Here is a 125,628-nt window from a genome sequence, read left to right as displayed (position 1 = left end):
CTGAGGAGACAAACAGTTTGTGTTTAATATCTCAATTACTTAAACACTCTTTGATATCTTAAGTCTCTATGGTGAGAGACTTTCTCTTTTCATTAACCCCGGTCATTTCACGAAGGTCTCCCTTAGAATTTAAAATAAATTTCAACACTGTCTCACACTGTTATCAGTTTTACAGAGAATTTGGCCTGTATGAGTTTCTTTCTTCATCAAAACACATAGGAAGCTTTTTGAAGAATGTCGATAATCAAACAACATCGAACTGATTGAGCACATGCACAGTCTTACTCTGATTATGTTTAATAAGCTGAAACAAGGAGGGTCATGTTAACGTGTTAAATGGTTTTCTTTTATCAGGGAAAGCTCTTAAACCGCATAAGCAAACCGCTCGGCAGAGGTAGTTCTTTTGCCCTTTACCAGTTTTCTCTCAGTTTTGTTTAGGTGCGCATATCTGACAGCGCAATAGTAAAAGTCCCAAACGGAAGTAACAGTAAAATAACGCATAAAAGTCCGCTCTGAAATCATGCATTGATGTGGAAACGGCAAAATGAAAAACCTTTGTTGCATTTGCAGATACTGCGAACATGAGAAGAGATATAAAAATACAGCATTTTAAATTGCTAAACAGACTATCGACGATGACTTCACTGCACGCGAGAAACCCAGCAAGTCTCAGTTCCATGTAAATATGGTTTTCTACTTATTCGGTTTATTGCATGTTAACAAGTTAAAACAGGTTCCTTTTTTAACTAATTTTCTATAGATATCTGTTTTTTTTTGTGACTTCCATTGTATGAACACAGAACATTTTTCTAAATATCTTCTTTTGTGTTCCACTGTAGAAAGAGTGACATGCGAGTTTACAATCACATGAGGAGGAATACATTTAGATTTTTCACTGATAATCCCTTGAATAACTGACAATTGGTTAATCATGACCTAACATTAGCCATGTTTTTGAGGTCACAGGTCTGAAAACACATCAACACATAAAGTCAAGGCAAGAGTTCTCTCGTGTTATGACAGACATGCTCATCTGAAGTCATCTCATGCTCACAGAGTAATGTGTCTCCATCAAAGCCATGCTACTGTACCTTTAACAATTTGTTATTAATGAAGACTTCATGACATCTGAACAAAGAAGTTGCATAATCGACATCAGGTAGTTAAATATCTCTGTGGATCTGGCAGATCGAATTTTAAGCAACACGAATAATTTGTTAGAGCTGCTTTATCTTGTATTCTTATTTATTTATTTAGCATTCATTGTGAAGTGCAACCTTTGTTTTTTCCCTTTAAATTAAATTCCATTAATGCTCAATGAAATTGTTCCAATAAAAGCTCCAGTTATTCGGTTTTTACATTTACATTCATGCATTTGACAGATGTTTTAATCTAAAGTATTTACAGTGTATTTAAGGTACACGTTTTATAATAACTTTCATTGTTGACTGACCGTCGAGTATTTGCGTAGTGCACTTTTACTACAGTGGGTTCCAATAAAACCATACATCATTTACTTTTACTCACGCGCGCGTCTTCATCATTTATTTACGCGAGAGATGGAGACCAGAGTCCACGCGAGGCTCGTGAAATCCACTCAGAGAGGTTTCTTCACAAGAATACACACATCGGATATTATTTTGGGAGGGGCTTTCTGTGTGTTTAAAAGTGAGTATGATTATTTTTTTGAGTGTTATGTGCTATAATAATAATAAAGCCAAGTTTCAGTATTGGAAATGTTTCGTCAGATTGATGAAAATCAAATATTATTCAACAAACATGTTTTTTTGCCTTGTAAAACCGTACTAACCCAAAATCCACAGTGATCTTACTTCATAACCATAGTTTAACCATAACATTTTTATTAAATCTATGGTAAAATACATGCAATTCAATAATTGTATAATCGACCACCCTCTTTTTTATTAGTGTTGTCTCCCCCTCTTTTTTTTATATACTTGTTTTTCCCCTTTCATTGTTGTTGTATGTGGTTTCAGATTCTAAAATAAAAACCATAATTAAATCAAAACTATGGTAAAATACAAATGATAATGCACCTTCCAGAATTTAATATATTTAAAAAAAAATGTTGTTGTTATTTTCTTTTAATAAAATGATGCTTATTAGAGGTTTTTCTATGTGGTACTGACAGTTAATTTTGGAAGAAAGAACTTAAATGTTGAATTCTGTATTTGGCAGAATAGATGAATTACATTTACACCCCATGATTTAACATTATTTTTGACAGCTCACAAAACTCAAGTTCACAGTGCAACTGCAAGCAGCCATTCTGCTGGGATCTTCAGTGTTTACTGTCATCATCAGCCTTACCTATGGAATCTCACACTTACCATCACCCTGGAAACAGTGAGCCTGAGGGATGCTGGGAGTCAAAAAAGAGAAATGTCTCAGAAGGAACCAGTACAAGAAAACAGCATCATGGGATTGAAGAAGATTCTGAAAAACAGGAGGAGAGATGCACCTCCAGGGAATCTGATGATGACCCAAAAACACTCGCAGCATTAGTTCCCACTGCCATTCCACCCAAAGCTTTATCCACAGCTATATCAAGAATTCCCAAAATGAATTCAGCTGCGACCAAATCTTGCAATGATGTCACTGCCAGTGCACCTGCGATGACGATATTAGCATCGAAAAAACCTGCTTTGAGTCATTCAACACTTACAACTGAACCAGCTGCTAGACTCAGCAGGTCAAAGTCAAGATCCCCAAACGCCAGCCAGAATTTAAAAACTCAAGTTGGCGCAAACATTTCATCCTCTGCTAAAAACATCCACAAGACAGCCGCATCATATGACCGTCTTAACATTATTCACAAAACGGCTTCTGCATCCCAAATTTCTTCCACAGACTCGTTCAAGAGCCGGACGTCCATCTCTCTCCTTCCAAGAGCAACCTCCAGCCCCAAACCTAAACCGACAGCTTCTTCATCTCTCAAAGTGGACAAAACTGAAGCTAACAGAAGAGAAAAAGGAAGAACGAATGAGTGCGAACCGCAGCTCGGGACGGACCCTTCAGGGGCGGGAGATGATGTTGCTCTTCAGGGCACACGGATGAAGAACGGTCTCGCAGGAAGTGACCTCATCTCCCTTAACTCAGGTTGTAAACGTGACCCTTCTCCCAGAAACGAGAAGCAGCCATCAAACCCATCAACACCAGAAGACAAAAGTCACGCAAATGTCACAACCCCAGAGAGACGACATGACACGGAGAGAACGACGGGAGAGAGAATGGAAGATGAAAGGGCAGAGCGAAGGAATGAAGTTGAGGTTAAGAAAAACATGGCCATGATGGAAAAGATGAAAACTCGAAGAGTCAAGAAACTGAAGGATGCAGAGATGAAGACGGTTGAAACTCATGATGCAGCGCTGCAGACGGATCTGCTCCCGATGTATGTTGACACGGAGGTCCAGGTGTTCGTGGAGGTCTCCAACAAATCCACAGGTACGAGTCCAGTCCACATCCAGTTGCCAAGCCTGAACCCCACACCAATGGGAGCCAAGCCCAGATTTCTTGGTCCACGGCCTTACAAATCCCCCAACGTTCGGAAACCAGTTCAACACGTCTGTCAAATAGAAATTGAGCTTTCCAGCCAGTCTGATGTGTCAGAGACGGCAGAACGGAATAACTCAGAAGAGACGAAAGGAGAAAAGGAAGAAACTGTTACACCTCATGACATCGTCTGGGACGAGCAGGGAATGACGTGGGAGGTTTATGGAGCATCATTGGATACGGAGTCGCTAGGATTTGTCATCCAGAACCACCTGCAGTGCAAGATCCGTGAACACGAGCAGCGTATCCAAAGGCTCCTGAGGTCCACATGTCTCTCTGAGCGTTCGCTTGGGGAGAGCGGGACGGGGAAGAAGAACGTTCTCAGGTCTCTATTCACTGGATCTAAGTGCTTAAAACACAACCGGAAGCGTGTGGGACATGATGACGTCTAATAAACGTTTCGAAAGAAAAGGCCCACAAGATGAAAAGATCTGTGGCCGTCACACGCTTGTGATGTCATCACCCTGACCTGTGTTTGTTCATTAGGTGGCCTGGTCATTTTATTATCCAGAATGATGCTCAAACATGTGATTTCGACGTAACAGTGTCACTGCTAATAATCGTTTAATGTGTAACCGGGTTATAGACAGGTGTATATATATATACATATATACACACATATACATATACCTACATACACCCATGCACATACGGTTTAGCTAATTATGACTACGCCACTCCAAGTTAAATGGGTAGGAGATCCCGGGTTCCCGCACAGTTATCCAACCAAATGAATGAAACTTAGGCAAGTATTACTATGAAACAATCACCACATTTATTAAGTTAATTCTCTTGATGTTCAACATCAGTAGGAACTGGTTCAAAACCAGCACATACACTAACATCCAATATAGGGGGTACAGACACTCTCAAAATAAAATAAAACGTACAACTCACTTCAAAGAAAAGAGAAATCACACTTAAGTGTAAAACAACTCAAATGTCACTTCCTTACACCCACACGTGGACTTAAGCGACTGATTCCCCCCTCTATTGGCGGTAATGGTATTTCATGGGCCCACAACGAAATTAATAAAGACAAAAACAAAACAATCCAAATCTCAAAAAGAATAAAAGGATGGGAAACAGTGATCAATCCAGACCAGAAGCACTCTATAAAACAAAAGAGAAAAGAGATACTCTACACCTCGGCCCATGCAACAAGAATTTAAAATAAACCAATAACATTTTAATTCATAAGCATTTAAAACATTTTACTTCATAAACATTTAACAATCACTAAAATCATTAAACAAACGAATACCTTCATTTCCATGTCAACTGCACCTGGAAACTCAAAAGGATCCCCCACACGTCTCATTCATTGAGTGCAGCGTATATCAGTGTTTACGGTAACAGATACAGGGTGTTGTATCCGTCATTCAGCCCTTACGACTCACAGTCAGATGAAAACTGGGTAACCGTACTATTCAAACCACACATAGATACATAAAATTAACCAAGGAAAGAATATGTATGGCACATAATCTCGTTAGACTTGCATACCTGTGATGTACCCGTCTATCAATATCCACCGACACAGGCAGAAACGATTCACGCAATGCGCACAGAATAAGCAGCACGTTCTTCCAGCGACCAGCAACCAAGAAACCACCAACGATATGAGTAATACACTCAGGACGTGACGTATTTAAAGGCAAATTACCGTTCTTATTCTACGGGTGTCACTAGGAACAAAATACAACAGCGCCCCCCACTGACTTGGCTACATACACCCCTGCCTTTAATGTCACCGTCCCGGTGAGCACACAAAAAAAAAGAATATATATTAAAAAAAAAAAAAAATCACTTCTGCCAAGGCCTAAAGTGGGTCAAGGAACTAACCTCCGCTATACCGGGGAGAATGTTCTGTACTATAGCTCGAGGAAGGTGAAAGGGGTTTGGGTGTTGACCTGCTCTATCGCGTATAGAACGCCTCAAATTGGGACCAGGCATTCCTACCTGCCCACTTGGTTGGTCTCTTAAAGACTCTGCTGCCCCCTCATGGTTGGCCAAGTCAACCTCCTGCTCTTGTACAGCTTCCGCTGGTTGTGAATCTAGGGGTACTCCTATATTTTCCACAGGGGGACAGTCCGCTGTCATGCTGGGAGAATTAACACCACACCCTACAAATCGGGTGCTAGAATCGACTTGAGTCCCAATTCTAGTATAAACTACAGCCATTTGTGGCTGTTCTACTATTACAGGGACCTTCACTTCCTGTTTCCCTCGGGAACTAGCGGAGGGGACGGGAGTACTTGAGGTAGATTGTTGAAACCTATCCATGCCATGTGGGACCAGCTTAAATTCAGAACGATGCACAACTTTAATAGGGCCTTCTGCTCCCCACGGTCTTATCTTATATAGCGTTCCTACTTCATCGTTACAACTCACAATCTCATGTACCGTAGAACTCCACACATCCTGAATCTTATGGCGACCCTGAAAATGATTTCGACAATATACTAATGTGCCGGGAGATAGTATAGGCACAGTTTCAGGACCGTTAGCTCTGCGACGTTCGGCCGAAACCTCCAAGTGTCTTCGAGCACTAACATAAATAGAGGTTAAATGTTCATGATGTTGAGTAACCCAATCTACTGGTGTACGTTCCTCTACCAGTCCATCGCTACTGCCTAACCACTGATCGACTGGTAATTTGGGCTTCTGCCCAAACATCAGTTCATAGGGGGAGTGTTGTGTCGACTGGTGTACTGTGGTGTTATAAGCAAAAAGAAGTTGGGGAAGCAGCTGTGGCCACTTTCGCTTCTGTTCCGATGGAAGGGTGCGAAGTAAATCATGCAACGTCCTGTTGAATCGTTCACACTGGCCATTACCCTCTGGGTGGTATGGAGTAGTCCTACTTTTAGAAATGCCGTATATGTCACACAGGCGCCTCAACAATTCTCCCTCAAAACTACGCCCCTGGTCAGAGTGAATTCTTGTTGGTACCCCATAAACATAGAACCATTTCTCCGTCAAAATCTTAGCCACTGTACTTGCTTTTTGGTCAGGGGTGGGGTACGCTTGAGTAAATTTAGAAAAAACGTCTGTTACCACCAATACATTTTCCTGTCCATTACTGGCTTTATCCAGGAGCGTGAAATCAATTGCAATAATCTCCAAGGGTCTGCTGGCTAGTAAACTCCCTGCAAATGTTCTCACCTTGAGCTGTGAGGCCTTAGCGACAGTACAACGTTCGCACGTGGTACACCATTTCTTCACATCTTGCCACATGTCAGGCCAATAACACCTTTGACGAATAAGATCGGTAGTACGCTCTACCCCCTGATGGCCGTGATTATCATGGAGACTCGTGAGCACTTCCACCTGGAGCCCTTTAGGCAGCAATAACTGCCAGACCAAGTCCCTAGAAGATGGAATTTGGACTATCCTATACAGAACCCCGTCCACCTCTCGAATCCGGGGCCACTGCTTTACCAACTGTTTAACATCTCTTGGGCTGCCCCTCAAATCTGAGACTGTTGGACGTTCCCCTTGTCCCCAAAACTGTAAAAAAACTTTAATACACGGATCTGCAATCTGCAATGCCCTTAGATCAGCCTTACTACGGACAGGCACAGCATCTACTGTTAATGAATCTACTACTTGTGGCCTTCTCTGTGATAATATTAACTTGGGGACAGTGACACCTGCTACCTCAATTGCTACGTGGCCCTCAGAGTATACCGGAAGCCTTGAAAGTGCGTCTGCATTACGATTTGAAGTGCCTGGGCGATACCTGATTTCGTAGTTGAACAGCGCAAGCTGGGAAACCCAACGCTGTTCGACTGCCCCCAATTTTGCAGTGTCAAGGTAGCGCAACGGATTATTATCAGTGTAGATGGTCACCTCATGGCCCAAGAGATAATCTCTAAATTTTTCCGTCAAGGCCCATTTAAGAGCCAAGAGCTCCAACTTCATTGCACTGTAATTAGTCATGTTCCTCTCACTTGGTCGTAGCCCCCGACTAGCAAACGCGATAGGTCGTCGTAATCCCCCTTGCTCTTGCGACAATACTGCACCCAACCCTAAATGGCTTGCATCCGTCTCTAGAATAAACGGCAGAGTAAAATCGGCATACCCTAAAACCGGAGCCTGAATAAGGCACTCTTTCAATTCCACAAAAGACTTTTCGCATACATCATCCCATTGCTGTCCAAAAGAGTCGTGCTGATTACGTACAGTACGCTTCCGACTGCCTTGTAAAGCACCAACTAGTTTGTGCAACGGAGCCGCTAACTTAGCAAACCCTTCGACGAACCGACGGTAGTATGATGCGAAACCTAAAAATGACCGCAGTTCCTTAACAGAGCTAGGCCTACTCCATTCGGAAACAACACGGATCTTCTCAGGATCTGTTGCCACACCAGCAGCTGATATCACATGGCCCAAATATCCAACTTCTGTTTGAAAGAACTGACATTTCTTTAACTTCACTTTCAAATTGTGCATCCGGAGCCGACTCAGCACCATCTCCAAACGCTCCAGATGTTGGTCAAAAGTTCTAGAAAAGATTACAATGTCATCTAGATATAACAAAAGGGCATGAAGGCTCTGATCTCCAAAAATACGTTCCATAAGTCGTTGGAAAGTACTTGGGGCGTTACACAACCCAAAGGGCATGCGATTAAACTCGAATAACCCAAAAGGGGTACAAAACGCTGTCTTTTCCCTATCCTGCGGGGCCACGGAAACCTGGTTGTATCCGCTAGCTAGATCTAATGTACTAAACCACCTAGCCCCGCCAAGCGCGTCCAACGTCTCCTCTATTCGAGGCAAGGGAAAGGCGTCCTTACGAGTTTTCGCATTTAGCTGCCGGTAGTCTACACACAGACGAATAGACCCATCTTTCTTCTGGACCACCACTATAGGCGAGGCATACGGACTACAACTGGGCTTTGCTATATCACGCTCGACCAATTCTCTAATATGACTCTTAACTAATTCATATTGTGAAGGGGGGAGCCGACGGTAGCGTTGGCGCACAGGTACATCATCCAATAGGGGAATAGTATGCTGGAGTAGCTCTGTACAGCCCAAATCTCCCTCACTTTGGCAAAATACATTTGAAAACTCCTCCAACAGTGCTCGAGCTTGTTGATGTTCCTGACCAGACAACTCAGGCCAGGTTGCCTGGGAAAAATCACACTTGCAATGGCTTTCTACCTCAACTGACTGAATAAATGCTACCGCCTCTACAGCTTCCTGTTGTATCTGAAACTCAATAGATGGTGTTGCAAGAGATAACTGGACAGTATGCAATTCCCCCAAAATAGTCTTTGGCCCCAGCCAACGATCCTGGTTACCTACATTAATCACTGGGACCTTTACCACCCCACCGGCCACAGATAAACAAGCAGAGGGGACAAGAAGGTCCCCTGGTAACCGGCCTTCTACAAACGACACCGGTTCCAAAAAACAGGTGTCATATGTAGCACCAGGGTTGCAAGTTGCTGGGACCAATTTCATAGCTCCTGCTGGAACACGGACGGATGGACCCTTCTGCACTCGAGCTAAACCCACGTACCCAGTGTCCAGGGGCGTCGCACCCGTGGGGGATGTGGGTGTTTTAACACCCACACTTTTCTCGGTGAGGGGGTTCAACACCCGCACTTTTCTGCAGCTTTTCCGCAATTTTGAACAAACGCAGCAGGCACTCCTCCGTGTCCGCTCTGTGTCTGTGCTCGCTGCCTCGCCTCCCCTCCCTCTCAAACATGACACCGGTTCTGAGTGTGACCGGCTGTTGATTGGCTGTTTTCCCTTAAGTCCCGCCTCTCTTGGTGTGTTTGAATTATCGGTCCGCTCGTGCTGAGGAGGCGGGATCTTATGGTTATTTACGTCTCCCTTTTCCAGGTACTTTGAATGAGTGTTTGTTTTCGATTTTTTTTTTAATAAGCTTGATATGTGTTGGGGATGATGTTCAGTATATGTTTTGTTGACCTGTCGAGTCTTTTCTGTATTATATTTTCGTTTTTTATACTAATTGCTAATTGGGATATTGTTCAGAAGCTAGCCAAATCCGGTTATGTATGTAGCTTGCAATGTATAAAGTAACTGTGATGAAGAAGGCAGGGAATTGACGAGGAGGAGGGACAAATTGTCACTGTTAAGCAGTGTATTTATGAGTTTATTGCCAGTGCAATTGATTTTTATTATTTTGAGCATTGTTTGTTGATTAGCTGAATACTTTTGTGGCTACTTACCTGTTGTATTTGACTGTTGAGGAAAAAAAAGTGAGAAATTATTTCATTGTTTGCATACCTGTTGAAGAACTATAAAAGAAAAGTGTAGATTATTTTATTGTTTAAAAACAGTAAATTGTTACATTATTTATACCACCAGAGAAAAAGTTTTGTGTGTATTTTTTTGTTTGTTATATCTCCCCTTTTCAAGGCGCAATTAAGCAAAATTTAGCAGTCTTAGTCACAGTCCTGTCAGACCCATTTCACTATCAAGTTTACCACTGTCTTTTTGTCACACAGTATAATTAAGATGCAGAAAAGAAAGAGGCAGGAGAAGATTGACAGCTTTTTCAAGAGAAATCCTGTAAGTGAAGTTGAAAGCTGAAAATTTAAGTTGTTGAGATTAAACACAAGTAGCCTATTACCATTAGATATTGTTTGCATTTATTTCATTATATTATTTTTCAATATTCACTGAGGATTGCTAGTGCCACTGCTGTAACTGTTTCACCCTTTTCCTCTAACACTGCACCCTTGTTAGGAGAGGAAGTTGCTGGAGGCATCAGTTTCAGAGAGAGCACAGGAAGGTTCAGAGGTGGGCAATGAAATGAATGTTACAGTTTGTGAAAGAGGTCAATGAAGGAAGAGAGGTCCTGTGTGCTTGCGTGTGTTTGTGTCATGGGTGGTGCTTATTTCTATCCCAGGTGCTCGCGTGTGGGTTTATATCAAATTCACAATTTCATTTCAAATGTTTTGATTAGGGTGTATGTGAGGTTGTGGCCAGGATTCAGGAAGACAGAGATGAAGAGGGACAAAAAGGCAGACACGAAGCAGACAGACAAGAAGCAGACAGACAAGAAGCAGACAGACACGAGGCGGGCAGACACGAAGCAGGAAGACACGAAGCGGGCAGACAAGAAGCAGGCAGACAAGAAGCAGACAGACAAGAAGCAGGCAGACAGGAAGAGCAGAGTGAGGGAGAGGTCAGAGAGGATAAGGATGAAGATGAAATGGTAGAGAGAAGAGCAGAGAACTCAGACGTGGATGTCACTCGCCATCAGTTCAGTAAGCCCAATCAACCAGATCCAAAATTAATTGCTAAACAGTCCTTGCCTAAATATACTCTTAGTTTTCAAACTCAGTGGTACCAGAAATGTCCATGGCTCCATGTGAGTCCTGGTGTTGAGGGTGTATTGTGCTTTTACTGCTCCAAAGCCTTTAACTCAGAGACATCACCTCTTGCCAAGAATGCTGATTCAGCATTCATTTCATCTGGGTTTAAAAATTGGAAAAAAGCCCTTGAGCGATTTACTGTGCATGAGAGATCTGAAAGTCATAAAACAGCCATGACTACTCACATCTATGAAGATCGATCAGTACAGGTTCAGCTATCTAGAGTGAGTGTGAAACAGCAAGAAGAAGCAAGAGGATGTCTTCTCAAAATCATTGGTGCTGTGCAGATGTTGGCTAGGCAGGGCTTACCTTTTAGGGGCCATGAATGTGGTGAGGGAAATTTTGAACAGGTTCTGAAGTACAAATCAGAGGATGACCCCTCTCTAACCAAGTGGTTGACATGTGGTAGAAAGGATGTATATACTTCAGCTATGGTTCAAAATGAGATCCTGACTTTGTTTAGCAGAGTTATCATAAGTGAAATAGTTGAAAACATCAGATCAGTTCCACACCTGCAGTACTCTGTGATGATGGATGGGACACGAGACGTGTCTGGAAAAGAGCAAGAGGCAGTCTGTTTGAGATATGTTGACGAGGATTTAGTCCCTCATGAAGATTTTATTGGTCTTTATGAGGTTTCTTTGACAACAGGAGAAAATTTAGCAAAAGTAGTCATGGATGTTTTGCAGCGCCTACAATTGCCCATCACTGGGATGCGTGGCCAAGCATACGATGGCGCTGCAAATATGGCTGGCAAATACAATGGAGCACAGGCCATTTTAAGAAAAATACAACCTCTGGCTCCCTATGTTCATTGTGCTGCCCACTGTGTTAACCTAATAACACAGAGGTCGTGTACTGCCTCAATATTTATCCGCAATTCTCTGGATTGGGTCAATGAGTTGGGAGTGTTGTTTGGGCAGTCAGGGAAACTGAAGGACATATTTAAGGGAATTGCAAGGTCTGAGGAGGTTGAGGGTCCATGTCACTCTATAAGACCTCTGTGTCCAACAAGGTGGACGGTCCGCACTAGTGCCATCCGCACTGTGCTAAACCAGTACGAGTGTATAATCAAGACTTTGGCTGAGATGGCAGTGAGTGAGTCTGATGCGGCTAGTAAGGCACAGGGGCTATATGAGACATTTCAGCAGGGAAATGTTGTCCTTGGACTTGTGTGTGCTTTGGAGATCACAGGGGAGTTGGAGGTTTTGAATATGTCCCTCCAGCGCAGAACACAGACCCTAGATGGAATGCTTTCAGCTGTTGCCTGTGTTAAGGAAAGCTTCAGCAAAAAGAGAAACACAGAGAGTTTTCAGGCACTTTACATGAAAGCAACAAGGATGTGTGAGACACTCCATCTCACTCCTATTGCCTCTCCTCGTGTTCGTATCCCACCTCAGCGCTTCACAGGTAGTGCTCCTGCACATGTACATGTGTCCCCTTCTGACTACTACAGGACTGAATTCTACAAAGTTCTGGATGTTGCTGACATGCAGTTTAGAGAAAGATTTGAGCAGGAGGGAATGCAAATGTTAAGGCACCTGGAACAAGTTCTCTTGACTGGAAAGATACATGGTGTTGTCCAACAGTACCCAGAAATCAACCCAGACATCCTCAAAGTTCAGCTTGCATTGTTCAGAATGAAGTACAGCTTCCAGTCTAGTACTGAAGTTGTTGCTGTTCTTCAAGGGATGAATCCAGAGGTCCGTGGTCTCTTTGACCAAGTCGAAACAGTAGCCCGACTCCTCCTAGTTGTGCCTGTGTCATCAGCAGAGTCAGAAAGGAGTTTCAGCAGCCTCCGGAGGCTGAAAACATGGCTACGCAGCACCATGACCCAAATCCGCCTCAACAGTGTTGCTATGTGCCATGTACATAAAGACAAGCTGGACAGGGTAAACAGAAAAAATATTGCTGCACAGTTTGTCTCCTGTAAGGAGAGCAGAAAGAGCACTTTTGGTTCTTTTAAATGAGAGGTAGTTGGTCAGATGTTCATTGGTCAGTTGCTTGTTGTTGTTGGTTGCATGTATATAGTTATATAGCCTAATATATATATATATTGTTCTTAATACATGTTGTTTGTATATCTGGAGTTTGTAACAAAAATAATTTCCCACTGGGATTATTAAAGAATTTCTGAGTCTTATTCTTTAGCAAGTCTACTGTTGTGTATTTTCAAAACAAAGTTTTGACTTATTTTTTGTGTGTTTCGAGTGTGTTTTTATACTTTTCTTGTATCACTGATTTAAATGGGAAGGTTTTTATATCTTTTATGTTATACCTTTTGCACCCTTCTTTCATTGTATTCATCGTTTTTATTGTTAACAAACAAACCACATCCATCCCCCGCACTTTTGAAAAGCTTGCTACGCCCCTGCCAGTGTCCAATGAACGTTCCCAAAATTGGCACTCTGAGAAAGCCTTCTGCCATACTGTCCCTACATGTTGTGTAGGAGGTGAATTAAACAACATGGTCCCATGTTCCAAAAACAATTCCTGATAACAACTACTAATAACATTCATCCCCAAAAGACCAGGGACCTTTTCTCTTCTTATCTGGGTAACTGGGTCAACAGAATCTTTTACAACTAAAATGCCCATCTTTGGCAGTATCTTTCCAAGCAGCTCTATGGTCACCTCTAAATACCCTAAATAAGGAATATCAAGACCATTGGCTGCTTTAAGCTTAAGCCATTGACAAGACTTCAGCTGAGACTGAAACCGTGGCTGTAAATGCTGTTCAAAAAATTTTTGGGTCACCGTAGTCACCATGGATCCAGTATCCAGCAAACATGCCAAGTTTACCCCACCAATTGTAATTTCCACTATTGGACACCTACCTAAAAGTCGAGGCTCATTTACAGGGGGAATGCCCAAAAGGTCCCCACCCGACGCATGGGCAATGCTGCCGGGGGGCACTAGTTTTCCGAAGACTGGGTAGACGGTCTAAACCCTACTCCTGATGTTGCTCCAAGTTTGACTTTGCAAAATCTCGCAATATGGCCAGGTTGGGAACAGCGCAAACAAATGGGTCTACCATCTTGATGATATCGATACTGAAAGTTACGAGTCTCTACCCCAGGAGTCGGGGCCACGGACAAGAATTGAGACCCAACTTGGGGGATAGCGGACTCTAAACGCTTCAGGATAGCATCCAACTGTGCTTGTTGTTTACGAAGGCTTTCTTTAACTTCAATCAATTCATCAGGGGGCTTGCTAAAGACGGCATCAGAATGAGCTGATAGTTCTGTAATGTTAGTTATACTACAAGACTGTGCACGGGGTCTCTGCACATATGGGCTTTCACCCTCCTCTGCCCAACGTAGTGCTTCCTGGCGGGCATCTAGGAAACTCAGAGTAGGATAGAGCCTAACTTGCCGACGTAATTCACGACGAAGCATGCCATCTCTCACAAATTCTATAAACTGGTCTCGCAAGACAGTATCGGGATTAGCAAAACATGCTTGATCTTTACGTTTAATGACATCCATGAAGGACATAAGAGCATGAGAATACTCTCTTAGAGACTCACCGTCAAGTTGTCGTCGCTGGAAGAACTGCTTCTGAAGGCTAATATAAGACTGAGAAGACCCATAAACACTGAGGAGTATATTAAATATTTTCTCAGGACCATCCCTTTCAGACACTGGCCGAAACCTCACCTCTGTCCTGGCCTCTCCCTCCAACAGATCAAAAATGGCCAAAGTCTGCTCAGAACGTGACATTGGGCGCATAGACAGATGACGTCGTGCCTCCTCAACCCAATCCTCTACAGTCAATAAATCCTGAGCCAATTTTCCAGAGAATCTGGGACATTTACGTTCGCGCGGCACATAAACGTAACGCTCTATAACTTCCACAGGATTTGATGTAACGCCACTCGCTGCAATATCATCAACAGCAGGGGACTGTGGTTCTCTAGTGGGACCACTCCTGGATCCAGACGGTAAGTTCTGACTTACATCCGCCTTAAGTTTAGCATTTTCTACCTGTAGCTGTTGCACAATCTCAGTGAGTGCCCTAAGCTGAGCTGACATGTCTTCATCTGCCATCCTACAAAAAAACTAAAGAAAAAAAACTAAAAAAAAACTTTTGGGTTCTTTTCAGCCCTGACCACGATGATCAACGAGGGAGTCCTTGACCACTGTTTTCCCACCTTATACAAATAATAAAAAATAACAAAACATAGGCCCAGAATGTTTTTATAGTAATACAGCCTCTAAAAGTCAGACCCTGCCGACTACGCCAAATGTAACCGGGTTATAGACAGGTGTATATATATATACATATATACACACATATACATATACCTACATACACCCATGCACATACGGTTTAGCTAATTATGACTACGCCACTCCAAGTTAAATGGGTAGGAGATCCCGGGTTCCCGCACAGTTATCCAACCAAATGAATGAAACTTAGGCAAGTATTACTATGAAACAATCACCACATTTATTAAGTTAATTCTCTTGATGTTCAACATCAGTAGGAACTGGTTCAAAACCAGCACATACACTAACATCCAATATAGGGGGTACAGACACTCTCAAAATAAAATAAAACGTACAACTCACTTCAAAGAAAAGAGAAATCACACTTAAGTGTAAAACAACTCAAATGTCACTTCCTTACACCCACACGTGGACTTAAGCGACTGATTCCCCCCTCTATTGGCGGTAATGGTATTTCATGGGCCCACAACGAAATTAATAAAGACAAAAACAAAACAATCCAAATCTCAAAAAGAATAAAAGGATGGGAAACAGTGATCAATCCAGACCAGAAGCACTCTATAAAACAAAAGAGAAAAGAGATACTCTACACCTCGGCCCATGCAACAAGAATTTAAAATAAACCAATAACATTTTAATTCATAAGCATTTAAAACATTTTACTTCATAAACATTTAACAATCACTAAAATCATTAAACAAACGAATACCTTCATTTCCATGTCAACTGCACCTGGAAACTCAAAAGGATCCCCCACACGTCTCATTCATTGAGTGCAGCGTATATCAGTGTTTACGGTAACAGATACAGGGTGTTGTATCCGTCATTCAGCCCTTACGACTCACAGTCAGATGAAAACTGGGTAACCGTACTATTCAAACCACACATAGATACATAAAATTAACCAAGGAAAGAATATGTATGGCACATAATCTCGTTAGACTTGCATACCTGTGATGTACCCGTCTATCAATATCCACCGACACAGGCAGAAACGATTCACGCAATGCGCACAGAATAAGCAGCACGTTCTTCCAGCGACCAGCAACCAAGAAACCACCAACGATATGAGTAATACACTCAGGACGTGACGTATTTAAAGGCAAATTACCGTTCTTATTCTACGGGTGTCACTAGGAACAAAATACAACAGCGCCCCCCACTGACTTGGCTACAAATGTTTGAAACATTGCACACTTTTCACAAACGGTTTAATGTGATGCATGGTTTTTAATATTTGTTTACAAAAAATATTTTACACAATATGCTGTCATATAAATATATATTGGAATGCTGTTATTCAGTCTTAACAAACTTCACAAACATAAATATATATATTGGATAATGTTTACACTTTACAGAACAAAACACACTGGTTTAGTGTCATTGTTGTCTTCTGATTATTTTAAGGATGTTTTACGGCTGTATAAAGGCTTGACTGAATGAGGTCATTGTATTTTCGTGCATGTTGGACTGTGAGCTCTAAGAGATGTCTGATGAATATTTGATCTGTTTTTTAAGTGTGCGAGAGAGACGTGGATATTGACTACAGAGGGAAATGGAGTTATGGAGTTAAATTTAGCATGCTTTAAATATTTCACATGAGCACATGTAAGCACATGCTCCAAAAATGTGAGAGCACAATGAAGATCTGGGACTTATTTAAAGCTATACTTGTGCTTGTAATTTTGAGTGTGTTTGTTTCCTCACATACAGTTTTATTTCAGTATTTGAAAAAGCTTGATTTGTTTTCCTTCTTAAAATGTATTTAAAGAACAAGTATATAACAATCCTGTTACTAACAGAATTTAATCATAATTTGGACCTAATGTTAAAGACCCTCGTGGGATCTGGTGCCAGGTACTTATGAGTTATTTTTCTTTCTGCATCTGAGTTTGTAACAGACGTTTTTTAGATTATTTAATCACAGATTGACAGTGTATATGCTTAAGAACCAATTCTGCATATTTTTATTTTACTTGTTTTTTTTTATATATTACTCCCTTTAATTTCTTTGGTCTTACGAACACGGGGAAAGATATTTGGAAGAATGTTATCAACGGAGATTTCTGAGGAAATAATAATTTCATGTTTTTTTGTTCTGTCTAAGACACACACACACACATACATATTTTTAATTTTTGGGTGACCTATCCCTTTAACAGTTGCCCATTTCCACAAAAGAACAAAAAACGCACACAAACAGCGTCACATGCTGGTCAAAATGATAAATACAATCTAAACAGATGTCAAGCATTGAAATGAAATGATCTGTAGTTGCAGTGTATTGTTTCTGATTAGTTTCTATACACTTAGTTTATGCATTTCTTAAGTTCACCTTTGTATGTGTTATATAGCCAGCCGTAGAGTTTTATTAATACGCCTCCTTTAAAAACCTTTCCAACTAGCCCCCCAGTAAATTTCCACCATTTCCAGCCAATAATACAATTGTGTTATTATTTATTATTGATTGCGTTAAAATATAAAACAATTTATATTTCGAAACAAATCTACTATACATGCATTTTTTATGTGGATAAATGGGAATAAGATTTATATATCACTGTTTTTAAACGCTGTATGTCAGACTATCGGGTGCACGAATTTAAGGGTAAAAATAAACATGCTAAACATTGACGTCATGTAGAACATTGGAAAGTTGTGAGCCAACAACCTACACGCCCCCCTTCTGATTGGACGAGCAGAAGGCAGAGGCGCCCTGTGATTGGCTGATCTGTATGTTGAAATCTGAATTCTGCTCCTGTTCGTGTCTTTAGAAATAGATTAAGCTTCTAGAATGGAAACAAAAATGAATCTACGTTTCTCAAAATGAACCTTGACGTTGTAATATAGGTCGCAATAATGCGTATTACTTGTTTTAAGAACGTAAGACCTGTTAAAAACTTTGCAGAACTTTCATAAGCGGATTTCTGTATGTTTCAGTCGTTAATTGTAGATTTGTATGTCTCAGCGACTCTAAACATACTGGCGTGGTTTCACAGAGAGGGTATTTAATCAGGACTAACTCTTATATGCCTAAGTAAAAAATACTGGTGTGCCTATTGAGACACAAGAATGGCAATGACATATTTTTAGATGTACTAGGAAAAGTTATTTTCAGTTAAAACAGCTCACACATTCATTTTAGTCTGAGACTAGCTTTAATCCTTGAGATTTCAGTTCGGTTTGGTGAATGACTCGGGCGTTTTGAGCCGCCGAGCGCCCCCTGGAGGAATACAAGTGTACTTGAGGAGAAAATCTCAGCTTGTAGCGTTTTTTTTAGTATGTGTGAGTGTGTATGTGTGTGTGTGTGTGTGTGTGAGAGAGTGTGTCCCACTCTCATCCAAGCAGGACAGGAGAGAGCTTGGTGCACTTTGTAGGGACGGACACTTTCACATCTAAATAAATAGGAAACTAAAGTTGTTGGTGCAGTATTCGTCACAGGTAAGCCTCTTGCCCTGCGTGTCTACATGTAACTTGTTTGCTGCAATTAAACGTGTTTTGTTTAGTCTTTAAATTCAAATACACACTTTATCTTAATAAATCTAATTGAAAAAGTATGACTTTGGCTTCCTTTAGGTATAATAATGTTTTCGCTGTCATCGACTGTCTCTGACAGCAATATCAAACGTCACACATTTCTACAGTTGTACAGTTGTGTGTGTTTGGCGTGTAGCCAAAGTTCTCAGGTGACACACATCCCGGGTGAACGTCACTTGAAGGGTTATGGTTGTGTGGGGTTTTATTATTTAAATCACCAACTTTAAATATAAGTGACATTTGGCTTATCAAACGCTGTGTATAATAAGTGTGTTGTTATTTACAGGAGTCCCATCCGAAGTGCGCAAAGAAACACCTCCACCGCGCGCGCGCTCTGTCTCTCTCGCGATGTCCGTCTCCGCTCTCTCGTTTTCCCGCCTGCTCCGGTGCAGTCTCTCCTCCTTGGGTCGGACACCGAGCGCGTGTCCGGGCAGGTGTCTGTGCGCGCGTCCCCCGACGGTGAGCGGGGTCCGATGGAGATCGTCTCGCTTGGACGTGGATGGAAGAGGCCCCCCTGCGACTTGGGATTCATTCGGGATTTGGGATAATCGGATAGAGGAGCCCATCCTGTTGCCCCCCAGCATTCGTTACGGTACCCTCATCCCTCACATCAGCCTGTCCAGAGTGGGCTCAGCATCCCACATCGGCCGTCGCCGTGACAACGAGGACCGTCTACGAGCGAGCGCGCTCACGCCTGACACAAAGTACTTTGCGCTGTTTGACGGGCACGGAGGACCGCATGCCGCCGACTTCTGTCACACACACATGGAGGAGCACATCCGGTAGGGTTGCGTGATGTGATGTACACTCATGTCAGATATTTAATGGAACAGTTCACCAAGAGACGAAAAGTATAAATGTGGTGTATTCCTGAAGTCATACGACAGATAATTGTGTGTTTATTAAACGCGTTTGTGTTTTGTAGGAAATGTTTGTCGGTGGAAACAGATCTGGAGGCAGTTTTGTCTGAAGCGTTTCTGCGTGTGGATGCTGCTTTAAATGCGGAGCTGCAGATATATGGAAATGGTATAAACACAGTAAAGGGATTATATTATATCACACTTTTTATTTTAACCTTAAAACTAAATCAGCTGTTTCAATTTTGTTATAGTACCCTTAGAGTCCCATTGAAATAAAAAATTACAATTCTTATTTTTTCTTGAAATATTGCAGCATGTATAGTAAACAGCTGGTCATTGTGTTTCATTTTTTTAATTTAATTTCCCCTCACAGTCTTCAGTTAAAATCTGAAAATGCACGTCTGTCCATTAGTGATGACCCATCTCAAATGTAAATTAAACTGCTTGGCTGGAGCATCCGTTAACTCCTCCCCTTCAAAATGCAACAGCTGTTTTAATACATTTAATCAATTCGCTTTAAAAAAAACCTCAACCCACACCCACCTATTTGAACCTTTGAAATTCCTTTAACTCAGAAATGTGTCAGAATACGGAAGTAAAAACGATGGCAACTTCCGCTTCACAGGGACTTTAAATGTTCACTCATAAGAGCAGAAATAATTTGGTTTTCTCTGGTGTCATCACTTTAAAAGCACGTCATTCTCTATTTTTCAGCATCTCTCATGACGGTGGGCACCACGGCGACGGTTGCATTGCTAAGAGATGGGATAGAGTTGGTTGTGGGCAGTGTTGGCGACAGTCGAGCTCTGTTGTGCCGAAAAGGAAAAGCCCGCAAACTCTCAGATGACCACACGCCGGAGAGGAAAGATGAGAAGCAGAGGTGAATGCACATAAACACACACACACACACGCCAGGAATAACGTGTTCTGATACGTGTGAGCTCTCTGCGTGTGTAACATGCTAGTGTGCTATAAATATCAGCAGAGACGGCTTGAAGGACAGCTCGGGTTTATTCAGTGAGCTGCAGAGTTTAAGTGTTTTATTCTTTGTGTGGTCGTAAACAGTACACTTTACAACAAGCATTGTGTATTACGTTAAAAAGAACACCATAGTATTGTTGTGTGTGTGTGTGTATGTAGAATTCGGCGAAGTGGTGGGTTTGTGACCTGGAATAGTGTTGGTCAAGCAAACGTAAACGGACGATTGGCAATGACCCGCAGCATCGGAGACTTTGATTTAAAGAAGAGTGGAGTGATCGCACAACCTGAGACCACTCACACTTTAGTAAGACCGTTTGTGTGGTCGAGTGTGTGTGTTTGTGTGTGAGCACCTCAGTAACAGTTTTCTGCGCTCTTCTAGTTGCAGCACGCTCACGACTCTTTCCTGGTCCTCACTACTGATGGCATCAACTTCATCATGACCAACCAGGAGATCTGTGATGTCATCAGTCAGTGTCACGACCCCACCGAGGCCGCCAACATCATCGCTGAGCTGGTACTGAATTTATGTCATCCCCTACACACCCCACGAGTAAACCCCAGGACTGTTCATAAACGTTTATTCTTAACGGAAGAGCTAACTCTTGTGCTTACGATTTCTCGCTGAACGTTGTGTTGATTTGTTGTGTGTGTTGTGCAGGCTCTACAGTATGGCTCTGAGGATAACAGCACGATCATCGTCGTCCCGTTCGGCGCTTGGGGAAAACATCAGAACTCTGAATTCACTTACTCCATGAGCCGAAACTTTGCCTCCAGTGGCCGCTGGGCTTAACCATCAAACAGTGTAAACGTTGCAACGTCCCTTTTACCACTACACTGCCACCACAGGTTCTTCACTTATATACTAAACGAAAAACCAAAGAAATGTCCACAATTCCAAAACTTCACAGTTCAAGTGAGCCAACATTGAAAAGAGAGACTATTCTTAAAAATATCTGCTGTCATTGAACAGAGGGGGCGCTCTAACAGCCAGATAAATGCTTTTATTGAGTTATAATATATTTGTATATTTTGATGAGAATGTGTATTTTGCTGTTTTTTAAAACACTATAACAAACGGGTCTTTTTATAAACATTATATTTATTTGGTGAAACCTCAAAAAAGGAGATTTGTAAAGAAAACATATTGAACAGTATTGAAAACATAATGCATCCCTTAATTGTGTGTTGAGATGGCAGCCGTAAAAACTTAAAACCATTTTTTTTTGTAAATGTCATAAAGTAAAATCACTCCCTGCATCCAAAACCCATCCAATGTCCTGATGGATCACGGGTAACTTGACCTAAAATCATATAAGCTGCCTCTAAATGTCAATAAAACATATTTTATTAGATAATGTTTTACTTGTTTTTTAATGTCGTTATAAGAAAATAATAATTGTCGTGAATAAACTCGTGGTAAATATTTTATGTTTGTTCCATAGTGAATGGCACCATTCTTTAGAATAGCCTATCACTTATGAAAATTAACCACGCTTTGACTACAATTGAAACGAAAAACATGGCTTCTGCACTTTTACTCATAAGGGACTTGATTCTATCTGATTTGTCAAACGTTACTGTAATAAGATTCATTAAAAGGAAGGAAGGAGGCGGGAACCGAAAGACATTTTAAACATTTAATAAAGTAATATAACAGCCAGCGGCCCCTCACGGACGACCGCCGGCGAACAAAACACAAACACAAGTTCGGGCCCGGTCCTCTCTCTTCGACCCCGCCTACTCTACTACAGTTACATTTGGCATTTCATTTCCTGGATAATCCCGTTGCCACAGCAACATAATGGTTAGATCATTTTCTTGATTGGTGTGCTTTTAGACTATGGTATCTGAAATGTTAGTTTCACAGAAACCCATATTAAAATAGATTTGAATAGCCCTTAAATGGTCACTTTAACTTAAGTTAAAGACGGAAGACTTCAGTATTTAGAAAAAAATCCTGGAAAAACTAAACTTTACTTAATAATAATATAAGAAGTCACCGGTTAGACAGAAATATTCTTTTGCACATCAACAATAATACGTTTGATTGCAATATTGTTTTACGGTGCTGGTCTCATAATTTAATACGCTGTAGGGTTTTTTTGTTCTTTGAAATTTGAAGAAATTATCAGAACATACTGTGATGGAACTATCTTTATGTTTATTTTATATAGACATCATTATGAAAATCACTATTTTAGGCACTTTGCTGTTCATCTTAAAGGGGTCATATGACACGGCTAAAACAAATATAATGGTTTGTTTTATATGTAATGCATTGTGTATACACAATTTAAGGTTAAAAAAGGCACACAAAAGACACTGAAAAACACGTATTTGCGCCACATGACCCCTTTAATGACCCCTTTACGGGTTAAAAATGTAAAATTCACCATGCTCTACTTAGTTCTATATCAGTTTCTAGTAAAGATTATGAATTATTACGATTTTCTTTTCAACTGTTATATTAACAATTACATAGTTGCAGATATGAAACAATTCTACAACATACAACGTTAAGAATGACGTGTTTCATGAAACATGATTCTTTCTTGTCAGTGTGTGCAGGTTTAGCTGTACATGTAATAATCTTTACTATAAATCTAATGTTGTCAGGTATGGGTTAGATTTCAGCTTTAGGAATGGGGTGTTAAAGCAGCCAGAGACTACAATCTCAAACAACTGAGTGGTGTGATTTAAATGATAAAACATCTTTGGGCTGAAATGAAAGCAAAGGAAATGTTCATTCCTCAGATGTGAGTTTCCGAGCAGAAGTCAGGCAGGTTCAGACAGATCAACACATCATGTGAATGTCACAGTATCCTAAAGCCTGCAGTGATCATGTGATGCCCTTTGACTTTAGAGAGAACGTTGAAGTGGTTTTTAAGTCTTGACCTATAGATGGTAAACAAATCTCACTCATGTCTTGTGTTGCTGTGGTGTAAATATACACACTGCATGATGTCAGGAGGCCAGGATGAGGGACATGCACAACTAAGTGTGTGTACATACATGTGTGTTTAGACTCGGGTCTTGGGCTATTTGTCTGTAGTCTTCGAAGGAACTGGAACAACATAGTGCTTGCAACCTAGAGTTATGGGTTCAATTCTCAAAGACTGCATGAACTGAAGGATCTGTAATGCACAAGGTCCTGTGGTCAGTGTGATCTCTTTTCTGCCCTCTGCTGGTGAACATACTTTATTACTGTAAACATGTCCCAAAATTTTTTGAAGCATCCCAGCGAAACAGTTAAAATACAAAACGTATCTTTCATCATTTATTCACCCTCATGTCATTCCAAATCTGTATGAGTTTTTTTCTTCTTCAGGACACAAACGAAGATATTTTGGAGAATGTTGATAAAGAAACAACACTGAACTCTGTTGACTTTCATTGATTGAACACAAAACCACATTTCTCAAATTATCTTCTTTTGTGTTTCACAGAAGAAAGAGATTGTATAACCACATTAGGGTGGATAAATGGAAGAGTTTAGATGTGTGGCTACAAAGTCCCTTTAATAATCATTTAATTAGATATTTATTTTGAGTTATTTGGACTATGGATCTTTCCCCGGCCCCATTGCATCAATTTTGCGGAAATGTTAGTGGAAATGTTGTAGGTTTGTATTATATTATAATTATTGTTGACGAAGAAAAAAATGCCACTCAATGATTAGAAGCGCCGTTTTTCAGACTGAAATACTGCATCTCTCCATTAGGTGGCAGCATTACATAGTGTCGTAATCACAAGTGATTAAAGCAACACAAAAATAACACATAAAACACACAAATTCAGTACTTGACTACACAAATCATGTACATTACTAATACTAATATTCTAATACTGCTTTATTGTAAGACTAAATTTTTAAGAATATACTACAGTTTATACTGTGAAAGATCTGACATCATATGTTGTATCATTCTAAGTAAAGTATCTTTGAAAAACCACCTCAAGCCTTATCAGTACTAAACATTGGCTGTATTCTGTGTTATTCTTTTTAAACAGACATCCCTTCACATTCACCATTGACTTCTGAGAATAAAAACAATCTTCTCTCCCCCCCACAGGTCAGAGTTGTGTCCAGCAGTGTTTGGATTTATCAGAGCAGTCTTTATACACACAGCCAATTTCCTGCCATGTGTTATCACAGTAAAAACTAAATTAAGAACAACAGACACAGTGAGCGTCTGACACATCAGAAGACATTGAACCCATGATTTTACCTCCAAACGTGTAAAGGGATTAACATATTTAATACATCTGCTTTATGTAATATAAAGTTCCAGAATATGAATGTAAATACTAAAAACAAATAATATCTTCTTCTGTGATGTAATGAGACCGTTATAGCAGGGCAAGTTGTCACAAATGGAACCTGCTGTGTATCAACACTGATTTGAGAATAATTGAAATGAAATTTAAAAACAGCAACATTTTACAGCATGTCTTTAATGTTTGACTCTGTGAACACACACTTTAATAATAAAGTCTACATCAAATTTTACACACTTTGTGATTCAACATTATGTTTACATCTGTGTGTGTGTTTGTGCCAGGTCATGCAGACGTCACAGCTTGTGGTTCTAAGCTCTCTGGGCCACAGTTAACTGGATGCCAGTAACAGGAAGGGGACATTCTGAGAGGAAGTCAAAGAGTCAGAGCTGCAGCGGGTTCCAAAAATCACATCCCCCTATGTGTCATCACTGGCATTCCCTGTGTTTCCATGCCTGCAGCACAGCATGCGTCTCTCTCTCTCTCTCTCTCTCTCTCTCCTGCATGATGTCTGCTTCCTATCTGGATGGGGGATGAAGGGAAGGCAGTGTGGTTTGGGGAGGGGGTGACCTAAATTCACACTCACTAACTGGTGAGCATCATTACCATCACAGGGAGAGATGTGACTTCCTGTTTCCTTTTAATTGCTCATTTTTCTCTCCCATCTGCTCATTCCCAACTCTCATTTTTGTAATGTTTGTCATTACCTCCCTGATCTCGTTTGATCCTCTTTCATCTTAGAGCTCTTCTGTCATTGTTTTACCTGTTTCACAGTCTCTCGCACCTCCAGTATGAATGCCACATATTTTTTTATGATATTATCCACAAAAAAAAGAAGAGAGAAATTACAGCCATCATCAATGGAGGCAGACAAGCCCATAGGACATCAATTTTATAATGACAGCCAACAACAGCCATGAGATCATCATCAGGCCATTATGACATCATCAATGGAAGCAGACAAGTGATCATCATTTTGTAAAAATAAGTGAGAGATGTTCAAACTTCACTTTTACATTTATTCATTTATTATAGTTGGTTGAATTGTTTTGTTGTGCATTCCAATCAATATCAATCAAAATGCAGTTGGTTTATTTTGATAAAAGGCAGAACAACTAAATAAATATAGCTAACTAACACAATAAAACATTATTTTAATTTTTTTAACAGAATTATCTCATTTTGGAAACAAACTCTTCATGTGTAAACTGAAAGTCTGAACTGATCATTTGCAGAAAATGTTGTATTTGTTGCTGTTTTTGGAAGACAATGTGTTTGCCCACACACAATGCTAGAGGTGTTGTGGATGGTTGCTAGGGCATTCTCTCATTATCATGTGGTTGCTAGGGTGTCCCGAGTGGGCCAGTTTTAAAGGTCTCTCCCCCTGGTGTCTATGATTGTTCAGTTTTTTTTAGAAATCCACTACAGGCGATATCAATATTAAGGCTTTGCTTCAGCAAACACCGCCGGTCATTGTTAGTAAACCGCTACTGTCTGTATAATGTAAACTCACAGTTTTAAGTGAAACAGACTTTCGGATATTCGTGTGAGGGACTCAATGGCCTCCTGGTCATAAAAACCCATTAAACATTCTCCCCCAGCAGATCCAGAGCTTCAGGCATGGCCCGCGGCTGCAGGCCGGAGATACGGACCCTCCTGGGAACGACAGCAACACCCCCTCCTCCCACCCGCATCTTCTGACGGAGGCCATCAATGAAAGCTAATCCTGGATAAACCTCGGGAACCGAAACCTCGCCCGTCACCATTAAAGAACCAGGGGGCGTAAACATCTTCATCGGTCTGACCTGCTGATTCAGGTTTACTTGAGTCACCGCAATCATTCTGACCTGTGCAAGTTATACTTGATAAAACAGGGTTTGGTGGACTTGAGATTTAACATCACAACAGAAAGATTATCAGGGTTCAACAGAAATGCCTTATTCATTTATCACAATATTACAGGAACCATGGAAACAGGATAAAAACTGTATAGCCGATGTTTGTAATGAATTCTACTCTTTTAATGAAAATGTAGAGCTAAACTTTAAAATGTGTACATATACACCACCCGTTGTTCTTAATCAAGATTTTAAGGTTTTTTTCTTTAAAGGGATACTTCACATTGATCTGTTTGGTTACTGACATTCTTCCAAATATCTTCCTTTGTGTTCAGCAGAACAAATACATGTGTACAGGTCTTGAACATCTCAAGGGCGAGTAAATGATGACAGAAATTACTTTTTTTGGTGAACTATATTTTTAAGTTGTAAAAGTTACCACAAAGTAACAACAATCTCACCACAACAACCATATAGTTTGACAATATATTTGTAGTAAAACCACCATGGTAATAAAAACAGTAATCTGTCAAACCCTAGGGAAATTAACTATGATTTTATTTGAATAGAAGTGTGCTAACATTTGTCTAACCACAGTTTTAACCCGATTAAACTGTGCTTACTTGTTAAATATTTAATTTTTATATATAAAAAATCACCTTTTTTGTGCATTCCAATATCAATCAAACTGCAGTTGGCTGGTTTTGATTCAATCCATTTAAACTTAAAAAATACCGCTAACTAACTCAATAAAACATAATAAAAAACATGATCTTTGTATATGTAAAAAACTCTTCATTTATCTTTAATAATGGCACAATTCAGTATAAAATAGTAGTATTATACATATTATACACATATTATACATATAGTATTATACATATACATATTTACTATTGGTTTAATATAATGCATTATGAAGCGCGAGACCTTACACTGGGATGATAGGCGGAGAGGGGGAGAGAGAGAGACGGAGAGAGAGAGAGAGAGAGAGAGAGAGAGACGGAGAGCGACTCTACGGCGATAGAGAAACGTCACACCGACTCATCCGTCGCGTTTTACGGTGGTGTGCGCGATTCAGGCCCGAATCCGCCACCGGAATCCGACAAATACAGAGAACCACACGCTGTCACGAGCTCAAACCCGTTAGCAGGAGAACCGTCAGTTCGAGGGTCGAGGAAAATCCCGAAGTAACGCGCGACCGCGGAGCGACGGTGTTTCACGGTAACGTCTCCTCGTCGCCGCTGTTGTCATCTCGTGCATGTTTAACATCATTTCATCTTTTTGTTTTTAACGCGCAGTTACGCGCGTGTTGTTCAGCGTTTGACACATTGATTTATTAACGTCGCGTCGATTTTTTAAGGTTCTGTGTTTTATGACGGTTTGAGTGTAGAATACATTGTAAATGCATAATAATAGGGTGTCGTCGGTATATGAGGCTCTACACCCGACAGTCACCCGTCGGGCTCGTGCACAGGTGTTAAGATGTCTCGTGGATTTAAAGGGATTCAGGGATTAACTGAAGAACATAGGCAACGTGTATTTATATACTTACATAATTATGGCACAAATGTTACATGTTATTAGGCTTCTCTTAGCTTGAATGATGTGTGTTGTTACACTGGATTTAAAGGGACAGGCTCACCAAAAATACATGTCTGTTATTTACGGCTTACTTTAGATTAGTCACTGGTTACTCATCAACTCTATATGACTTGCTTTTGTGTAAAACGTCATGGGCAAAATGTCACAATTGCTTATAACCGAATAAAAGTGAATGGAGGCGGGATATAAGGCTTCTGAATTTGAAGTGTTGTTCTCTGTTAGAGAGATGTATGGTTTGAAAGGACGTGAGGGTGAATAAATGATGAGGGTTGTCAAAGGGTGTTTAATTTGTTCGTCCAGGGAATTGTGGGGTCGAAAATGTTTCCAAATAGCTGACGGGTAACACAAGAGGTCCCTTGGATATTGGCATAATGAAATTGTGGTGATGGTCAAGGTCTGCTCGCTTTTCAAGATATTCTGATCTGTTATGTCTGTGCAAACAGAAAGAGATGAACATTGAAGGAGTTATAAGGATTGAAATCACCTAGGCAGGAATCAGAATAGATGTATTATATTGATATAGTTGAGAGTGTTGTCTCTCATTTCAGTAACACATTTGTAATGTTATAGACTCGTGCTAGTGGATGTGGAGATGAAAAATGACACGCCAGCGTTCTTAATGAAGTTGTGACATCATGATGATCCTATACGGTCTCCGTGGTAACTGTGTAACCCCAGACACCATCCAGTCGATTAGAATAATCAATGCCACCTCACGGACTCACACGTGCACTTTTAAAAGCATTAGGTCACGTTTGCACGCTTTAGTGCTCTGGGTGCGATGAAAGCAGGTCGGGTTTTCTTGACCTTTGCACGCACAAACACAAAAGGACAAGCAGCCCATGTGAGTTCATTAATTTGGGTAGGAACACATCACCACCACGTACAGAGATATTCACATATTAACACCTGTCAACACCCACTTCAGTCACATGGACCAATCACTGTAGAGAACCATTACATCATAAAGACAACATTCAGACACACTTTCATCATCGAGATTTGAACCAGACTGTTTGTTCGGCCTGAAAGAAATAATGCTTCATGTTAAGCAGAATAGTGAATAGTGTAATAATTTTAATGTATTTTTGGGTTGGCTTTGGTTTTCTGATGAGTGTGTATTTAAAATTGACACATTATAAGAAATATCTTGTTTTTTAGTTGGTTAAATATGTATTTCAATGCTCATTTTGTCTAATTTTTAATTATTATTCATCCTGAGGCCCCCCTGGAAGTCAGCTGGGGTCCCCTTGTGGGCCACGGCCCCCCTGTCGAGAACCACTGCATCAGACCAACGATATCTTTCCTCTGTATTGTTATAGTTGTGCCGTAGGTTTTGTGCTGAATTAAACATTTAGCGTACCATTTTGAAAACTTTATGGTTATCGTCATCATCGTTGGTGTGGATGGGGCTTCAGATCATCGAGACATATTCCATTCCATTCCATTTTCTACCGCTTATCCGAACTACCTCGGGTATCGAGACATATATTATTAACAATTATTGCGTTAATTTAGATTGTACAGTTCTGGAAATGGGAACATGTGAGGGTTCAAAGAGACAATCCGTGTAACTCCAGAGTGAGTAGTTGCTTAATCTTATTTATGTCTTAAACCAGAGTCGGATCCTCTCAGGAATGTGCTGTATCAACACAGACAGACTCACTGTCCCTCCATGTGTCATTTACACTGTGTTTTTAAACTGCCCTGAGAGTTCACACTGAAAGAGTGTTGTTGTTTTCAGAGGAAAACTATATGTGTTTATTTCCAGTTGTAAATGTAAAGAGATGCAAACATAAAACAGTTAAGTCTGTAAACAGTCAGGACCTTTTAATGTCCTTCCCCGGATGTCTCTGTGTCTATGTCGATATGTGTCAGTGAAAGTCCAGCATCAGCATCAGTCAATCAATTACTGTGTGTGTGTGAATTCAGCATCATGACACTGATCACAGATCATTTCTTGTGCTTTTCTTCGCACACACACATTCATACATACAAGAGATAATGTTTTATTAGGATGTTATATGTAGACCATTGAGAATAATCAGACAGGTGGATAGTTGCCAATTTTTGTCATTTGAGAAGTCAAATGAGCGTTTATGCTTATATATCAGAAATGTTGTGATGTTTTTGCTTAAAACAATAACAAGCTGTTTGCCTGTGAGGTATTATGTAATTCAATGAAAAAAAACAAAAAACAAGATACATTTACTTTCTCTATTCTCAAACAGTGTCTTTTTGTTTTAAGCTAAAACCGTTTGTATGATTCATTTGGAAATCTTGTATTATTTTGCTTCTTAAGCGAAACATATACTTGTTTTAAGGATGTTAAATCTAAGTATAAGAATATGATTTGTTTTGCAGGGAACATTTTGTGTATTTTGGCCCAATTTATCTGCCACTCAACAGATAAGGCAAATTGATGTGACGTTCCCCAAAACCTGTATGTAACTCTTTATTCAGGGGAGCATAAAAGGAGATATTTAGAGAAATGTTTTAGTGGTTTTGTGTGCATGCAAGTCAATGGGGTTCAGTGTTGTTTGGTATCAACATTCTTCAAAATATCTTCTTTTGTGTTCTACTGAAGAAACACTTCTCACATGAGAATGAATAAATGATCAAAGAATTGTCAGTTTTGGATGAATTGTCCATTAAAAAACGTGAACAAAACAACGATTTTTCTTATAGAGACACCCAGAACAATAACTGAACACATATCTCTCCTCGACGGGGGCATATATTTTAATATATCTAATAATATCATTAGTATCAGAATAACAGATGTCTTTATTTATTCCTCTGGTGAATACTGTAAGTCAGCACATGTTTTCTGTCATGGCCACTTTATGCTTTCTGAAGTGTAAATGCTTGTAGAGCCTCTTATTGTTTCCTGTATGGATTGTGCTTTTGACCTCTGACCCTGTTGTCATAACAGCGGGTTTTAAGTGGCCGTACGTTCATAAGAGAGAGAGTCATCTCACTGTTAATGATAAGAGATGTAGAGGGGCTAGCTATCTGCTGTATGCTTTACGTAGATCACATTACCTCATATTTAATTAAAATATCAGCCCTCCAATGCATCCTATTTATAGCATCTGCCACCACCACCACAGCCCGAGATCTGCTCGAGACCTTTATGTTTAAGTTTGGGCTAATTTATATTTAATATACTTTCAGAAGCATTAGTGGAATATATTTCCTGTTTTGTCAGATCAATTGTTGTTTTGGTTTGTAGGTTTGGTTTTGCGCTGTGTTGTGTTATATAACTGCTGATGCTAATGTGCTTAATGTATTTCTCAACTATAATCACAGATTACCTTGCAACCACACGGCAATGTTCAAGAAACCAACTGAACACCCCCAGCAACCGCCTTTGCACTCGTAACCACATAGCAACCTCCTGGCAACCACCCAGTATACCCTAGTGACTGCACAACAACTCAAATCACCATAGTAACCTTTTCTGAACCACCCACTATACCCTAGTAACTGCAAAGCAACCACTCAGTATACCCAGTCAATAAATAGAAGCTTAGAGCACCATAGCAACTGCATAACAACATCCTGGCAACCACCCACTATACCCTAGTGACTGCATTGCAACCACTCAATATACCCAGTCAACAAATAGAAGCTAAGAGCACCAAAGCAACTGCATAGCAACCCCCAGTATACTGTAGTGACTGCATAGCAACCTCCAGGCAATCGCTGTTACATCCCAGCGTTTAGCACATTGTGAAGTTTCATGTCGCCCAATAGGGAAGCAGCATAGGGTATTGATAGAAACCTTGAAACATCTTCGTGTGTGTGTGGTGGTTTGACAGTGTCAACAGAAATGACTTCAGATCTGTGGAACTCTCTCTCTGTACGTCTGTTTGCTCCAGTAGCTGTGGAAAGATGTGCTTTGTGGCCCTTCTGTTGACTGTGTCTTTGTACACACTCCACCCTTCAGTCTGAGCTCCACACAAACACACTATTCATGAACTGATAAGATCCACTCGTGCAGCTGTGTGACAGGCCCGGCAGTGACCCTGGAGAGGGCTGAACCAGCAGGTGCTGTGGACCCGGTTATCAGCCAGACAGAGATGATGTAATAAAAGAGCTACACATGAATTAATTCCTGATCTGATTTGAAACCGTCCAGAGGTTTTTAAACCAGTATTCAGCCATCCCCTCAGAGGTTGTTCTTATTTATGAGTATCAACTAGTCTCAGATGTTTCTCCTAAAATTGACAGAAGTGAGAGTGTAATTGATGAAACACATAAAGAGTCTGGAGCTGTAAATTAATGTAGATTGTAGAGGTAAAATAATCAGGATTTTGAGTAAATTTCATGAGAAATGTTTGAGTTGATATTGAGATCTTTAATAATTTTGACTTTTGATTGCAGGCTTGACAAATCTGAGTTCAGTTTGTCACTTAAAGTGGTCATATGACACGGCTAAAATGAATATTATCATTTGTTTTAGATGTAATGTAATGTGTATACATGATTTAAGGTACAAAAATATAAAAAATATACTTACAGGCTGCGAATCTGACGCGCCAGTGAAGTTGTTTTGGCAAACAAAGAGTCTTTCTTTTCGCAGCAAAACACACAGCGTCTCCGCGACATGGCTTTGGTGGTGATAATACAATGAGTTTACAAGTTTACGTCTCAGTCAAGTCATGTTACAAACTGATGTAGATGTGTGGGGGTGTGGTTACACAAGGTGTTTCAGGCAGGTCTGGGTGAGCATTTGCTTTTAGATAGAATGCATCTTTTGTTCGCACACTTTCATTTTAGCAATTTTACATGTTTAATACATGCATGGGCAACTTAAAACACACAAAAGACACTGAAAAACATGTATTCAAGACATACGAACCCTTTAAGAAAAGGTTTCCATTTGCTCTTCATTTAATCTCACTGATATCTAGGAGAAATGTTGGAGGTATGAATGAGACCTTCTGATACGAGTAGTCAGTAATATTATAAGTCAGAAAGAAGCTTGATTTATAAAAACAGTTTTGTGCTGCAGTTAAGTTGAGCTGCTTCTGTAATACACTCACTGTCACTGACCTGAGGTCAGATCCTTCTGTAAACACAATGTAACTATTAACCCGTGTGTGTGTGTAGTTTCCATGTGGTTTTGCTGATCGTCTCAATACTGTTTGTCACCAAATCAGAATCTGCCAGACCACCAGTTCTTCTCTTTCATGTTTATCGCTTTACGCTTACCGCAATGACTGTCATGGCATAAGAATCTCTCTCTCTCTCTCTCTCTCTCTCTCTCTCTCTCTCTCTCTCTCTCTCTCTCTCTCTCTCTCTCTCTCCTCTCTCTCTCTCTCTCTCTCTCTCTTTCTCTCTCTCTCTCTCTCTCTCTCTCTCTGTTTTGTTAGTCTGAGATGTCTGAGGTATCCAGACACAATTCTCTGTGAGTTGGATTACTTCTGCACAGCAACCCCATAAATCCATTCAGAGTGTCTGATTGGCCGCTTCACACATGGATGCTCGACTGGAGCTTCAACAAAGCCAGTTGGCCTTTTGATATAATCACAATGTCTTCGGTAAAGAAAGACTTTTAAGTTCACTTTCTGGAGCAGCGTCCCTCAGGTGATTGTTTTCATGTTTTGCTAACATTTCCTTTCGTAGAATAACAACAATTATTATCGACAATGACATAAAATGGTGAATCTTTTTTTACGCACACATAGTTTTTTCGATAACTTTGAGAGAACTTTTTGAGAACGTTAGGAAATGTTCTGTGAATGTTCTCTGTTAAGCTGGGCATATGAATTAAAACCGATGTGTTGTGTGTACATAAGGGTCTTCTGGTAGTGTAAAGCACTTTGGGTGGCTTTTATACATTATGTACTATGGAATTAAATGTTAATTGATCAATTCTTTAAAATATACACTGATGGTCATTGGCAAAGGTAAACAAACTATCCTCTTTGTTGTGACATAAAGAATAGGGTTTCTGGGTCCGAGAGAAGACACTTAAGCAATATTTATTCCTAATTAATCTAAGCTTTATAAGCTCACGATAAAAATAAATCTGTTTCTTGTTAGCTGGGATTTTGGTTAGGTTCGTTTTTTTTTTTTCTGTAGCATTTTTGATCGCTATGAGTGTATATTAGTATGTTTTGTTGTTTGTTTTGCCTTCTAAAAAAGTATTTGGATTCAGAAGTGCTGACATGTTTAGTAAATTATTACATTAAGTGTTGGGTAAGTTACTCTGAAAAAGTAATTTATTACTTGTTACGTATTACATATTCAACAGTGTAATCAGATTACTGTACAAATTATTCTCTCCAAAAAGTATTTCATTACTTTAAACTAATGACTTTCTACGTATATCCTACATCAACCTTGATGACTTAAGTGAATGAATGTTAGACATGAAATGTCTCTTTTACATCATTCAAATAAACAATATAAAAGTATTCTTATTAACTGTCCGAAGTATTACAAATGTGAGAAGGATACATTAAAGCATGCATTTTTAAGTTAGACTTTGAATTTTGATGTCAATTACACTATTCTAGATATTAAATAGTATTAAGTTCAATTGCATCAGAAGTAACTAATTAAATAACAGGAAAAATAACAGTAATCCCTTACTTTACTTTTTCAAGGGAAAAGTAATTAAATTGCAGTTACTAATTTCTTAGTAACTGCACAAATCCTACTTAGTAATTACTTAGTAACTAGTTACACTCAACACTGGGATTACTCACATTTACTGTAGTGTCAATCTGAGTATTAAACTTTGTTGTGATTGTGTAGGTGAAGTGTGGCAAAGTCACAGACTAATTGTGTCTGTTACCTCAGATCTATTTCACAGATCATGAGATTCATTTCATCTGTTTAGTTTTTATCAGGGTGATGTTAGATTCATGTGTGATCGTCGTCTCTTTTCTTTGATGATGGGGGGCACAAAATGGCAGCTTCAGCACACTCTGTGAGGAGGATTTATTAACCCTGCGGTTGCCATGACAACAACGCCTGTGGATGGAATCGAAGATTGATGCTGAATTGTTCCATCTGTTCTATTTTCCAGTTGTAGAAACAAAGTCTCGTGAACTGGAAGTTGCGATCATGTTTACTTACGTATTCTGACGCATTTACGAGTGAAACGAAATTTCGAATGAGAAAAAGTGTGGCTGTGGCTTGTTTTCCCCTTCAATTTGATTGGATGTATAAAAACAGCCGCTGCATTTTGAAATGGAACTGGGAGCAGACTGACAGTTGAAGGGGAGGAGTTAACAGATGCCCCGCCCAAGTCGTCAAATTCACTCATTTGAGATGGATAGTCATTACAGGACGGAGGTTTATTTTCAGATTTTAACTGAAGTAAAAGGCACACAAATTTTAAAAGAGAATGACCTACTAAGCTATTAACAATTAACAATACAATGTTGCATAAAAAATTGGAATTGTTATTTTTTATTTCACTGGGACTTTAAGTGGCAGTATCGGGTGGATTTGTGTGGTTTATCTACCAAAAGAACAGAGATGAAGACTGATAAAACCATAATCAACTTATAATGTGTGACATGTAACTCGTGGGTTGGGTAGTAGTGGGTTGAAAGGTCTGAATGATGAAATTCACAATCAATGTGAATTTGACCAGCAGTGTTTTGTGCAGTAATTTAAAATGTACATTTCTAAATGTAAAGTCATTTTCTTTTTTTATACTTTTTGCTTAATGTTTCTCACAATTTAGGAAACAGTCGCCCGACCGCTAGCTCATCTGGAGTGCAATATCTCCAAAACAAATCATGCGCAGTTTGGCGACTGACCTTGTTGGCTTTCCAATAGTCGGCTGTAATTTATCGACTTTTATTCCCTTTCAGGATTTATATGGAGGTTTTTGGCCGTTTCCACCAGATTCTAATAGGGTAGCATTTTTGAAGCATGTGTTTGTCCAAGCGCTCAAACAAACGCTTCAGTTTGAGTCATTCATTGCGTCATTTGGCGTCTTCACTGTGGAGACTGAGACTAATGTTAAATTAAAGACACGTTTGTGCAGAGACTGATTGGAGGAAAACAAACGCGTCTCACACACGTGATGTTACCCGACCTGTGCGGTCATAAATATACTGAAGATAAATTCATAGACGCTGTTGATTGACAGTGAATCTGATTTACTCTCCTGTAATGTTGAAAGAGATACTTGTAATACTTCAAAGTATTAAAAAGTATAAAACTCACCAAAGTATTTGATATTAACTCTGTCAATTTTTGTTCAAATAAAGCAGCTTATAAACTGTATTAAGAAGTGTTTTTTATCTAATGAAGAACATTTGATCTAAGGGCCGCGGTACGATAAGGTTTTTAATTTAATGTTCTGAAGAGTTGATTTCAGGTCAGTGTTTTACTCTCTCTGTGTGTTTAAGGTCGTCTCCTGCCTTATCTGACATATTTCCACGGTTCTTCTGTCAGACTAGCCTTGGACATTCAGTGCTTTAGAAGTGCCCCTGAAATTCACAATTAGTCTTAAATCAGAAGGCAGCTTTCCTTTGTTTCTCAGCTTGCCTGAAAAAATGCAGATAAGACATTTCTCTGCGTGCTTAACCCGCCTTCAGCCTTCCATAGCACGATAAATATTACTGACAGAAGAAGCATTGCTGTCGTCATACTCTTGAAAACATAAATAAAGTCTGGTGTTGATGAATCGCTGCAGTGTTTTTGGTTCTTGTGAACGGGGCGGCAGAAAGAACTGATCTTTCAATGTTAACGCAGACCAGAAACTTGGCTCTTTCAAGGATTGTTTTCAGGATTTGTACCATGCTCTTCTTTTTCGTTCTGTCATGCCATTCTTTATTATATTTTTATCTGAATCTCGCTTTTTTGCACTCTCTGTCCCTCCATCTTCCTGGCTTTTCTCTCTACACTGTTTGTTTGCCAGAGGGAGGTTCACTTCACAGTCTTGGCCGCATTTTGTGTAATAAACTCCACAAAAGCTGGCTCATAAACAAATAAGCCCAAACACTCTGCATCGTAATTTCATCAAATCCTCCCCGGCGCTCACTTGCCTTCCTCCCATCCAAACGAAGCCTCTGTGAAGGTCTCCCAGTCTGCGTAAATGCTTTTTGGTGTCTCCCATAGTTCTGTATTTGTGTCTGTGATTCCACTCTCGTGTCATGACATCATTGTGAAAGCTTACAGCTCTCGGTGGAAAAAAAACAGATGCCTGAACTTTTTGCAGGAAAGGAAACGATGCCTCCTCTGTGCCTTGTTAGCTTTGGGTATAAGGTTGTAGAGAACGCGTTAGGATGTAATAAATTTGAAACTGCTAACAGTTGCATCTGCTAATCCTCTTCTTTTTGACGTCGTAGGGTTTGATGTCCCGGCTGAACTGAAGAAAACTATGGAAATCTCATTTTACAGCATCTGAAAGAGATTTACACACACCAGACACGATGGAAGAGCCGTATAAAGATTCTGTAGCTGTAGACATGGCAAACCCTCAGGAAGAGGTCTGCAACAGGGGGTCTGATGGCGTCGGGAAACTTGAAAGTGAGGCCACTCCGATAATCCCGACCGATACAAGGAACATAACTTCTCCAGCCATCACGAAAAGCTCCCTGTCACCTCTGCTCACAGTTCAAACCAGCCCGGTAGTGACTCCTGCTGCCGACTCTCCAAATGGTGTTGCCCTGAAAGTAGCGACGACCGTACTCCAGCCAATCTGTTTTGGGGAAAGTCCAGTAGTGCTGCCAATTCTCGCAGGTTCAACCGGCCCCCAAGTAGGACAACCAGGTGCAGCTTCCTACCTGATGACAAGCCAAGGTCCAGTTTCCCTGCCCCTAGTCCTAGAACAACAAATCCTCCAACATTTGAATCCTCAATTGCTTCAACAAACCGCCACCTGTCCTGGCCTTTCGCTTCCCCTTCATAGCAACATTCTGAACCCTTCCCTAGCTCTAGGTCCGTCCCCAGTCCTGGACCAAAAAGATGCAAGTCAAGTGTTGGACACTAGTCTACTGACTCTCCTTCAGAACCCTAACTTTGCTGCCATTATACAAGACCTTTTCCCTGGTCAAGGCAACTCATCCCCTACCTGTCACCCTACATCTTCCCCACAAGTAGACATCACCACAGCTTTCCTCCCCCAATCCCCTTTCTCACACCCCTACAGCTCCCCATTAGCCCCCTTGGTGCCTCCAGCCACGTTACTTGTTCCCTATCCCGTCGTAATCCCGCTTCCAGTGCCTCTTCCTATCCCGTTGCCAATCCCAGTTCCGGTCTCCGTGTGCAAGGATTCCAAGGTCGATATAGACCGCCCTAAATCATCTTGTAATGTGAATAAAAGCACACAGACTTCATCTAGTGACATCTCTCCTCAGTGGATGTTCCCCATCAAGGAAATGGCACCAATCCAACCAACCTGCCCTGTAGTGACAGAGGGAGAGGTGCTAGACTTATCCATCAGGGCACCAAAACGTTCCATTCGTGTTGACAGTCCGCAAGTGGTCCAGTCGTGTCAGCAGGACAATGTCCTTGATTTATCTGTACCCAGTGTAAGGAAGACACGAATCAAGTCTCATATCCCGTATGGTCCTTGGCCCCCTGATCGGGATAGAGTGTTCCACAGGGGTGATGTCAGCAGCGGGACTTTGGCTCTTGGGGTTCTGCGACCCGTGGATTGTACCCCAAAGCTAGATACTAAGCTACTAAGTGGTCTGGCGTCTTTGGAGTTCAGTCGACAGCACAAGTGGGTGGTAGACAGTGGTCACAGTAGCACGGTAGCTGGGGCGGTGCACGACCCACACGCCCTTGCGGGAAGCGGCAACATCGAGATTGTCAGCACGTCGCAGACTGCCAAAGTAATCGTGTCTGTCAAAGATGCCATGCCTGCGATTTTCTGCAGCAAGCTGAAGGGATTGTCAGGCGTTTCTACAAAGAACTTCTCCATCAAGCGTGACGCAGGTCAGGGGGGATTCGCGGCACTCCAGAGGGTCCAGGTTGACCAGCGAGGAGAGTCCAGTGACTCGCTCAAAAAGATTCCTAAAAATAGAGGCATTAAAGTGAAGAAAGTGAGCTCGCAGGAGATCCATATACTGCCCATAAAAAAGCAGCGCCTGGCTGCGTTTCTTCCCAGAAAGTAACCCCTACGCGCACATGCAGAGGACGGCCGAAATAGAGCAAATGAAAAAAAGAGACGTGGTCAGAGTTGGCTGTGTTACTGGCAGAAATAGAGCTTGAAGCTTTTTCTCCAAGCTGTCTGTATGATTCAGACTGATGCAGGCTACTTTTTGGCTGTTGGTTGCTATTTGATCTGTTCATTTTAAAGCAATCAGATGAAGTCAACAAAATGAGAAATGCTGAACCAACCCAACTGCACTACTACTGATTTGTTTGTTTAGCATTTATAGCAGAATAATTTCCCTTCCCAAGCATTTTGATTGTGGTCACACGTCCTCATAAATTATTCATTGTAGTTAAATCTACATTCTCATTAATAGGGATGAGCGGTGTTTTGGCCAGCTGTCAGTGAGACATCAGTGGTGACGTCCTCAAAAGACACACAATGTTGAGTACTGAAATTCCTCTTTTTGCTTAATTTCCTGCTTTGTTTCATCGGGATCATCACTCTGTTTGTCTAAATAAACTGCGGAAGGCCATGTGACCTTTTCCTTCTCTAATCAGTGTATTCATGAGGAGGCTGGTGAAGCGGAGCGTCCTCTGAAGAGAGGAGGGGTTAACCGTGAACATGACAGCCCCATAATGACTTGGCAAAGCACGGAGCTCATTTTCATTAAGTTGTATGATTGGAGGAAGTGGTTGTTAATAGCAACAAAGCAACGTTTTCATCAATCTCTCTTCAGGGGGTAAACGCTTCATCCGTCCGGCCCGTCCAAATGAAAACAAAATAACCATCTGGGATTTGTCCAAAACCGCATCTCTATAACGTGACTTTTTAGTGCTTTGTTAAGGGCGATGCGCTCGTGGGAAAGTCATTATTATCACATACTTAAGGTCTGTGCAGATACTGAAGAAACGTTTTTAGTGTTTTACAGTTTAATACCGTATAGATTTGCAATATCTTTTATAATGATTGCCAGCAGTCTGTGCGTTTGAAGAAGAAAAAATGAAAGTCTTTAGTCAGGAAAATTTTATCATGAAATTTACATCTCATGTAATCTTTTTTAAAGTAATTTGTAATCGATGTGTTCAGACAGCTCAACTTGAACTTTTAGTATGAACAGACGCCACAAATTTTGTGATAAATGGTGCATTAAGTCTTTTCGTCCCCTTTAACATCACTGTTTTCGTTTCTTTCGGGCGTTTGTGATGTTTTCAGTTGACGGCTGGTTTGATTGACAGTGTGTGGGTGTATCAAATCAAATATATTCACCCTTTTATCACCCTTCTGACCTGTCCCAGTCAGGTTATTAAGTCCTTCCTTTAGCTGACAGGCCTAAAATCACAAACTACCCGAAAAATAAGAAATAAATTGAAGCATACTTTTAGGGCCATTAGGCTTTGTGTTTTTATTATATTTGAATATGAACGTGGAGACTGTCAGTAAGTCGTATTTTATTTTATTGGAAATGTATTCCATGACTAAACAGGAGTCTGGTCACATGTGTCCATGTTAAATTATATTTTGAGTCCGTACAAGTTTGTTGGTTTTGCAAAGACGTCATTCGTCTTTGTGTCTCATTTGCCAAGTTATTTATATCTGTATGCAATGTGCTTCTATGCACATGAATTATTCTTCTCAATTTAAATCGCAATATTGTCAAACATTACATTGTTACATTTAACATGAAACATCATTCCCAACATGTTTTACCCCTGTGTGTGATGTGTAAGTATAACAGAATATTCATCAAGGACATTTTTGATATTAAGCACAATAATTCCCAAAACATATTCATTTTGATTTAATGTTCATTTGAACAAACACTTCATCAGTGCTGAATTGTTTGTGTGTATAAACTGTAAAGCCTTAACAGCATGTGTTTTCGTGTCAAACCATCTTCCCAAACCTTCGCACGAGTTTCCAAACGAATCCTCTTTTATAAATACTACATTTGAAATATAGAACGTTTTCTACCACGAGTAACTTTTGTAAACAATCAATGGACAAAAGATGCAACGAGACGTGTCGTGTTTAAATTATTTATTTATTACTTGTATCCTTTAAAATGTGGAAAATGTGTACGTGAAGAATGCATTATCTTTAAAAACGTCATGATTAAAAATATCATCGGTACCAAGTGTGATGTCTTCTTGACCTGTGTTTTTGTCTAGCATTGGTATTCATACATGAGAGGAACTATATGGCACAATATTACAACAATGCATGTTCTTTACCAAAAATAAAACAGGGAAACTGAAAGTACAGACCTCACAATCACTGCTAATTTGAAATGCTACGTTACAAAAGATGAAACCTGAGAAGTGTGAAGTAAAGCAGAATTCAAATGTAGTTCTTTAAAACGAACGAGTCCTCCCAGTAAAAAGCATGGGAAGGCAGTATTTAACAACAAGACCCACGTAAAGCCGCCCACCCCACCCACCGACAAAAAGCATCTTCACATGCCCCACCCTATATAACGCGTGTAGTTTAAAATATTTCTTCTCTACAAAAATGTACATTCTGTTGCTGAGGTTTATGGTGAAACCCATAAAACACCACTGAGGTCTCCTCTTACCCAAGAAAATGACAGAGACTTGAAGAGACGGCAAGAAACTTAACGTTTCCAACGGCAGTCGTATTACGTCATGTTTGCCCATTGAAGAGACATTTCAATGACACGTCTCAGCTGTGCTTTTTAAAATTGACATTTTAAAATCCATGATCACTCTTTTTCTTGTGATGTTGAACGCGTTCATTTCTGCATCACATGTTGTCGTACAGGGTTTAAAATACTGTTTAATCTGGAGAGGACGTCTGACGGGTAACACGCTGGAACATTCCACTCGAACAGAAGTCGAGTTTCTGAAACGTAAGGGAAGCCAACTCAAACAACGTTATCTGAAAAACTCAGCCGAATGTTCTGGAGCAGAGATCCTCGTGACACTTAAAGACGGAGAAATAAACAACCCTGATAGCACACTCAACCTGGCAGAAGTCTATTTGATGTCTGCATTTACATCTGCAATACGTCTCGGAGACTTCTGCTGTCATATGTCATATAGAGAACTAGAAGATGTCTGTAGGATGTTTGTGTTTTAGAATGGATGTAAAACTGTTCTTTCTAAGATGTTTAGCAGATGTTTTTACACAGCAGATGTTTTCTAGATCTCCAGCAGACGTTTTACAGACGTACCTGTGCTAGCTGGCATTATAAACATATATTCGATCTATAACAGAAAGATTTCTAGAAGACAGTCTGAGGGTTTTCACAGCAGCCATCTGCATTACACAAGTGATGTTCTTTGCTAATCTGCTTGGATAAACCCTGTTTATATATTTTACAATATTTGTAAAGTTTTTAAAACATAAAGAGAAAACCGCACTTACAATCTGAAACTTTCCACCAGAAGTCCTTTCACATATTATTAAACAGGGTGAATAAAGTTCAGTCATCACGTTTCACCCTCATGTCATTTCAAACACAAAACATTTTTGCGTTCATGTGCTTCACAAGTATAATCAAAATGCAGATGAAGTCAAACATACATCTGGTTTACGTCTTTTTGATGTCTGCAAGACATCTACAATACATAGTTTGCTCACCTGCAATACGTCTCGGAGATGTCTGCGGTCAGACGTCATATAGACATCTAGAAGATGTCTGTGAGATGTTTGTGATTTAGACTGGATGTAAAGCTGCTCTTTCTAAGATGTTTAGCAGATGTTTTAACGCAGTAGATCTCCAGATCTTTAGCAGACATATTACAGACTTTCCATATTACAGACTTTACAGATTTCAGACGTCTCCGAGACATATTGCAGATGAGCAAGCTACATATTGCAGATATCTTGCAGATGTAAATGCAGATGTCAAATAGATGTAAGCCAGATGGATTGTGCTATCTGGGACATGAGGGGGAGAAATAACTCCTTACGATTTCAGACTGAGATACGAAATGCTTAAACGTGACTCGATGGTGATTTTAAAACAAACCAAAAGGCAGAACATTTTCAGTGGGTTTGATATCAGAGTTCCTGTGGCGCGGGATGATGACATCACAGGGAGGTAGACACAATTGAACTTCCTACACAGACTTTCAATGCCATAATCGGCCTGTAGCGCGTCCACAAGCGACTCTGTCTGGCGGTCGATTCCTATATCGCATATACTCGGATCTTCACAGACGTTTATATATGAATGTTCCTCTGAGGAGAGAGAGGGATTCACGTGTCCTTCATCCAGCAGTGTAGTGTTACACAGTGATTTCCCATCAGCCCCTCTGCTCTGGCAATGTGTGTGTGTTCACTGTTTGCCTTGCTTGAGTCTCTCGATGTGATGGCAGAGTTTGAGCGCAGGTCCGAGTTTCAGACCCATGTACTTCATCACCATGTCGCTGCGCAGTAACATCAGGGCTTTCCCATCGATCTCCTGCACACAGACACACATACACATACAGTCATCACGTGTGCTACCTAACAAGGGAAGATTCATTTCAAAGTCCCCATAAAGTTGTGATCCTTTTTACTTGCGTATTTTCCGAATGAAATGGGCAAAAGGGGGCATGGCTTACGTCTTTCTCTGTGATTTGATTGGATGTATAAAAACAGCCGTTGCATTTTGAAATGGATCTGTCAGCAGATTTACAGTTAAAGGGGAGGAGTTAAGATCACAGCAGGACGGATGGGCATTTTCAGATTTTAGTTTAAGAGTATGAGGCCAAGCGAATTTAAACAAAGAAAATGACTGACATTAACTTTTTACAATAAACAGATCAATGATATCCCAGAAAATAAGAATTGTCATTTGTTATTTCACTGGGACTTTAAAACTGGTGTGTGTCTAGCAGGGAGTTTGTCTAAACACGGATGATACATGTCCCCCCTCCTGCCGTATGAGAACTAGAGTTGATTTACAGACAGAAATAAAGCGAGAGTAAATCACTGACGTGTTTGCGGAAGAGTTCAGCATGCGGGGCCAGAGCTGTGGGGTCTGCGTCTCGCACAAACTGCATCACTTCCTCTATAGACCAGGAGGACGGAGCTCTGCCCGGAGCCCTCGAAGCATCACGATCACCTCCAGCATCAGGACCTGTGGTAGAGCTGGCTGCTGTAGAGAGAGAGAGAGAGATTTACATTATTATAATGTCGTTTTCTCAGTCCTGTTAAAGATATGTGTGTGTAAGTGTTTGGTCATTGTCTGAATCTGATATGGATGAATTCTTTGAAAAAAAAACATTTTCTTACCCACATTGAGGTGTTGATTAAAATTATGTTTTTGCATATTAATAAAACGATATATTCTGGGGGGGCCACAAAAGTTTTGTGAATATAATTGCTGTTGCAGCATTCAAAAATATAAAAACATCTTTTTGTCAATAAACATAAACCAAAACATAAGATTATTAAAAAACAGAAGTCCAGCTTCACATCATGTGAATATAAAGACACACTCGCCCTCTACTCGTCTGTGTGTCTGTGTTGGGGGGTTGGAGGCCTGTCGTCGCAGGGGTGGACCGTTGCCATGGTAATACGGGCTGGTGGGTGACGACTGATATTCCGAGGTGCTTCTCAAGGTCTGGAGGCGGGGCGTCATGGAATTGGAGGCGGAGTCCATGAAGCTCTGTTCCTTCACTAATCCATTTTCCTCTGGGGGAAGAGTCCCAGCTACACACACACACACGCTGCGATTTAAATTCTCATCTGGGTTTAATTTATTAATACAAAACAAATTCTTTATCTATCATTTACTGATATGATGTGTGTTAAATCTGACCAAACACATTAAAAGCATGTTTATAATACAAACAACTATTTTCATAAGGTGATGCTTTAATGACGGAAGGCTAAAATAAACGTTTACTTGTGATGTATTTGGCAGACACTTTTGATCTCGAGTGACTTGTGTATTTTAAGCTGTACATTTTATCAGTATGTGTGTTCTCTGGAAATCAAAACCATGACCTTTTCGCTGCTATCAGGACGCCCCTGACTGAGCAACAGGAAGTGTTTGTGTACCTTCTGATGGATGTGTGTCTGTGTGCAGGAGCTTTGGAGACAGAGGAGCGCTGTACGGAGGAGAATCTCTGGAGATCCGCTTCACTCCTCTGTTCAGACAGGCGGCGTCTGACAGCAGCTCCTCTTTAACTTCAAACACATAAAATGAATGTCCATTGAGTGATGCGTCAGTATATCAGCGACTACTGCAATCCCAGAATACACTCCAGGAAGCTCGGTTACAATAATAGGTGGTGAACAGAAATACGTGTAAGACTATATTTCTTGCTTTTTTAACTCATGACAATACACAATACCGGCCTCGCAATATTATTTGAAAATATGAAACTGTTACTCATAATACTCACTTGTAAAAGAATATGAAGAAATGGATTAGGAAAGCTAAATATCTTAAAGGAGCAAAATCACGGCATTAAAAAAAATCAACATTACACGCAGTTCGGTCAAAACGATCATAGCTTAACTTCACAAACTATACTTTTTTTGTATCGAGATGTAGAGCTGCACGATTCTGGATAAATTGAGGATCACGATTCTTTTATTTCAAATACTGATTGGAATTTCATGGTTTACCTACTGTTACTAAAGTGAGAAATGTTTTTACAACAAATACCTTAAGATTTTCTTTTTAATGCGGTTTTATTTAAATGCAAAAGTTTCACTTCTTAAAAAGTATTAATGCATTGAAGTAACTTGTTTATGAAATACTTCTACAGTAAAACAAATTCATAAGGAGACACCTGCAGTAAGAAAAGAATTTGATCAATTTGCCAATAGAGGTCTTTAAAGAAAGACACAACTGATAAACAAATCAAAACAGTATAATCAGAAAAAAAAGAAATGCTGGACATCTTGATGAAAAGCTGTAGTAGCACAGCTTCTCTATTAGCCTAAATCCATTGATGAGCACCACATACTCTCTCATGTGTTTTACCGTAATGAAAGATATAAGCATGCACTCAGTTTGTGACGTATTGCTTTCTCTGCTTCTGCAGAATCGAAATCGAAATCTTTTAACAATTAATTGTAGAGGTATAATATATTGTCATACTCCATTAGTGTCATTTGGGAATCAGATCCTAAGATTGTGTGTGTGTGTGTGTGTGTGTACCTGATTTAGCACGCTCGTAGGTGTTGTGTGGACTGAAGGGTTGACTGCTGAACAGATTATCACACTGCAGGTGTCGACACACCAGCTCCAGTAAACGTAAGACGAATGCGGCGCTGGACGCTGATGGAAGTTTCACCAGCCGCGTTCCTCCATCTGTGCGCACTGAAGACAAACAACAATAACATACATGACGTGCATTGTGTTGTGTTTGTGTTATCTGAATCAGAAGAGGCGTCCGTCTTACTATGAAGATAATCTAGTGTCAGGATTTCACATGATTTATTTACCGCGGCAGGTTAATCTACTCGAGACATATTTGATATCATGTGATTTACACCGAAACACTGGTGCGCACCTCTGACCACCTCTCCTCCTCCTCCTTGACTCTGCAGGCATCCCAGAAGCACTTTGGGCTGGTACGCGCAGTCCAGACAGGCCTGGACCGTCTGCTGGAGAACCAGATTCACCGCCTCCGGCCCGAAGTGATCCGGGAGTCTCTGAACCTGCTTTCGGTCCAAATGTGGGCCACAGTTCCCGTGTTTGTTCACATACACACACACTGACACGCACAGACACAAAGAATACATGTTAGCTGTATCGCTCACAAACAGAAAATGCGAGACGACCTGTGATGAGTGGACATTACCGGTAGAAACCACAGATGAGGGGGAACCCACCGGTCCATCGGTGGACATCTGAGACGTGGGGGCTCTGGAGTCTGACGTCGCTGCTAGACACATCGAGCTGGGAAACATTCTGGCCTTCCTCTGATAAACACACAAACACATGACATCAGTCTCTACACGACGTGATCGTCTGAATCACACAGAACTCCTCGAGCTGTACCTTGCTGCCTGGTTTGGGTCCTCTCTTCTTGTACAGGCGTGGGGCGAGCTGGGTGACGGGCGTGGTTTGGGGTGTGACGCTAACGGATGCATCGGTGTCCTGGGAGGCGGTGGACGCCGCGAGGGCTTTCAGAAGCGCGATGGTCTCGCTCTTGGGCCGGCGTCCCCTGATGCCCTTCCGCACGGGGAGCTGAGGGAGAGGCATGGACAGACGGTACGGAGAATGCATGGCGCGCCGCGCCGGTTTAGAGTTTGAGAAGGAAGAGGATGGTGCAGGAAGAGGCTTCGGGATGGTGACTGGGAGTACAAGAAGTTGGGAATTAATATACAAATAAAAACGACATTATAAACTGTGATGACAGAAAGAACACAGAGTTATAAACACTGAAATGTGAGATACAGCTTCCTACAATTTGGAAAAATGCTTCTTAAATTCGCAATAAAATGAACATTGACAGAAACAAAAGTACAGACACGTCATCCTGACACAAAAACACTTTCATTCATGATTAGTCAGGATTCAATCAAAGCAAAGAGGTGTGGTCGCCATGACAATGGAAAATGATTGACAGTCGAGACACTGTCTGTGTGTCTGTGTGAGCTATGCTGATCTTTCTTTCAAATTAATCACAATCGTAGAAATCATCATTCTGTTTTGGTTTAATCCAACAAAGCAACCGGACATTATTACTTGAGCTATGACAGGTTTCAAGATGACAGACACATGGATGTGTCCAGAGCGGTCGAATGTGGCATCTTTGTGTAAATATCTAGGACACCTTCATGATCACATTGTCTGCTGATGTGGTTGCAGAAGGTTTGATGTGGTAGAAACAGTCTTTCATCTCAGAGAGGCTTTAAGCATCAAACAGACACCAGAGTCAATGCTGCCGGAGAGCTCTGACGCCCCCTGCTGATCACACAATGAAGTACAATACCACAACTACACCGTTCATCACATAATCAGGTTCGAAAATGAGTCTAGAAAGACATGAAAGAAAGTAAATTATGAGTATTAGTGCTTTAAAACGAATTATGTCCTAAACCAATGCATCACTATAGATGAGCAAACCTGCTATAATTAAAAAATAAATTAATAAATGAATGTAATGTATAAAGTAAATAAAGGAATAAATAACTTAATTACAATTACAAAGGGTTTTAAATTAAATGCAGTCCCGAATTTATTTATATAATATTAACCTTATAAATAAAATATTATGTTTATTTTATTTTTTTATGTGTTTATAATTTTTTCCTCATTAGCATTTTTTTTCGAATTTAATTATTCACATTTAGATTTATGTTTTCCATATTTATTTATTTCTGCATTTCCTTTTACGTTTCTGTGTGACACATTGAGGCGGTTCTTGCATAGTTTCAGTTCATCATTGGTTTAGCGTTCATTCAAACAAGATTTAGATTCAAGAAAGCCACAGTTGAAATGCCAAGCGCATTTTGTCGGAAAAGTATGTAATGAGCACGATTTTCCACAAACTGCAGTATTGTGTGCTTATTCACAGCATCACGTAATGAAAAATAAATATGGGATTAAATACAAATATTGAAACTATTAACACCCCATTCTGTGGTCACATGACTGACACATCATTGGGCGGTCGTGTGATGTGTGAAAGCAAAACTAAAGATCTCCTTTAATATTCATGAAAGAAAAACGTTATTAACTACAGATTAGTGATCACATAAACTAAAAGCGTCACACACCATCTATTGTAGACAACATTTTAAATTAAAATGCGTCTAATGCGTCAGTGTTTTAAAAGCAATGAATCGGTCACTCACTGCTGTTTCCGGGTGGCTGCAGGCTGTGTTTGGTCACACCGCACCAGCCCACAGGAAAGATGTCTCTCGAGTCGTACCGACACCAGTAGTCAAACGCCCCCCTCCAGCCATCGAACATCACAAAGACCTCATCGCCCTTCACCTCACCGATGGTGGCCGGACAGATCAGGTACGGATTCTTCTTGTCCACAGCTTCTAACTTCATGCCGGGCTTGAAGCCGTTCTGAGGGGCACGCAGGGGCTCCTGACGAACATACAACAGATGTCAAGATAACCTCTGAATGTGTTTGTATGATGTTTTGTGTGTGTGTGAGTGTAGATGAATTCGTAAGGGTTTTTAACCTTTTTAAATGCTGTTGCGGGAGCCATTTCAGCTCCATTCAGAGTCCTGAGGAGGAACATGGGCCACGACGAGGCGTTCATCCTGAAGCCTGAGAGAATGACCGAACGTGATTTTTCATTAATGATAATACATTCTTTCATATTTAGACCTTTGTTCAATTCATTTCCATTTACGGAAAAGTTTCAGCAAAAATACAGGAAGTGATGTCACCCGTACCCAGTGGCGGCTGCAGCATGTCTCCGTTCTTCTCGCAGGTTCCGATTGGCTGGATGTCGGCAGAGTCGACCAATCGCCAGAAGTCATTGGTGTTGTCGCTGCCGTCCAGCCGCAGGCGGAGCCTCACGCCCATCATGCCCATCACCGTGGCGATACAGGTGGAGGTGGAGTTACGAGGGTCCCGAGCTTCAAGCTTCATTCCAGCCTTGAAATCATTAGATGGAGGAATGCGAGACTGGAAATAAACGAACAGACACTTTTATACACACACACACATTTGAGACAAACCTCTCGAAACATAAGTGCTGAGAAAAAAACGATTTTGTATTTGTTTTGAGAGAGAGACGGTGAGAGCTCACCTGTTTGAAGCAGCTGGGAGGGGCGGGAGTAGCAGACGTCTCCTTTAAATACTCCTCCCATGAGAATGAGTCAACCGCTACACAAACATATACACACGCGTGCTGAATATCATAACATAATAATAATATAACAACGCTTCATTGGGTCCCTGTCATGCACTTCTTATGATACATCTACAGACTAAAGCATTTAACGATAATAATAATAATACAGCCGCAGAAAAAATCGGAGCTCGGAGCCATTAAGAGAGAGAGAGTTGTTTCAACTCCAATAGAACATTTTTTTCACAGCAATGGCAGTTCATGGAGGCTCTCAATAGTTTTCCGGTGAATAAAAAAATAAAAGAAATAAAGCATTCAGAGAGAAAACATAACTTCCTGACACTATTTGAAGGCTCCATGAATCACGTGACACACGAAAATTTTGAAATTCCATTGTCGCGACTCTCTCTCTCTATCTCTCTCTCTCTCACTCAAAGGCTCTGCAAAGGCTGTTTTTATACATCCAAACAAACTTCATTGAAAACACGCCACGCCGACTATTTGTATCTCATTCGAAATTCCGTTTCACTCGGAAATGATTCAGATTACTGAAGTAAAAACAATCGCAACTTCTGGTTCATGGGGACTTAAATCTTCATTTCTAGATATTTTGTGGTCATTCTAGTCCAGTGTCTGTTTAATTTAAACAAAATCAACCAATAGCAATGTGAAAGACTGACAGCACGTTTCTCCAGTTTACATTTTCTGCAAATAAAGGCAAATAAGAACAATAATTGATTTAAAATTCATGAGAAATATTATTAGTAGTTTGCACAGTGAAGAAAAAACGATCATGTTACCCAAACACCTAGAAATAGCACATTTTAATATCTGGAAAAACTGATTTTGAAAAGGTCTCTTGTCTTTTTCTACGGCTGTATTTCCTCTAAAAAGATCTGTTTTTGGTATGGTATGGAAAAGCATGTCATCAAAACTTATTGCGGATCAGTGTGTGTGTGTGTGTGTGTGTGTGTGAGAGTGGGTTATTAGTACCTTTGACTGGTCCAGGACCCGTTAGAGACATACTCCTGCCTGTCTTATCTTTCTTACCGTCTTTCTGATCTTCAGAGAAGAAAGGCATCAGGTAAACATAAGAAAATGTCATTTACTTATTAAATATATATGATATATATTATATATATATATATATATATATATATATATATATATATAAAATGTAACCTTATTAATGAGAATAAGGGTGTTATTGTGTTTTACCTTTCAGTGCCGTTCGGCCCATACTGACCATCAGCTACTGCAAGAACTAGTGAGATACACAAGAGATCTCAATCCAAACCTGACAAAAAGACAGACAGACAGACAGACAGGTCAGTAAATCACTCCAGACTGAATCTTCCAAACGTCTCGTCTCATGAATCTGGACCGCTGAGTGTCCAACAAAACATTTTATTCCCTACAAGAACTTCTCAGTCTAACATTTTCTGACTGACATCTTTCAAATACTTGTCACCAATACAACAATACAAACTTTCCCAAATATAGAGATCATCAGATCTTCCTCACAGGTGTCGAAGTAAAATTCACAAACTCAAATGAGCTGTAATGGATGGTAAAAGAGACGTTCTGAGAAACTGAAAACCTTTTTGGATAAACAAAGTAAGCAAGTGAGGAAACTTTTCCACAGATGAATGAACCTGTGACGGGTCAACCTACACATTTCACAAGAGAAGATATGAGTCAATGAAATTCAGCATCTGTGGAACGTATTGTTATCTCTAGCTTTAGATTGACATTTTTCCTTTTCTGACCTCAACAAGTGCTTAACATGTTGGGTTTCTTGTGAGAAAATGCAATAGGATGGTAAAATGATAAATTCCCTCATAATAAACAAACACGGAACGCATATTAAACACTTTTATCAACAAAACATATAAGATAGATGACATTGTTCACTCGCATATAAATAAATACAAGATCTTTGTATTTTATCATGACTTTACAACAAATGCTTCTTTTGTCCAAATCGACAACTACGTGAGACGTATTTCTATAAAATGCAGAATGATGATGGGCATGTTATGTAAAAAATGGATGCTGGAACAAACACCAAACCTATAACCAAATGTTATGAACAAGTTTGGTCCAGATTCATCACAGCCGGCTGTAGAAGTAGATGTAAGAAGCATCTCCTCATCTCTGTAACACTGAAAATTTGCCGTCTGGGAATATGAAACCGCAGAATACACAAAATCTGACTCGAGAACAAAAGCCACGTGCGTGTGTGAGAGAGAAAGAGGTCAAGAGAGACACGAGTGAACTGAACTCTTAATAACCCGAAATCATTCAAATAACAGACTCATTTTTCTTTCCATATTTGTCTGGCGTCATGTGGATTGAATTACTAATGTAATAGACGCATCATATCCACATGAGGTAAATTGTTTGTTTAAATAATCAGATTAAAACTAAAGGTCTTGAAATTAAGATCAGTAACATCTAAGCTTATGATATAAAATAGATTTTATGTTAAACAGACTTCATAATAATATGATAATAATTCCCACAATTCCCTAAAGTCATCCACATTTTCCTGTGAGAGAATCTTCAGTGTCCTCCCGGATAGAAAAGTTATTCATTCCATCAAGGCCTCAGCTACATAAACAAATCTTAATGTAAATGTGTATTTGGAGGTGGATGAGGTTAATCAAGTAATGTGGCTTAAGGTGGGCAGGGTTTATCCGTTTCTCTATACATCATTCACAACATTAAAACATGCTCAGTCTTTCTGTACGGTTACATTATTGTTTAATTTCATTCTGTTTGCATCATACGGGACACGTCACCACCGCCGTTAAAAACAGTAATACCTCTCTCTCTATTCTGTGTCTCTCACAGGGTTTTATTCAACATTTACAAAAGAATATTCATGACAGCCAGGTGATTTCCATAGATGTCAAAGAAAGAAAAAATATTCCCAGGGAAGATTTACATCATAAATGACATCTGTTCAAGCTTCAATACAAACTTCAGTAATGATGTGACTCAACAGTGAAATTACTATACACAATGAGCCAGATATTACTATGGTCATCTGAGATGTAAACTTTTGCACGACATTGAGAAACTTCCTATATGTGAAAACATTGCTTAAGATCAGACTTACATTAAACGACAAATAAAGAAACCAAATTAATGAAAACTTTCTTGGAAATGCTCGTATGCAAAAAGAAAGTCACGTGGCAGTAGTTACAACACAGTACGATCATGGTAATACCCAGGTACTTTGCTATACACTATTTTACACCGCATAGATTTACATATTTACAATGGAACCATGTCGAAAGTTCATGTTTTTTCAATGTAGTGTTTGATACATGTACCCTCGCGTGTGATTGACATCTGAAAAGGGAAGACGTCACCACCGATGACGACAGACACACTCCGCTGATCATACACATCATCAACATCATGATCAAAGCCAACAAAACACAAAACATTTACACTTCACCTTTTAACCCCGTGGCCATCCAGGAATACTTTGGAAATAATAACATGATTCCAGAATGAATCGCTGCCAGAATAGAAAAGCAGGCAAAACAGACGCCTAAATCCTTCAATACACCCTTTATAAAGACTGATAATTCTTACCTGATACAACAATTTATCACATAACATATGAAAAAATAGGAAAGAAGTCAAGAAATGTCCACCAACCTTCGCGATTTTGTCGAAATGTGGCGAGAATTCAGCACTTTTCGAAGATCTCTGTCGCCATGTTTTGGGGCAGAACTGCGCATGCGCAGACGCAGAGTTGCGTTACGTGTTGAGTTTTACGGATACACAGAAAAACAAACGCTTTTACATCATAATTTTACCTTACAGGTTTAGCCTTTTCACGTTTTTTTATTTGTGACATTCTCAAATCCTGACACAAGGATTTTTTGATTATTTTGTGAGGATTTTTCATGCATTTCTAATTTTTAATACAAAGTAATGACAATGACCCTCACACAAACCTGTGAAAATTATTAGATTTAAAGTTTCAAAGTAAAGTATAGCATATGATTTTTTTCTATTATTTTTCTGCATTGAGCTATAGATATTTGCCTTCTGCACTTGACAGTTTTATTAAATTCACAAAAGCAAAATACAGAATGATATGAATCTTAAAACTGTCCGTTTCTTATAATCTGACTCATTCAGATCTTGAGTTGTGTTTCACAGAAAAAAGTGACGCAGAAAGAAAGGTTTTGATCGTACATGACAGAATAATAATTCCTGCTTAAACTATCTCTTTAAGCGATGCACTCATGCAGACTGTGGCTGGTCAGTTCAGCAGTTCATAACATGTAGGTGGGTGACTATAAGTCTGTCTGGAAATGATTTTTTATAGTTCTGGTGTGGGTGTACATCTCTGACATGAAAAGACGCGACCACATCTCAGAACTTCATCTGGGAAAATAATATAATGCCAATAAAATAAAAAGATACAAATTTAAGCCCAGTGCACATTGAGTCCGACATTTGCGTCCGACAATTTCGCACGTTCAAAATAAATACGACCTCACGTTTTGTCAATAACATTTAACAATTCTGAGACACCGTACAAACGAGATCCAAATACGAGAAAACGCATACGAAAATCTCGAAATGTATTTGCAAAGACCTTTAGAATAGACTAATATGTCTTGGATTGTGTATTTTAGATGTCTTAAAAATGTATTTAAAGGGAATGCTCCTGACATTTATTTTTATCTTCTTTTCGATGCTTTTTAATCAGGCAGATTGTGTTTAAAATATGATCATATTCAAAGGGTTCAAATGAAAGAAGCTTAAACTTATAGTCTCTCTCTCTCTCTCTCTCTCTCTCTCTCTCTGTCTGTTTCTGTGCCCTTGAAAATGAATCGCTTTTCTTTAAATGTCCTCTAGATGGCGTGAGTGTGTCTGCGTTTCGTTGCCTGTTGATGGCGCAGATACATGATCAGATGAAATGTCCCTTTTAACCACTGATATGTTTCATACTAAACATCCACCACTGTGAAATGTAATTTTGTGCAAATTATTTAACTTTTTTAAAATTCACGTTTGCATTACAAATCATTTTTTTAAATTGTTCTTATTCTCACAACTGAATTGTGAGAATCATATTTTAAAATAGTTATTACTTTGGTATGAAGGATTTCAGTGTTATTTTTGATATATTATAATATATTATCTAAAAAAATGCTTGTGGTTTTAATTACAGTTTTCCTGCTCTCTCGAGCGACTGGAAGCCACGCCTACTAATGTTCCAATTGGCGCATACAGCAAAAGGGCGTTTCCACAGTGCACTTGAATCATATTCATTGGCTACAATGACGGCAGAGAATAAACTGTTGCTGTTCTCACCGGTGGCTCTTCATCAATGCGGCTGCAGGTGCGCGCGGAGGATGTGACTTATATTCACCGGAGAAACGCGTAAGTGTCTCATCTGCTCCATAAAGCCGCTTGATTTCCGCAAAACCTTTGGCTTGTCGTGTTGTCATGCTTCGGTTTTTATAGGCGGTTATATCGGAATGTTGTGATATTGTCACGCGTGTAGGTCATAAAAACGGTGATATCAGAAGGACAGATGTTTTTCGTGCGCGTTACAGGTCTGTGTTTCTATGTGCGCGTGACTCCCACGCAGCTCAGCTCACTGCGACGCCAAACCAAAATACTGCCGTCCACGCAGTCATCGAGATGTGCGTGTATGTGTACAGTAACGCGCAGATGTGATGCTTTCATGTGTGTGATGATGTGTCTGCGGTGGAATCTGCACAGATCAGTTGGCTAGTCATGTGTGAACATGTATGTAACACATCACACAGAATATTACATCAGTTTTATGTTCATCTCTCATAACTCCTGCATCACAGAACTCGTGTTTGCAGCACACTTGCATTACTGGACCTTCATTACTCAGCTTTAACATGTAATAGAACCTATTTTCTTATAAAGCAGTTTAATTTTCATCTCTCATTACTCTTGCATTACTCGTTGTTGTGTCAGTTATGCAAATCTATTCATCCATATGTGTGCAGTAACCTGGCAAAATGACCGTCCTGATCGCCATGACACTTTTAGAAAGTGTATGCACCTGCAGGCAGAAATAATTAGCCAAGAATGACTTATTTTGTAGTGTGTGAAAAATTCAGTCTGAATACCTGCCTGCCATTCCCGTGTTGACTTTATTGGACATTTGCGATGATACTCCCCCAAAAAGATCATGTCATGAATTACTCCCTATGAGTTGATTCAAATCTGTCTAAATGTCTTTGTTCTGTTGAACGCAAAAAGAAAGATATTTGGAGAAAGGGGAGCAACTGACATTTCTGGGACCGTTGACTACCATAGTAGGAAAAAGTACAATGGTAGTCTAAAGTGCCCCAGAACTGTTTGCTTTCCTACATTCTTCAAAATATCTCATTTTGTGTTCAACAGAACAAACTAATTATACAATAATTGAAGAGTTTGGTTCCAAAATGAGATGACTCCCTTTTAATCATGTTTTTATAATGTTATCATGTTTTTATTGTTTTAGTTAGCTGTTTTTATTTTATTATGAGTAATTATGGCTTAATCAAAACAAAACAATAGTAGTTTGATTGATATAATTGGAATGCAAAAAAACATAATTTTTGACAAATTTTTCATCTCATTTTGGAACCAAACTCTTCAGTTGTTCCTACTATGGTAGTTAATGATGTCCCAGAAATGTCAGCTTCTTACATTCAAATATATTTCTCTGTATTCACCAGAACAACATTTTTTTACAGGTTTGGATCAACTTGAGGGTGATTTAATGATGATGGAATTTTCTATTTTTGGATGAACTGTCCCTTTAAGACGATAATCCGTTTCCCTCAGTCATTTTAATGTGGTCTCGTGCCTTGTTCTCACCTAGTGCTTTGGTGAGGATTTAGAAATTGCTGAATAATTAGAACGCGTGGCCTGATGTATTACTTCAAAACCCTTCACGTAACAGTAAACACTCACAAACCGTAATTGATGTCTTTACATGCCAGTTAAAAAGTCCTCCTTCCATCTTTCCAGTTTAAAGGAACAGTTACATCTCTGTCATCCTTTATTCACTCTCATGTGTCTGTAAAGCTGCATCTGACTCTTTCTTCAGTGAAACCCTAAATAAGATATTTTGAGATATGTCCCTGTGGTTTTGTGGAAGTCAATGAGGTTCGGTATTCTTCAAAATATCTTCTTTTGTGTTACAAAGAAGAAAGTCCTAAATGTCAACAAATGATCATTATGGGTGAATTATCCCTTACAATGGACATACGCTGTCAGTTGGATGTTATCCACACATTAGCCACTGGTTTTCTGTAAAAGAAGTTCATTTTTTTTGTTTGAATTAGTAATCTTAAGAAGGAAACATTGGTATTGCTGTAATATGTCTGTGTTCTTGTGTGTTTTTCTCAGCGGGGACTGAACCCTGAAACATGCAGTGAGTTTAGTCGTGTGTCAGCAGTGGATCAGGAGGTGTTGCTCCATTGGAATGCTTTGTAAAAACAAATCATCTTTTGTTTTGACACATCTCAAAAACGTGTGCTAGACGAGCAGAAGAATACTGACTCAGTCTCTTATCTTGCTGTTGTCTTTCAATACTTTTACATCACTTCCCTTCATGACCAGTTGAACATTAAGACTCACTCATCAGCATAAAGATAAGCAAGCGACTGTCTGACCAGACCTGACTCGTCTCTTTAAAGCCCTGTGTTGAATGTTTTCTTATAACGCTCTGGTTCTTGTGGAACATTGACAGATTCATGGCCGAACATGTTTGAAGTGCAAAGCGTTTTTTATTTCCACCGTACATTAAATTACTGGTTTGTTATTTACAGGCTGATGGCGGTATTTTTAGATCATTTCAAAGCAGCGTGATTGAATTATTCTGAGTTCAGCGCTCTTGTTGTGTAAAAATCAGCCTACATGGAGACTTCAGCTTGTTGTAGATTACCGAGGGAGCATGCGCTTGTAGAAAAAAAAGTTGGAGAATGAATTTAGCCAAGCTATCAGCTTTATGATAAAGACATCACTTCATCACAACCGATCTCTGATTTCTTGATTCGTTTTAGCTGATTTGTTTTATGTGATTGAGATCTTATTTTATAAATCTTAACAAATTGATTTGTTTTTATAGTCAATGTTTGAAAATGTGCACTTGTAGGCCCTTTATTTTTGCAACCAGCTGTCTCTCTCATTTCGTTCCGAAACCGTGTGATTGTCTTGCCAGCCAGCTGTTTCATACAATAAAAATGGATGGGGACTTGGACAGCTGTGGTCACTATTTACGGTCATTGAAAAGAAACGAGCAGCATGGACATTCTAGATCCCTCCCGAGTCAATAACTCAATCGGATTTAAGTTTGGTCATTCTATTTCTGGAGAAACAAATGATAAAGGCTTTTGAAAGACAACATATATTGAATGTCACGAATGAATATTTTCTGAGTAAAATAGTGAAGTGGAAATATCTATACTAACTGAGTTTGTGGAGTCAAATTACAGGAGGTGAAAAATGACATATAAATATTTTATTTGGTTTATGGAGTGTCCGATAACAAGTTTACACACATACAAGGTGTAAAAACACTTTATTACCTAATTTCTTGACTTACTCTCAAATGATTTGTTCGGCGATTCCTCTAATTAATCCTCCTTTCCATCAGCCTACTCTGCTCCGATTGGTCAGATGGTCTAGTCTGCTGTGATTGGTCTACTGCATGCAGTGTCGCAAGTGGAACGTAGGCTGGCATTACACCGAGTGATGTAAATCTGACCGGAACTGAAATGAGATCTTCAAATGACTCGTTCGTGTGATTCAGAGTCGACCCATTTTTTCCCAAGCCAATAACTTTGTTATTTGTTCACTTTCGGCTCTACAACTCTGCAGACTGCTTACATTCACACACGACAACATTACACACGGCACGAAATGTATTTTTAAAGACATTGTAATAGTTACTCTTTAAAAAAGATGGCAGCATCATTGTATATTTACAGATTGGTAGATGTATTCATAGAAACAGTTGACTTTTGCAATCTTATAGACGTTTAGAAACTGCGTTTGGTTCATATATATCAATTTGTTTTATTTTATATGTAATTGTAATACATCTCCATAAAAGGGAAGGAAGGAGTCGGGAACCGGAAGACATTTTAAACATTTAATAAATTAATATAACAGCCGGCGGCCCCCCACGGACGGCGCCGGCGAACAGAACAAAACATAAACATAAATACAAACATAACACAAGTTCGGGCCCGGTCCTCTCTCTTCGACGGTCCGGTCGCTCGTTCCTTTTATATGATCCCTATCTCCTACGTGATTCGAGACCGGTGCGCGAACCACGGTCTCGCCCCGCATACTCTACTACATACCCCCATCACCCCTCACAGGCCGGGGGTACCCCCGCGGGGTGGGGTGGGGGGTATACAGCGACGAGATGAGACAACGGAGGTGGGAGCCCTCGGAGCGACTGGAAAGAGAGAGGGGAAAAAAAAAATTATAGCCCGGTTCCCTGACATGCTGCCGCTCGTTCCTCAACCAGCCGGAGTACTCTTTCGCGGTGCCTTGCGGTGGCCCTGGGGCTTCGGTGGACGGCTCGACCGTCCGCCCCCTGGCAGCCGACGGTGGCTACTCCTTTATCTGGGAGTCGGGGCGGGCTCCCCGTCCCCTGCTCCTCCCCCTCGGGCAGACGGACACAGGCTCAGGCCTCTGGCAGGCGGTGGCCGCACTCGGCACTTCCCGCCCCCTGCTCCTCCCCCTCGGGCAGATGGACACAGGCTCAGGCCTCTGGCAGGCGGTGGCCGCACTCGGCACTTCCCGCCCCCTGCTCCTCCCCCTCGGGGGACGGATGCAGGCTCCGGCCTCTGCCGGACGGCGGCAACTCCCCCACTCCCGCTTGGACGAAAGCCACCCCACCTCGACCCAGGGGCGCGGCAGCAAAGGTCGCTGTCCACCGAAGCTTTGACGGTGGCCGCACTGTGCACTTCCGTTTCCCCAGAGCCACCGCTTCGGGCAGCCACTGGCGGACGCCCTTCGTCCGCGCTGCCCGAACTCTCCGGCACCGCGAGGCCACTCGGCGACGAGGACTCTCCGACAGCATGTCTCACCTTCCTCCCGGGTTTCGGCCCCAATGTAACACATCTCAATAAAATGGAAGGAAGGAGGCGGGAACCGGCAAACATTTAAACATTTAATAACAGAAATAATAAAAGCCGGCGGCACCTCACGGACGACCGCCGGCGAACAAAACAAATACAAAACACAAAGAACATAAATATAACCTTAACATAAGTTCGGGCCCGGTCCTCTCTCTTCGACGGTCCGGTCGCTCGTTCCTTTTATATGCTCCCTATCTCCTACGTGATACGAGCCCGGTGTGCGCACAGCTGGCGCTAATTCACAATTACTCACCGGACTCGAACCACGGTCTCGCCCCGCCTACTCTACTACAGTAATTTATATATATATTAATTGTATTAAGTTCAGTAAAAACTGCACAACAGTTACATATCCTGTGTGGAGGTCTACCGGAACTGAAGTTTGGCCCACACAACGTTTGTTTATGTCGTCTATATGCTAAGGGCGACCGTTCCAACATTAGAAAAATTACCCTTTTGGTAACACTTTCCTCAAAGCGTGTATGTCTAATGCATAATAAAAGTAGTTTTAAAGCATTGTAATGTCTTATAAATAATTGTTATTACAGTTAAAACATTATAACACTTAGCAATTCATTATTACACTACACATTTTAAATTGGTTATACTTCTTTTCAACTACATATAATGCATTAAACCACACATTATGAAGAATTATAATGCATTTTATCCTTTTATAACTGTTTCTTATGCATTATACATACATGCTTCCAGGAAAGTGTTACCAAACTTTTTCCAAAGTATTACAGATATCTTCAAATCCTTTAAGATTTTGCTTCTCAACAAACTTTTCTTTTTGGATCTACATTTACATTATAAGGCCCTACATGATACAATCCCAGATATATTAGGGATCTAAAATTGTACAATTTTACCTATTTTGACAGGATTCAAATGTTGAATACAACTGATATTTTTGTATTTAAAGAAAATTAAAATTTCATCGTGTCAGTTCTTTCTCTCCTGAAAACAATGATCAAAATGTGCTTTGTTCGAGGGGATTACCCTCTTTTTGTGATCCATTGAGTAAAGTGGGAGGTTGTGAACTTGAAATGTTTCTGTGTTGTCGGTGTACATGTTTTCATGCCTGGGTCTGTCAGTTTAATATGACTGATATGATGTGTCTGTCTCGCTCACTGTTTGACAGTCAGAGTGTGATAGACAGACCTCGTGTTTGTCGCACACAGTTTGTCGGTGTTTTGGAGTGAGTCGGAGGCGATGACATGCTGTACTGTACACACTCCTCAATGCCAAAGGAAACACACACACACAAAATAAAGACATCCATCTGTTGTCACAGAGACCATGGGTATTCTCTTTGAGGATGAGAGTGAGGCAGTGCCTCCTGGAAAAAAAACATTACAATCAAACATTTTATCAACCAAAATGAAACGGCACGTATATTTCAAGCACTAGTGACCAACCAATTGATACACCCTGAGCCCAAACACATCCAGATGTGTTGTGAAATACCATAGAAAAGTAAATCACAGATAAAATCTCTTAAATATCTAAACATCGAATAGATGAAATGAACATCAAATAAAAAAAGTTTTGCTGAAGTCTCAAATATTTCTATGGAGAAAACGATTCTTCAAAGTTTGAGAAGAGATTTCAACAATGTGTCAAACTGAGCTCAGATTTGTCTCGTCTGCAATCAAAGGTCAATATTATTAAAGATCTCAATATCAACTGAAACATTTCTCATCAAATGTACCCAAATCCTGATCATTTTACGTTCATTTTACAACTCCAGACTCTTCATGTGTTTCAAACACTTTTGATTCTCCTAATCGATTTTAGGACAAACATCTGAGAAACAACTGAGAACTGTTCCATTAAATCTCCTGAGCTGTAACATTTTAGATTGGTAAAGCACTTTGACTGTCGCTGTATTTTGTCAGGTCTTCTTTTGAAGGTCATATGTGGTGTTATGATGGTTTTAAGATGTTTCTAGTTTCGGCGAACAGTCGTAATGAGACGTGTCTCTGTGTCGTGTGGCCTTTTCGTGTGTCATCTACACTTACATTTAGTCATTTAGCAGACGCTTTTATCTGGGGCGACTTATAGAGAGCAAGTCTAAGCTCAGTTTTTCAGCCGTCAGTTTTTATCTGTCCGTCTGGATGTTGTTCTTGTGTCAGCATGTCTCTTCTCACTTCTGGTTTTCTGTTGCTCTTTTGCGGCGTGAACACTCTTCTCCTCTAAACTATTTATTTATAGCTACATTGTAATTATCTGTGACCCACACATGCACAAACACTTATCCGTGCCGCCACACATGAAACCCATTGCCTTCACTGCCACAAGATGAAGAAGAATGTTTGCAAATATCATCCTGTGTATGTTTGTCCTTCAGAAAGAAAACATCCCACATGAGATCTCTTTAATGTCTCGTTGATCTCTCTTTTTTTTATGTTTCTGTGTGTTTCCACAGGTGTGTGTGTGATGGGCTCATGGTGATTGGGCACTTCACGTGAAATTATGTACCAGGTCCCCCCATGCCAGCCTGTAACCACGACGACCACTCGCCTCCGTGAGCCGCTCGTCTGTTCGACTGGATGAGGAACCCGGCCTCTGGTGATGTCATGCACAGGTTCGAGGTTCTTGGTATCGTGGGTGAAGGCGAGTATCATTTTAATTGGCATTTGCATTTTGTTTCCTCTTGTGTGTCAAGATATTTTAACATCCTAAAAGGAAAATGAATTTCCTTTAGAGGAGAAGCTGCATACTTTAATTTTCTGATTTAATTTTTTAATTAAGTTGTTTCTTGTTTTAAGGGCAAACCTCACTCGATTGAGAAAAAAATATTTGCCAGCGGGAAGACATTTTCATTTAAATAATTCTGAATGTTGTTTTGTTTTGGGGATGCTAAGATGTTGTAGCTGGAATTAAAACAAAAACTGCAGAAAATGACTGCTTGACAGTTTTGTGGCTTCTCTTTTCTGTCCTGTATTTCCCATTCTTTGCCATCCACAGCGGTTTGGAAAACACTTAAGGGATCATAACTGTTTTTTAATTCTCTCTCTCTCTCTCTCTCTCTCTCTCTCTCTACGGAGGCGTGTTAGCATAAAATTAATGACATGCCTAAAAACAAATGCGTTTCAGCCAACTGCATGGTCCGCTGTGGTGGAAATTCACCGTTACAGTGCATCTTTGGTGACGGCTAACTGTGCATTCTCAACGCCGCAGTCGAGAGCCTCAAAGTGGCCAGAAGTCGGCCGGTAGCGATCAGCGGTGTGTCTTGGCCGTTGAAGGCATGAAGGAGAGTTGAAATCGGGGCTTTTTTAAAAAGCGTTATTTAAACGTAAACGGTGGTGCGGTTGAACCTTGTTTTCAGAGTCTGATTAAATTACGTAGAAGAAGTCCTCCGCTTGGGAGGATTACAGAGAACGCATCCCTGTAAACTTTGGTCTACGTCAGAGTGCAGTAGCGTCTTCGGATCTTTCTACATCGTTGTTGGCAGGGCGACCAGAACGTTTTTTGACGCTCTCAACGGCGGCGGTGTGAAAGCACAGTAAGGGGGTTTTAATGACTCAGCTTCGCGTCGTACCGCAACACCCTTAGCTGTTATAAAATGCACTGTAACCCACTGTTTCTTGAGGCTTATTGCTTTATTACAGACGTCCTTATAAGAAACAATTATCATCTGAATAGGGCTTTTGATGTTTTCCTAGGTCACATTCACTCAAGTCATATAAAAATAGGAAGAAATCAAAAATCCTCAGCTCAAATGAAGTGATAAATTCTGTATATATATATATATATATATATATATATATATATATAGCCATAAGGTTGCATTCTTCAGTTTTGGAAGATTTGACCACTTAATAATAAATGTGGTCGGTTTATAGAGAGTGAATGTACATGGACAGACACACAAAAGGACTGTTATATTAAATTACATTAAATTCAGACCGTCATTCTGCCAAATCACTGACTATGGACAGGATTTTTTTCTATATTACAATGATGAGAATTCATTGTGAGATTCATATAATAAATATGATGAAAAGTGTATTGTCTTCAGGTAATTATGCTTAACTCTTATTGAGAGAATAGAGAGTGTGTGTTTACATGCATGCGTGCCTGCAAGTGTGTGTGTGTGTCTGCTCATGCCCATATGCATCAACATTTTGTGTTCCAGTGTTTGGCAGTGTTTTTGGCAACCTGTCTGTGTGTGTTGGCTGTATGTGTGTTTGACACGGTGTGTGTGAAGGGATGTTTGTGTGTTTTGCTGTGTGTGTATGTTTGGCCGTGTGTGTGTGTGTGTGTTTGTCGTGCAGTGTGTTCAGCTGTCGGTAGATTAGTTTCAAGTGTCTCTGTTGGCCATCAGTCTCTTGATCTCTCTTCAGCTGTTCTTCTGTATCTTCTCTCATATTCAGCATCCCTCACCCGTCCTCTCCTCTCACAGCCATCAGAAAGCCACTCGACATATATCTGATAATACATCACTGACGGAAACCCGTGCTGCATGGTGCTCAAAAAAAAACAGGTCACCGAGTTCCACTTTTGTGCCAGTTGAGGGTTTATGGCCTCGTTTTCTTCTCATCCTCATTCCAGCTCCTAATAAAGCAGGTTAACTCAGATACTCCTGAAGAACAGCTCATAAAACACAAGCTTTGACATTCACATTCTTGTCACGCTCTTTCTCCTCGGCTGATTGGTCACAGACACGTGTCGTTCTCTTCTGATTGGCCGGAGCGTGATGTAAAGATGCAGTGGATTTTATCGGCGTCAAGTAGCCAACCAGACCTTCACACCACAGGATGCTCGCATGCAGCTTGTGTGTGATGAGTTATTTTGGTACCTCTTCTTCTCTCATCAGTGCAAGATTATGTCATCACATTTGTGAAGTGAAGAATGAACTGAGAACCAGCAGAGCTTGAGTTGATCCCGGAGGGAAACGTTTTATTGCTCTCTTGTTTCGCTGACGTTCTGCTCTTTATTATGTACCAATTTAGTCACTTGTGTTTCTCCTAAAATGTTTGAGCTAAGACGGTTGTTGGCATACACAGCAGAGCCCACATGAAACGTCACATTTGATTTTGGAATGATCTAAAGACATATTTTAGCTCGTATTGAGATCTCTGACTGTCGCACTTTACTCACTTTAGGATTAATATGTTCTCTTCTCCATTGAAGACGTGTGTGTTTCCTAGGAGAAATATCAAAGTCTCCATTTGTTCTCTGTGTAATGTCATCACTGTCTGGAAGAAACGATTATGATTTGAAAGAGTTCTGATGTGATTTGTCTCCATCAGAAATCATCTTGTCTTTATTAAACGGTGTTGTTTTATTATTCATGACACTGAAGTGATGGAATCTCATTATCTCTGAATGTGAATCATCTCTCTATCATTAATAATCACATGATTCATCCTGACCAGTAGAGTCAAACCACTTTCCACCAGAACAAATCCAGTTTAACATCTCGATCAAAATGCCAAGCGTCCGCACAGCTTCTAAATCACCCACATTAAGAAATCAACTGAGCATTTAGTCCTGTATAAAGGACGTCTTATTTAGATCAATTCTTTATTTTATTTGATCAATTTCTAATTTATTTTTTGAATTCTTTATATATTCTTTAATTTGACCAATTCTTAATTTTTATTCTTTTTATTTTTGATCAGGTCTTTACTTAATTAAATATGCATACAAATTTATTTATTTAATTATTATTTGTCCCTGCGATGGGTTGGCACTCCATCCAGGGTGTATCCTGCCTTGATGCCCGATGACTCCTGAGATAGGCACAGGCTCCCCGTGACCCGAGGTAGTTCGGATAAGCGGTAGAAAATGGAATGGAATTATTATTTGTTTATTTGTCTTTCCGTTTATCATTTGTCCATTCATGTATTTTTCATTCTGTCATTCCATTATTCTTTTGTATTTTGGTCAATTTCTAAGTTGAATTTGTTTCATTTTTTTGTATTCTCTCTCTCTTTCTCTCGTTCGCTGTAAGTAAACAAGAAAATGTCTGCTGACGGTATGCATTACTAGGACTAGCAGTATGTCAAATTAACGTGACATATGGTTTTCGAGGATGAGGGCATGTCACACAACCTGTCCATGTTGGCATGCATGAGTCTGATTCGTCTGATTATGCCAAATGGCAGATGAATTTGTCACTTCCGTGAATTCTGTAATCGTGAGCTGGGATTGGACGCAGGGATGGGTTTTCCTCTCTTTTAAAGTGTAACGAGACTCCTTATTTTCTACACATGACTACATGTTTGGTTGTATTATAAGCCGTGTCTGATAAATAGCAAGATTTCATGGTTCCTCTCTGAAGCAGTTCAGATCTGTGGGATGTGTTCCTCTGGTCTTGAGGGACTGTAGATCTGTGCTTCAGATATATATAAATGCATATACAGTATATTATCTCTAATGCCAGAAACAGACCACGACTCAACACACAACCCACATAAACATACACACAGACACTGTGGTTTATGCGCACCTGAGAGCGTGTCTGTGGGTTTGTTTTTGCAAAACATGAATTCTGTTGTTGAAATAAACTCTCGGCAGTAACTGTTTTTTGTAAGAGCAAACGGGCATCTTTAACATTCATCTCTTATTAAAGTCTGTCTGGAGAGTTACTGCAGGTAAACGTGTTAATCAATGCCTCCTGTTTTCTTCTGTCCTTCCCCTTCACTTACTTGATTCTTCAGACACAAAGCACTCTTTGGGTTTTGGCACATCGCATGCATTTACTCAGAATTAAGACCGGGCGATGGGAGAAATCTCAAGCATTTAAACCTGTTTCTCTCTCTCTCTCTCTCTCTCTCTCTCACAGGAGCCTATGGTGTGGTCTTAAAGTGCAGACACAAGGTAAGATTCCTCCAGTATGTTTTGTGGTCATTATGATGGAGTTCTTGCGATATAGAAGATCTCTATATCTTGTTCAAATTGTGTCCACAAAATAAATTCTTTAAATTTGGAATAAAAAAGGGACGAGCTGCGATTTTTGTGGATAAAAAGCACGACAACGAGTACATTTCTCAACCAGCTCTTAATGATTATTCTGTTTAAAACTCACGCTGGGGTGTTTATATTTGAGTTTTCACAATTCCACACAATATATCATTTTACAAGTCTAATATGATATTTAAAAAAATATGCTAACATGCTTAATAATACAATGTATGAGATACAATATGAAAATGCCAGTAAAATCAATTTAAACCATATTAAATGAGAAAACTAAAAAGTATTGAACTGTATAAACGGCAGCTCTTCTGTTCACACGTGTTCATGGTAATATGAAGTGTTGAATGTGGTCTCTTAGTATGTCTATATAGTGCATTATAGTATTTTCCACAATGCATTGCGGTTGACCTTCACTTTTAAACATTCTTTAAGATGAGATCTGTGTAACACATCACAGTTTAAATACTTTATCACTGAATAGCATGCAGTGTACAGTATGCTTGCCGGTGTCTGTTCAGATCAGAAACAGAAAGACTAGTAACAGGTTTCAGTTCAGTGCAAACAGAAAGCGGTGGTGATGTGACATATGGTGAGTTTAGTTATTAATATCTCCTCCGGTTATGAGCAGCTCGGCGGTCCAGAGACAGATGGAGTCACCGTGACGACTGTAGCCTCGCTCAGTTAACACCACACATCTCTCTCTCTCTCTCTGTACCCTGAACACACTGAGTTCACGTGCCATCCGACACTCTCATCTGCAGAATGATGTCTTTGTCTTATCGTTTGATGATCACACAGAGAAATGTGTGCTGATTTTGAGTTTAATGATGGTGAAATTGTCCATTGGTCAGAGCTGTGGTCTGGTGGTCAGTGCTCGTGTTTTTAGTCTTTCAGTCTTTAGTTTGATGTTAGTTAACTATCAACATGTTTCTGATGTGATGTGGGTGTTTTGTTTTTTTGGGAAACACTGTGAGCTCATCGGATCTCTTGTTGAAGGTCATTGATTTGTTTCCAGCGTGTGAAACTCTAACACGAAGAGCGTGTCAATATGAGCAGACACTGCAGGCCGGATTATAATCGTGGTCAGAGGTCTGTCTGCATTTTGACAAAGTGTCAGTCTTGTTTTTAAAGATGATATCCTTAAATGGTTATATTTTTTTACCCCATTGACACAATGTTTAACCCCAAATAGTTTTTGTTTTAAGCAGAAATCTGACTCCACCTGAAAAATGACTTGGATAGCATTGAACGATGCTGAATATTTGTATTTTTTGATATGTTGTGTCTGAAATAAAAAAGAATGGTGTGGGTTATGGTGAAAAATGTGTGTTTGTGTATATGGTGTTTTTAGACCCAAAGTAAGCAAAACCTGAAAAATAGGAGAACAAATGTTTTCCAAAATTGTAAAAATACACATTTCTTTACGGTTAGTGTTCATAAGTAACTGTTTATAAAAACGTCTGTTAAATATCCTCAGACCAGTGTTAGCTCCCGTGTGTGTGTGTGTGCGCGGCCTTGTTTTTATATCCCGGTGGGGACCTAAACCTGAACACACGCCAACTCATGTGGACCAAAATTGGTTAAAGTGCAAAAAGTTTTCTATGATCTTTAGGTTTAGGGGTTGGGTTAGGGGATAAAAAACACAGTGTGTACAGTATAAAAATCATTACGCCTATGGACTGTCCCTATGGAGATAATAAACCAGACATGTGTCAATTCAATTCAATTCAAGTTTATTTATATAGCGCTTTTCACAATGTGTATTGTTTCAAAGCAGCTTTACAGGGGCAAACAGGAAAAACAGAAATGTTAAAACACAGCACAGTGCGTGTGTGTCTGCGTGTGCATATGCGTGTGTTGTGATACAGGTGCTTATTAGATAGAATCTGGTCTAAGGCGAGCTTAAAGGAGTGATCAGTTTTAAAATTTACACTGTTTCTGATTCAGTGCCAACACAGCTGCACCCAAGAACCGGTCCATTACACACACACACGTGTACACACACACAAGCTGGTTTGCTAATTTTAGGGTGCACTCAGTGATTTTATGGTTATGTGTTACTAGCCAATAAATTGTGATCTGGGTTTTTATAGAGACACCCATTAGTGTGGATTCAGAAGCACAAGTGCTCAGATTTAGATGGTGTTGTAGAAGTACAGGTGTGTTTGTCATCTACGAATCATGTTTTCTACTCCTGTCTGATAATGTGAAACATGGGAGATGAGATGATGTCATTTTCACCAGGTCATGTGAAGTGGTCAAGATGGTGGCCAGACTCAGCCGGGAGGACCAGATCTCCTCTGACGTGTCACAGCTGCACTCCTTTACTTTGATTAAAAGTTACTGAGTAAATGTTTATGAAGAATAGAGAGAGCTTTTTAGTTGTGATTTAGGAATTTTTATTTGTTGAAACTGACTGGGTCTAATTTGGTTTTATTAATCTGACTGATATCAGACAACAGAGGAATGATATAAGCAGGGAGAATAGTAATGAGTGCAGCTATAACTACAAACTGCTTTCATGTGATGTAAGTTTAGTGTTAAATACTAATCATTGTTAATTTAGCATTATTGTGATAAGTAGTTCGTCTTTGCTCATGGTTGGTGATTGAATTGTCTGAGATTGAGCTGGGATGGTCAGTCCGCAGGCTCTCGCAGGATGGCACGGGATGTTCAGATGGAGCTGTGTAATCTCTAGTTAGGGATGGGCACATGACGTTCATCTGGGCCTGGCGGAATCTCTCCCTTCCTCGGGATAATTGGCGTAGAGGCTGTTCATTCATTATTTATTGAGCATACTATGCATTAAGTGAATGCTAGACTGAAAAGATGTGTCTTTAATCTGGATATAATTTTGGAGAGTGTGTCTTACCCTCGAATAGTATCATGAAGGCTATTCCAGAGTTTAGGTGCTACGTATGAGAAAGCTCGACACCCTTTGGTGGATTTAGTTAATGTGTTATCAAATGTCTGGAGTGTTATTATATTTGAGAGCGTGATGGGTTATAATGTGATAGAAGCTCTGTTATGTAGACATGGGCAAAACCATTTAAGGCTTTATAAGTAATCAAATGAACTTTAAAGTCAATAGGATACTTAATGGTTAACCAGTGAAGCGATGATAAAACTGGGGTTATGTGGTGGTATTTTCTGGACCTGGTTAGAACTCTGGCAGCTGCATTCTGAACTAACTGTAGTTTGTTTATTGATGAGACAGGACGACCACTGAGAAGAGCATTACAATAGTCAAGCCGTGAGGTCACAAATGCATGAATAAGCTTTTCTGCATCAGCCACACATAAAATATTTCGTAATTTGGAAACGTTTCTAAGGTGGAAGAAGGCTCACAAAAAGTCAAAAGCACTTTTGTCAAAAGCACTATTGGAAAAGTTTTGATTAATGTTACATTGTGAGACGCAGTTTGATACTGTATTTGCTTTATACATATACTTGAGTACGTTAACGTCTAATGCTCTCTTTTGCTCAGGTATTATTTTAGAGTAAAGAAAAAAGGAAGTACTAGGTTTTTAATTATCAGTGTTTTGAAGCATTAAAGGTAAAACATATTTTATATCGAGGTGTGGATCGTGCTCTGTTAGATTCTCGGCTGCTGTGATTTGACTTCTGAGTTGTTTGATGACCATGATTCAGACTCTTTTTGAAAAGATTCTTCTGTTGTTAATGCAGTATAATGACAGGCCTGTCAAAGCATCACGTCTGAAGTGAGAGGTTCAGATAATGACCCGACAAACACAGATACAGAATCAACAGACAGATCATCTCATCATCAGTCCTTCATCTCTCAATTATACCCCATGTTATAAATCAACATTTTGTTTGTTAGGTTTAAGTTTATGTCTGTAAGATTTGACATTTTGCAAAACCATTTTCTTTAGGAAAAATAGACGTCATAACATCATGCTGTACCAAAATGACCAAATGCTTATGGATGTTCATACTAATAAAGACTCATTTATATTCCTAAAAATAATTTCTCTGATCTCTGTGTTTCACGCTGTTGTGTTTTGCTCTCAACACACTTGTTTTACTCTTTTATCTTGTTGACTGCTGAACAAAGCATGTTTAGATTTAGTTTTATGTTCTTTTTTTGTAACTCTCGAGATGAAAGCTGACACATTTTGATGACATGAAACAAAGTGAATGTTGACTCAGCTGAGATCCGACTGGTTTTTGTCTAGCGGAGGCACCAATGAACACATTCTCTTCAGCTTTGTTCGAGTCACTTGTTTTTTTATTTGTACAACGTAAACTTCATAGCGATGTCCTGCATAGAGATGTGATGTGTTGAACAAAAAGTTTTTTTGTGTCCAGCCCGTATCGCAAATGGCTTTGACAAACTTGCCATCCTTGGTGGTTTCACCGGTTTCTCTTCCCTCGTGTCTTGACTGGCTGTCGAATGGGTTTAACAAACTTGCACGTCTTGTTGGTGCAGTTCGCTCACCCTGCGTGACCCGATCGTTCTCTTGTCAGATGCTAAAGATGTAAGGCAAACCTCAGGCTCTTGCAGACGCTCATGAGACAACGAGAATTGATTCTTAAGAGAGCAATTGTGTTCAGACGCTGATGTGAAGATCAGATGAACAGAAACTGTACACAGACACCAGATCACTCTCTTAAATAAGCACTCTTTGTCTGTTTATAATAGAGATTTTATTTGGACACGGTTTGGTTTTTGATGAACGCAAGACAGTTTGTGGACGAGTCTGAACGGTATCTGACTTGAAGAGTTTTTTTAGATTGTTGTTGAATCTCAACTGGAGCCGTTTAATCTGATCAGAGACACACAAACAGATCTGTAGATTTTGTGTTTAATACAAAAAGAGAAATAAATAAAATCACAGCTCGATCAAATACAAATATAACATTTATCACAAGCTGCTATTGTAAGTGGTTTCAGAATCCAGATTTGATTTAGTGATTTTTGTTGATGATCTTTTGTGTTTTTTGTCTTGTCGGGGTCATGAATATGAAGGCAGTGCTGGTGGTTTTGGTTTGCTTATAATAACTGCTGATACATGGCAGGGTTAAAAGGAATAGTTCATCATCATAAAACATTATATATTATCATTAACTCGCCCTCAAGCCATCCCAGATGTATATACCTTTTTTCTTCTGTGATTTTACATAACAGTTGAGAAACAGTGTCCTCTCATGTGTTAAGCAGATTTTCGGCCCAAAGAAAAATATGAGTTCAGATGTTTTCAAATGTGAAGAATAGAGTATGTGTCATATATTTTCCTCTCAGCCTTTAACAGACAGACATTATGATGCTGGGTTGGTTATCTATGTGAGAATGAGGAGAATATGTAGGTCATTGAAACGCGGCCGTGGACTAAACCCCTTTCACACAAGCTATTTATACACACACTAAAGAGAGAAAGAGAGACTTTTATTTTCTGGATGGACACCGGTACACAGAGAGAGAATGTGGGTGTGTGATAGAGATATATTGTAGATGTAGGTGTGTGTGTTTGTGTGCATTTTATGAATGCATGTGTGTGTTTGTGTGTGTGCGTTTGTGTGTGTTTTTTGTGTCTGAGCGTTTGTATGCGTGCATTTGTGTTCATGTGTGGGTATTTTTGTGTGTGTTCATCTGTGTGTTTGTGTGCATTTTGTGGGTGCATGTTTTTGTGTGTGTGCGTTTTTGTGCACGTGTGTGGGTGTTTGTGTGTGTGTGTGCATTTCTGTGTATGTGTGCGTTTGTGTGTTTGCGTGTGTGTGTTCGTTTGTGTATTTCTGCATGCGTTTGTGTGCATTTATGTTATGTGTGTGCATGTGGGTGTATGCATTTGTGTGTGTGCATTTGTGTGCGTGCGTTTGCGTGTGTTTGTGTGTGTTTTTGTAAGTGTGTGTGTTTCTGTGAGTGGCTGTGTCTGTATGTGTGTGTGTTTATGTTTGTGTGTGTATGTGTGTGTACAGGTTTTTGTAAGTGTGTGTTTTTCTGTGAGTGCCTGTGTTTGTGTGCATGCGTGTGTATCTGTGTTTGTGTGTATGTGTGTGTGTGCGCCTTTTTTCAAGTGTGTGTTTTTCTGTGAGTGCCTGTGTTTGTGTGCATTTGTTTGTGTCTTTGTTTGTGTGTGTGTGTGTTTTTGTGAGTGCGTGTGTGTTTGTGTGTGTGTGTGTGTGTGTTTGCGTTCATTTCTGTGAGTTCATGTGTGTGTGTGTGTGTGTGTGTGTGTGTGTGTGTGCATGCGTGTGCATGTGTGTGCGTTTGTGTGTGTGTGCATGTGAAAGTCTGTTATTCATGTGAATGAATGTAAGGGTGTTAACACACCTCACATTACTGCTCTGCTCCTGGTGTTTTTTATTTTTATTTTTAGATCAAATATAAGATTTAACAACCACAGTGATCAGAGGTGAAGGGCACATCACACAGGTCGAGTTTGCCCCCTTCTGGTAGATGTCATAACTACATCATTCTGGTGTCAAAGAGGATTTTAGAGAGAGAGAGGTCTGAGAATATACTTTAGATAGTGTGCATGTGCAAAAGCTTCTTAATTGTTTTTCACAAAAAGAGGTACGAGACTAAATGTTCATAAAGTTATTACTTGAAAATCCACATTCAGTTTGTACTGTATCTAGTCAAATCAAATCTATCAAATCTAGTTATTAGCTTGTGGGTTTTGTGAAACATTGTGACTGGTCAACCAGTTTATACCAGTTTATAACCACCTACCAAGATCCAAAACACTGTTGTCAGTTTATCAGTGATGGATTTATTCTCGATGTAAATCACACAATAAAAAGTGTCTTTAGTGCTGGATCCTTGTTTCTGAATAGATGTTTATGAGATTTGGTTTTGATATTGTGAATCTGACCCGCTGTTTGTGTTTAAACATTAATAACACACATGTTTGCTTCTGCAGAGAGAGAAATATATCAGAGGAACAAAACTCATTGACAAACCTGTAAACCCTTCACCTCTGGGACTGTTTTTGTCTGAATGAATGATGTCTGTTCATTAAACACACGGCTTGAACGTGTGCATTTCTGTTCAACACGTCACTTCATTAATAATGGATTGTTCATAGTTGAACAATTATCTTGAGGGTCAGTGATGTGTGATGGTTTTAAAAGCCCTGTGTGTTTTTTTCAGTGTTAATTTTTAAACCACTAGCTTTATTCAAAACCTTTGTGAGCTCTTCACACAACATTTTAAAAAATCCAAATTCTGTCATTTATTTCCTCATGTGGTTGTAAACCTGCATGCGAGTCTTGCTTCAGTGGAACAGAACATTTTGAGAAATGTCTCTGTGGTTTTGTGTTCATATAATGTAAGTCAATGGGATTCAGTGTTGTTTGATTATCAAAATTCTTCAAAATATCTTTTAGTTTTTCTGAAAGAAAAAACTCTTATTTTGGGTTGAACTATCTATTCAAGTCTTTTTAAATACACAGAGGCAAGTGATTTTCTAAATTATATTCGAGACAAAAGGACAGAGAGAGACCGATGAGGGCCGAGAAGAGTTTTTTGTGTAATGGAGTGTGAAATAGGTCATATGAAGTGTTTGTGTGTGCGCTTGCATGCCTGTGTTTGTTCGCGCGTACATGCACGTGTGCGTATCTGTGTGTGCGCATTTGTGTCCTTGTGAATAACTGTGGTCACCTGTTCTACCACACTGTCCAGAGATAGAGAGAGAGTTTATTTCAGGGATGTTATCTCGACCTTCAGACTGGACATCTACAAAACACTTCATCATCATAATTCAACTTCCTGTTTATTCATCAGTGCAAAAGCAAATAATCTGTGTATGGGGCATTAGCGTCTTGCTGTTAGAGAGATCAAAATAGAACTGAATGCTTACAGTCTTCTCTCACTATTTTCATCTCTGCAAGGTTCCGTTCGGCCTGACCAATCAGGAAACGCTGTGTTCTATGAATATGCATGACATACTAATTCCTGTTATCTTCTGTTATAAGATGTGCGTTTATAACAGGAATGGACTTTCTCTTCAGCATGCATCATTTAATATTGGCCCGTGGCGGTGGGTGGGTTTGTTTAAGGACGAGCGTGGACCCTTCAGGGTGATCTGAGATCTATCCGCTCTCGATTAAACCGCTTTAGCTGTGACGACCCAGTTCACCGTCTTATCTTGCACAAACAGAAGAAAGATGCATTCACAACGAATGATCAAAGAAACAGATTTCAAACAGATAGTGTACTTAAAGCATTAAAGATGAGGTAACACACACAGTATCTGCCAATCTCAAATTAATCTTGAGTATGTGTATAGTAGTATTTTTTATTGTTTGTATCTTTAAAGAGTATTTAGTTTGATCAGATTTATAAAAGACAGATACAGCTGAAGAGACGAGCTGCTGGAACCACAGCATGAGCACACAACACATCATCACATTATCCCTTCATGTTGTTTACATTATGCACGTACGCTCCGATTGCCAACAAAACACAGACATATGACTTAGTTTGACTTACTGTGTGCGGTTCATGTCCGGCATCTTTTAGCGCTGGCACCCCAACATCTGTCAGTTTCAAACCATCTCAAAATCCAGTGTTTATAAGACATTCATCACCCAAATGCAGTGAGCAAACCAACACAGCTAAACTCCCGTCATCCGAGTGAAGCGGCATTGATGGGCGTGCTCTTCTCACGCCGCCTAGTTGACATGTGGCCGTGCTCTTTCTCTCAGGCTCGCGTGTTGGCGTGCTTTTCCGCTCGCTGGTTGACGCATGGGCCTCCTTTTATTGGTAAATTTTCTGATAAAGGAATAAGAACTCTTGATACGAAACGGGAACCCATGTTCCAAATGTTTCGAAACCTGTCCAAACTCTGGCAGAGTGAATCAAGCACAAAAATATTACGTCATAAGCTCGACTCATTTTTTGAAGCCAGCACGTTTAATAGTGTAAAGAAGTCAGAATGCATGGAATAGCATGTTACCTCCGCTTTAACTTTAAAGGAAATAAACGAATAGCACACTTGCATTTATGTTCTGTAAGGGTAAATAAAAACATATTTTTGTTTTTGTTATTTGTCTACTTTGTTATAACATCGCATGAACCCTAAGTTTTTTGTTTTTCTCGTGTGTATTTCCAGTGTACGTCTCATTTCAGCCTCTTGCCGTCTGTACAGTCACCTCGTGTCGAGCGCTGGATGAGAATCCTCTTCCATTAGTCATTATTAATCTGCTTGGTTTGTTCTTTATAAAACAGTCTTCGGGGACAGTGGCTCTTTTATTTTTATCAAAGTATTCTGTACTTTGGTAAGACTGTGAGATATTTACAGATTAATAACTGACTGCAGAATAATGGACAGAAGGGGGGTCAATATTCTATCTATCTATCTGACTGACGTATTTTGAGGTCAATACAGGATTTTTTCAGCTATGCCATTTAAGAATAAACTTGAATGAATCATGTCAATGCATCATCGATTTCTCCGTTACATTTATGATAATGTCATGTTTATTTTCACAGTCTGTTTTATTCACAGAGGATCTGTTAAGAGAAAAAGATGTTAATACTCAAAAGATGTGTCAAGCTTTTTTCTTGTATTTTTTAAATAGTGTGATACAAGTCTCTCTCTCTCTCTCTCTCTCTCTCTCTCAATCTATCTCCCTCTCTCCCTGGAGAGCTTATTTTATGAGCATGAACTCCCTCACAGGCACAACCAATCAAATCACTGGCAGGATCTGACAGACCAATCACTCATGAGCTCAATCTATCTGGGTCTGAGATGAGGCAGGGTCAGAGGTCATCAGTGAACCATCGCTCACAGTGTATGACAGGTGTATACATCCATGACCTCTGACCTGTCTCACATCTTCTGCGGTTTCAGATTTAATGAAGGACAGAATGTAGAGCAGCTACAGTTCAGCTGCCCCCTACAGACTCATGACGTACAATAAAAAATTATGTATATAATGTACAAATGTGTGGATGTACAGTATGAAATAGATTTCTCAGTTTAGACTGTTGTTAGTCAGTTGTTGATCTATAGGACAATCAATAAGGGATGGAAATATTATTAACTTCATGAGCACACTTTCACACTCTTTTTTTTTCATTGCTTGATTTTGTGTGTGTACCAGTAAACAAGTGTCATGAGGTGTGTTTATCTGTGAACTGTGTCTCACTGTTTTATTCCTCTAAAGAATTAAAGTAGATCAGAGGAGGATGCTGGGAGTTGATACTGAAAGTCTAAAATAGGACAGAAAGAGAGAGAGAGAGAGAGAGAGAGAGAGAGATAGAGAGAGAGAGAGATTGTGACGCAGACACACACACACACAACACACACACAGTTTTAATGTTATTGAAAATAAAAAAATATGTATTTTGTATTGTTAGTTCAGACAACCATAAACTCTGAATATCTGAAATGGATAAAATCTAAAATATTTATTAGTCATGTGATTTATATTAGTCATGTGAATTTTAATCTTAACAACATAAGCACACCTTACGGCGCATGCGCACTTTTGTGACCGCAACTGAAATTCTGGTACACATTCACAACAATAGAGCGCCTGTAGATTATTTCTGATAACAATCAAGAGAAACCGAAAGAAACAGTTCATTGGCTAAACTTGTCTCTCCAATATTTTGAATTTAGACTGCGATACCAAGCTCAACCACTAGATACCAGTGTACCACACGGTTTCTTTAAATTACAAAACAGAACCAATTCATTAAATATTTTATTTAAAATAAGTATCATAAAGTAAAATAAAAACAAAGATTTATGTTAAAATAAATTATATAGTTATATTATTAGACTAACCAAACACAGTTAACTGGGGGTCAGGCGCGCGCTTGTTTTATGAAACGGTCTATAGTAGGTTTTACGTAAGCTCTTAAACATCAAATCTAACACTACTCGTCTGAATGTATAGAATATAAACATGTGTGGGTATTCTCATCCTAGTCTTTCTTCTCTGTTATAGGAGACAAATGAAATTGTGGCCATTAAGAAGTTCAAGGACAGTGAAGGTATGGCCTCTTCTCTTCTCCTCTGCTAATGTTTATAATCTCTGCTATTATGCAGAAAACTACATTGAGAACATATGAAGAAGAATCAAGAGCTTGGTCATGTGACCTGTTTTATAAACAGTATAATAAGAGAAATAACCTCAATAAAACCAACATCTTTCATTTGACGTCTCTTTCTGTTCTTTCAGCATTGGGGTACATTACTTCTGAAGTATCTTACATTTAAATGTCTGTTAACTAAAGACATCAAATCAATGTTTGTATCTTTTGTGACAAAGCAATTCAAAGACAATGTGACACAGAAAGTTACAAAGTTTTAGCTCGTCATATTATCATTTTGAAAACCATTAAAACATGAACAGTGAGAGGAAGCTCAGATGACTCTCTGATACACAGAAAATGAGGAGGTGAAGGAGACGACCATGAGGGAGCTGAAGATGCTCCGCATGCTCAAGCAGGAGAACATCGTAGAGCTGAAGGAGGCGTTCCGCCGACGAGGGAAACTCTATCTGGTGTTTGAGTATGTGGAGAAGGTGAGAGACACCTGGAGATCTTCATCTGAATGGTGTTTGATGTGATGAGGATCTGATGTGTGTGTGTGTAACAGAACATGCTGGAGCTGTTAGAGGACATGCCGAATGGAGCTCCACCTGAGAAGGTGCGAAACTACATCTACCAACTGATCAAAGCCATTCACTGGTGCCACAAGAACAACATCGTACACAGAGGTGAGAGACCACCTACACACAAACAAACAAACAAACAAACACGCGTACACTACTACACACGCACAGTGAAAGCATACATTTGAGATAAAGGAGAGAGAACCACAGGTCAAATATTAAATGGACTATAAATTCTTATAAGCAAAATTATTTATGTCTAACTTCTAAATTCTAAAGCAGCCCCCGCGGCCAGGCAAATAGTGCAAAACAGAACCCAGGCCCAACCAGGGGATTCCAGTTCCCCTCTGGCAAAAGCTGCTGCCTCTGCACCAGCTCAACAGTGCTTGCACAACAAGGCTAAATAAAAAAATAAATAAACTTACGAATAAGGTAAATTATAGATTTAAGATTATCATTAACAATCTAATAGCATTTGAAGTGTTGTAGAAAAATCGTGTCAAGTTGCCGCGTCCTTTATCCAGCTCTATCATCTCAGCTCTTGTCAGGTCATCGCTTCCCATTCTCAGCTCTGCCATCAGGTCTGGGCATGAACTGCATCCTGCGCTAACCTTGGAACAAAGAGACAAGACTGGCTGAGAGTAGAGTACTGTTCTGCACTCTTTGATGCAACAAGTACATCATTTGTTGTTGGATGTGTTCCTGGTTCTGGTTGATCTAACTAATGCAGCCTAAATCCTCTGAGGATTAATATTATGGAAGTGTAGTGTATGCAAGATTAAAAAGATGAGTCTTTAGTCTAGATTTAAACTGTGTGTCTGTAGAGTGTGTCTGCCTCTCGGACAGTGCAGGGAAGAATATTCCAAAGTTTAGGCGCTAGATAAGAAAAGATCTACCACCTGCACTTGATTTTGAAATTCTAGGTATTATCAACTGACAGGACGCCTGAGAGCGTAATGCACGTGGAGGATTGTAATAAAATAGTAGTTCATTCAATTACTGCGGAGCTAAACCATGTAGGGCTTTATAGGTAATAAGCAAGTTCTTAAAGTTAATGTGATGCTTTATAGGTAACCAGTGCAAGGTTGACAGAACCGGGGTTATATGCTCATACTTTTTTGTACGTGTAAGAACTCTAGCTGCCGTGTTTTGAACCAGTTGCAGTTTTTGTATCAGGCCTGCAGGGCAACAACCTAACAGTGCATACACATACTGTACACACACACACGTACACTACTAAACATACTGTACAAACACACGCACACACACACACCATCAAACAAACAAACACACAGACGTAAAGTACTTCACACACACACGTACACTACTACATATTCTATAGAAACACACATACACTACTACACACAACACACACACACACACACACACACACACAACACAACACAAACACACATACAATAGCGAACATATTGTACACACACACAAACAAACAAACACACACACACACGTACACTACTACACACACATACACACACGTACACTACTACACATTCTGTACACACACACATACATTACTACACATTGTGTACACACACACGTAAACTACTAAACATACTGTACACACACACAAACAAACACACACACACACACAAACAAACACGTACACTACTACACACACGTACATTACTACACATTTGTACACACATGTACATTACTAAACGTACTTTACACACACACACACACACACACACACACACACACACACACACGTACACTTCTAAACATACTGTACATACACACAAACAAACACACACACACACAAACACATACTACATGAGTCCCCAAATGTTGTTGTGCATTCAGCTTTAGGTCCCCTTCGGGATTTAAAAACATGTCCACATGCTGTACACTACACTCACACACACTCACATACTGTACACACACACTCTCACATCTGTCTCTCTCTCTATCTAGATATCAAGCCAGAGAATCTCCTCATCAGCGCTGATGATGTGCTCAAACTATGTGACTTTGGTGAGTTTCTACAGTCATGTGATCATCGAGGACCAAACAGAACTGTGTGTGTGTGTGAGAGAGAGAGACACAACAGCAGATTGTTTGTCACTCACTCCAGGCTGTCTGTTCTGAACCAGTTCTGTTGTTTTCAGTTGGAAATGTATTCACATACACACACACACACACATTGTCCCTATAAGCTTAAAGCGACTGCTCAACACACATGTTCTCATCACACGTCTCACTACATGTTTATATGTCTGTACTCAAGCACACATTATTATACACAGTAATGTGAAATACAGTTGTTCCTTCAGATCATGTTTAAAACAGTGTGTTGGTGTTGTGTTTCTGATGTGTGTTGTTATTTCTGTCAGGTTTCGCTAGGGATCTCTCTGAAGCCACTGATGCAAACTACACTGAATATGTGGCCACCAGATGGTACCGTTCACCAGAACTGCTACTCGGGTCAGTGTGTGTGTGTGTGTTTGAGAAATATCAGATTCATGTCATGTCAAAAACGTTTAGCGTGAATCAAAATCACACAGAAACATCTCTCTCTCTGCCTCCGTCCGTCTCTCTCAGGGCTCCGTATGGGAAGGCAGTGGATATGTGGTCAGTGGGGTGTATTCTGGGCGAGTTGAGTGACGGTCAGCCTTTATTTCCGGGAGAGAGTGAGATCGACCAGCTCTTCACCATCCAGAAGGTTTTGGGTCCTCTGCCTCCGGAACAGATGAAGCTCTTCTACAATAATCCACGCTTTCACGGCCTACGGGTCAGTCTGTCTGTCCCTATCAAAATCTGACCACATGATCATCTGCTGGGTCATAATGTCAGTTCATGTTAACATTCATGTTAGGACATTTCGTAAAGGTGTATAAGTATTTCATTCTTTTATTTAATATGTGCTGCATGTGTAATGATGAAACAGGAGTTATCAAGCTGGATGTCAGGATTCTGTATTGAATATACTTCAGAGGATGTGAAGGGTGTTTTATGATGAGTGTAGCTGTTGATCTTGCATTGTGTGTGTGTGTAGTTCCCATCAGTGAGTCATCCACAAACCCTGGAGAGAAGATATCTTGGGATCATCAGTCCAGTCGTGCTTGACCTAATGAAGGTAAGAGAAATGTGTGTTTTTTTAGAGTGTGCGTGTGAATTTGTGTTTTATTGAATGTTTGTTTGTGTAATTGAATGTGTGTGTGTGAGGTTGTGTACAATTGTGTGTGTGTGCATGTGTGAGCCTGTGTATAATTAAATGTGTATGTGAGTTTGTGTGTAATTGAATGTGTGCATGTGTGAGTTTGTGTGTAATTGAATGTGTGTGAGAGTTTGTGTGTGCATGTGTGAATTTCTGTTTACACAACTGTTTGTGTGTGTGTTTGCGTGTGTGTACATGAGTGTGTATGTGTGTGCGAATGTGCGTGTGTTTGCATGCTTGTGCAATTGTGTGAATTTGTGTTTATCCATCTGTTTGTGTGTGTGTGCACGTGTGTCTAGTTTTGTGTGTCCATGTGTGAATTTGTGTGTACGCGAGAATGTGCGTGTGTTTGTGCAATTGTGTGTGCATGTGTGAGTTTGTGTGTATATGAGTGTGTGTGTGTGTGTGTTCGAGTGGGTGTCCATGTGTGAATTTGTGTATACATGATAGTATGTGTGCCTTCATGTGTGAATTTGTGTGTACATGAGTGTGTGTGTGTGTGCCTGCGTGCGTGCGTGCATGCGTGTGTGTCTACGTGTGTGAGCTTGTGTGTGTGTGTGTGTGTGTGTTTGCTGTGTGTATATTTTAAGTTTCTGTGAATGTTGAAGGATGTTTACAGAACCATACAGCTCAACATTTTATCAATTTTAGGGGCGGTTTCCCGGACAGGGATTATTTTAAACCACAACTAGGCTTTAGGTCTTAGTTAAATTAGCATATTTAAGTCACTTTTACAAAAAACATTGCTGTGAACATCCTGAGACAAACCAGTCATAATGAAATATCTTAAGGTATGTCAGTGCAAGTTGTTTTGTACATGACACCTCTAACATTTAAGTTACCCTTAAAACTAGACTTCAGCCCGGTCTGGGAAACCACCCCTTTAATGTATGTTTAGGAGTGTTGGTGTATTTTTTTCTTTAAAACACAATGCAAAGATTTGAATGTGAGAATTGTGGTCTGAACATTTTGGTGGATCATATATCGGCCAAATCATGTTTGACTTTATATTTGATGACAGGTGTTTGTTTGTGATAGTTTAAGTGTAGTTTAAGGAATATAAATGGTTGTCAGGGGGTTGCTATGTGGGTGTTATGATGTTCTGAATAGCTTTTAGAGCTGTGATGATGCTATATTATATAAAACAATCCTTATCACGCTGGTCTTTTCTGAGTTAGTGGACAGAGATGGAAATTGGCTGAATGAAATTGAAATAATCAAATCAATCATTGTTTCTTGTTTGTTTGTCATCTCTCCCCCACACACATTAAAGACTCTGACATTCATTATTTGATTCTCTCTTTCTCTTTTGTGATGGTGTTTTGTCATTATAACAGCTTTCTGAGTAATGTTGTGAAGCAGATGAAGGCTCATTCAGTTCTTTCTTCACCTGTGGACTGACTCAGTCACCGCGTCACTGTCAGTGTTAAAATGACGACTGTGACTCCAGCTGTATTCAGTACAGTTGACCCCTGACCTTTAGTCACGTGTCTGACAGTGTGAGACTAATAGGTTATAAAACTCATTTCATATGTAAGATATTTTTGTGAGTATCAAGAGAGTTTAATACGCTGTGTTACTCGTGTTAGTGGTTAATAGTGACTCTGTTGTTTTAATTAAATGATAATTCATGTTAATTTTATCATATCTTTATTCATTTTCAACAGAGAAACTTCAGAAAGCTTTGAAATGAGCTGTTGTTCTTTCAGGACAGTTTAAAAGAATGAGTCGAGACTAAAATAAATCTTTTGATCCACTTATATTCTGGGTGATCTTAACATCTGGATCATTTTTATTTTGAGAGATTATGCTTGTACTGTTTGTGTCATTGTGTCATTTTGTGTTAGGATGTAAATAGATATGTAATCCAACAACTAATGAAATATGAGCAAAACGTGTCTCCCCACATAAAGCAAACATATTTTCTGTAATAATCATATATTTTATTTTATTAGTTGTATAATAATAATCTATAATACTAATGTTTGTTATTGTGACGAGAAAAAATAAATAAAATAGAAAATGTTTATCCATCATATTAGTATTATTTCTCTGATTTGCCAATATAGATACAAAAATACTGTACTCACAGCAAATCAGATTCCAGTAAAATTCACCATTGAGAATATTAAGATGTGGGTTATTATAGTTTAAAAAGAACTACTAGTTTTTATTATATTTTTATGTCTTTTTATTTAGTTTGTTTAAGTTCTTTTTAGTAGTGCATAAATAGTTTTAATTTCGTTTTAATTTTTTAAAAACCATTACTTTTGGTTTTTATCTAGTTTAGTATTGTTTGAGTCTATATAATATCATGATAAAAATTTACATACACCTTGTCAAATCTGTAAATGTTAAAAATATAATAAAAAATGTTTGTTGACTTCTTGAGCATCACTGAAGGTTTGTATGTTTTGTCATTGTTGTGTAGGAGTCTCATGATTGTCCTCATCGTGGAAAGATGGACAAATTGTGTATATAACTGTGCACACGTACATTTTAAAATATAACAAATTTAGTGTTGAAATTAGTGATATTTTTATTACTGTTAAAGAAATATATATACTGTATATCAACTTCTTAAATGCACTTAAACGCAAGTTTAAATTCGTTGGATTTCTACCCATTAGTAAAGTCCCACAAATGCTGAAGTTGTTTGTGATCACCATGGACTTGCTGTTCTTTGAAGCTGAATCGTAAAAAAATCCCAAATTGGGCTCTGCCTCTTCCTACCTACTAGCTTCACCAACTCTGCCAGCGTCATTACTTTGCTGCTGGGCCGGTCAGAAGTTAATAGTTCCTCTGCCACCTACGGGTAATTAATAATCCAGCAATATCTGTTTATAACAGTGCTCAACTGCCAATTCAACACAATTTAAATACGAAAACGCAAGCAAATCAGAATTTGTGGCAAAAAGCCTAATAGCTATTTTTTTACTCACAAAATATGTGAAGTGCACACATTGACCGTTTTCACTTGTGTTTGTGGAATTCTGACAGTTTTTTTGCTTTTTTAGGACCTGTTGCTGTTGAATCCGAACGAACGCTTTCTGACCGAGCAGAGCCTGAACCATCATGCCTTTCAGACCCAGCACCTGACGGAGCGACCCGGCCCGCTGACACCCACACCCATCCGCTCGTCTAAGAGGAAACCTATTCTGGACAACAGCGCCCCCAGCAGGTCTGGAGGATGATACAGTTTTGCCATAAAGATTCACAGCATCAACACTTAACATTCATGATCAACTCTCTGTGTGTTTTCAGGGGTCATGGGGTCAAGAGTTCTGGTCACCATCGCTCCAACAGTCGAGACTGCTCCAGTTTGCCGCGTCACGGGCACGAAGACCTCCACCCGTCCAGCACGGAGGCTTTCCTCAACGGCTCGGCGCCGTCCGCCAACAGCTTGAGTCCTGTTATGCATCCCAAATCCTTTCAGCCGCTCAACCGCTCGGCGTCCTGTGGTAAAGACCTGGCCAGCCTGCAGCACGCTAAAGAGGCCAAATCCAAACTTGGTGACTTTGATTTCGGGAAACCTACGGACGGACCCGGAGCGAAATACCTGAAATCCAACACACCTCGTTCTCAAAACCGTCACTCTTTCGTGGAGGGCAAGAACAACACAATGACAGGAGACAGGGAGAAACTCAGTCGCCACGGCTACGGTGAACCAACTGTGCCACTTGCGTCAATGGGCGGAAAGGCGTCATCCTCATACCTGAGTCTGTCAAAGAGTCACGGAGCGCTCACAGACGCCAAGTCCGTCAGCAACCTCAGCGACATGCGCCTCCACCCAGACGACCCCTCCGGATCTCCACGGTACTTCCCCGGCAGCTGCCTGGACCTCAACATGAACCTGAACCTGCCGCAACCGGGCAGCCCGTCCCTGCAGCACGGGGAACGATCCGGACACAGTCCCGCTGTGGGCCGACGCAGCAAACTGGAACGAGACGGAAGCGCGGTGGAGACGTCCGGCCGGCGCTCCTCGTCGCGGCAAAAGAGCCAACAGCAGAACGAGGGCAACTCCGGCGACTTACTGGACCCTGGAGGCGGAGGAGGACTCAACCTCCCATCCCCTCGAGATCTCCCATACGGTGTGGGCTACACAAGTCCCTTCTCCTCCCAACAGCGCCCCCACAGGCATTCCATGTACGTGAGAAGAGAACGAGGGCGACCCCACGGGGGTGAGACAGGCGGGTTAGCGGTGGCACAGGGAATGCCCACCAGAGCGAGCAGTCTGCAGCTCCTGACACCTCAGCTCCAGCATCGAACCCTGCCGAGACAGATAGGCAGCTCCGTCTCACGGGACGCTGGGTTAGATGACATCAGGGTGGGTTGAACCTTGGGTTTTGGATCTTTTTGGTTTGTCTCGTTTGGTTTGCCTATGGTGTGCTTTCTAATGCCTGTGAGACGTGTGGAGAGACGTGTAGCTGTCTTCCAAACCCTGGTCCTTTCCTGTCTCCCATCTTCAACTCTCGTGACTGATCTGAAACATTCTTTATGCTAATCATTGTTAGCGCTTACTCCTGCTTCCATTTTAGGGCCTATAATGCTATCTACGTAGGGCACTTTTTAGGGTTTGGAACCGATTCTGCATCTATGTGAGCGTGTGGATGAATGTGTGCCGGCTGCTTTTTGCTTTACCTGCTGTCATCTTTCCATAAACAGAATGACACGGCGGCCGCAGAGGTCAGTCACGCGCGACCCTTAATCCGGGAGTCCACACGGGACAACACTGCCGCCTTTCACACGGCCCGACAAAAGAGCGAGGTCCGCATCATCCAGCTGTCTCTCTCTCTCTTTCTGCTTCCCATTTCTCTGTGTGCTTTGCTCTTTTGCTTTTTTATTCTGATTTACAAGCTGTGGATTTAGTTTTGTACGCTTATATATCATGGAAACACAATCGTTAACTTATTTCTCTAAACATTTCATAGTGCTGATGAGTTAGTGAGAAACTGTGAGTCCTGGATTTTGATTTTATATTTATGAATACATACACATATAAGCCTATATTTTAAGAAAAATATACATTTATATATAATTTATTGGTAAAAATAAATAAAAACATTTCCTAATTATGTATATGTATGTATGTGTATGTGTTCATCAGTGTTGGGTAAGTTACTCTGAAAAAGTAATTAATTACTAATTACTCATGACATATTCAATAGTGTAATTAGATTACTGTACAAATGACTCTCTTAAAAAAGTATTTCATTACTTCTTACTATAACTTTCTATATCCTACATCAACCTTGATGAGTAAAGTGATTCAAGGACAGACATGAAACGGCTCTTTCAATGCATTCAAATAAATAATATGAAACTACATAAAGTAGTATTATTAACTGACCAAAGTATTACAAATGTGAGAATTATACATTAAAGTAGGGATTTTAAAGTTAGACTTTGAATTTTATGTAAATTCCACAATTGCGCACACAAAGTATTTAGTTTAATTAGATCTGAAGTAACTGTAATTAAATTACAGAAAAAATGAAAAAATCTAGAAAGATTATACACACACAACACTGGTGTTCATAAATACAATATTATTATGCACAGTATGGAGACGTATATTATGTAAACACAAACGATTACGATACGATTAATCGCGATCAATCCTTTGACAGCCCTAAAGGATTTACTTTACATTTCGTTTAAACAGCAAACTTTGAAAAAAAATCTTTTTAATTGAGTTAAAGTATATTTCAACTGCTATGAGTGTTATTTTTAAATGAAAGCTACTCAAGAAACATTGAAGGATAAACACAATCAGTACTTGAAATGGCAAAAAAACTGTGTATTTAAGTTTTCAATTTCTATGTTTTTTTAGTATTAGTGAAATAAAAAGTTAACGTTTAGATTATGATGGAAGGACACTTCATTTTCCGGAAGAATGTTTATCTGAGAGACATTCAGCAGCGACTGAGTTTAATACATTTCCTCTATTTAATTTCTTTACGTTTCCTCTGTTACTTCAGCTCATTGAAACACATTCTTACATTCTGATTTTTTATTTAACCATCTCGCATGTGTGTGTTGCAGGGGGGCGTGTATCAAGAGCAGATCACGGATGACAGCGGTTCAGCCAAAGAGAACCGAATGATTTACAATGACTCTGTCCCACGCCGGGTCGGGAGTTTCTACAGAGGTTCGCACCCTCTCACACGCTCACGTTTTCAGTCTCTGATCATGATAAGTGTTTCATTGTGGATTGTTTATTGTGCTTATATTTTAAGTGCCGTCCCCCAGACCTGACAATTCCTTCCACGAGAGTTCAGGGGTCACGATGGATGGCAGCCACAACATCCACCAACAACCCTATGACCCCTGGTGAGGTCACAGATCTTCACACACGCGTGTTTAAAGGCTTTATCATACGTGTAACCTGTCACCCGTCTTGCTTTATGAGGGCGGAGTCTGAAGGGCTGGACAGGAGCCCACCTGAACCAACCAAAGAGAAAGAGAAACAGGGTTTCTTCAGATCCATGAAGAAGAAAAAAAAGAAGTCACAGACCGTGAGTCTGTATGCTATGTGTGTTTGTGTACTGTACTTTATGTGTTTGTGTGTGTGTAAAGGTCCAAACCCACCATGTATGTGAGATCCTGTGAACTATTCGACTCATTGTGTCTCTGTGTGAGTTTTGTCCTCTTGTATTGCAGACAGACGCTGGTGAAGACGGAGGTCCTGTCATGAGAAAACCTCTGTTTCCTCTTTTCTCCTCTCAGAGGAGCTTCACGCGGAGCTCTTCTGAGAGGTTTCGCCCCCTAGTGGCCACACAAATGGTACACTCGTGTCTTCATACTGTACATTTACTGTACCCCGTCATATCTCTATCCCACCTTAACCTCTCTGACTGCATGACCTAACACGACTAAACGCTTTTTCCTCATTGGCTGCCAGGTCTGTGATGTCATCATTCGTCTTGTTCAGGAATGATTTGTGTGTTTGCACGTCTGTACAGATTCAGAATCGGATTTGCTGACAAGTTTTAACAGAATCGGGGAAAGCAAAACTAACCCTTTTTCTTCACTTTTCTCTTAATCACACTTATTTCAAAGTCTTTTTTATTTTTATCTAACATTACATTATCAAAGCATGAGATAAAGCAATGATGTGACATTAAATTCTTTCTAGTGCATGATGGAAAAATGAATAACTAGGGATGCACAGGTACCATTTTTTAAAGACCGAGTACACTTACAGATATTTTTTTCTGGTACTCACCGATACCTATACCTGTACCGATAGCTGTTCCTTTTCACAACACAGTGAGACCAATAAAAATAAAATACCTTCTTAATTACAAACAACTCCATCTTAAACACATTATAAAAAATAAAAAAATGTATGTGCTTTTCACAAACTTTTAAAACAAAATTTAAAACACATTTCTGTCAGTTATGTCACATGAGGTATCGGTCTTTGGTACTGGTTTTACGCGTATGAGCTTAATATCGGGCACGGTACCGAAATCAGTATCCGTCCATCCCTACTAATAACTTCAATTCATTATTATACACATTAGTGTGGATTGTATAATACATTTTTGATAATTTGTTCTCTTTTTTTGTGGGGAAGCGATTAATCACAGTTAAATAAATGTACAATTTAGCTCAGTTTATAAAGACTCTTCAACAGTCAGTTTATTTGTTAAATTAACTAAGGATTTTAGTGTGATTGACAGCACTGTATCACATGTCAGGTGGCGAACGAGGGGCCGGATCAGGTACTTATGCAGAAATCAACGCGGTCGTACGGACATCAGGGGAGCAGACATCGCACCCGCAGCAGAGACCGAGAGCGCAGCCGTGACAGAGAGACAGACAGAGAGAGAGACACCGACTGGCCCACAGAGAGAATACCTGACACACACTCTCAGGTACCACAACGTACTTACCATACTCTACCTATAATGTACCATACTTTACCACTATCAAATCTGCTTTACCATACTCTACCATGCTTTACCATACTGTACCATACTTAACCATGGTGTACCATACTGTACCTCCCTGACACCTGCCTTACATACTGTACCTCCCCAACACCTACTTTACCATACTGTACCATAGTTGACCATGCTCACACCTGCTTTACTATTCTGTACCTTACTTTAACACCCTCACACGGCTTTACCATACTTTACTGTACTTAACCATAGTGTTTTATACTTTAGCATGCTGCACCATACTTTGCACCCTTACCGGTCTGACCTTACTTTACCATTCTATAACACCATCACACCTGCTTTACCATTCTGTACCAATATGCTGTTTCCTGTTTTGATAATCTCTCTCTCAGCCCCTGAAGTCCTTGCGGAAGCTTCTTCATCTCACCTCCTCGTCGTCCTCTAACCAGACCTCCTCAGACCTGCACTATCCTCTACCGGCTCAGTCCTCCTCCAAAGGCGGGAGTTTCTCAGAGCCCCGCGGTCTCGCTGGCTCCGTGCAGGTCAAAGGTCGTCAGGCCGGGTATCCGGCTCCGGGCTCTCTGGAATCCACCTGGCACTCCACTGCTCTGGGTCGAGCCGAGGGAAACCCGTATCCCGACCAGCTGACCTCCAAACCAGGCCCGAACGGCTTCAGTCGCCATTTCCGTTCACGACTGCCAAACCTGAATGACCTTAAAGAGACGGCGCTGTAAATCTCACGAGGTGCCCCCTCGTGGACCGTTTCCTCTCGTATATTAAGGGTAGGCCTATGTGTCTGGATCTTTTTTATTTGATAGCACTCCTTATATCATTTATGTAAGTATTGTTTTTTTTTGTCATCGAATAACTACGGTCGAAAATAAGATGATATTTCTGGATGTAAATGGAAATATTTAAATGTATAGCACTCTATGTGCAGGCTTTAGGTTCTACTCTGGTTATAGTGTATATTATCTGCATAGGTACTCTTATATTTGCCTAAACAGGTCGAGCGATCGATGTATAGACGACAGTATTGACATTTATTTTCTAGTTATAGAATAAGACTATAGTAGAGAATTATCACTTTGTCTTTGAGTAATTTCTGTTTACAATTTAGCAAAATATTATGACTAACAGGAGCTAACGGTAAGATTGTGTGCCTGTGTGTGTGTGTGTTTGTGTGTGTGCATGCTGCCCAGATAGCACACGTGTTGTCTAGATGTTTGTGTTTTAACATCGTAAGAGTTAAAGAGGAGAATTTAACATCCAATCGATCAAAATAAGATGAACAGCTCTAAAATGCTCAAATATGCGTGCGCTCTCTGGGTTTGCTTGAGTCTTTTGTAAGCCTTTTAAAAACCACAGCCAGTGAAATTTCTCAAGCCTTTTAAATGAAAACTAAAGCAAAAACGTCCGATCATTGAGTACCAAATCTGACCAATCGTATGAAATGGTTGTGCCTGCACGTGCTGGCCGTCCATATCCACTGCAAAAAAACAACAAAACCTTTTAAGAGAAGATAGAAAAGAAATGCCTTTTTTATTTTTGACGGCAGATTACTTTCTATGATATTTACTGTATGAGCGTCTCTCCCTCAGGTCACGAGTTCTTTGAACACTGCAAATACAATTTTACATGCAATATCAGATGCAGAGGTTATTTAGAGTAAACGTTTCTGTTTAGGGAAATAGAGCCAGTGTGTGTGTACGCAAGGAAAATAAATATTAAAAAAAATGTATGCAATATGTTATTTAACCGGATAATCCTTCTAAATAAAGAACATGTTTCTCTAGCGAGGAGGCGTGTATGTGCTCTATGATTCATACACCAGTCGGGTACCAGAGATGTCAAAGACCAGGAGCTCCTGGAAAGATGCAGGGCATCAGCGATATGCATCTCATTATTCTCAGATATAATTCATTCCTCAAATCATGTTCAGAATATTGTCAAACATCTGACAATTAACAATGAATTATCCGATATGTCGTTACATCGTCTCTGTGCTCCACGTGTCTGTTATGTAAAGGCTGTGCAATAGTTTTAATATTTGTTGATTTTTTTCCAGTGTCATGATAGAATATTGTGATGGATGATGTACAGTCTTCAGACTCGAGAGAGAAGATCATTCAAATAACCATATGATTATCTGTTTATTTCAATAAAACTCTGTTAGAAAAGTATTTTGCATTTTGATTTGTGGTTCCACCGTTGTTATTCACTCATGAACTATTAAAGTTTGAAAAAAAATCTGTCAGTTCAGCAAACATTTGGTAATGACTCTCCATATTAATAATCGCACAACATCAGAACAGATTCTGACACGGCATAGGAATTGTGAACAAACCTGCAAGACTTACGTTAACATCATTTTGATTCAGTTCTCTGTACGTTATTACAAACAACAGGAAGGTTTATGATCATATGTCAGAGAAACAAATTTATCTAAACTTGATGAAAGTTTTTGATGTGCCATATCTTCTCCAATGTGCTTGTCGGCGAGTATGAAAGAGTTTCACATGTGTATGAAACAAAAGTCCACAAGACATCAAAACTAATTCTATTTTTCTTTATTCATACAAATCTCTGCTCTTATCGTGAAACTTTCATGGTTTGGTTGAATATTCACATTTCAGTTTTTAACACAGTTTTGTGCGTCTCTTGTAAATGAACGTTCATTTGAATAGAAGCAAATGACAGCTTTATAAAGAGGTGTTCACACTAGAATACTTGAGCTTTAGCTTCGTGAGGTGTTTCAGGAGGAGAGTAAACTCACGTTCGGTTTCGTGTCGTCTGAATGTTTGAGGTGCAGTCATCCAGTCAAAAGAGGGATTTATTAGATAATATTAGAGTTACATTTCTATCTCCGGTGAATACAGATGTGCTGACGTCACAGTTTTACAGGATCTGCTAATCATAATTCTGTCATGTCGATGGGTCACATTTTTTTAAATAGCCTACATGTACAGAGACCATCAGTTTTCTAAATGTGTGACGTTTACATCTGTGATACACAGTCACGGTGAATACAACACATGAAATTAAATCAGTTTTATTTCAGAAAAAAAACAATTTTTCTTGATTCGGTGACATCTTTGAAGCAACCAATAACAATACATTTAATAAACGAAGCCACTTCTATACAGACTTTGTTTTTCTTTTTCGAGCTCAAAACTGATTATTTACACATAAGCTATGGTTATTAGTTTTTCAGACAAACAGTTTTCCGTTGTATTTATGTAATAGAGATGCACAATTCATCCAGTCAGATGCATCTGTTCATGCACAAGAGCAGTTCCAGGCGTATGGCGATGCGTGTGTGCCAGCCCAGAGGCAGGACCCGGAGGTACCGCGCCACGATTGGCGGCCGCAGGAGATTCTGCACCGTGGAGGAGCGATCCGTGTTTCCATAAAACACCTGATGGATAAACACAGACAGAAGTCAAGAAGGTAAAACAGCATCGCATTGCTGGGGCTCATGTGGCCGTAATACAATATTTTATCCAAAACCTGTGAGCATCAAGTGAGACACAATTCTCCAAACTAAAATTGATTTCACTCTGTTGTTTGAAAGTATTGGACCTAGCAACAGTAACAAAGACTGGGACAGCGAAATCTGGACACAAGGGAAACAGTTTAATTTTAGTTTATTGACGTTTTAGTAATGCTTTGAGTTTTTTTCTCTTTTCATATTCATTTTATTTACTCGTTAGTTTCTGTTTATTTCCATATTTTCTTATTTTATAAAAATAAAGAGTTAATAGTTTTAGTTAATAATAAAAACGCCTGGTATCAAGAAGAATCTTCATCATTTAAAGTAAAAAGTGTGAGAAGTCATTCCTTCCTGAACGTTTTCATTCAGTCCGAGTTTATGGTCTTAATTGTGAATCATGTGAAATCGTGTGTGATGTCATTGTCACCCGGTTATTTCCGTTCTGGTCTTTGTAATAGATCCAGTTGAGGTTGTCGTGGGTTCTGTACTGCAGACTGTATTTGGTGGTCCATTCGTCAGCATCACAGCGTCCCTGAGTTAGGACTCCCGACACCACACGCGCCTCCAGAAGATCCACCTGAAGCCACTGACTGGTGTCCTGAAATTTGGACAGCCATGCGCACCTGACGGACACATGACAGAAACATGAGAGACAGATCGTCTCGGTGTTCTCTAATGTTTTAAACGATTATGTGATAAAACAGGTGCACTCTTAACGGATAGTTCACCCAATTTTTTATGGATTTATGTCGTTCAAGTGATGATCATTGATCAATTTTGTCATGTTGGTTATGAAAGTTAAGAATGGTAGAGACACTAACACACCAGCATCAGCTCTTGTTGAGTGATTTGTTGATCAGATTGTCCCGGGACACTTACCCAAATCCCTGGCCGTTCAGTCTGGCCTTATTCGGAGTCCAGGAGGAGAACCAGCCAACATATTGATCCAGATTGGAGCATGTGATCTGTTCCGCACGCACAGATCCCGCCTCGAACCCCAGCGGTTTGTGATAAGGACACTCTGATGAGAAAAGAGGAACATGTGAGATGTGTTCATCTCGTGTGTGGTCAGGTTTGGCAGGAGAGAGGAGCGCTAATTAAGGATCTTTAATCTGAGCATTCCTGCTTTAGTCATGAGATTATCTGCAGGTGTCCACACACACACACACACACAATGACCTCTCTCTGGTTTCTCTCTCTTTCTCATGGTAACACATAGCTTTCTATTCCAGGATGAAGTCTGATTAAGTCCATGTGTCAGTGGTTAAATTGATGCATCATGATTGATCAGGAATTGTGTAATTACAGTAAAGCCACTTGGCCAGATGCCCTGAATCATCTCTCTCTCACTAACCCGGCATGCAGTCCAGGTAAGGGCTGAGTGTTGGTGGGCTGGTTCTGATGGAGGTGGTAGGTGGAATGCCGGTGGGTCGAGATTGCTGACAGTCACAGCTGCAGCCCGTCTGTGATTGGTTGTCCTTTGGATTCATGTCGTCCTCATCATCATAAGGCCACGGTATCTCTGACTCCTTACACAAACACACATATGACATTCAAATAATCACACACACACACACACACACACACACACGTATACTGTACTCACCACCTGAGTGTTGACATTAATGAAAACTGCTCCACAAATCAAAGAAAAACAGAAAACAATTACAAAACAGTATCAAGAACTGATTGTCTACTTATTTAACTAGAGTCTCTTTCTACGTCTTAATAAGATCAGTTAACAATCTACAAACAATACAATTTTCTAAAAGCACATGATTACTCAGAACCTGCACCACTTAAAGAGAGCCTGTCGAAGATCTAAAAATAACCACATACAGACTGTGTGTCCAGAAGATGCAAATAAAAACACAATCACACAATTTGACACACATTCTGTACCTTGAGCTAGAAGCAGCAGTAACACGTTCACAATCTTAGGGTCCATCGTGTTGATCAGATCTGAAGCGACAGAGAGCAGCAGCACTCAGTGTGCTCTGGATTACTGTAATCCACTGTACTATACATCCAATAATGATCCTAATCTCTCCCGTCGATCAGCCTTTGGATCTGTACCAAAGGAAATTTTTGTCTTATTTAAATAACAGCAGAAGTTTCTCTGCATCATTCTCTTAAATGTATCTTTGAGTATTGATGTAAAGTTACCCCTCATTGAAAATGACATGGATACATGTTTATGAAACCATGAACCATAAATTCTGTGAGAATAATTAATTTGTAGCATGATCGAAGTATCGCGAGAGCGATTCGAAAGCTAATTGGGAGAAACGAACTGTAATCAACCAGAAACGTTTCAGCTGTGCTGAGATCAGCAAACACAATAAAATGTTCGGGTGATTGTGAACTCTGTATTACAGGACTGGACTCTCAGTCACCTTTGTTTGCACAATACAGTTTGGGGTTTACTGTAAAGAGTGTTGACCATGAAAACAACATCTGACAGAACGCCGAAACCACATAAGAAACGCAGAAGTGTTGGGATGCGCAAGAAAAGCACTGCTGCATACTCTGCCTACATCTATAAGATCGAAAAGGTAAACACCGTGTTGGCTGTTGACTTCTTGGTTTCATTGTTAAATTGCCGATTGAATGCCAGCAGCAGTTTCATAAATTATTTTTGGATTTTTACTTTAGTTCAGCACAACGGATACAGTCTCTGTGATGCGCCTGTTGCCTGACGCGCATGCGCAGGTGGGATCAGAAGCAGCGCGGCTTTCCAAGTTCAACCGGAAGCGCATAATCACGCAGCGTGAGCTCCATGCCGCCGCTGTGCGCGTGCTTCAAGACAAACGAACGTGACCACTTAGGGTTTTAATTCTGCCTTTTAGTCCTGACTCCTGTAAATAAGATTTAAATAAAGATCATGTTTTTTTTTTAAGGCTGTCCAGGCTTCTTTTGTTCAGAAGTAATTACTGCCTTTACCATTACTTGAGTGACGGAGACTTTTGTAATCAACACAAATGGCTCCGTCAGAAACGGTCGAACTGCGTAATAAATTATTTTAAAGCTTTAAATATTTATTTAATTGTTCTTATGGCCCAACGACTTTAATAGTAATATTCTTATGACTATTAGATCTGTTTGTCATTAGATCTACCTCCACTGTAGTAAAGTTGTACTGTATCCAGCAACATATGACTGAGTTCACTCTGGAGGCTGAGGACATCTCCAAGTAAATTTAAGAATATCGTGTCAATGTGATTTTCTTTAGTTTAATTAAGTAAATACGCTTAAAGGTCATTTATATCTTCACTACCTGAGTAAATATTCATTTTGTTCGTTTTCGTTTTGTGAATTTGAATCATTTTGACAGGCGATTTAACTTAAAACTAAATCACTAGATGGCGCTGCAGCATTTGGTTGTGATTTAAGTAGATTTGTTTTTAATCCATTTTTTTAAAGATCTGTACAGCTGAGGGATGTCACCCAGGTCTTGTTGAATTCTTTAAAAAAATATATTCCTAACACGTGTAATCGGGTAGTTGACAACGCCTTTTTGAACCTTATGTTTTTATGCACTTTTTAATGGCCTTGGCATTTGTCACTTCAAATCTAGTAATATAAAATAACACTTGCACATATGCTTATTTTGTATTACCGGAACTGCTTTTTATATATTTTTAAAACAGGAAATTTATATGAATAATGTGCGTTTTATACTTGTCTTTGTTTAATGTGAATGTGGGTTTGTTCATCACATAAGCAACTAGATCTAAACGTCATATGTCAACCAAACTCCTTCAAGATGACACTTAATTTTCTTAATTCACTTAATTGACCCGTTTGTGTCCATCCAGACATATGGGGGCCCTATGCAAACCTTCGTGAGGGGCCCTTGTCATAATCATTGTAATTAGATGTTATAGAATGATAACTGTAAACTTTAAGAACTAAAAGCACTGCATGATGTCTGAGTGTCACAGTAAATCAATAAATTGAGTATTAAAAGAAAAAAAATCCTGTACAGTTTATAACCGAACACTGCAGAAGGTTGAATTCGGTAACTGGTGGTGCAGAGGCCATAGGCCACTTGCATAGTTTTTTTATTTGTTTTATTCATCAATAGGGGAAATTACCAGAGGTGGACAGTAACGAAGTAAATTTACCTGAGTACTTGTACTTTATCTTCACTACATTTGAAACACAAATATCATACTTTTTACTCCACTACATTTTAATAAGCATCACATACAAGCTACGCGTGTATGTGATGGATTCTATTAGTGTGATAGTAAATCCTATTGGAATAAAACCCAAAACACACTACAAAGAGGAATTTAATTAAAAAATGCATTGTTTTTTTCAGCAGGGATGGGATTTGCAGTAAAACCACAGCAACTATAAATACCATAGTTTCATTATACTAGCTATAGTTGTGTTTGTAGTTAAATTATCGTAATATGGCTTTTACACTTTACTATTTACAAGAACCTTACTACTTACTGGTAAATTGCTGCTAAAACTGGTAAAGGGAACATACAGAATAAAAAAACACTGCTCATTAATACATATAGGGCTGGGGGGCTAATTTGGACAATTAGGCTAAATGATGATACAGGATTATATCTAAACTAAACATATATGTGCTACACATATAACGCTTTTAAAGGAGTAGCTCACTGCAAAATTTGCCACCATTGACTTTCCATAGTAGGAATAAAAATGACTATGGAAAGTCAATGGGGGCAAATTTAGAAGTAAAGCACTCCTTTAATACAACTGATACTGTGAGCTACTCCGTGTATTCACTAGGTTGCTTCAGAGGCACAAGGTATACGACAATAAAACAATGCACAACTGACATAAAGGAAATTTACTTTCAATACTTGAGTACTTTTAAAGCACGTGTACTTTTACTCCAGAATCATTCTTAACAACTTTTACTTGTAATGGACTAATATTAATTACAACATGTAATAGTACAGATACAGTACATAATTGCACAGTGCAAATAACAGAAAAAAACAAACAAAGCAGTTGTACATCTAAAACATTAAGAATTGTATCCAGTAGCCGAGATGTCTTAACAGCTTTGCTTTAAACAATTTGGCTATTGTTCCGTATTAATATTAAAGAATCATAAGAAATCTGTATATATTAAAAATATGAATATGGTATTATCAAATAGAATAATAATTTAACTATATGTATTTTCGATGAACCAGTATCACTATCCAAATAGATCATTTTGTCAGTTATGTTAATAAACTTGCTAAACGTCTTGAAGATCAATAAGAGATCCTACACCAAACAATCTTTGAGAAATGAAAGATAAATATACAATTGTTTCAGACTTTTCTTTACAAAAACAGCAGACGCAATATGTGTAGTTTGCGTAAAGGAAGGATCGGTTCTGGTTTAGTCTCTTTCCACCTTAAATCTCATGACAGTCACCCTTCCAACAACACTGAGGCAGGTGTGTCTTTAACGCTGACTGACTCACAAAACAACCAATAACACCCGTATGTTCTGAATAGAGGCGGGAATAACGGTATTTTCCAACCAATGAGAGACCTACGGGCTGACACTCCAACCAATAGCGATTACGTCGTCAGCTAACGCTGTTTCACATCTTATTTTTGTACACAAGACCCGAGGCGACGCAGACGCTGTGAAACACTGTGAATCACGAACTCATGTGAATTAATTCATTCATCGATCATTTACATTCGGATCTCTTTAGGAAGGTACGTCATGTTATATCATTTCTGACTGAAGGTCAGTGCGTTTAATGTTTAAAATGCTTTGCGCGTGATGCATCTCGTGTCACCTGCTGTAAGTTCAATTCGTGCATTCACTGCTAGGCGGTGCGCACAACGTAAAGTGTGTTTATATATTTGATTTTTGACATGTGTTGAGTATATTTTACCTGAACAGAAATGTTCAAATTTACAGGTCACTAAAGAAAATAGTTTGTCAGTTGTCGTAAAGCTCGGGATTTTTGTTCTCCATTATCTTCGCACAAAGCAGATCCTGTGTCAGTAAATGAGTCTATTATCTCATCGCAGTTCTTTATTCTAGGAGACTTGTTAGCAGGGTTGAGGTTTATTGTGTCTTCAGTCAGATGATCTGCATTCATGTATAAAGGGGTTTGATTTAATAGCACATGTATGATCTTTAGCTCTGTCACCGCACCACACATCATGTCTGCTGTACTTCTTACTTCTGTTAATCCTTTAAGAGAAGAACCCTGTGATGTCTGATCTCTGATCAGTGTTGTCTGTCCCCGCAGATGCAGTTCATGTTGTTATTCAGCAGACAGGGAAAGCTCCGGCTGCAGAAGTGGTACGTGCCTCTGTCCGATAAGGAGAAGAAGAAAATCACACGTGAGCTGGTGCAGACCGTACTGGCCCGGAAGCCCAAGATGTGCAGTTTTCTGGAGTGGAGAGACCTGAAAATCGTCTATAAAAGGTCAGCACGGAGTTCTGATTCAGGGAAGTTTGGTGTTATTTTACTTTTTTCCTCCAAAATTGAAAAACATATCCCAAAATGCAGAGACCGGGCAACTATAGTTTTAATTTTTACGTAAGCCAGACATATGTTGGATCTCCAAAGTGTAGGCACACATTTTACATTATATTAACATGTGGGCCTATGCATTTGACAGAGGCTTAAAGGGGAGGTATGACACAACTAAAACGAATATTATGTTTTTTTTTAGATGTAATGGAATGTGTATACAAGATTTAAGGTTCAAAAACGCTGTATTTTCCACATACCGTGCATGTTTGTATCTACGCTTTGCCACGTCTCTCTGAAACAAGATGATTATTTGCAAAGCTCATGGCTGAAATTAAAGATGTGCTATGATTGGCCGGTTAACCAGTTCGTAGTGATAGGTTGAATACTTAAATCGTGTGACGCCTCTTACCATACTTGAAGCATCAGGTTCCTCTTCAATTGTACTGACAGGTGCACCACCTTACTTGTTTGTACATTTGGGCGGTTTTAGTCAAATCATACCACTAACTGATGTAGATTTGTGGGTGAGCAGTCGCTTTTAGAAAGAATGCATCTTTTGTGTTCTGACACCTAATTTTTTGCAATTTTACGTGTCTAATACAGGCATGGGCAACTTATAACACAATAAAGACACAGAGAACACGTATATATGACCCCTTTGAAGTCCCGTGAACTGGAAGTTTAGATTGTTTTCTACATTTTTATTCTGACACATTTCAGAGTGAAAAGGAATTTTAAAGGAGAAAATTAGTGGGCGTGGCTTACGTTTTTCACTGCGAATTGATTGGATGTGTAAAAACAGATGTTGCATTGATTTTGAAATGAAACTGACAGGAATTAACAGATGCTCTGCCCAATCCGTTTTATTTACGTCATCGAAGATAGATAGTCACTACAGTACAGAAGTGAATTTTCAGGTGCATTTTAAAGATTATGAGGTTACATTCATTTAAGATAGAAAATGACCCAAATTGGTAAGCTATTTTTTATAAACACTGCAATATTACATGAAAAAATAAAATGTATAATTTTTAATTTCTCTGGGACTTCCAAATCCAAAGCAATTGACAGTACATTTAAATCTCCATCAGAAAGTGTGTTCTCAGTAAGATTTTTTTTAATAGCATGTCCCAAATAATAGTACAAATAATTTAATCTATATGAACAGAGGCGGTAGTTAATCCTGGTACAGCCATGTTTTCTTACCGTGTGCTCAAGTGTCATCAACTTTTAATATGAAGTGCATGCAAACTGACATGAGAGCGGTGATCATCTGTTTAATCTGGTTTAAGTGTGATTTATTTCTAGAATAGAAATGTTAGTGAGTTTGACAGGTTTGTTCATATATGCTAAAAATAACTTTGTTCCCGGATGTCTTTAAATATTAGCCGAGCGTTAGTTTTATAAGCACCTCCTTCCTTTTGAAAAAAGACTGTATATGCTGGCTTGGTATGTTTTGGTGCTGGTTTAAGATGGTCATGTGCTTGTCCTTAGCTGGTTTAAGATGGTCAAACCAGCATTAAAACATACTAACCCAGCATATACTGGTTTTGTCAACAGGGCTGACAGCATTAAAACATTTTAAATACATTTTTAGCACAAGGTATTCATATGCTGGAAAGCATTAAGGTTAATATCTAGGTTAACCACTTTTTTATCTAGACTACAATTGCTTAGTTTGTAAAAAATGTCTTTGAATGTAAGCTGAATGGTTAGACTGCCTGCATTGTAAAATAACTTAAAATAAGGCTGAAAATGTAGTATAAACTCTAAAGTATAAAAATGCTAAGTAAAAGAGTTTAAGTGTTAAAGTCTAAAAAATGTGTCACACTGAGCTGGAGTTAAGATGATTTCATGCTTAGCTGGTTTATGGGCACATTATAATGAACAAGAATGTGATTGGTTGAGGTATTTGTTGAGCGCTGATGAACGTGACCTGATTTCCGGGGCCAAATGAGGCCGTCGGTACAGATTTTGTAACGTCTATGGGTTTCCTCACAGAAGCGTGAGATCGGGATGAAAGCCATTGTTCTGTCTGATGGGCACGAGATGATGTTTCCATGGCAGCAGAATCAGGGTGGGGGGACAGACATGGTGACCTGGAAGATGACACGCAGGCAAACACACACACACACAACTATCATGTCTTCAGTGTAACACATGTAGAGATTTTCTATGGTTACGCATCTGTCAAGCACGTCTGATTGCTTAAAATGTAATTGTTTTTGTGGTAGTTTTGTGATGTGGTATTGTGTTGTTGAAATGTGCACTGTTAGGTGATTGTTCTTCTGCCTGGTTTGTATTCAGCGGTGTGAGTGGTTTTAAATTATGCGGCAACACTTTCCTGAATCAACACGGTTTATTCTTTACTTTGTTTCTCTGTCATATCAGCATCTGAAGGATTTTTATGTCTCTTCTGTTCTTAATTTCTTTTTATCGTGATTTATACAGTCCTTCAGGGTTTAAAGGCTGCTGAAGAGCGAAAGCAGAAACACACACACACACACACAGATAATAAAATCTTTATTAGCTTTCATAGACGGTGTGATTTTCATGTGAAGATTATGATGGTTATGTTGTCCTGCTGACAGTCTTTCAGTACTTGCAGAATATTTTGCCTTCAATTCAACCACAAAATGAATACAGAAATGACTAATAATATTAAAATGATGTTGTTAACATTTTTTTTTTAAGGAACCAAATTATTTTTGTTATGTTTGAAGAGAAGTTCAACATGTCAACCCTGTTACCCCTATTACAGTTGTGTCCCATTATATTATCTTTAAAATAATCATCATACACAGTACACACACGTCATTTTTTTAACAAATATTAAATGACTTATTTACTGGTTTCTAATAGGTTTTTAATTGGACAGAATGATTATATTTATTTGATGTTGAATAGCTTTTTCTCATGTTATTTATCACCTACTGTACTTTGCTCTATGTTGACTGTATTCAGCTCAGAGATGTAGTTTTCTGTAATGCTAATAAAAACAACGATGGATGGATCAAATGAGGTCTTGTTAAATGAAATTAAAACGCACGTTCCTGCAGTATGTTTGATAGAACTGAACAATTCATGGGTCAACTGTCTACAGACTTTCTACAAACATTAAACATGTTTTTAATTTAATGACCCCAAGTCAAAAGGTTTGGCATATTTTTGGTTAACCAGCTGACCTTAAATGAACTGATGATCTGTTTCATTGTTTTCCTGATCTTTGTAAGTTGCTTTCATACAAGCATCTGCAAACATACAAGCATCCCACTGCTGTTTGGATGGGTTAAATGCAGAGCACAAATTCAGAGTATGGAACACCATCACCTAATTAATTAATGAAATTCTGAAATGTACGGGAAAATTGAATGTTATTGTGATTGAGTTCTCAGTGTTCTAAAGAAAAGAATTGTATGAAAAATTCATCTTATGTATATGTATATATGACTGGCTGATTTCTGTATTATGTTTCTGTACTTTTTTTGCCGATATGCCTGTTTGCATTGTGAATATTGGAGTACGCTATACAGTATAGTAGTATGTCACAATCGTTCATGTGATTCACAGTATTGTTATTAACGCAAACGTTTGCTTTGTGTTGAGACAGATACGCCAGTCTATATTTCTGCTGTGCCATCGAGGACCAGGACAATGAGTTGATCACTCTGGAGATCATCCATCGATACGTCGAACTGCTGGATAAATACTTTGGCAGTGTAAGTCACTATTGATAAAACATAACTGAAAAAAAGAACTTGCAGAACTTACTTAATAAAATCCTCTAAACTATTTGCACAAATATTTTTAAGTACAATTTGCTACCTTTTTACTAATCAGAATAAAGTGAATTCTACTTATTTAATACATTTAATATTTGGTAAGATATAAAGGAAATATTACTAAAATCAAATAAAAGAAAAAGGATTACGTTGAACAAAAACATGTCTAGCTCAAGCATTAGGGTTATCTCGCGGTCATATTGAAATAAATAATTTTTTACATCATAAGAGGTCAAGTGAGAAGTGAGAACTTAAAAATAATACCAAAACTCTCCTAAATATCCTTAAAGATAAATCAACAAAAAACACAAACAAGTCTTTCTTTTTCCTGAAAAATACTTAAAATGACAGTTAATCTGGAAAATTAATCTCCTAATGCAGTCAGATGCAAAGCATGCTGGGAACTACATATCAACTGGCAAGGTAATTATATCTACAAAATTATTTGTGTAGTCTTGACACAAAAAAATTAAACTCAATCTGACCCATTTAAATTGGTGTATAACATAATAAAATTGAATTGAATTTACTTAAATTTACTCAAAGAAACCAATTAAAAACCTAACAAGCAAAGATTTTATTACCAAGTATTTTTATAAGATTTGTTTTTATTATAATTTTTTGTTAAAAACAGGATCATACTTGGTACACTCTAATAATTTATTTTCATTAAATCTACTAAGGCACCATTATATTTTTTTCTCTCTGTGTGTGTATATGTATGTTTGTGTATGTATGTACAGTTCCTGAAAAAATAAAGAGACGATTCCAAATTTTCATTTCAAACCATCGTTTCTGGATGTATTGTGGTCTTTCCTGTCCATTGTCTGTTTAATTTCAACAAAATTCAACCTCAGGAGTGACGAAATAGTACATTTTAAAATCAGAAAAACGTTCGCTGAAATAGTCTGTTATTTTTGTACATCGTATACAGGTGTAACAAACACGCTGAATGTTGTTCTCCATCTCAGGTGTGTGAGCTGGATATCATCTTTAATTTTGAGAAGGCTTATTTTATCCTGGATGAGTTCCTGTTGGGCGGCGAGGCGCAGGAGACCTCCAAGAAGAACGTGCTGAAAGCCATTGAGCAGGCGGATCTCCTGCAGGAGGTAAGTGTGACCTGCTAAAATCAAAGCAAAATTATACTCCAGAATACGAGCATCCATTTTTTTTAAAGAAATCTCTTCTTTGTTAGAACTGCAAGAAGCGGCAACGTTTGAATATCGTGAAATCCTTGTACATTACACACCATACTGTTGGTAGTAATAATACTGTTGTTGATCCTGCGTTCATGAAACTGTCTGATGTTAAGAGCTTGATGGGTTTATAACAGCAGCAGCAGTTACTGAAGAACACACAGAACAACACGTCTGTAATGTGCTGACCAGCATTCTGGCTTCAGGGCTTTTGTTCTGATTCTCTGAAATGTAGAAATCCCTCCGGACACACACTATGGGAAAGTGTGTGTGTGTGTTTCCCAGCTTCCCCGGTCCTAGTAAAACAAAATGCTTCTTTGTTCATGTCAGTAGAGGAATTAAGTTTTACTCGCAATATTCCTCAGCTCATGGACTCTGATATTTGTTCAGATCTAACTGAAGGGTTTCATCGTTGATGTTGAGATATTGTTTAATGTTATTCACTGGTGTATGGACTTCTGAAAGTCCATCATGTTCATCTTTATGTCTCATCGTGTGGTTTGTTGAGGTCTGCCTTACTTCAGTTGATGATTCAACAGTGGATTATATCGAATAGATGTTTATTTGTTCTAGCGTTTAATTCGTACACTTCCTCTAAACACAGAATATACAATGGCTGCGTACGGAATTGCATACTATGACAGTGCATACTGAATTTAAATAACTGTGTCCGCCATGTTTTATGGTCATGTGAACCCAAATGCTCTTTGACCTATGACGTAATAACAACAACCTACTCGTGGGCATTGATAAAAACATTGAAAATGTATTTATTGACACTTACATTAAAAATGGACGTCCGCCCTAAAGTTTTACTATTCATGACTCAAACTCATTTTCGCCTACTATAAAGAATGGAAGTAGGTGATTTCGGACGCAGCCAATCACTTAAATTCAGTGTATGTCGTGCAGCATTGTTCAATGTTAGTGCTGAAGAAAAATGCAATATGAATAAATGAAAACCAACACTAGCCTAGGTCCAACGCACAAGTATAAACTGAGTTTAACGCACCAAAGACACAGAAAAACACATGTTTGCACCATACGACCCCTTTAAAATCGGAAAATTATACAACCAACATGCAGGTTTCTCTTTGCATCCTTCAAAACGTTGTGTGCGACTGAAGCATACACCTAACAAATTACTATTCATTTGCGGAAATTGTGAAATGCAAATTTGAGATATTCAATCCATCTTGCAGCCCTGTTTAACATAAACATACGTCATCTGAGGTGTTCCACTGTCTGACATCTTTAATGTCTTTATTTTCTCTCTTTCTTACTCGTTCCCCACCCGACTGTTGTGTTGTGATTTACAGAATCTAGATTTTCCGATCCGTCTGCTTCCAGGTATGATTTATAGATTATTGATTAGGAAACCCACATCAGTCTGTAGCTTTAGTTATTATTTCTGAATCCCAGCCAAGAGTTTGTGTTTCCCAAATCCAAACCCCTTCATGAGACAGGAACTTATTCATCTCACCAAACCTGTCAAGAACATGTCCAGGTCAGCCAGAAATCCAAAGAAAAATCTCTTATTTTTGTGTAATGATAATGAAGCCTATTTTAGGGCCGCAGATCTACTTGAGAATTAAATGAATATAAATAATGATCATAAGATGATGAAATAATAATCTTTTGATCTCAGACGTGTTCTTGAGATTCACCCGCTTAGTTACTAATGAACGTGAGCTGGTAAGTTGTTTCTGTATTTCAGTCTATGGTCAGAAATGTAATGTCAAGGTATAAAGGCTCTGGGAATGCATGAGGTTTGACGTGTCTGTCAGAAGAAAGGTAGAAGAAAGGTAGAATTAACTCTGGATTCAAGTGGATTTAGAGATTCTCTTCAAATGAAAGAGAGTGCATTCAACCCTACACGTCTCAGAAGATTCACGGTCTCATCTGACGTGACCTAAATGTGCAGTTGACTGACGTTGCATTCGTCTCTGTTCTGCGCTTCACTGTGAGATCTGAAGACATGTGCATCAGGTTTAATGTCACACAGAGATTTTGGAAGATTCACATGCGCTATGAAGTCTCGGCTCTGTGTTTCAGTTTAATGAGGATGTTTAATTATCAGGTTTGCTCCTGGCTTTATGTTGTTTGTGTTTCTTTATTTTGTTCGTTCTTACAAAATGTGTCGGTTACAGTCATGTGTCATGTAAAAAAATACTTTTATATTGTGACGCTGCGTACGTTTTTGGCTTTAATATGGACATTTTTCTAAAAACAGCTACTTTATAATTTTTTATAAAAGTCATATTTAATATCAGCAATATTATGAAAATAGTGTTGGATTACAGAACAAATCAAAAAGGATATGTATACATAAATATTTTGTTTGTATACTTAAAATTTGTATATTTTAGTACATTTTTGGTAGCTCCTGTAAAATCAGCATAAAAAATCCTAAACCTAAACATTTATGTCACAGTCGATTTTAGTTATTCGTAGCACCAATCCTCCTATTGTTATATTGTATTATTATTCGTGGTGACAATAAAATGAATAATATATCAATTGAATCCACACTGACGTCGTTTTATAGAACGGGTCTTTTTGATTGGCTGGTGTTTTCGTTCGTAGAGCCAGACTGAAGACTGGGGAGGTTTGGCCAATGAGGAGATCTTATAAGAGTCCCGCCCACTCTGTCAGCTTATTGGTAAATGGTGTGATTTGCCTGTTTGTGATTGGGCATGATGACGCTTGCTCTGATTGGAGGACATGTGGTGATGTGAGCGGGTGCCTTTGAACTCTTGACCTTTGCCCGGAAGCACATTCCTAAGATTTAGGCTGCATCCCAATTCACATACTTAATACTTCACGCTTAAAGTATGAACTTCTGATAAGAGAGTCAGTAGTGTGTAGTAAAACATCACAACAACGCATTGTGTTTGCCTGTTTTTTTAACATCTGCATGTTGGCTTATTTTGCTTTGGACATTTTAAAACTATACAGCAGCTGCTTTCCACCTATTTTTCTATAATTTTCTACTATGTTTATGTACTACACCTTATTCACAGCGCAAGGGCTTGTGGGTCACTTAAGTCCAGAAAGCATGCACAGATGCACACTTGACATGTTTTATCATGAACTCTTTTGTGATGTTAATCTGGCATACTGTACTGCAGTCCGTGTGCAAATTGGGATGTAGCATCTGTCTTAAAGGGACAGTTCAACCATAAATCCAATTGATTAATTAATAAAAATCGAAGCAATTAAAAAGTACAACAAACATAACGTCTGTGTTGTGTAAGAAATAAGGCAAACCTTATTTATTTTGACTAAAAAATTATATTTCTCTTACAGTATGAAGCTTTTAGATTTACACTTCTAAGAACGTATTTGTTATATTTGGATCTTGCTCACTATGAATGTAAGTAATGAATGCGAGTTAAGCGAACAATGTCCTTATTTTCATTTTTGGGAGAACTTTTCTTGTAAAGGACAAAAGTTGATCTATTGATGTTTAAAGGCGCTCTTGTGTTTGGCTGACTCGCTCTCCTCCATCACTCGTGATGCCTGATGAGAACTAACTGAGCTGGACAAGAGCAAGAGCTGGACAAACCCATTTAACTTCATTTCTCATTCTCTCTGGTGATGATGCTTCAGTGTGATGATAGATGGGACGTCTGAACCAAATTTATCCCATCATACTCTGCGAGTCACTTCCAAGCCTTTCATGATCCCCAAAATCAAAATGAGAAATAATGTTTTGCATAGAGAAAATGAGGATTTGCATGACATGCACATTTCCCCCTTATTAAATACGTTTTTCACTTTTACAGTACGGATAAATGTATAAAATATGCATATGATGATCACTTTACTGACTGTAATAGAGTGATGTTTTGTTTCTCAGAATAACTGATCTGAACACATTTGGGGTAGAAATGTACCTGTGTCATTTAAACATCAACAAAAATCTTCTTGCAGCAAAACAGAATCTCTTATTTTCTATTCTTCCAGCCGTGATGAAGGTTAGTTTTAATATGAATAATCTGATTATCATTTCACGCTCTCTTAGATTACAGGCATCTGTTCTACTTTATTTGCGGGTTTCAATTTTGTGTAGCTTTACTTCTCCTTTTTTCCACATTTTAATCATTTAAACCGATTAGAGCTTGAACACAATCTCCCTGTTCTGTTGATATGTTTTTACCTGAAAGCACACAGTCCCACATTCCCAGCGCTGCGGGTTCACCATCAGCTAATGAGAAAATCATTCCTGAAAGAACAGAGACATTCCTCCCGGATTCTGAGCTCAAAGCCCAGATGAGCCGCAGGAAGTTTGCTTGAGTTTGTCCTTGATAAGCAACCTTGCACAAGCCTTTAAACAAAAATTCTGTCATCATTTACTCGCCTTAGAGTCGTTCCAAATCTTTATAAACGTCTTTGTTCGGATATCAAGGAGAAAGATATTTAGAAGAATGGTTATAACCAGACAGATATTGGACCCAATTGACTACCATAGTAGGAAAAGTGACTTGATATTTTTTTGTTCTGTTGAACACAAAAGAAGATATTTTGAAGAATGTAGGATGACAAACAGTTCTGGGGCACATGTGATGTTCGTCGTTATTTTTCCTACCATGGGAGTCAATGATGTTCAACCAAACAAAGAAATTAAGGCAGGTTTGGAAAAACTAGGGAGTGAGTAATTCATGACCGAATTTAATTTTTTTGGGGGAATCATCCCTTTAAGAGAATGTGATGTCATTACAAACAGACAGATAAATTGACAGTCCGAGAGAGATACAGTCGCTCTGCATTCTCATCCCTAAGCGCTTCAAAGGGTTGAAGGGTGTAGGGAACCAATCATCTGTGCCCTTCTGCATCATCATTCCGTGCCCATAAGAAGTGTCCATCATTTGTACCCTTCCATATCCTTCATTTTGAAGGGCCCTTTGAAGTGGCCAGTTATGAGCACATCATTTTGGAACGACCCTTCAACAGACTTCATGGCGGCCATGATTGTTTTCACTAATTTGAAACACTCCATCAGACAGAGAAGCAGACAGACAGGTGACAGGTGAACTGGATTCTCTGATCACAGTTTAGTGTTGACCGAGAGCATTTGTTGCGGCTGTTCTCAGGTCAGTGTTTCAGTGTCTCTGATCTGTTGTGTGTATAACATGTGTCCTGCAGGTGTTCTGAGTCCAAACACATCTGCCGAGTCCTCTGGACTCTTCCAGAGTTAAACTCGCTCAGATCAACACATCTCAGGTTTGTCTGCGTGTGTTTGTGTGTGTTTATGTGTAGCTGTCAGGAGGAGACGGTCGATGGAACCGGTCTGTCACCTTGTGTTTAGGGGTAGCTTTGTGTTGTCACTCGGTAATAGTGTTTGTGTGTGTGTTTTAAAGGTAGTTCGTATTGAGAAAATGCTCACATTGTGTTCTGTCTCACACATGTCCGCCAGTTGTTTTCTTATTGTTACAGTAATTATAGAGCTGGACAGATTGTGATTTTTTTGATTCTGATAGAATTATAACAGCTTTGAGTCTCGTCTATAGTAAAACAAATGCAGCTGTACCTGCAATGTGTAAAGATGTAAACACGTTGAATTTATTAGCTCACTTTCTGTGCGTGTGTGTTTTCTAAACAAGAGTGAATTCACTTCATTTTCAGCTCTGTTTGTTGTGTGCACTACACAGGTGTTATGTGTTTTTCACTGCATGTTGTTCTACACATTTTTTAACATCTGTACCTGCACCATTATCACCTGTGAGTGTGTGTGTGTGTTTGTGTCTTCAGCCGCGACACGAGTACTTTAACATGCCTGTGTACTGATTGGCTGTCGCTGTCCGACCCGCATGCTGCGCCCCTCCCACTTCACCGCACTGCTGCTGGCTCCGCCTCTGCCTCCACACCGTCCTATCACAGAGCTGCACCTCAAGTCTTCACTGCGTGTCATTTATTTGTGGAATGTGTTTCTGATGTTTTTCCCCTCCATCATTTCAAACTGACATTGGTTCATGTGCAGGACGTCTTTTCACATTCATTACAAACAAAGCATTTGAGACATTTTATTGTTTATTTCTTAATCAGCATTGTTGTCTTGTTTTTTTTCCATTGTAACATCCCATCTGTATAATTCACAGCCAAAGCAACAAAATTGCATAAAATATTGAATATGTTTAAATTGATTATGATGGACCTTTTAAGGTTCTTATAGACGTCTATTGTAAGCGTGTTAGTGTGAGTGATGATTCAGCTCTTGGACTCTAACTTTTTATTGAATATCAGTAGTAGATTTTTAATCATAAAGCCTAATAAAAAATAATAGATTGTCAGTAGTATGTGAAATAAGCCTTCATGTAACTCAATTTTTTTGCTAAACAAGACAAAAGTACTGAGAAAGATTTAGCACATTTTATCGATCCAAAATGTTCTGGCTGTATTGTTGTGTTCTTGTTTGTGTTTACTGAGGTGGGTTTGTATCTCTGTTACTGAATGTACTGTGGTAGATGACGTGATTATTGTTTTTAGTTGAAAATGATCCTGTTTTTATTGATGAAATGACAGCAATAGATGAAATCTATGCATTTAAATTTGGATAACATTTGCACATTCAATGGAAGTTTAATATGATATTTGGAACCAATTTACACTCAATCTGTCTGAATGACTCTCTGTATTAGAGAATAAGGCAGCATCTCACATTCATTGATTCAGTATTACCATCATTCAGAATCTGTGCAATGTGATATATCTATTACAGGAACAGTTCCTAGAGGTCCTTAGTTTTCATTCAGTACTTTATAACAAATATTTTATTCTTTATTTATAGAGTTTCATTTTCAAACACGTCAATGCCTGTTTATGTCATTGATCCACTTATAAATATATGTGTGATTTGAGAAGTAGAAAGAAATAAGTAGATTGAATCAGTCGTTATTGTTACATGGAATGAATACATTTAAATTTGTGTTCGTTCGAAAGGTAATTTCATGAGAACACAAGTGTAATTCTCAGTGGTGATTCTAATTGAAGTGACACAGTTATACTGTGCACATTAATTTGTGCTGACTGAAATTTATTTGAATAAATATATATTTATATTTTTAGAGTGGAAAGAGTGTTTATTTTAATCTGTCCATCAGTGCAATGAAAGTATTTTGTCCATTTTTTTAAAAGATTGGGTAGGTGAACATAAAGACAATGCGATATAAAAGAAAAATGGAGAAATAAGAATAAACACTACACATAAACAAAAGTCACTATGCAATATAATAATCATAATCAAGTGCAGTGTTTCAGAAACATTTTATATTATTAAATACCTTTTACAATTTTTAACAACCAACCCAAATCGACCAAAGACTCACATCAAGTATGACTTCATTCTGGCTGGGAACCGTCACCCGCTTTTCACTGTAAAACTTTACAAATAAAGGTTCTTCTTTAGGTTTTAAGATCCGTTTTTATCCATTTCTTAAGGTTCTTGATGCTTCTTTACAGGTTCCTAAGAGCCGTGTGCTGTTTTTGAGTTCTTTATTGAACCAGTTCACAAACGCTAACATGAGAATTATAGAAAGATTATAAGATGCTTTAAAACCTTTGAGCAACCTTTATTTTAAAATGTGTAAATCTTGATTTATTTTTTTCAACCATGATTTTAAACCTTTTAAAATTCTCATGTTTCTTGTTTTTGTTCCCTGTTTTTGGCCGGGCTGTGTTCAGGATGCCAAAGTAAGTTCAGCCGTGTGTTTGAGTGTGTCTGTGTGTCGTCATTGTGTGTTTCTGTCATCAGTGAGTCATTTTGCGTTCAACCCACAGGTCCATTACTTTCAGATGTCACAGGATAAATTTAGCTCGGCTCATCTCATGCTTCATACATATGAAATAAAGCAGCTGCGCCCGGAGGGGTGACACGACACATCTTTATACCTGAAATAAATACACAGTGACATCAGTATTTAAAACTCTCAAAGTTCAAGGGAACATTTCACCCAAAAATGTAAATTCTCTAGTCATTCATTCATGTTGTTCTTAACCATGACCCTCTTCTGCATAACACACGAAAAAAGATTTAAAGAGATTTAAATGAATGGGAAATGAAGTCACATGGATTTGAAACAACTATGATGATATAGAAATGTTCATGTTGAGCTGAAATGTTTTACACAAATGGTTTTGTTTTTAGATGTCTATCGTGTTTGTGTTATAAAAATAAAGGTTCTGTCCTTTAAAAGGGTTATATATGAAAGTAATGATTGTTTTTATAAACAATTCACATTAACAATAATAATAATAATTGAGTAATTTATAAAGTGTTATTATGTAAAAAGAGTTTTAAACGACAGTTTAAACTTGCGTAAATGCAGGACCAATGAATCTAGAAAAGCATTTATTTATCAACGTTGAAAACAAGTCCACGAAGCGTTTATAAAAACATTTGTGACCGTCTGATCTCTGAGTGTTTGATAGGAAAAACTGTTCATCTCCTTCCACAGGAGGCAGAAACCCCCCGAAGCGTCCTGGAGGAGATCGGACTCACATAAACCCACCGCCCGACACAACTGTACCAAACCCACTGAGAGCCTGTTCATTTAAACATGTAGCAAACACACACACACACACACACACGTTTGTTTGATGTTTACTAAAGCTTAATTCAACACCCACTAAAATATTGCTCTGATCAGACTCATCTCACAATGAGCCACACTAAACACAGAAAATGTGAATCTCTTATTCCAAAGATTCTTTCACATGACTCACATCAGCATCTGTAGATGACACATTTAACCCAGATGTAATCAATGAGTTTTCTGACGTTACAACAGTTTATGGTTGAGATTAAGATTGCTGACCAAATGTGAAAACCTTTCACATGTGTGAATGTGTTATTTTGTGTTTATATGTTTTATCACAATATTATAATAATATGATATTATAACAGCATATACCATTTAATATTCATGCACTCTCAAAAAATATTTCTGGACTGTTAACACATTGCTTGTGTTACGCTATTTATCACATTTTGTGTTACATTTTGTGTTAAATAAAAGGGACACAAACTGTGATGTATATAAAGATGTCTTGTTTATTTACCATATTGTCCCGAATAAGACTGTACCTCTTCAAGAAGCTTTTTGGCCAAAAAATGTAATACATTTGTCTGAAAATAATTCGTACTGCATATTTTATTGTATATATTTTAAATAAAGTATGGTAAATGCTGGTAAAACGTACCAACAATCAAGTTTAAACATTATAGCATACCACAAAACTTACCTTTAGTACAATTTAATATTATTTAGGCTTTTAATCTTAATGTGAAAACTGTGAAGTTTCCCAAAATCTAATTGACACAGAAGTGAAATCGTATTGTTCTCTTGCTATCTGCCTATAAAAAAAGACTAGAAGCTTTTCAGTGACTGTTAGCATTCTGATTGGTGCTTTCAGTCCTGATCAAACTCGTTTTACACCAATTTGGCGCCCCCTATTGTTGCTACTGCGTTATTGACATTTAAAAGCATCGAGCTCGATTAGAAGACGACCCTATTCTTCAGATGTATTAAAACCATCCTCTTATATACGGTATGCGTTCACATGATTCTCACGAATTGGTGGAGCTGATGTATAAATTCACAAACACATTGAGCTGATACAGTCAATCTGACAGTCAACCACGCTTGTGTTGAGTCTGATCTGAGTCATGTGAAAGAGTCTTGAGAGTAAAACACAGACCAAACAGCCCATTCACAAGCCAAAGAGTGTTTCTGATGTGTGTGTGTGATTTTAGTTTCAGGTCAAAGCCCTGAAACAGACTCTACTCAAGCAAACCCTTATAGCCTAGAAAATTGTGTAGTTTTGTGTATTGTTAAGCTGCAAAATGTTTTCTCGTTGTTAAAACACGGGTCTGTTTTCTTCTATGAACATGATGGAGTAAATAGTTTGAATATAGAATCTTGTTGAATTTAAAAGGTAACGTTTTTATCTGTTTAGGAATTTTCATTTTTTGTTGATGTCAGAAAAGTGTGTAATGTGTCTGGCATTCGTGTATGTTGTTTTAGACTCGACACAGAATTCCACAGACCTGAATGACCTCACATCACACTGTGTTCAACAGCCGACACTCGACCACTGTTAACTTCAGTGTGTTATATGACACAGGATTCTGCAGAAATTAAACTTAAGAAATGAAACCAAACCTTTCAGTTCATCTGCTGTTATTGTGCATGATGCTTTGACAAAGATGTGCATTGTGAACGTGTGTGTGTGCCACTGTTGCAAACTTATTTTCAGGAAAAATTGCTAAAGGCAGGTCAATTTTATTTTTGTGAATATACAAAGGATTAACAGGAAAACAAGGATATTCAATGACAAATATGTAAACGGTAAAAATATAGTCAATGAAGGGATTATACACATACTTGCCAACCTTGAGACCTCAGAATTAGGGAGATATTCAACGGGGGGGGGGGGGGGGGGGGGTGGAATGGCTGGTGGGATGCGCAGCATGGAGCATTGTCATAGGTTAATGGAGGAAAACTGTCGTATACAGTGTTGGGTGTAACTAGTTACTAAGTAATTAGTTACTGTAATTTAATTACTTTTCCCTTGAAAAAGTAAAGTAAGGGATTACTCTCATGTTTTCTGTAATTTAAATTCAGTTACTTTTGATGTAATTAAACTAAATACTTTTTGAAATACATGCGTGTGCAATACTGTAATTGACATCAAAATTCAAAGTCTTACTTTAAAATCTGTGCTTTAATGTATAATTCTCACATTTGTAATACTTTGGTCAGTTAATAATATTATTCTTCAATGAATTAAATAAGCCGTTTCATGTCTATCCTTGAATCACTTAACTAATCAAGGTTGATGTAGGATATAGAAAGTAATTTGTAATGAGTAACTAAATACTTTTTGGACAGAGTAATTTGGACAGTAATCTAATTACACTATTGAATATGTAATGAGTAACTAGTAATTAATTACTTTTTCAGAGTAACTTCAACACTGGTCGTATACTAAAATAAATAAAACCTCAAAAACTAAACAATTTGATTTATCACGAACAATTTATCAAACAATAAAGTAATGTTTCTATAATTTGGTAATTTGCGCGCGCGCACACTCTCACTCATTTGACTCTCACGCGCATTTGCTCCTCGTGCAGACTCGTTCTTTCTCGTGCACACTCGCCCCCTCTCGCGCGTATTCGCCCCCGTTCGCGCGCATTCACTCCCTCTCGCACGCCTTCACTCCCTCTCGCGCGCGTTGTCTTCCTCTCTTTGCGTTCGCTTTACTTTTGTCAATTTACGCGCCTCATATGAAACGGCGCCCAGAGACGGATGGTGTAGCAATATTGTTGTCCGGGTGGAAATCGGGAGAAATTCGGGAGAAAGGTCGGCCCGGGAGATTTTCGGGAGGGGCTTTGAAATTCGGGAGTCTCCCGGAAAAATCGGGAGGGTTGGCATGTATGATTAAACATAATTGTAGACATACAAGCAGAAGAAATTACAATGTACTTTAAGGGGAAAATTACATGTTAATGTTAACTCTATAGTTTTGTTTATTAGCATGGCGGACAATCACATTAGCATTATTATACCTTAATGTATCTTTAAACATACTGTAAAGCTCTTCTCCATTTCGCTAGACAGTGAGAGAGATCGTAAAGAAGTTTTGTAGCTTTAATTAATTTTTTCTGTATTTAATTTAGAATGTAGCACTTAAGAGTGTAAAGTGTTTGAGAACTTTTGAGAAGATTCAATTTCTGTATATTTCCTACCTGTTAGACATGATAGCTCTCATTAATACTTTTGAACGGCTATAATTAATGTAATTAGATAAAATAATTAGAAAAGTAAATATAAGAAATAAATATTGAGTTAAAGTTATGTTTTTTGAATAGCCTGGAAGGTTTAGTATGCAAACTTGTGCTTATATAAAAAAATGAAATATAGGTATTAAAAGTTAAATTAAAGCGGCCATTCCACGCAAACACATCTTTCAAACTTTAGTTAGTGTGTAATATTGCTATTATAGCATCTATAATATCTGCAAAACGATAAAGCTCAAGGTTGAATGCCAAGTGAGATATTGTCTTTGACAGAATTCACTTTTCAGGACTAGAGAGAGAACGGCTGGAATCGGACTACAGCCCTCTACTTCCCGGGCACATGATGTCACTATTCCGAGTGCTTTTAATAACCTCCGCCCAAAGGAATACGCCAAAAAAGGGGCGAGACCTTCCTAAGAGAGGAGGAAGAGAAGTGTTGGAGTAGTGTTCGGTTATCAGAGATTGTAAACATTTGACGGCTATGAGAAATAGGACACCCCGCCTTTAATGTCCTTTGTCATTGACCTGCATATTTATTTGAGAAACTGCACTTTTTATACAACTATTTGGCCTGTGCTACAAAACTTCAAACCCTTATTAGCACCGGTGGTATGTGCAGAAAAGTTAACGTACAGCCCCCGCCTTACACACATATTTAGTGTGTGAAAATACTGACCAAACTTTCATTTCAGCCACAAAACATTCGCTTTAATAAAACTGAAGACATTTCTTAATCTGTCTGAACCGTGAGGTTTATTTACAGAGTAAAAAGTGAATGTCCTGGTTTTGGTTGGGGTGGTGGTCGGGGTCGGGGTGGACCTCTTTTTGGCACTCCCACTGGCAAATTGCTGATTGCAGGAGGAGGGGCCTATGGGTTTTGTCAATTGGATTGGACGAAGACAGCAGAGAGGGAGGAGTCTACCACCACTATAAGGGGATGGGTTAAAAACATTGACTTCACGTCAGATAACAGGCAAGAGAATTGAGAAACTGTTGCACCCCTATGGAAGCAAATAAGAGACATAATGTTTTGAAATTTAACAGCCTATGAATAATTGATTTTGAATTATTTTACTTTGGAAACCATGTATCTGAATTTATTTGTTTCGAATTTACCTCTATGAAATTTAAATATGAAAATTCTTGATTTCCAATTTAAAAACCTGAATTTAATGCTCACAAATTCAGATACAAAAAAAATCGATTTACAGAATTTCAGATAAAATACATTCAGATTGATCAAATTTGTTTGCTCTTATTCAGATCTCAAATTTCAAGTTAATAATTTTCAAAGAAAAAATATGTCTAATTCGACTGCTCAAATTCAGATCGAAAAATTCAAGTTAAATATTCACATGGTAACATCCGGGCTACCCAGGATAGGAAAAACAGTTGAGCCCAGAGCCCGTCTGCAATTGAACCGAACCATTGTTATGTTTTTATTATTTAGCCCTCATCGATGACCTCACAGGTAAAGTATACTAAAAATACACATTAATGTTGTGTCAGGAGTTTTTTTCCTCTTCGTGATTTATTAAAGATAAATTTGAGTTAGGGATGCACCGATGTCGGCCGATATTGGATTAATTTAACACCATCGGCATATCGGCAATGCTGTTTAAATATGTAATCTGCTTGTTGTACATGTGAATGAGTGGTGTGGTTTTGTGTAACTTCCTATAGTGGACTTTTATCATCGGATGGACGCGAATACATAAAGTGAATCAGCGCTGCTCACCTCGGGCGCAATTCTCCGTTTCATTTGAGTGAAGCTGCTGTCAAACTTTGCGGTGAAAATTAAAGTTCGTCGTCAAAATAAAAGTCCATTTAACCTCATAACAAACCTGCTACTAAAAATATACAAAACAAGTAATTAAATGTAAGTAGACTTAAAACAGCAAAAGAAAAAAATAGAATATGTAAGATACTGGTTCATATTAACATAGCTGTACACCACAAAATAAGAAAATACAGAATCCAGAAAAATAAAAAATGAAAAAATGAATGGAGGCAATGATTCGGATGTCTGAATATCCTATTTTTCTCTGAAGAAAATAATTTCTGTAGCAACAGGACAGACTTTATTTAAATATATTAAATAAATTATCCATTTTAAGTCAAATTTGAGTTAAAGTTTTTTATAAAATAAATATTGGATAGCACAAATAACCTTGAAGATTGTCATGTTGTCTTATTGTATTTTTATCTTAACTTACATTTAGATTTAGGCATAAGATTTAGGATTTGTGCCTCTCTTAAAATGTTAAATGGATCCAATTCATGTTAAGTAAAATAAATTGAATGCAGAAAAACTAGCCAGTATCGTATAGTACTGTATGCAATTGACCCAAATCGGTATCGAAATCAGAATCAGCCAATAGTTGTTTGTTAAAATCGGTATCGGCCCCAAAAATCCTATCAGTTTCTCCCTAATTCCAACCAAATCATTGTGAGAGATCTCACAGTGTCTTCAGTAATATTCTCAAGACAAAAACACACGCAATACTTCTGTTTTACAACTTCAACAACACCTTCTGTAAATGAAGAGGACAGTGTGTGAGAATCTGATTTCGTCCTGTCCTCTACAAATATTGCATCTGTGTTTAATACAAAAAGTGTTTCATATATCATATGTATTCATTCCTATTCATTCCTATTAATATTAGCTTCTATTCATATAAGATGTGCCTTACTTTCTTGTTGTTTAACCTCGTTGAAAGTTGTATCGTATCTTATACTGTCTTATGTTGATATAAGTATCTGTTGATCTCCGTCTCAAGGTTCCTAATAATGTCTAGGGACAATTGTTTTGATATTGTAATATTAAATATGTGATCATATCTGATTGTTCAGGAGGGTCCGTGTACGTTTTATTCATTTGATATCCTATATTAAATAAATTAATGGAAACTGAAAGATGACTCGTTTTTTCATTTTTCGTTTAGTTCACCAAACGAAAAATTAGATTTCGCCCCGATTTTTCATTTTTCGTTTGTCGTTTAAAAAACGGATTTCGGACTCAATATGGGATTCGTACATGTGGGCGGTGCTGTAACGCCCCTTTCACCCCATTGGTCAAATCGCTCAACATCCTGTACGGTCTTAATTCTGCCAGGCAGAGTAAGAGTCACCTCTAGTCCTTCATTTTTAAGTTATTGCAAGTATGTCGGCGTGAACCACTGCTTATTGTTAACAGTGCGTGATATTTAAGCAGACATATCTGTTGCAATGTACGACATTTAAGAGATGCAGTATGCTGAATACCAGGGGTCTCCAACCCTGCTCCTGGTGAGCTACTCTCCTTAAGATTTCAGCTCTAACCCCAATCAAACACACCTGGGTTGCTTGATAATTACAGAAAGGTGTGCTGAAGCAGGGTTGGAGCTGCAATTTGCAGGACGGTAGTTCACCAGGTCCAGGGTTGAAGATCCCTCTGTATACAGTAATTTATGATGATTTATGATGATATAGTATCTTTCCAACAAAAGTCACCCATTACAATAAACACTTAAAAGACACAGACAGTCAAGAATAAGAAATGTGACCTCTTCGAAGTACTACAGAAGGTCTCTGCTGACACGCAGACATAGAAAACATACATGTGTAATAGCATAAGTAAAAACGTTAACAAAGATCCTTTTTCACGGGGCATTGCGGGTGTTTGACAGAGTTGCATCAGTCCAGCTACTCACTGCCTGCTGCATGCATTTCGTCAATTCAGCAATTTATGTTCCTCAATTATAAAAAAAAATAGCAGAATAACTCTGATCCCCATCATCTGGACACTATTCCCATCACTTGTCTACCCCTTGTTTACTGTCTTATTCCTTTGGTCTTGTTATTTGTCCGCTGTTGAATGTGTTTATGGTGTTGTGCTTTTTCCTGTGTCTCTGTGGATTAAATTATACCAGTTTGGAGTATCTGCTTGTCTTGAGTGTTTGCTTCACAAACCGTGACATCTGTATGTAAGTGTCTCTGTCGACACCTAGGGTACTTTACAGACTCGACTTTCACCTGAAAATTTAGATGTGCTGGTTTTTCTCAACAAAAACTAATCTGCTTTATAAATGGGTTTTTCATTCGGTCTGCATGAGTTTATTCAGAAATTGTTACAAAATCTAAACGATAAAACTAATATTGTATTGATGGGAGAGTCTACCCGCTACGCAAAGTCTTTTTCAGCACATCCCAAAGATTCTCAATAGGGTCAAGGTGTGGGTTCAGTGGTGGCCAATGAGTGAAAATGATGTATATGTTTCCTTAACCACTCTTTCACAATTTGAGCCCGATGAATCCTGCCATTGTCATGTTGAAATATTCTTGTGCCATCAGGGAGGAAAGAACCCATTGATGAAATAACTTGATCATTCAGTCAACTGACCTCGTTCTCTGGGCACATAACGTTGTTGAACCTAGACCTCAAATCCAATGGGAGGCTCTTACCTATTTGCTTAGTTGAATCCATGCTGTTGTTGACTGTTTTTGAACGGGCAGTGTATATAACTCTGCTTTATAATTGGGTTTCTCATTCGGTCTGCATGAGCTGGTTCAGAAATTGTTACAAAACCAAAATGATAGCACTATATATTTACATTAACATTTAGTCATTTAGTAGACGCTTTTATCCAAAGAGTATTACAGAGAGGTCAGGGAGCAATAAGCGACATGTCAAACAGGAGCAATCACACAATAGGTACTGATACAAATAAGCCAAAGATAATTTAGATAATATCTACAGTACACATGGATGTCCAGTTCACAGCATATCTTCAATACTGTAAGACAACAGAAGCCCTAGTTTAGGCACAACACGGTTAGCATATCTATAAATCTGGTCACCTACAGATAGTCATTCCACCACCAAACACACACACACACACAAACACACGCACACACACACACACACACACAGACACACACACACACACACACACTTCTCCCTCAAACATTTGCAAAACATAGTGATATTCTCACAATTAGATAAAGCTGTTATTTTAAACTGGAAACAAAGAGTCAATGCCTAAACTAAAAACTAAAACAAAAGACAAATGCTAAAACTATTGTTAATCATACATACAGTGAGGGAAATAATTATTTGATCCCCTGCTGATTTAAGTTTGCCTGCTTACAAAGAAATGAAGGGTCCATCATTTTCATGCTAGGTTTATTTAAACTGATAGAGACAGAATATCAACAACAAAAAATCAGGGGGAAATGTTATATAAAGGTTATAAATTGATTTGCATTTCAGTCAGTGAAATAAGAATTTGATCCCCAAGCAAAACATAACTTTGTACTTGGTGGAGAAACCCTTGTTGGCCAGCACAGAGGTCAGACATTTCTGATAGTTGGTCACCAGGTTTGAACATGTGTCAGGATATATTTGAATCCACTCCTCTGTCAATCTAGATAAGATAAGATTCAACCGATTCGTCAGGTATGGTGACCCATACCCGAAATGTGACCTGTGCTTTTAACCCATCCAGTGATTAGTGAGCACACACACAGCAAGTGGTGAACACACGTACACCCGAAGCAGTGGGCAGCTATCACTGCAGCGCCCGGGGAGCATGTAGGGATAGGTGCCTTGTTCAAGGGCACCACAATCGTTACCCGCCGGCCGTGAGGATCGAACCGGCAACCTTCTGGTAACGAGTCCGACTCTCTAACCATTAGGCCACGATTTATATCTTTAAGGTTTCTTGGCTGTCGCTCAGTAAATTGTAGTTTTAACCTCCTTCACAGATTTTCTATAGGACTAGGGTCTAGAGACTGGCTAGGACATTTAATGTGCGTCTCCTTAAGCCACTCTTTGGTTGACCATAGTGGTGGAGAGGTTGAAATGGGAGATACAGATTCTGTTGGCAGGCCTCTCTTATATACATAAGATGATTTAGGAGTACTGTCTTAAAGTGACAGGACTAATCTGTGGGCCATGTAGGCACATAACCAATCTTTGGGGCCAGAATTCTTGCTTGTTGGTAGGGGATCAAATATTTATTTCACTGACTGAAATGCAAATCAATTTATAACCTTTATTTCCACTGATTTTTTGGTTGATTTTCAGGTTCTATCAGTTAAAATAAACCTAAACATTATAGGTCCTGCATTTATTTGTAAGCAGGCAAACTTACAAAATCAGTGTTGGGATCAAATAATTATTTCCCTCACTGTACATACATACATGCATACTGTACATATAATTTACTCGGATCACAATAATTATTGGGGAGAAGAATATTGATTGAATATTTTATTTTTGGAATATAACTGATGGGGCAATTACGGTTAGTAGTAGTCATAATGGCCTAATGGTTAGAGAGTTGGACTTACATTTAGTCATTTGGCAGACACTTTTATCCGAAGCGACCTACAGTGCACTTATTACAGGGACAATGCCCCTGGAGCAACATGGAGTAAAGTGTCTTGCTCAAGGACACACTGGTGGCTGCTGGGATCGAACCAGCAACCTTTTGATTACCAGTTCAGTGGTTTAACCCACTAGACCACCATCTCCTTGTGACTTGTGACCAGAAGGTTGCCGGTTCGATCCTCAGGCCCGGCGGGTAACGATTGCGGTGCCCTTGAACAAGGCACCAAACCCTACATGCTCCCCGGGCGCTGCAGTGATATCTGCCCACTGCTCCGGGTGTACGTGTGTTCATCACTTGCTGTGTGTGTGCTCACTAATCACTGGATGGGTAAAAAGCAGAGGTCACATTTCGGGTATGGGTCACCATACCTGACGAATCGGTCACTTTCACTTTCATGGCGTGAACTATTTCTCCTTAAACATGAATCGATGAATGTTCTCAATCATCATTACAGAATGCTGTTTTAAGTTCAGCAATGTTCATAAACTTGTACTATAAAATTGTCGCTGTTGAAAGAAAATTATTTGTGATAAATTGACTTAAATTTCTAAAACATTTCAGGTCACATTTAGTTTAGTTACATGTGATGTTGTGAGAATAAAATAATTTTTTGCAGAATTAAATTTTGTGTTTTACAAACTAACATACACATCTGCATGCAGGCTCCCAACTGTGCAGATTCATGATGTTCCTTATGTGTGATGTTTGTTCTCAGAAATACAGCTACAACATATTCATACTTTATCTGTATGGAGAGTGGATAAATTAGATTGAAAGAGGCTGACACCCCCTCTTGTGGACAGCATTAAGAATTATGGTCATCATGGAATTTTTGGAGTTTGATCTAAATGATCTGTATCAAAGTTCGTGATATAGAGCCTATTCATCCACTTTTTTATAACAATAAACATTAAAATAAGTGAAAATTGGCCCAACTTGCATCAGGAGTAGACTTTGAACTTGAGCTAGCGCATAAAGAGAGAGCGCATTTAGGCCACGCCCACACCGGGGAAACAATCCAACCCACTTTCTATTGCGGGAAAATGCATCCTTGTCATTTCTGATTTATAACAAAAAACATAACAATGCCTAAACTGCTGTGAGACAAGGTGCACAGAAAACAAGAGAAAGTCCAGTGAGCACGTCCCTCTTAACCTAGCGGGTCTAAGATATGCGAGGCTGTCTGGTGGTTCAAGTAAACATATTTTAAAGTGCAAACACTTGTCAGTATCGCACTCGTACAGACTCTTAATCTGCTGGGTAGAATTAAGTCCGTACAGAATGGTGAGCGATTTGACCAATCGGGTGAAAGGGGCGTGACAGCACTGCCCACATGTACGAATCCCATCTTGATGCCGAAATCCGTTTTTTAAACGACAAACGAAAAATGAAAAATCGGGGCGAAATCTAATTTTTCGTTTGTTGAACTAAACGAAAAATGAAAAAACGAGTCATCTTTCAGTTTCCATTAATTTATTTAATATAGGATATCAAATGAATAAAACGTACACGGACCCAGGAGGAATAAGTCTAAACAGAAAGTCTGGTGATTTTCCACTCTGGTGGTTTTATATGACACCTCCTGTTTCAAGCATATAAATATTAGTCCTTAATACAATAAACTTTGGACTCTGATTGAACAAGCACTTGTGTCTGTGTCAAACTTTGTCTCCTGGATCCAGAAACTCTGTGTGTTCAGTCGATTAGACTCTTCAACCGTAGAATATTGTTTAGACAAGGGGACGGAAGAAGTTTACATTCTTACACAGTGTCACTATCTCTCATGAGGTGAAAGTCTTTAATGCTTTAATTAGCTTTAACTTTTAAGTCAATTGTTGAAACTGTGCATAGCCCTTTTTAATATATTGATTCTTTAAGATAAAATACAAGTATTTCCCAGTCACCCAGTTTAAATGAAAGCAAGATATACTGTGAAGAATTTTAGGGATATCTAATCATTCTTAATTTTTTAGTTTTCCACCTTTTAGAATAATAACTAATGGAACAACTGTGACTACATGGGGCAGTTTCTAAAGGTTTGTCCCAGAATAATTCAACTGTTAAAGGTATCTTGGTCGAAAAAACAACTTGCACTGACATTTACATAAAACATAGTCTCAAGATGCACACCATAATGTTTTTTGTGAAGTATCTTTTTTAAAACTACTTAATTATTCTCATTTAAGGCTTAAGGAAACCTTGTCCGGGAAACCACCCCTATGGGAATTATGTTGTTACGTTGGCCAAATAATCCTTTAAAAAAATATATATATTTGTGATAAGAAGCAAGTGTTAGCCTGTTGTCACGATTACATCATTCTTCCCATAGCTCTTTTTATACATTGAAAATATGATCAAAACATTTCTTCAGGTAATTGTTTTTAAATCATTTCAGTCAAGTGTTCCAAGTATTTGTGCATTTGTATTTGTCGTTTTGTTCCAGACATGATTTATAATGTGAGTCATTTAGTGCTTTAATCTTGTGATAAATGTGAACTTTAATTGCAGATTAATGTTAATTATTGTCTGGATGAGTTGTGTCTGATGTTGTGCAGGATTGGGCGAGACTTCTGAGGTGTGAGGAGATCTGTTCTGTTTGATTGTTGTGTTATTGATTTATAAGCATCAGGACG

At 39.1% G+C, this 125,628-nt stretch overlaps 7 protein-coding genes and 3 long non-coding RNA genes across 26 annotated transcripts; 6 read left to right on the top strand and 4 right to left on the bottom strand.

Annotated features, from left to right (window-relative positions):
• Positions 1-4,355: 4,355 nt before the first annotated feature.
• LOC130409712 (uncharacterized) lies at positions 4,356-5,524 on the bottom strand. Its single transcript, XR_008904886.1, has 3 exons — positions 5,080-5,524; positions 4,838-4,999; positions 4,356-4,686 (listed from the first exon to the last, which is right to left on the bottom strand). It is a non-coding gene; the product is annotated as an uncharacterized LOC130409712 (long non-coding RNA).
• Positions 5,525-9,398: 3,874 nt separating this feature from the next.
• On the top strand, positions 9,399-12,901 carry LOC130409595 (zinc finger MYM-type protein 1-like). The gene is made up of 4 exons (XM_056733635.1): positions 9,399-9,429; positions 10,059-10,122; positions 10,300-10,353; positions 10,520-12,901. Exons 2-4 carry the CDS (start codon positions 10,069-10,071, stop codon positions 12,899-12,901), a joined length of 2,490 nt encoding a protein of 829 aa, XP_056589613.1. The 5' UTR covers positions 9,399-9,429; positions 10,059-10,068.
• Positions 12,902-15,390: 2,489 nt separating this feature from the next.
• LOC130409744 (uncharacterized) lies at positions 15,391-16,290 on the bottom strand. The gene is made up of 3 exons (XR_008904893.1): positions 16,115-16,290; positions 15,873-16,034; positions 15,391-15,721 (listed from the first exon to the last, which is right to left on the bottom strand). It is a non-coding gene; the product is annotated as an uncharacterized LOC130409744 (long non-coding RNA).
• Positions 16,291-18,001: 1,711 nt separating this feature from the next.
• On the top strand, positions 18,002-21,899 carry ppm1ka (protein phosphatase, Mg2+/Mn2+ dependent 1Ka). Its single transcript, XM_056733149.1, has 7 exons — positions 18,002-18,607; positions 18,990-19,485; positions 19,629-19,729; positions 20,278-20,443; positions 20,704-20,848; positions 20,924-21,058; positions 21,203-21,899. Exons 2-7 carry the CDS (start codon positions 19,052-19,054, stop codon positions 21,332-21,334), a joined length of 1,113 nt encoding a protein of 370 aa, XP_056589127.1. The 5' UTR covers positions 18,002-18,607; positions 18,990-19,051; the 3' UTR covers positions 21,335-21,899.
• A 233-nt stretch (positions 21,900-22,132) lies between these two features.
• Positions 22,133-27,203, top strand: LOC130409506 (uncharacterized). Its single transcript, XR_008904860.1, has 3 exons — positions 22,133-24,617; positions 25,107-25,810; positions 26,424-27,203. It is a non-coding gene; the product is annotated as an uncharacterized LOC130409506 (long non-coding RNA).
• A 447-nt stretch (positions 27,204-27,650) lies between these two features.
• On the top strand, positions 27,651-41,478 carry zmp:0000001174 (retinoic acid-induced protein 2). 2 transcript variants are annotated; one of them, XM_056732710.1, is made up of 2 exons: positions 27,651-27,884; positions 37,592-41,478. In XM_056732710.1, exon 2 carries the CDS (start codon positions 37,676-37,678, stop codon positions 39,362-39,364), a length of 1,689 nt encoding a protein of 562 aa, XP_056588688.1. In that variant the 5' UTR covers positions 27,651-27,884; positions 37,592-37,675; the 3' UTR covers positions 39,365-41,478. The 2 variants fall into 2 exon arrangements, with proteins under 2 accessions (XP_056588688.1, XP_056588689.1); XM_056732711.1 differs by lacking the exon at positions 27,651-27,884 and adding an exon at positions 33,697-33,860.
• Positions 41,371-53,830, bottom strand: LOC130409081 (sex comb on midleg-like protein 2). 2 transcript variants are annotated; one of them, XM_056732708.1, is made up of 15 exons: positions 53,755-53,830; positions 51,298-51,376; positions 51,073-51,141; positions 50,038-50,114; positions 49,679-49,913; positions 49,462-49,550; positions 49,120-49,363; positions 47,318-47,613; positions 47,118-47,238; positions 46,827-47,030; positions 46,472-46,633; positions 45,361-45,489; positions 44,800-45,009; positions 44,292-44,452; positions 41,371-43,774 (listed from the first exon to the last, which is right to left on the bottom strand). In XM_056732708.1, exons 2-15 carry the CDS (start codon positions 51,326-51,328, stop codon positions 43,649-43,651), a joined length of 2,154 nt encoding a protein of 717 aa, XP_056588686.1. In that variant the 5' UTR covers positions 51,329-51,376; positions 53,755-53,830; the 3' UTR covers positions 41,371-43,648. The 2 variants fall into 2 exon arrangements, with proteins under 2 accessions (XP_056588686.1, XP_056588687.1); XM_056732709.1 differs by having other exon boundaries at positions 51,073-51,136.
• A 1,581-nt stretch (positions 53,831-55,411) lies between these two features.
• LOC130409276 (cyclin-dependent kinase-like 5) lies at positions 55,412-92,047 on the top strand. Of its 3 annotated transcripts, XM_056733155.1 has the most exons (19): positions 55,412-55,497; positions 62,677-62,864; positions 67,045-67,079; positions 78,105-78,150; positions 78,547-78,683; positions 78,758-78,878; positions 80,709-80,768; positions 81,128-81,218; positions 81,336-81,525; positions 81,790-81,870; positions 84,969-85,132; positions 85,216-86,278; positions 86,617-86,718; positions 87,997-88,102; positions 88,191-88,284; positions 88,364-88,469; positions 88,615-88,737; positions 89,658-89,834; positions 90,257-92,047. In XM_056733155.1, the coding sequence occupies exons 2-19, from the start codon at positions 62,801-62,803 to the stop codon at positions 90,596-90,598; spliced, it is 3,102 nt and encodes a 1,033-aa protein (XP_056589133.1). In that variant the 5' UTR covers positions 55,412-55,497; positions 62,677-62,800; the 3' UTR covers positions 90,599-92,047. The 3 variants fall into 3 exon arrangements, with proteins under 3 accessions (XP_056589133.1, XP_056589134.1, XP_056589135.1); XM_056733156.1 differs by lacking the exon at positions 86,617-86,718; XM_056733157.1 differs by lacking the exon at positions 88,615-88,737.
• Positions 92,048-93,056: 1,009 nt separating this feature from the next.
• LOC130409644 (retinoschisin-like) lies at positions 93,057-95,588 on the bottom strand. 3 transcript variants are annotated; one of them, XM_056733723.1, is made up of 7 exons: positions 95,524-95,588; positions 95,260-95,427; positions 94,964-94,989; positions 94,712-94,886; positions 94,237-94,378; positions 93,785-93,980; positions 93,057-93,282 (listed from the first exon to the last, which is right to left on the bottom strand). In XM_056733723.1, exons 2-7 carry the CDS (start codon positions 95,303-95,305, stop codon positions 93,130-93,132), a joined length of 738 nt encoding a protein of 245 aa, XP_056589701.1. In that variant the 5' UTR covers positions 95,306-95,427; positions 95,524-95,588; the 3' UTR covers positions 93,057-93,129. The 3 variants fall into 3 exon arrangements, with proteins under 3 accessions (XP_056589701.1, XP_056589700.1, XP_056589702.1); XM_056733722.1 differs by having other exon boundaries at positions 95,260-95,529; XM_056733724.1 differs by lacking the exon at positions 94,964-94,989 and having other exon boundaries at positions 95,260-95,529.
• A 3,344-nt stretch (positions 95,589-98,932) lies between these two features.
• On the top strand, positions 98,933-114,980 carry LOC130409285 (AP-1 complex subunit sigma-2). 11 transcript variants are annotated; one of them, XM_056733174.1, is made up of 9 exons: positions 98,933-99,065; positions 99,611-99,789; positions 103,451-103,559; positions 104,004-104,045; positions 104,594-104,731; positions 106,138-106,168; positions 109,967-110,044; positions 110,573-112,510; positions 113,275-114,980. In XM_056733174.1, exons 2-7 carry the CDS (start codon positions 99,611-99,613, stop codon positions 110,017-110,019), a joined length of 552 nt encoding a protein of 183 aa, XP_056589152.1. In that variant the 5' UTR covers positions 98,933-99,065; the 3' UTR covers positions 110,020-110,044; positions 110,573-112,510; positions 113,275-114,980. The 11 variants fall into 11 exon arrangements, with proteins under 11 accessions (XP_056589152.1, XP_056589157.1, XP_056589158.1 ...); XM_056733179.1 differs by lacking the exon at positions 104,004-104,045; XM_056733180.1 differs by lacking the exons at positions 106,138-106,168; positions 109,967-110,044.
• Positions 114,981-125,628: the final 10,648 nt, after the last annotated feature.

The sequence above is a fragment of the Triplophysa dalaica genome, chromosome 20 (genome assembly GCF_015846415.1).
Source record: "Triplophysa dalaica isolate WHDGS20190420 chromosome 20, ASM1584641v1, whole genome shotgun sequence".
Classification (NCBI taxonomy): domain Eukaryota; kingdom Metazoa; phylum Chordata; class Actinopteri; order Cypriniformes; family Nemacheilidae; genus Triplophysa; species Triplophysa dalaica.
This window is presented reverse-complemented; position numbering and strand designations above follow the sequence as displayed.

Bases quoted from the DNA above. Each gene is read 5' to 3' on its own strand.
- LOC130409081 (XM_056732708.1), bottom strand. From the start codon at position 51,328: ATGGTCAGTATGGGCCGAACGGCACTGAAAG. The intron at 49,551-49,678 runs GTACGGGTGACA...TCATTCTCTCAG, and splicing joins CATGCTGCAGCCGCCACTGG to GCTTCAGGATGAACGCCTCG. The intron at 47,031-47,117 runs GTAATGTCCACT...TGTGCGTGTCAG, and splicing joins CTCATCTGTGGTTTCTACCG to TGTGTGTGTATGTGAACAAA.
- zmp:0000001174 (XM_056732710.1), top strand. From the start codon at position 37,676: ATGGAAGAGCCGTATAAAGATTCTGTAGCTGTAGACATGGCAAACCCT.
- LOC130409595 (XM_056733635.1), top strand. From the start codon at position 10,069: ATGCAGAAAAGAAAGAGGCAGGAGAAGATTGACAGCTTTTTCAAGAGA. The intron at 10,123-10,299 runs GTAAGTGAAGTT...CACCCTTGTTAG, and splicing joins GCTTTTTCAAGAGAAATCCT to GAGAGGAAGTTGCTGGAGGC. The intron at 10,354-10,519 runs GTGGGCAATGAA...TGTTTTGATTAG, and splicing joins GAGCACAGGAAGGTTCAGAG to GGTGTATGTGAGGTTGTGGC.
- LOC130409644 (XM_056733723.1), bottom strand. From the start codon at position 95,305: ATGGACCCTAAGATTGTGAACGTGTTACTGCTGCTTCTAGCTCAAG. The intron at 94,990-95,259 runs GTACAGAATGTG...TTTGTGGAGCAG, and splicing joins ACTGCTGCTTCTAGCTCAAG to TTTTCATTAATGTCAACACT. The intron at 93,283-93,784 runs GTGACAATGACA...TTTATCCATCAG, and splicing joins ACCAGAACGGAAATAACCGG to GTGTTTTATGGAAACACGGA.
- ppm1ka (XM_056733149.1), top strand. From the start codon at position 19,052: ATGTCCGTCTCCGCTCTCTCGTTTTCCCGCCTGCTCCGGTGCAGTCTC. The intron at 19,486-19,628 runs GTAGGGTTGCGT...TGTGTTTTGTAG, and splicing joins CACATGGAGGAGCACATCCG to GAAATGTTTGTCGGTGGAAA. The intron at 19,730-20,277 runs GTATAAACACAG...TCTATTTTTCAG, and splicing joins GCTGCAGATATATGGAAATG to CATCTCTCATGACGGTGGGC.
- LOC130409276 (XM_056733155.1), top strand. From the start codon at position 62,801: ATGAGGAACCCGGCCTCTGGTGATGTCATGCACAGGTTCGAGGTTCTT. The intron at 78,151-78,546 runs GTATGGCCTCTT...TCTGATACACAG, and splicing joins GAAGTTCAAGGACAGTGAAG to AAAATGAGGAGGTGAAGGAG. The intron at 88,738-89,657 runs GTACACTCGTGT...ATCACATGTCAG, and splicing joins CCCTAGTGGCCACACAAATG to GTGGCGAACGAGGGGCCGGA.
- LOC130409285 (XM_056733173.1), top strand. From the start codon at position 99,611: ATGCAGTTCATGTTGTTATTCAGCAGACAGGGAAAGCTCCGGCTGCAG. The intron at 99,790-103,450 runs GTCAGCACGGAG...GTGTTGAGACAG, and splicing joins CTGAAAATCGTCTATAAAAG to ATACGCCAGTCTATATTTCT. The intron at 103,560-104,003 runs GTAAGTCACTAT...CTCCTAATGCAG, and splicing joins TGGATAAATACTTTGGCAGT to TCAGATGCAAAGCATGCTGG.